At 41.3% G+C, this 144,179-nt stretch overlaps 5 protein-coding genes across 5 annotated transcripts in view; 2 read left to right on the top strand and 3 right to left on the bottom strand.

Annotated features, from left to right (window-relative positions):
- The window catches only part of pnpla3 (patatin-like phospholipase domain containing 3), a 9,119-nt gene extending 7,235 nt beyond the window's left edge, over positions 1-1,884 (bottom strand). Inside the window, exons 1-3 of the mRNA XM_029462547.1 lie at positions 1,600-1,884; positions 510-742; positions 327-392 (exon numbers count right to left, since the gene is read on the bottom strand). Coding sequence (XP_029318407.1) covers positions 327-392; positions 510-742; positions 1,600-1,786 — 486 coding nt within the window. The 5' untranslated portion in view covers positions 1,787-1,884. The remainder of the gene's footprint in view (positions 1-326; positions 393-509; positions 743-1,599) is intronic.
- A 1,244-nt stretch (positions 1,885-3,128) lies between these two features.
- On the top strand, positions 3,129-21,611 carry sult4a1 (sulfotransferase family 4A, member 1). Its single transcript, XM_029462448.1, is given in 8 exon segments — positions 3,129-3,436; positions 9,568-9,698; positions 10,686-10,766; positions 11,231-11,309; positions 11,312-11,356; positions 11,593-11,687; positions 14,122-14,260; positions 17,808-21,611. Coding segments are annotated over 8 exon segments (852 nt in total). The 5' UTR covers positions 3,129-3,267; the 3' UTR covers positions 17,921-21,611.
- A 1,526-nt stretch (positions 21,612-23,137) lies between these two features.
- Positions 23,138-70,089, top strand: LOC115028434 (EF-hand calcium-binding domain-containing protein 6-like). Its single transcript, XM_029462224.1, is given in 30 exon segments — positions 23,138-23,285; positions 23,761-23,951; positions 28,505-28,592; positions 28,698-28,795; positions 42,638-42,774; positions 43,628-43,746; positions 45,092-45,225; positions 45,631-45,779; positions 45,955-46,047; positions 46,865-46,949; positions 53,802-53,999; positions 56,508-56,632; positions 57,366-57,491; positions 57,598-57,811; positions 59,423-59,537; positions 60,307-60,434; positions 61,564-61,787; positions 61,875-61,938; positions 62,029-62,147; positions 62,223-62,393; positions 63,314-63,469; positions 63,705-63,915; positions 63,996-64,212; positions 64,787-65,034; positions 65,419-65,628; positions 67,175-67,348; positions 67,350-67,359; positions 67,442-67,629; positions 69,239-69,388; positions 69,903-70,089. Coding segments are annotated over 30 exon segments (4,413 nt in total). The 3' UTR covers positions 70,026-70,089.
- A 2,852-nt stretch (positions 70,090-72,941) lies between these two features.
- Positions 72,942-133,252, bottom strand: mpped1 (metallophosphoesterase domain containing 1). Its single transcript, XM_029462397.1, has 7 exons — positions 133,123-133,252; positions 127,886-128,305; positions 125,015-125,196; positions 109,694-109,919; positions 82,139-82,254; positions 78,397-78,510; positions 72,942-75,568 (listed from the first exon to the last, which is right to left on the bottom strand). The coding sequence occupies exons 2-7, from the start codon at positions 128,062-128,064 to the stop codon at positions 75,450-75,452; spliced, it is 936 nt and encodes a 311-aa protein (XP_029318257.1). The 5' UTR covers positions 128,065-128,305; positions 133,123-133,252; the 3' UTR covers positions 72,942-75,449.
- Positions 133,253-139,425: 6,173 nt separating this feature from the next.
- Positions 139,426-144,179, bottom strand: part of scube1 (signal peptide, CUB domain, EGF-like 1) — an 84,446-nt gene continuing 79,692 nt past the window's right edge. The window contains 6 exon segments of the mRNA XM_029462164.1: positions 139,426-141,899; positions 142,028-142,107; positions 142,290-142,442; positions 142,560-142,757; positions 142,848-143,009; positions 143,950-144,117. Of these exon segments, the coding sequence (XP_029318024.1) occupies positions 141,747-141,899; positions 142,028-142,107; positions 142,290-142,442; positions 142,560-142,757; positions 142,848-143,009; positions 143,950-144,117 (914 nt within the window). The 3' untranslated portion in view covers positions 139,426-141,746.

Here is a 144,179-nt window from a genome sequence, read left to right as displayed (position 1 = left end):
CTACTTTTAATACAACATTTCCACATTCAGATTCATGAGGATTTCCCATTCAGAATATCTGCCGTTTACCACATTTTTCTTAAAAAATAAAAAAGGATCTGTGTTGGATTTCTATCTTTCTTTGCCACTGAAACTTTCTACTCTTTTTCACTTTTCATTCATTTGAGTACATGGTTCCTAATAAATGGTTTTAAACATGTAATGAAGCAAACAATGTGACTATTCCAGGAGAATAATAGAAATACGATTTTGTAATAATTGTGCATCCCAAAAGGGGAAACCAAAGTTAAACCTTGATGAGTAGAAATTGAAACAACGACACCTACCACTCCTCTGAAAGACGGAGGAATCAGCCCGCAGTAGATGGGAATGAAACAGCTACAGATCAGTGCCTGTGGACAAAGTGGAGGGTTAAACCAGAGTAAATCCACTTCCTGTGGTTTGGAATATTGTAACGGAGGCCCTAGAGGTTTCTCCAGATTATAAAGATCTCAATGTCACTACCGCACCTGGATGAGTTCCTCTTTGGTGTTAAACTCTGACACAAGCACGTTTTCCCCGTCAGACACTCTGGTCAGCGAAACACACAGCTGCCCCGAGGCCAGGACATGTGCATCAGAGGGCAGGTCACGATTCAGGCCAGACCTTATCACCTTGACCAGATTGAAGGTGGGGTGAAGGGGGCCAAGGTTCCTCTTCCTGGCCTCTTTTGCCACCTCGATCACATCTTCACAACATTTAACTAAAAATGAAAAAAGAGTTTAGGCTCAGGAGAATTCCATGTGATCAATCGACTGCAAACAAATAAATACATCTTCAAGTTTTAACCTGCGACTGGATCCATTTTCACTAAACCTAACAGGAGTCAGTGACCTTAGCGAGCCCTCTTCCGAGCCCATGCTGTGGTCAATGCAGCTTCTAGTTGGTCAATACATGTATCTGCTGATATCTTATGATTGCTCAATCATGGGAGAGAAAGTGAAAGGGCGCCTCTGACAGAAGTATGCTTTGGACACTGGGAAGTCTACCTATGTTTCATATATGAAAAATATGGAAAGTACATTTATGATATATTTTGGTAGTTTTAGGCCTAAATTCAAATTAAGACACTTTTGGGGCCGTTTTGTGAAAAAATTCAACTAAAATCTACTGAAATCAACTAAAATTCAAACAGTTTTCTCAAGCCAATAACTGAAGTGAAAGGTGTTAAATGTAAATTTCCAAAATTTCATACATTATATTTTGCATTAAAATCAGTGTAGTTCAATATAGAAAACAACAACAATGCAGTTTACCTCACAACCGAAATACATAGGATGATATGAATAAGTAATGGTACTCAGCGTTTGTCTGTACGAATATAATGAATGAATGAATGTAATGTAGTATCATAGAATGTAGAATCATAAGGTACATTGTGATATAGTATGGGATATGAGACATATAGGCGTGTAATAGTGTAGTAATAGCGTTGTATAGTTAACCATAAATAATAACTATACCAATAGTATAAAACAATAATAACATTATTAATACCGGTCCTGTATTAATACTAATACACAGGTCTTGTGTCCTATATTTTCTGTCGGTTTATCTTACTTAAGGACGCCTGGCTGGCGAGCACCGAGGCGGTCAGAGCACCGGCTGAAGCCCCGTACAACTTGGTGGCCCCTTGGATGAGGTAGGGCGCTTTCTCCTGCAGGCAGCTGGCAACTCCAATATGGTAAATTCCCAGAAACCCGCACCCGGCGAATGACAGGTTCCAGCCGCCATTTAGGTCGACCATGGCGGGGGCATGCCCCGGCTCGGGAGCCCTGAGAACAGACAGATCACCTAGCGGCGGGAGTCCCACGGCTGATACCCCGGCTCGGCGGAGAGAGGCAGATTGGATAACTGACTCCACAAGTCAACAACTGGCTCTTTAAAGGGAAGTACTGGGAGGACGAACTTCTAATGATGCCTTCAGGTGCTGTCAGACGTATCAGTACGCTCACATGAGTGGTTCAGTAATGTGTCTTTTTGGACCTTTTCCACGAAAGGGATTATATTTTATATCATTTCAAAAGATAGAAGTGTCACTGCAATTGTGTTGTTTACATGTACGCACTTGTAAGCCTAGTGTAACGTAGTGATAACCTAAAAAGATGAACCTATTGAAATGGTTTTATTGTCCCGTGTTGAAGCTATCAGGTTACACATTTACGGTTTAAAGTGCCATGAGCTTGTTCGCCGTATGTGGAGACCTAGACTGAATAACCATAATCCGAATGAATTAAAACATGAGGCTGCATGAAATCACTGAATGTGCCTGTAGTTTTGCTGGATAATAATAAACTCAAAATTTACGAGGAACATGTAAATGCAACATATGTTGCTCAGAGCATGATTGGATTCATGCACGTCAGTTAGTTCATGAGTCAACATAAGAGCCAATCATCACCAAGTGGGATGGACATCACGCAGTTACGTCATGACGACCTTTAGAAAAGGAAAAGAAAGTAAAAGCACACAAACCCTCCCCCTACTTATGTTTTATTTCCCTAACAGTCATTTACAGATGTATTTCTTCCTGTTTGACAATTATATGATGATCATAGACTCTCTATGAGGGTGACAGAATATTCTCCTGCTGTGTGTGTTTACGATAATAGAGCCTTCAAGGAAGAAAAAGCATAGATTTGGGTTTGCATAGTTTGTCCTCACTTTAGCGGCTTCTTGATTTTATATTAAGTATTAAAGTATGATGTGTATGTATTATTAATGTTATATTATAAAAACAGTACACAATTAACACAGTTGAAAATACTCAATCACTATAAAAGCTATAAGACTGACATTGTAAGACCCAATAATAAAGGTTAAATAATATTATAGGCTTACACAGTGTATGTATGGTAATTGAGTAGGCTGTATGATGCACTAGCATAATGTTATAGGATTATTAAAGAAGCTTTATGGTACGTTTTACTGCGTGTACATCTGTAAGATGTGTTGTGAAGCATCCTTCTTCTGCAGTCGCGCGCATCCTCGGGCTCGGTGAGAGTGGTGCTGATGCTGGGACTCGTGTGCGCGCATTACATCACTTCTCTTCCACGTGATTGGCTGTTTGTCAACTCGTCCATCTGCCGTGCAGCATCCACAGCAGCGGTGTTTCAAAATCAACCTCATCATCACCATCATCATCCGCACGTTTGATTGACTGTTTGAAAAACTGTTCGCGTGGGTGTGCGCGTTTTCTTGTTCGTGCACTGGCGGCTCGTTTCGAGGATGGCCGAGAGCGAGGCAGACACGCCGAGCACGCCGATTGAGTTTGAGAGCAAATACTTCGAGTTTGATGGAGTGCGGCTGCCGCCCTTCTGCAGAGGGAAGATGGAGGAGATCGCCAACTTCTCCCTCAGAAGTAGCGACATATGGATTGTCACCTACCCAAAGTCAGGTAAACAAGCCTCTGCGTCACCTGGCACGGTGCTCTCTGTGTCCGTACATTTCTTTGCTGTTTGCTGTGATGTGCTCCAGCGGAGACTGCAGGCTTTCCTTGTGATGATCAAAGTTTCACGTAAATATAACTACTAGCACAGAGCAAGTATATTACAACGTATAGGCTATAAGTAATAGGGTTAATTTCGCATGCACACTCATCATAAAGTTGCAAATCATGCTTGTTTCGTATTTAACATCAATAAGTGGGTTACAGTTATCTAATATACCTGTTTATATTGCGCTTGTGCAGCATAACTACATCTTATAGGCCTCTATCAAGCCTTCAAATGTCAACAAATGGAGTCAAAATAAATCGATTAATGCCTGATAGTGCATCAGTTAGCCTAAACGCCTAAGATGGCCTTCACCAAACACAATAATAACCACACGCGCTATCAGACACAGATGGAAGTTAGTGTTTACATCCAGCGTCGGGGTGTCGTTGCGCAGCGTTGCTGCAGCTCGACTGGAGCGCAGTGCCCTGCTGTGCGCTGGGTGGGTCCGGTCATGTGATGGCCGGTGGGCAGTTGGATCTCGCTGTTAGTGCACGGAGAAGGACAGAGGGAGTTTGATTAATGTCGTGGGAATTATATGTCTTGCACTCGTTTAGCATTTTAGTAGCATAGGAACACCTGTGGGCTGAAGAAAGTCAAAAATGACTTAAGTGATAATTAGGAAAACACACATCCAGTATGTTTTCTAAACTGTAGTAAGTAAGTAAGTAAGCTTTGAAGAAAAAGTGCAGCATTCTGGTAATGGCCCTGGTTCTCATATCTCTGGCATAATGATATCCACTTATATCAATGTATGAAGATGACATTTGAGTACCAAGCCATCATAAAAGGAGAAACAGTAGGCTATAAAGGTCTGGTCACACCAACAATGATATTTTGAAAATAATCTGCATGTCTTTTTATAAGTTTATAGGTGACATCCACACTAATAGTGAACTGCTGTAGCCTGTGAGCTAACTGCTAACTCGCTAACTGTCTAGTGTTAATCACCAACAATAGCTCCCAGAGATTCTCTCCATTTTCTCTCCTGTTCTGTTTACTCCTCTTTCCTTTGCTCACAATTGTACAACATTTTGTTCAATAAAAAGTTATTGAAAGGGTAAAATAGAGCACACATTCAGGGTCAGAGTTCACCAAAGTTGAATTTACGCAGAAAATATGACACAGACTTCGCTACTATATTGGCGAAAAACTGGCTTTAACCGATAGGTTTCATAAAACTTAACAAACAGGGTTTGTTTATGAAGCGGGCTTTAACCAAGATTTTGCCGAAAGAATCTGGACTCACGGAGACGTCTGTGTGTTATACGTTAAAAGGTCAATAAAGAGGTTGAAGCTATAAACGTCAATACAAAGACTACCAGGAATGTGTAGCAAAGGGAGTAAACCAGTTGAAGGGCCACAGGGGCCCATTGTTGATCTCAACCTTTCAAAATATGGCCCTGATAGTTTAAAACATTTACAAGAATGGTGTGATGAATGTGGTTTTCCGACAGAAGGGTCGTTAAGTACTGCATAGATAGGGAAACTAGGCACAATAGTTATTTTATACTATTTTAATTCTGCTATTTTTATAATGGTACTTCAGACTCATTTACATCAACACTGTGATTATTGTACTGTAAATGCTCTTATTCTGTCTAATCTTGTATTAATTGTTATGTTTTTCTGTGAAGCACTTTGGGCTGCAGTTCTTGTATGAAAGGTGCTATACAAATAAAGCTTATTATTATTATTATTATTATTATTATTATTATTATTATTATTATTATTATTATTATTATTATTATTATTATTACTGAGCGAATCCATAAATCCCAGTGATTCCATTTGAATGTATTGAGTTTGCCACACATTTGCTCTTGTAATTTCTGGTGTGAACAGGTCTTTAGTTTGAAGGTACAATGTGTAGTTCTGAGCCACTTGCTTTAAAAAGAAAAGGTCCATACAATCTAAATTCATCACTCATCAGTTATTTAAAAAGCCTACTATAACATGTTAACCTGTTTATATTTAAGTTGTAGTAGTTTGACATATTTATTGTATTCCAAGTTTTATATTCTTTATTTGTGTATTGCATTCTACAGCTATATATATATATATATATATATATATATATATATATATATATACATATACATATATATATATATATATATATATATATATATATATATCTCTTCTAGTGTTGATATATTTACTGTGTATATTTTACCCCCGTGTCGGCCTGCCTGCCGGCCAGGGCTAGTCAGTTAGCATGCTAACTTCAAGAGATATCTCTGCAACACAATACATAGACCTCTTTGACATAACATCAACACTGTTTTTATGTTTTACACATTGCACCTTTAAGCATAGTTTAAATGATACTGTGACTGTAAACAAGCCAAAATACTAGAGGGGTCTAATAGGGTTTAATGAGGTAAAGCAGCATATGACTGATGATGAAAGCATACACCCTATTTCTTTACAATGAATGATGCTTGATGGGTTTATTTGCATGAATGAATTTGTATGCAGATGTTAGTGAGTGGATCGCGTTGCTGCATCATACTCATTCTGTTACATAATACTGTGAGAGAAAGCAATGGAGCCAAACTCTCCTGTGTGTAACAGACCGTGCTGCTTCCTGTTTAGGTTTTGCTCTGCAAGCACAGATTTGTGCTGCATTCTACCATGCAGAAAGAGGCCTTATGCTAACTGTACACGGACATGATTAATTTAGACTCTCCTGGACCTCAGTCTACCTCTCATGCTTACAGGGGAGATAAAAGTGCAATTGTCAAAATAATATAAAATAATTGAAAACAAATACAATTATAATAATATATTAATGGCACCATAATTTAAAAAATGATATCATGCTGTGTTAAAGAAGACTTTAAACTAGCGATTGAGACTATAAACTCACTGAGGTAATTAATGAAGTGAGAAGTAGGGTCATTTTCTCAAAGACTTCTATACAAGGAGACTTTTCTTTGCAACCAAACAAAATAATGCAGGTTTAAGGCACTTTTGCATTGGCTTCACTTTTGAAACCCTTGCTTTCGTTCATCACAGCAGGATTTGGAATGTTCCCTCACATCTGTAGACAAAAACAATAAATCCCTGATCTGAACTTCATGTTCTTTTTGGCTTCCAAATCAATTTGCAAATGCCCTCTCCTCTGTTTCTCTGAAGTTTCCTTATTAACCATTTTAATGCTGGCAATATCTATGTAATGTGTCTTGCTCCGGAAACCCTTTAAAATACAAGGACACACACAAATAAATGCAATGTCCTCCAAGCTGTAAGATGACATTGTGGAGTGAAAACATTGATACATTTATGTTTAAAGAACTCCACTGTTTCTTTTGAGAGAAAAACATCCAAAAGCAGGAACTTGTTTTCTTCCCCTTGTTCCGTGTTGGTGTAGCTATCCTCTTCTGGTGCAGAGGGAAAGAAAGCACACGGCAAGACACATGGTTGGGAAGCTGCAAAGCTGTGAGGCCATTGGCTCCCATGTGACAGTCATGGCCAATGGGATTTGCAAGATTCTATAAACACACACACACACACACACACACACACACACACACACACACACACACACACACACACACACACACACACACACACACACACACACACACACACTGAGTAGAGACCATGCCTCTGCTCTGGTTGCATGCTGTGCACTGCAATCAGAAGATTGAAAAATTCAAACGATAACGAATAAGCACACGATCACCACTCGTCATGGGGGGCATGACTCAGCCTTGGAAAGACAGTATAATGTCTTCTGTGGCTCTGGAGGAGCTTTCTGTATTCTGAAAAGAATATCCCTGACAATGTCATTAAGGTCATTAAGTCATTATCTAAGCTTGGATTTACAGATCACAAATTCTTACCTGCACTCGGAAACTCGGTACATGGAGTTTGAAAGACTTGAACATTTACCAGGCAGGGAGAGTCTAATGAAAGCTAATGTAATTGCATTATGGGAAGTTTAGGATTCATTGATTTTTGGAGCTTGAACCTTATAAACTATAAATCAGAATATCTCAATCTCCGCTGCGTCAATTTTGACCATTCTTTATATAAACTGTCTCTCGCAACTTCCCCAGCGTTATGCAGGTGCAACACAAAAGTGCCCCTTTAAACTAAATGATGACACTGAGGGGTTTTCTTTGTTCACATGTTCACGTTTTGAAATAATTGAAAGCAAGAGCAACTAAGATAAAGACCTACTCTTCACAATGATAGAGAAATATTAACATAGGCCTACATTATGGAAAAATGTTGCTAACATAAATGAACCAAATCTTACAGTTCAGGCAGGTAGCGTTCTCCTGGCATCCACCAAACCCAGATTCCTCCATCGCTCCACGACTTGCTTTACACTAGAGCTGGCATGTGGATCTTTGGCTTGTGTGGCGCCGCTCAGCCATAAAAACCCATGTCATGGACTCCTGTTAAACAGTTCTGCTTCCCGAGCCAATTTGCTGATAACCTTTCTGCACACTTCAACACTTGGGGGGGATGTTTTGTGACTTTGTGTGGTCTACTGCTTTGCATCTGAGCTGAGGTTGTTCTTGTACAGTTGCATTCAAAAACCACGGGAGAAAAAGTGTAAGGAATCGATTAAATGTGGAGTTTATCTGCTAAAGGCCTAATTTAAGATAATATCGCGAGCTAGATTGCTGTTCACAGTCATCACCAAGTGTTATATCCAAAGCCAATGAGCACATTATCCTTGAGGTTATAGATTAGCTCTGTACTTCCCCTGTGGAAGGTGTTCCTGGGTGCTATCAGAGTTTAGGGTAACATTAGTGGCTAGACATTGCAACAATACAGATGTTTACATGTCCTCTATATTGATCATCAACTGGTGAGGAGAATTTTGTAACCGGCTAGAAATGAAAAGCTGTTTTTGTTTCCTTAAAATTAAGGACACACTGTTTCAAACATTACTAAGAATTTCGATGGTAAATCTTATTTTTTTTGTATCAAATATAACTGGACCCTTTCATGAATGCAAAAAAACATCATAACTGGCACAAATGTGAAATGAAAAGATTTCTTTTAGAGCCTTTTCAAAGAACTGACAAAATAAACCATGACATGGTTACACATCCAGCATGTGGCCAGCCCGAGGCCCCCACACTGCACACTGCGTTCTCATGGTGGCATCTCACAGCAGCCTTCACGTAGTTTTGTTTTTAAACTTAAACTTGTTTTCCAAAGGTAGTGTGGGGAATGTCAAATTGGATCGGCACATGCAAGCATATCTGCAAACCAAATTGAACCACAGGGACAACGCAGATTGGCGTGACAACAAACAGTATGTTGATGAGAACGACTCAACAAACTGTTATTGTTGGTAAGAGCAGCACGTTTAGGATTGAATCACCAGGCTGACTGAAAAAAGTGAAAAAGTACTTATTTTCCCATGGTCTAGTTGCATGCTGGGTAATGTGGGCACCAGGTTTTGACAAGGAAGAAGGATTTGTGGAATAGAAAAGGTGATTCAGCTGCATTGATTTAGATGCTATATCAGTGGAGTAGTTTTTTAAAGCTGCATGAATTTAGATAGTTTGGGCCAGTGGGGAGAATAAAACAACACCTGACATATTATCACCACTTTATTACTTTATCACTAACAGCAAATATGTTTACATTCTGATGCGGAGCAATCATTAGCATTCATTTAGATGATGAGAGCAAGGCTCCATAGAATATAATACATCACTACAACTGAGACCTTTCAAATAATTATTCAACCCATTTTATTATGATATCATTTGTATTTATTTATTTATGTATATGCTTGATATGTTTTATTGCCTTTTTTAAATGGCATAGAAAATTGGATAGTGCACGGGATTGGGGCAGCTAACCTTTCCACTTTCACACACATAGAACTACAGGTATGTTTGGCCCTTCTGTGATCACAAGACTTTTGCTGACACATTCTTTGGCTTGTATTCAGTCTTATTTTTTTTTTACTAAGTTCATCTTCTGTATACAACCCCTCCATTGTTCACTCCCTAAAGGACTAATAGTCCTCTGACTCTGTTATCTCTCCTCGTAGGCACCAGTCTACTTCAGGAGATTGTGTATCTAGTGAGTCAGGGAGCAGACCCAGATGAGATCGGCCTCATGAACATCGATGAACAGCTGCCTGTCTTAGAGTACCCCCAACCTGGCCTGGACATCATACAGGTAATGTAGTTGAAATCAGGTTAGCATTCATCATTTTAGAACTGCAGGAGTTCTTGCTCTGCGGGGGCTTTTAGATTAAGCAAAATAATACATGTCTGTCGTGACTATGCCTCAGGTGAAGCAGCATTACGACAAACCAACACCTTGTTTAGATTTGAAACGTGAGAGTGTGCTGGTCTCAATTTTACACCCGGCACAGTCAAAACAAGGCTAGCCTCGCTTGCGATCACAAGGACTGTCTGTCCAAACAGCACCTGCTAAATGATTTACTTTTGTTTTTGGATTTGTTTTCTGAATAGCTGCTGTTAATCTGAAAGCTGTCTTTCTCAGATCAACTTTCTTAAGCTCCGAACCAACCATCGACCATCGATCAGGGTGTACCCAACCAATCCCATCCCCCTTTCTTACAACACTGATTTCATACTTAAAGGTCAAATTACTCATAGTGGGAACTTTGAAAACACTATAATGTGGCTCTGCACAAAGTCCCTGATGAGGTCATTTCAGCGTGTGCTACATGTTTATTAAAGAATGCGTGAGGGTGAGGTGTACGTAGACATTTACCAGGCGGGGAACGCAGGATCCCGTTTTTCTTTTTAAAGGTGGATTCATACTAGGAGCTACTGGGACTCTGATTTATGTAAATTGATAAAATCGCATAAAAACAGATGGATGGAAATGCACTTAATGTCCTTTCAGCAAAATGCCTTCAACAAAAAAGGAATGAATGTGATGATCTATATTCACATATTTCTTTAAGCTCCATTGTTGTTATTGTTAATATTAATTGAACACATACAGAGCAGACACAGTGATAGCATTGTGGCTAGCTGGAACTTCAATATTGCATGTATTTTCACATTTTCCAAGAAATGGAGCTACAGATAAAGGGACCTTTTGAGCCAATAAGACGCACATAGCAACAACAGAGCATTAAGGGAAAACAGAATACAGATTAAAGTAATAACTTTCTTTGTGTTTCCACAGGAGCTGACGTCTCCTCGTCTGATCAAAAGCCATCTTCCCTATCGATTCCTTCCCACAGCCATGCACAACGGAGAGGCCAAGGTCAGTCCACCGAGATTGGACAGTACATAAGCAGTCATGATACAGTGCATTAATTAAGAAGTGTTCAGAATGGGTAGTTGTGTTTTGAGGTAGGTATCAGGTATTGACAAATTGTGCCCTGAATTGTATTATATTTAATAACATAACATGAGTTCAGGCAAAACTCTAAAGTAAACCATACATGCACATACAGTAGAATTATTTTACAATAACAACAATAATCCTTAATGCAAATTAAATGTGTATTCAATCAAAAGGTTAATTAATAAATGTTAATTATATTATTAATATCTGTATTTTCTACCACAGTGTAGTCAATCTAGTCTCTAATATGCAATCTTTGAAAGATGACCCATATCCCATCATCTCCAACAACCATATTCTAGAGGACTGCAACAACAGCATTGCATGGGACTAATATCAGGCGTCTGACTACAGCGAGTACTGCTGTGCTTCTCTTCTAGGTGATCTACATGGCTCGGAACCCTAAGGACCTGGTGGTGTCCTATTACCAGTTCCACCGCAGTCTCAGGACCATGAGCTACCGGGGACCTTCCAGGAGTTCTGCCGGCGCTTCATGCATGACAAACGTAAGTATGTATGTTAGTGGAGGACTGGGACCTTCCATCTGACAAGTCAGTGTACTCCTGTACTGTTTTCTCCTTAAACTACTGTCAATTCATCCAGCTGTATGTGTGTGTGTGTGTGTGTGTGTGTGTGTGTGCGTGTGTGTGTCTCTCTCTCTCTCTCTCTCTCTCTCTCTCTCTCTCTCTCTCTCTCTCTCTCTCTCTCTCTCTCTCTCTCTCTCTCTCTCTCTTTCCCACAGTGGGATATGGTTCCTGGTTTGAACATGTTCAGGAATTTTGGGAACATCGTATGGACTCTAATGTCCTCTTCTTGAAATATGAAGACATGTACAAGGTAACATCATCACAGTCTCTTATGGTATCTTTAAGCCTTTGTATGCAAGCTCTTATTTTGACATTATCTAACTCCAAGTCATCCCCCAGTTAATCTTATATTGGTCTGAAGATGATAAGCCTTTGGGGGCAAGGGGGATTTATTTATATATGGGCCAAGACTTCCTCTTCCGTCCGCCAGTCAACTGTTAACAGTCGGATTAACAACTTGATATGTGAGAATGGAGTTGGAGTTGCGAGTCAATGATGTCTACAACTGGATTGTTTCACAAGTAGCCAATTTATAAGCTAGTTTTAGGATAACAGAAAGCTTGGTTCCAAGATTGAAATTCTCTTTAGACGGACTGTTTAAGTGGGAAAGACAAATACGAAATTACAGATGTTACTGATTCTGCAAGGCTGAGATCGTCAGACAGGGAGTTCATGCAGAATGCAATGCAAAACTGCTTTTCAATATTTGAAACGTTAAAGACATCAGATCAGGTATTCCCCCACAGCTCTCTCTTTCACTCTTCATCTTTTTTTTTGTTTGGCATCAAGTCATTGTAGGGACGTGTACCTCACGCCTATGCTCACAAAGTCCATGCAGGTAAAGAAAATGTTTCTTTTTACTTTTCATACCAGAGTCACCACATTTCCTTCATAATTCAAGCCCAGTCCCCAAAGTGTTCTTTACCAGCCATGGCCTACTCTAACCTTCCGTTTGATTCCCTATGGCCTACGTCTTTTCACACAGCGTGGCAGACACATGGATCTTATCTATGTTTTGTACAGAACATACAGAGCAGTCAAAGAAAAGGAACATAATATGTCAAATCAATATTTGCCCTTTGCTTTGCCAAAGGTCCCTTTTTACATTATCTGGGTTATTGCTTTTACGAGGCTCTTTTTCGAGGTTATGCAGATATGCTTTTTTTTTTTCAGAATGGATTTCTTAGAATTGAAAGGAGAATACAACTGACATTGCTTTTGGTTTTGTTAAACAACTTTATTTTATAGATACATAGTGCATGAATACAAAAACAAATGTGATGGAAATTCAGCAATAAACTAGTCAAAGAGTTTTGTCCTCCTCAACTCTTCATTGAAACATATGTGAGATGCTGTATTGTGAGGGTATTTGTCCTTTATTTACTTGATGTAAATTGCCATACGTGGAGCAGGTGCTTACAGAGAGAGCTCATTTGAAATGATCACATTTTAACTTGCATGTGTCTGCTTGTTAAAAAATACTGTAAATGTTTTTGGACAAAACGTGAAAGAAATGAAAGAAATGTAAGCTGTGTAAGTGCAGTGCTGCATGAAATTGTTTTCCTGGTCGCGAAGTGCCGATGCTACGTTAGCTACATTAAAAAAAAAATAAAAAAGGTTGTTGGTGGAGAGCAAATCAGAGCTAAATGGAGAGTAAATGTTGGACTTAATTCATCGATAGTCCAGAAACACAGGTCAAAATAAATGCTATTGTTGCTCTGTGTCTGCTGGATGTGAAAACTATAAAGAAAACTGGATAGAGCGTTGGAGGCGGGGTCCCGTTCAATACTATGAAAGTTGTTCAGTGGCGCATGAAGTGACACGCTCATCTGGTGATCTTCCACATCTATAGGCCCAATGCAGAGAGTGCACTAGTGTTTCCTTTAACCTTTAAACATGAAGTTGGCTACCAGTTCCTCTGAAGCTAACTGATTAACAAGTTATATTTTGTTTCTTTATTAATCTTTTCAAAAACCAAAGTGTAAATTCAAATCAATTGGTAGTATCCTAATACGGTAAAACGAGGTGTTGAACAAGTGTTATAGCCTACTTGCTAAATACAGTATCTGCATGTTAGTATGTCATTGTGACCAGACACCGACAAGCACCGCTGTGCAGGGTACAGCCTCGGTTCGGTCGTGTCGACGTGATAATCCCCATTTATATGAAACGTTGCAAAAAACTCTTGCAGGACTCTCTGCCTGACGAACGATCCTAACCTTAAGCGTTTGAGGTCAATGCCTAACCCGGGAGATCTTCGTAAATCCAGGGTCACTATCTAAACACAGCTGCTTGCATGACTGTAGACTTTTACATACAAACAAATAACATACTTAGCTCAGAACTACACATTGCACTTTTAAAGAGAGAAAGAGAGACTTTACCATCATTTGTGTAACAGCTTTAGTGATCTCTGAACCTGCCTTGAACAAACACATGGACGTGTAGCTATGTATAACCCAGGGCTGTAAACTAAACCCATATATGCTTTGTTTATGACGTATTGTCTGTGCAGAGCTGTACATTTTGTCCTTACGGCTCATATATTTATAATCTGTGTGTCTCACCTTTATGCCACATATATTGTGTAAGCATAGGGAACTGTGTGTTCTCCACAGCGTGTGATAATGCTTTCATATATTTCCCATTTTCATCACTGCCATTGTTTCTCCTCTCCTCACCAGGATCTGGGGACATTGGTGCAACAGTTAGCCCAGTTCCTGGGTGTTTCCTGTGACAAGGCTCAGCTGGAGGGCATGGTGGAGAGCTGCAACCAGCTCATCGAGCAGTGCAGCAACTCGGAGGCGCTGTCCATCTGCAGGGGTGAGTGGGAGAGGAAATGCTCAGGTCCTATAGTCAGCTAACTAGACATAGTTTTGAGTTCCTGGCTCCCTGAGGTCTGGGGGAAAGGGCTTTTGTTGTAGGCCCAGCTGACACTGACAGTAACAACTCTAAAGCATCAGATCCTCCAAATGTGTCCTTAAACCATTTTTTACTTCACTTTCACTGCGTTTTACAGTCGGTGTCCCATGATCTTTCGAAAGCTTGCGTGCACAGTCGTGTTGTCCTCATTTCAATGTGTTATTCATCACAACTGCATTTTGTAAGGTCAATCACTCTTGAGTCAATGCATTTCTAAATTATTTTCAAGATCCGAAAGCAGGTCAATTATAGCAAACCACCAAAACCAATTGACTCACACACCAAATGCATCAAGGATTTTATTTGAGTTTTGCTTTATCAGTGGAAGGCCAGCCTAAGTAGTTCTCTTTCTCCCTGTTTTGTGGGCTCTAAACCCAAACTAATGACATCATCAGGGTTATTTTCTCAGACACGAAATAACTCCTTCAGAGCCACAGAATACAATGAAACAACTATCTCCACAGGCCTCTTTTCATGACAGGGAAAGTGATCTTTATGTGTTAAATGTGGTGGGTTTCACCTTTAATGGCTTTAAACATGTCCCCTTCGATTACGTGGTATAACGGCATTGTGAATCCCAAACAGTGTGGCGTTTAAAATGTATGTTTAAAATCAAGAAGGCTGCTCTCGACTTGCATAAGATTTAAATTATTAAAACGATTTTGGCAGAAAAGAAAAGTCACAAATGCATAATGGTAATACCATGTGTCTCGGATATACTGAGAGAAAGAACCATACAGACAGAAGAGAAGGGGTGCTGAGAGGAGAGAAAGCATAAATGTAGTTAATGTTCCTTTCTCAGAGCCATTAGCCCAGGCCTGATTCATATCATGATGATCTAATGATATCGACTGAGCTACCAGAGCTCCTCTCACAAAGCTATATAAAGACCAGACAGGTAGAGAAACAATAAATCACATCTTCTTTTGTTTTGGAATTTGCTGTAAATCTTTAGGGATCATAACGTCTGTGGATCAGAAGTCATTTCAGGCCAATAACCTGCAGTGAACGCTTTGAGCGTGGGCTTTATTTTCAGCCAAATAACAAAAAGATATTAAGCGATGAATGTGACATCTGTCTACAGGCAAGCAAACAATTCAACAACATATATGGAGATTGATGGATTAATACATATTTACTTAATCCTGTGGAAATCTGTTTATAAACTCAACAAGAAATGATTAGGAAATTATAAATGTGTATATGTTTTACTGCAAGGTTATTCCCCTGTGTTGTACATGGTTCTTATTTAACTAAAAGGCTAAAGGGTTCAATGAGTTATGTTATGTTACTGACCTGTGGTGCACATAGAGAATGCTTTCAGTGGGACAGGACACCGCATGGAAACTCTACCTAAAACATTCTGTACAGCAGGCCGGGTCATCTGATATAGTGGAAATATAGTGTAGTCTCAATTTACATACTGTTTACTATTATGACGTTATTATTAGATCAGGGCCAGAGAGTCCTGAAACCAGTTTTACAAGACATGTTTCCCTTTAGCTGGGATATGTTTCTGTTTTAACACACACATTGTGAGACGATCAGACAATGTCAAAGTCAGCAGAGGTTGTAGAAGTGAGCTGAGCAGTGAGGCTTTGGAGCAGGACACTTACACATCAAACCCTAAACACATACTTGTGAAATGCCTCAAATCATTATTACGAAATGTTATTTCCTCGACATGTTTATTAGGAGTTCATTTTTATTCCACAATACAATTTTTCCCATTCATTTCATGCCCCTTCATAATGTCCCATTTGATTTCATATTATAATGTCGCTTTTCATGACAGTAGCGTTCTCACCTGTCAGCCAATCGCCTGCCGTTGCCTCTCAAGCTAGCTGGCTCGACAACAGCTACCAGATTTAGCCAGTTAGCTCCTGATAGGTAGAGCGACAACAGTGTGTGTGAGGGCTGAAACACCGCTCCTATGAAAAGTGAAATTATGAAATTAACTTGAAACTGGACTTGAACTTGAAATCAAAGTGTAAAAAATGCCACTATGAAATAAAAACGGACATTAAAACTGTTTGTATAGTTAAATTAAAATGAAATAGAATAAAAACACTATTTATTTATTAGATTATTTATTTCATAATGCCCTTTTTAAAATGCATTTTATATTGAACATAATCTCAGTTTGAGATGATTATCGCGCCACCATGTGGACACGTGTTGCATCTACACCACATATTGCATTTCAGCTAATGAATGTCATTTCAACTTGCAGGCCCAGTCCACTTTGATTTAACCCATATTCTATGTTTATTCCCTATTTTTTTTTTATAATTATTCATTTTGGTTTATGTTTCCATTCCTATTTTTATTTTGATGTTTACTTATGGTTTCTGTCATCTATTGTTTTGTTTTTTTCAGTTTCCCCATCTAATTCTTTTTCTTTTAGTGCATGGAAGTCTGGTGTCTGGTGTGCTATAGGCTTAACACACAGCTGACAGCTGTCAGTTTGATCTGTCTCACACACACGCCGCAGCAGGTGAGTCAGACCCACGGCAGGCTGAACTAAACTCAGCACCTGACACTGTCCGATGAATCATCAGAATTCACGTGGGTTTTTACATTACATTCATCATGCAGAATATTTGTAACGACGTCATAACTCCTGAGCAGAGCTACATAAAGACTGTGTTGGTACTAAAGCAAGACTAAACGCCTTGAAGTCAACTGCAAATATATTAAAACAGCAATTTGAGGATATCGTGCGCCCTTTTTTTGATTTACTTATGGTGCTGGAACAGGAAATTAGGAATGGACTCAATTAATTATTTCTGCCTGTAAATGAAGAATCAACTTCATTCAGCAACATGTTGTCGAAAAGATTAAAAAGATGAAAATATAACTAATCTCACACATCTAGTGTTTGGAATTCCCTAAGGAATAAATGTAATTATTGGTGGTAGTTTAGGAGTGGGCATCAGCAAATGAATCTGTTTTAGTCATAGCCCTGTTGTCTGGGAAACAAATGTAGTGTCGTGAATCTTTCCCCTCATGAATTCATAAATTAAAAAACAAGTCTGAAATAACCTCATCTGTACATGACAGTGAGATGTGCTTAAAAGCTGCAGAAATAGATTTTCTTCTCAAAAGAGAAATGTACAAACTGAGTCCTTTTTGTTGCCATACCAATGTTTCACTAACCAATGTTTGCATTTTCTCTTTTAGTTTGGCTGTACGTGTCAGTGTCCTGCACTGTTAACTTACTGGTACCAAAGGTTTTAGTATTTAGGACATGGCGCATATTCCCATTTACAAACATTCTATTGAATTAGCACATTAAAACACACACACAGTTGGGGCAGTTGCTCTGTTGGTAATCCAGCCTAATCCGAACATTTTGGGTGTTGAATCAGTTTCAGGTTTGCTGTTCTAACTGAGCGTTTTACTAATATTCAAAATCCTTCCCTCTCCCTGTGTATCCTGCCCGCAGGTCGTGCTGGTCTGTGGAAGGACGTCTTCACAGTGTCTATGAATGAAAAGTTTGACACGGTGTACAGACAGAAGATGGGCAAATCCGACCTGACCTTTGACTTCTGCCTGTGAGGAGCACCTGACCCCCCTGACCCCACTGATCTACTCCTGTGCAATCGACCAAACCCACGATCCTCTGTCTCCGTTCAGTCCATCAGTCTGAAGTTCATTGGTACAGTCTGACAGCAGGATTACACTACAAGACTTTTCCCACAATGCAATCCGTCTCAAGTCAGCAAGTTAAAAAATGTCACCCTTGTGGACTGATCAAAAAACAAACCCAGATTCATTTGTAGACATTTCTCAATTAATAGTTATACCAAACCTCCCTCAACCCCTACCTCCACAGTATGTTCCCACTGCTGTGTGTGTATATGTGTACATACTAACCAGGGTTTGACCGATATAGGCTTTTGAAGGCAGATACTGATACCTTTGACCAGAAGTATTGTCAACATTTATAGTCGCAATCTCAAAACAATAACACGTTCATGACAGGGATTCAAGCTACGTGCAGATATTTGTGACTGAAATACATGACATGAACAAACAGCCAGTTCAGACATTCAGCGTTTTCATGTGATGGTTGTCTCGCTTTCCAGACGAAGTTGCTCTATTGTTTGCCGATCAATAAAGGGTTAGCTAGAAAACAGATAGTGAGAAGTGTTGTCCGGCTACCTTTAAAGGCAAAAGTATTCAAAACATTCAAATGTCGGGGCAAAGAGCCTGCTGTCATAGCGTTGAGATAAAGGGGTTCATTGTGTTGCCCCGCCGTGGAGCAGACCCAGAACATGCTGGAGGGTTATAGATAGTGGGGAATTCCTAGGAGAAGCTGGAGGTGGATGCCACAGAGAGATGTGTATGGGCTACTTAGCTTAGCCTAATACTACTACTACTACGACCGGTCGTATGCTAATGTCCACTAGCCTGTGAGAACACCAGCAAATAGGCTGAAACCAAGCTGTAGCGTCCACAGTGGTGTCTTATTTTGCGTAAAGCGTTAAGGCTTCGCAGATTGTCACGGTGCTCGGTCTTTTTAGACATGACTGCCACAAATACTGAGAAATAAAAAATAAAAACTTAAGAAGTAAAATGATGAATACATGTTCACTATTAAAATGTCTCAGGATTTTTTTAAAGATCTTTTTTAAAATGCTTTAAAAGCAGGAGACCTACAAATAAATCTACATTTACCTGCAGCTGTTTACAAGATATTCAATAGTTCAACCTTCGTTTCATTAAATACATTTGTTGTTCCAAACATTTGACTCCTTTCGTTACACGGGTTGTTTAAATGCGTTATAGACGTACATGAGCATTTGACATTCCTCCTCAGCATTGAGGAGTTACATGTTTGGTCTATGGCGTATTGCCGGCAACACTTGTTGATTTTTCGCTTCTTCACAGAACGTTTTCTTTGTACGCCATCTGGCGTTTCAGAGAGTACTGCAACGCGCTGAGCATAAACGCCTTTGTGCATGCGCATAACTTGTGCGCCATCAGTGGAGAGCTTTAAGCTGCTCAAGTTCCCCCTCTGGAGACAACAACAATCTTCCTTCCCGTTCGAGAACAGACACATCGCTTTGAATTGTTATTTGCAGCGTTGATCGGCCACAAATATCTGTACGTGGGCTCAGGGTTGTCAGGTGGATATACCCTCTGAAACATTTACACCATCATGAGACACTAGACCTTTCCAGAGAGGCGCAGGCTAGTGAAACCGTTTTATTAGAGCTTAGTAGCTCTATAGGTCAGACCACACACATACACACCTACAGTATTTATTGGTGAGGAAACTGGAATACAATACTTCCTGTAAGTCTGGAACTAACTTACCTAAGCAACATCCTGCTGTTGAAAAGACAACTTTGACACAATGGCTGAATAAAACGTATCTTCCAATTACCATATTATAACTATAACCAACTGCACAAGGACACTTACAGGTTTTACAGACAACACTAATATCTGCCCTTTAATCTGTCAGGCCGATATATCGGTCTAACCCTGAAACTGAGTGCATTAGCAGCCGTCTTGATGCAGCAGTGGCTCCAAGCCAGGTAGAGGCATGGAAGATAACTGTAAGAAATGAAGCCAAACCTATAGAGAGGAAGCCTATCACGCCTAAGAATCGATCCAGCAGCTCAGCGTCACAGCTGGGAGATTGTTGTGCAAGATTATCATTGTTTTTTTTGTTGTTGCTCAAAGTGCTGCAGGGTTTTACAGCCTCCATCACAGATTGTCACTTATATATGAGCTTTATGCGTGTGTATGGATGTTTGTGAGTGTGTGTTTGAGAGAGAGAGAGAGAGAGAGAGAGAGAGAGAGAGAGAGAGAGAGAGAGAGAGAGAGAGAGTTATGTCTTGTCAGTGCTCAGTTATACATCAGGGTTTCCAGCCTGACTCAGACATTAAATTCAAGAATTTGTCTGATCTTTAAAACCACTCTGTGTGCAATTAAAGAATGTGTATCTTTGGCGCCTCTCAGTGGTAGTATGAAAAACAATACAGTGGTAGTATCTGACATGGAAATGATTGACAGAAGGCACCAATTGGCAATAGAATTTTCTAAAACAAAGGTTTACGCCATCAGAATAATTCCAAAGGTTCTTTAATCACATAGAACTTCTAGAATAAGGCCTTTAAGAAGTAGCACACTACGCTCCTCAACACTTTGCTTGAGATTTAAACTGCCATTTTGCATACAAATATATTAAAATGAGCAGCTGCAGGTGTGCCAAACACAGTAGATGATATACCATGTCTCCCGGGTGTAAAGGCAGATTTTAGACCCTCGTCTTTAAAGTTTAAGTTCTGTGTGGATGAATTTTAAGAGGGGCCTTGACTTCATTTGCTTTCTTTTTTAATTGAATTTGTTTGCATAGAAAGATACACACATGTACAGAGACTCTTACACCTACATATATCCATCACTTTGCATGTGATATTTAATTTCAGTGTGATATCAGTCCTGCCGTTATCGTGGGAGCAGACCATGTACAGGCTATTCCAAAACACTTTTTACTGAGGTAGTTACACTTGGGAAGAACAAAGAGTATGCATCCTAGAGAGATGGATGAATTCACACCTATTAAACACCTCAAACCACCTCCCGAGGTAGTTTGGCAATCGGATGTCAGTCCATCTCTAATGCTTCTTGGATGCATTTTACACTTGACCTTTTAGCTATCAGATCTGATATACCCATTCATACCCACTTGGTAGTCCAAACACTATTTTCCTGTGTTAACCGTGCTTCATATTACCACTGATGGGTGAACAGTGTCCTTTCTCTCTCTCTCTCTTTCTCTCTCTTAGCTCAGAAATGTCAGGTTTGGGCTGCAAGAGAGGAGAGCAGAGTATTAACCCATAACCAGCATTAACTATGTTTTGTATTCTGCAACTCGACATCAATATCTGGAGTCAGACTATTTACCTGAGGCATCACTTACAACCAGTCCAGCACCTCCTCCCCAGTCTGTGCGCGCTACCATACACTTGTGAATGTGTTTATTGTGTGGATGTAAACGACAACCTCAGCTCACACTCGTCACGCCGCCTCTTTTATGGCTGCTCCTTCTTTCCTTTCATTCTTCTTCCTTCTCTCTGTCACTCTGTTTATAACCGTTGGCAAGGATTCAGCTGCCCATCTCCACTTTATGGTTTGTTTGGGTTTTTATACATGCCTGTCTCTGTTTCCTGGGCGTTGTATTTTACATGCTTTGCTTGCTGGTTTATTAATAAAGTTGTGTCTTCAGGCAATATTTGATGACTGTTCTTTTTCTTTCAACTCTTCAGTGTCTAAAGTCTTGTTCTGAACATCTACCTTTTGCAAAAATGTGTGAAGTGCTCTTAAAGTGCTGCTATCAGGAGAAATAGAAAATTACAGTCAATGGATTTTTAAAACAAAACCCTAACTATGTCTGATCCACATGGACAAGACTCTGTTCAATACACCCAGGGGTTTTGCTGTTGCAGCCTTGTTAGCTAATGTTAGCCAACTTTATATACCTATACTTTGCTGTGTAAGTGACACTCCTGAGTCAGTCTGCTGACTTATGACTCCCCTCTAGGAGTGCTACTGCTACACTATGTTTTAGCATTTAGCCATTATATCTTAATTTTCACTTATGGCCACAGTGACAGCTGTGCAAAAGTTACATAGTCTTTTAATAAGAAACAATGCAAATGTACTCAATTACAAGCCAAAAACGTCAATAACATTAATTAACTGATTTGGCCACTTGGGGGCATCAGAATCATGGTATACTGACATGTTACCTTTTTACTTGATATAGCTAACTTGTTAGCTAACAGCAACCCTTTCACACATTACCATTAACACCACATTAGCATTGATGTCGTGCTTGTGTCCACCTGAAGAATGTAAGTACGATATTATTCCTCTTTCAGCTGTGTTTTTAGTCTCCATTAACTCCTGAGAAAAATATCGTGAAATAATTTGAACTTTGAGCGCAGCACTTGGTGGCAATTTGGAGCGGTGCACCACGTCAAGGGTAACGCTTCCGCCTCTCCATAGACAATGGCACAGCCAGCGCAGAGCTGTTTTACCGCAGATCATCTAAACGCATCTTTAGACTCGGGATACCATCGTCGTTATACTATTGGCTCACAAGCCCTGTTAGTAACTGCACTGGCGCCAACCACATGTGATATAACTTACATAAAGAAATAAATCTCAACCATTTGAACCCGACACATTTAAAAAAAAGATTTAATTCAATCATTCTTGTTTTTTTTTGTTTTTTTTGTGAGTGTATTGTTAAAGTATTACAAAAGTATTGTCAGCAAAATGTACTTGATGTATCTAAACTAAAAGTTGTGGTTGAGCAGCAGAATAGACCATGTCAGTGTTATGAAAATACTCAAGTAAAGCACAAGCAGTTTAGTAAAGTGCACTGTAATGTACTTAGTTACTCTCCAACACTGTTTTTTTTTCAGTTGCCTTCATTAATTATCTGTCATGCCATTGAACATTTAGAAGAAAATTACGCATTCTGTTTTTTGCATCCATGGTGATGAAGGTTTGACAATAGCGAGCTGTGGCAACAAAACCTGGCTGAGTGGCACTCACACACACACACACACACACAGAGAGAGAGAGAGAGAGAGAGAGAGAGAGAGAGAGAGAGAGAGAGAGAGAGAGAGAGAGAGAGAGAGAGAGAGAGACAGAGAGAGAGAGAGAAAGAGAGAGATCATGTTCACGTGTCAACTAGCAACCGCAGTCACTACCCTGCCTGTCTCCCCACACTCATCAATTCCTCCTGGTATGGCCAAGCTGCTGCCTCTTCACCCCGGACTGGGACAACTGCTCCTCGGGCCGCAGCCCCACACTGCTCCGACCACTGCCACACACTCCGCCACAGGAAGACAGACAGGTGGGGGATACAGGCAGACTTGGATCCACACAGACAGGGGTAAGAGGTTTTTCAACCTTTAATTTTCCTCCCCTGTATTTTGTACTTATATAGCTTTAATATTATTTCATAATCTTATTCTTAAACTGTAATGGTTAATAAATATATTTTTTAATTGAATCAGACATTTTTCAGATATCAGTTAGGTCTGCAGAATGATTAAGCAACAACAATTTAATGAAATAAGTAATTATATGAAATATTATTAATATACTTTACTAGATAATTTAGTTTGTCTTATTAATGGCTTATAATTGCTCTGTAAAACAACTCTTTATATATATAGTGTTATAAAGTATATGTGTATACTGTATCTACTGAGTGTGTATACACGTGGGGATACGTGAATATGTATGTATGACCACATGTCCTTTGTTTTATGTATTTCCCCTCTCATGTGAAACTGTCTATCTTCATTTCCATTAAGTAGCTTGAAATGAACATTAGATATTTCATTCTTATCTGACCCCCTCAGTACGTCCAGGCCGGCAGCTCACCCTACAGCAGATGGAGCCTCTGATCCACGGCAGACTGGCGAACATAAAGTCAGCCTTCATGGCGGTGGACCCTGATGGTGCGGGGATGGTGAGCGGAGAGGAGTTCAGACGAGTTCTGAAGAGCCTGCTGTCTGTCAGTCAGAACCAGCTTGACACTGTCCTCAAAGAGGTGAGAGGGACATGCATCCTTTCCTCTCTGTACACATGGAGGTCAAAGGTCAGGGCATTCTCACAACCCATAGGCTATCGATGATTTAGCCTCTGGGGACAACGGCCAATATTACTGGCTTCCTGTTCCGCGCGGCTGTCATCTTTTTAAAGTCTGATTACCAAACAGTTAAACAGTTATCTGCATAATACAGATTAATAGTGTTGATAGGATGATAGTCAATGGGTTCCAAGATTATGTTTCAGCCAATGCGTTCCGCCTCTTTTGCTCTCCACCTGACTGTTGCTCACCTGCCTGCAACCAAAGCTCGCTCAAACATGATAGGTCAATACTACTCAAACTACAAATGGAAACCAGAAGGCTTTGCAGCACGTTGCTGAAGCCTACAGATTACATTCATCTGCATAATCTGTTTATAGAGATTAAGGTCTATTCTTCTTGATGAATTGGTCACAGTGTCAACCGAGCGAGAGATTGCTGGTTCAGTCGCTGGTTCAAACACTGACCAGCACTACAACAACACACTCCCTAAGCAATGGCACAAATTCCACGTGGGTATACACTTAGCAAAATAAAAGATCTTTGAGATCTTTAAGTAAATATCTCCATGCCATTTGTTTGTTGTTTTCCTCTACTTGGTCTATTTGTCCACTGTAAATGTAGCATTAGATAGATAGATACATTTAAACACAAAATATGAGAAAACGTGTAATGCAAAAAATAGTGGGGAAATTTCATGGAGAACTTATTAGTTCAAGGTAAAGAGATATCTATTAGTTAAAATATTTACCCTATTCACCTGTAGTGTCTTGCACAAATCTAAAAAGCCGTTTTCTTAAAATGAGTTCATTAGCTTCACTTCACCAAACGTTCCAGTTTCATTCTTATCTATATCTATCTAGATATCTCAAAGCCTGATTTATAAAACATTTTATTTCTAAAAGCATGGAGAAAATCCTTTTTGTTGTGGCTGCTGACAGTTGACAGACACAAAGAGAAATCCAAAAACCTTTGTGTCTAGTTTGATTGTATCTGGGCAACACTTGTTTTGGACGTGCAAAGCCTTTTTTTCTTTTACCTCCAAATGTTGTGTTGTTATGTGAGACATCATCCAGAAGATGGCAGTAGAAGATTTGGTTGTATCTCTTCCAGGATGCTGACATTGACAAATGATGCTCGGTGGCCGTGGAGACTGGTCAGAGGAGAAGTGAATCTGGCAGCTGTAAAAGCAGACGTTATTTGTTTGCACCTCTGTTGCATTGGCTGGCATCAGTTTTTCCTCTGATTTAGCCCACTCACTTATTCTTTACCATGTTGTATTACATGCATTCCTCACCAGCCTGCAGATGTTTACCTAAAATTATTTTTTAAACCCTCTGGGCTGGGGAAGCTGGGTGATGTAGGATTTGGAAGTCGTTACTGCATCCATAAGGTCTAATGAGAGTGTTGAGGCCTTGTATCCGGATGCTTCTACTCTCTGGCATTGATCAATCGAGCGTGCATGTGTGTGTGGTGTGTTTGGGGTCCGTGCATGGCGACGTAATTCCCCATCTCCCTTCATCTTCATCCGTGTGCACGATGCTTCTGTCATTCTGCTTCGCCACTGTAATCGTCTCCACTGTTTCTCTTTGTTCCGTCTCAGCGCTCACGCCTGACAGTTTGACTGCCTGTCTTTCCCACACAGATTTCCTCCCATAATATCAGCACTTTGTGTCACCCCCCCCATACACAACCCGACTTCCCTTCATCCTTCGCCCACCCCTCCCACTCACCGTCTTATTCATTAAAGACACTGTGTGGGTGAGTGTGTGTGTGTGTGTGTGTGTGTGTGTGTGTGTGTGTGTGTGTGTGTGTGTGTGTGTGTGTGTGTGCTTTCTGGAGAGTTGTCGAAAGTTTACTTTAAAGGACTATCACAGGAGTAGCAGCTGTTGTTCTGGTGACATTTTTGATGTGGAAGTTGCTTTGTGCTTGGGGGAGCAAGTTGCCACAAGCAGCCCGACAACCCGACAACCCCACCCCCACCACTCTTCTTCTTCTGTTCTTTATTTATCTATTTGGTCTCATCCATCACAATCTTTTTTTGCGTTAAATAATGATCAATTATTAAATATGCACTGCCTTGTTAAAGCAAAGTCACTTGAATATTTAGAGATTAATGGGGAGGAGGGAGGGTCGATGACAAAAAGACAATCACAGCTGACAAATCGGATGATAAAGAAAAAGCTGGTGAGAGGCAGCCAGACTCATGCAGAGCGCAAGACAGAAAGAATGTCACTGCATCACGAGAGCTCAAGCTCGGTCTCCTCCCCTGCTTAATGTCATTTCTGGCAATTCAACGCCTTATTTGAACCCACATTTGCCCATGGTGACTGATTTTTTAAGATCGCTAAGAATCTGAGCTGAAAAGGGTCTGCAATTCCCCTCAGCTCTACGAAGCACTTTAGAGTCTTTCAGCTCATTGTTTTGGGACCACATCTTCACTGTTTTTGTTCAGGCAAGCTTTTAAATAAGTAAGCTTTTAAAGTGCACTACGACAAGTTCATTTGTTTCAAGAATGAAGATGTTTGGTTTCTTCTTAATGAGTAACAATTTGCATTACATTTAAAATAATAAGTCTTTCTTTTACTGGCAAAGTTTTATATGGTCATACTTTTTACTGCAGTTAGTCCTTTTCTAATATAAGAGATCGTTCTTAAGTGAGACAATGTAATGTTTTTGAAAGAAGGGAAATACGTATTCTGCTTTTTACAAATGAAAAGTTGAATTCATAAGCAATAAAACATACTGTTACTCTATAGTTTTGTTGCCACAGCCTTACTTGGTCTGTAATAACTGCTAGCTTTTTTGTTTGTTAATGTTAGCAAACTTTAAACAGATATGCTATATAAAGTCATTAGTCCTGCTGAGTGAGTTTGCTACTCGTTTTAGTATTGAAGGCCACACTACAAAGTCTACTGTCACTTTCTCTTCCTGACTGCATCCCACTCCCTACTAGATCTCTTTTTGGTGTCTTTAAAGTCATAAATCGTTGAAATGGGGATAATGGCGCACTTCTCCTTGAAGCCCTTAATGATGCTGCATGAAAAGTGACGGAAGTAGTCATGTGAGAATTTAAAGCTGGAGAGAGAAGTCCAAACCCTGCTTTACTTTCACACCTGCACACACCTGCCAATCATTTTATTGCATTGACGTGGCTCACACATTGAAACAAAACAGAAATATAGCAAAAATCATACACAGAGCATTCATTTATATAGATTACTAATGGCTAACTTCATGAGGAGTTGGAATCAGTTGAGCCCTGAGACAATTTACTGCTATATTAATATTCACTAAATTGAAAAGTATTATTTTCCTATCTTTGTTCAATGTTACAATAAGCTTTTTGCACACCATTCACCTGTCCATACACACCAATAACATTACAGTCATTTTGAAACAGCACTACAACAAATTTGTTTGCTCCTATTAAAAGTATTTCTTAAAAATAACAGACGTTTACATGGTATATATATTTTCTTTTTTAGATAGATTTAGTGTCCCAAAGGGCACAACGCAGATTCACAGAGATATACACACCTGTGAAGTACCAGTGCCAGAATCTTAAAATGATTATAGAAGCTGATGTTTAGACATCTCAACATGTCTTATGGCCGCTGCCCTCCGTCTCACCTTCAGCCTCAAACTGAACTGCAGGTGTAGCGCTGTGACAGGTATATAGAGCATGGCGAGCCCCCCACTCCCCCATATCCTCCCCTGAGGTGGGGGCTGTGTGTAACACGCTGCTGATAGCAGTGATAATTGGACGGTGTGGTGTCTATAATAAGACTCAATATCAGGAGCTCCGCTGGGGACCACTGCACTGGATTACACCATGGAAGGATGTAGGGCAGGGCAACAGGGACTGTACTTTGATTATGAGCCACCAAAATAGGTATACGTGTGTGCCAAGTATTTGTCTGCTTGATTGAATGTATGTGTGTATTTGTGTGTGTGTGTGTGTTTTTTTTTTTTGCAGAAACTAGTTCTCTGATTTTGTGTGTTTGGGTATGTGCCAACTTTTTTTTTTTACCAGTTTCCTGTGAAGTATGTGTGTGTGTGTGTGTGTGTCCATGCGTATGTATGTGTGTGTAAAACAGCACAAGGTCAGAACAAAAGCATGCGGATGCATTTCCCAGGTGTGCCCCGTTCCATAGAACTGCACCTAGTGTATTCCCCAAACAGCCTCGTCCTGAAAATTACTGCTCAACCCACCTGACGCCAGCCAGCCACATCACCACGCTGCTATTACCGTCTCTACAGAGACGCCATTATATGTGCCATTATCTGGTAGTGGAATGTTTAAAAAGTTTGGAGTGGGCTTGAGTGCGGGAGTATGTTGGATGTTTCCCCCAAACCATCATCTTCATCCTCCTCTTGCTTTTCATCATCATCATCGTCACAGCCATGTTGTTTTGTGTATGTGGCACCACTTGTTTACACGTTTCTGTGTGTGTGTGTGTGTGTGTGTGTGTGTGTGTGTGTGTGTGTGTGTGTGTGTGTGGCTGCTGCAGGTGTGTGAGAGGAGCGGTGAAACAGTGGACTACATGCAGTTTCTGAGGAGGTTCAGCCGAGCTCCCACGGCCCACAGAGCCTGCAGCAGTGTGAGGTACAGACACACTTATCTTCTCCAGCGCCACAGCAGACATTTTCTAAACAAAGAAAAACCGTGCTGCGTTTGCATTTTGAGGCGTTTGGTGGCAGCAGCTGAACATGAATTAACTGAATTGTCTGTTTCTCTCAGGCGTGGTCCACAGAACACTTCCATGTCCCTGTCTGAGATACAGAAGCATCTCAAAGATAAGGTGGGTACCCTCTTATTCCCCCCCAAACACCTAAATGTTTGACTTGTTCATTGTTCAAGCAGCAAACCCGGGTTTTGTAAAGTGCAGAGGTACAAAGGGCAGATGGTCTCGTGCGACAGACCGCTCACATAAGGCCCGACATTGACCGTCGTGTCAGGGCGTTTATGCTACAATACATACACTTCAAGATTCAGTCAAACCGCCATCTTGTTGTGCAATGCTTTCTGCTACGGTCAATGAACGTGAACACTTCTTAGTGACACGCATGCATCATTACTGAGAGCGACAAATTAATGATGTGAGAGTGAATTCTTGCTTTACATCCATTAATGCTGGAAAGTCACACTTCGGCAGACGTTGCTTTGAAAAACAAATGAATGAAATCTAAACACGGACGTGACTCACACATCATCCTCAGTGTGTGTGTGTGTGTGTGTGTGTGTGTGTGTGTGTGAGGAGGTGATTCATGTTGCAGCAGCCGTGTTTGTGGGGCCAGCTCTGGCAGAATTCAGGCTCTACGTAGGAAGCATGACAGAATCGACTTGTAAATGGATTTGTGCTGCTTGTGTTCCACATATTATAAACCAGGCTGAGGATGTTGTGTGAAACGCAGAACATTTACCATATCCCATCGGTGGATAAATAAAGGCCCCGAGGGAGATCAGATCTTACCTAATCCTTACGGCAGACATACTTATGTGTGTGTGTGTGTGTGTGTGTGTTCGACTGTATGTTTCTATGTTTGCTGTATTCAGGAAAAGAATCTCTCACAGCCCACATCCTTCAGTCAACACAAAACACATGTATTTGTAGTCCATCCATATCCTCCTATTTCTGCATCATGCCATTCTTTCTGTGCATATGCTGTTTTGTTACTTACCAGCTAACCAGATGTGACCAAGAGACCGCCTTATAGGAAGAATAACAAGATGCGAGGCAGGGATATGAAACACGAGAGGACTGTGTCACAGTAACCCACAGTGAAACAAATCAACCTTGTTAGGGTATTTCATTTAATAAAGATTTTATATGTTCTAGATATTCTGTCCTTTATCGTCCAGTTTTTCTAGGCAAGTTTATTTGCATAGTGGATAAACAAGTGATGGAAAAGACAACAATACTTTACAATCTATTAATCATCTAATCAATTTATTAAATTGCCAAACTGTCTTGATGGTTGGTTAGAAGAAGACCTGAGACGAAGCCATTCATAGACAATGCCCCAAAAGTCAAATGTTCTGGATGTAACATCACGAGCAGTCCTCTTTGCTAAAGCCCAGCAGTCAGTCCAGATACAGGAATGGGATAACATTCAACATCTGCAGGTTTAGGTTCAGTAGTTCTTATAGCTGGACCTGTCAGGCGGTGGCTGAAAACAGTCACACAAGGTACCAAAGTAGTGCAAGAGGACTGCTGTTAATGGCCACCTTTGTGCTTCTCCTGTTTTGTACTCATGCTCAATTTTCCAAGTCAGTTTTTTATTTTTTTACGGCTCAATATCACAAAACACAAATTTGCCACAAACGATTCCTCACTGTGGACCCTTCAACGAGGAAAAAGCAACTGAGGAGGGATCCCTCCCCCAGGACGGTCAGACGTGCGATAAAGAATACAATTACAACATGGACTCAATCATGTGACAAAGATGATCACGTGAACATATATGTAAAAACATGGATCGAGGAGAATGTTGAGTCTGAAGCACAGGACCTTCTCTCCACCATGTCACCTGAACAGAGGAGAGAGAAGGACAGAGAAGCAGAGAGAGGCTTGTGGGACACAAACAACAAGTTATACTTTATATATATTATAACACTTTATATTAACCATCAGAATTATATGGTAAATAGAAAGTTAATTAAACTTGAGTTATTAGTGATTTTACTGTTAACAAACAATTAAATGGTATTTAACAATGTTTAGTAATTAATAATAAAGATATAATTTATGTTATTTTAGCATTAGTTTGTGTAATATGAAATGATTAGTTTATGAATTTTATATTTGATCAAAGCTGATAAGAGACGATAACATTTACATTCTAATTACATTAGTGAACTATTTAACAGCTTATTGTTGCACACATGCATATTAAGTTTGTATTTATGATTACCAAATGATTAGCAAACCTTTAAGAAATGGTTTGTAAAACATATATAAACATTTCATAGATCAATGGACCAGACTATTTATCTAAATAAAGTTGAATAAATATAGTTTTAATCATCAGTTGCAACTTAATAATATCCCTCAAAATATGGTCCATAATATTTATAGATGTTTCACAAACAATTTCTTTAAGATTAACAATGTGTGCAAATATAAACTGTTAAAATAACACACATAATAGCATTGTTTCATTGTTTGACAGTAAAATAACGATTAACAAATAAAGTAATGAAGTTTAATCAACTATCAATTTACCATTTATTAATAATGGTTATTATAGCGTGTTACCCTTTATTCTGTTGGCAGGACATATAAATAATACAACTCCCACCAACATTGACTGTTTGCTGTTTCTTCCATCAGTATTGAGTCATTATTCACGCACAGCCAATCCTCCAATGGACTTCCATCACGGCAACAACTGTGGTTGCTAGGATACTTGCGACGCAGCTGTAGAGCCTCTACCTACACTACGTCCTTCCACACAAACAAATGCCAGTAATTTCTAAATCCATCTCCATAAAGGTTCTGCGTCTGACGAAGACGATGGCTTCTGTTGTCAAGGCAACAGGATGAAGATGTTGGCCTACCCAGGTAGCGACCCCTCTGAGGGACAAAAAGAGAGAAAGTTGTGATGAATAAATCAGATTTTCGGAGGCCTGTTTACTGAACAAACAACAAAGCCACCAGGGAATCCCTCTCTCTCTCTCTACACAGTTTTGGTGACTTTGATCTCTGTCAAAATTGTTTGTCAATTACTGTAATAAGTGTGAGTTTGTGTATGTGTGTGTGTTTGTGTGTGTGTGTGTGTGTGTGTGTGTGTGTGTGTGTGTGTGTGTATGCGTGTGCGTGTGTGTGTGTGCGGTCACTGTCTGGTGACTGGTCTCTGAGGACCAGCTGGGCCTGATAATGAGTGATGCACACACACATATGATAAAGTACCAGTCACAGCTGTTTACCCCGTGTGCTCGCCTCACTTATCAATATTCAATTAAGTTCACTGCACACAGACACACAGACACACACACACACACACACACACACACACACACACACACACACACACACACACACACACACACACACACACACACACACACACACACTGAAGTAGCCCTCCAAGGGTAGAATGAAGGATGTTTCTCAACTGTTTATTATCTCCATCTGTGTCTTGATCTCATCTTCAAGCTTTGTTCATTACTTGTATTATTTTACTGCAGAGTTAAATCTGACAAGATACAGTACAAAGCATATATATTGATCATCCAAATACCATTAAGGCATCTTTGGATTGTTTTCTTCCCATCAGCGGTGTCTGTCGGTTAATAAGACACGGCTAGCGCATGTGTCATGGGCTGTGCGCATAAACACCATCACCCTATGACACATGCTCATGTTCAATTTAAAAATGAGCTTTAAATGTGCAGGAATAAAGAGAAATTTAAAGTCAGATGTCTCATTAGAAAATATCCCCTGTAATCGCTTTATTCAAGAGCGGATCTTTATCACGATGCATCTAAATGAACAATATACTTTGATAGAATTAAAGCTTTAAAAAGTTGAAACAGACCAATACTTTTCAGACAGATTGGATTTTTTTGTTTAGCTAATAGTCAATCCGCAGCTGAAATGTGCTGAAATATATATATATATGTTTTATATATTATATATTTAAAACAAGGACTAAAATGTAATCACATTTCTGTCTGTTCTGTGATGGATGAGTGTGTTACTTCTGTCATTTTAATCCCATTTTGGGAAATTGTAACTAATCTTTGTCTGCCTGTCTGTCTGAATCTTTGTGATACAGCGCTCTCCCCTGTTGTCGGTTTTATTCCTGCTCATGTGACATTCTATTGAAAACTGTACTGTATGAAACCGCTGAGGGGTCAAAACTCACGGTGTTGTGAGACTGCAACCAAGAGATTTAAATATAATGATGGACACAGGTTTAGCCAGTAGATAAAACTTTCTCTAATCCTCTATTTAACCTTAATTGGACATCATTACCTTTCTCTTGATATGGTCACTGCACATTTCCACGTGAGTTCCCACCATTATCCATGGTTGTCCGAGCTTCTGAACATGGAATAAGAGGAGCTTGTCTAAGAAAAACGACAATTCAAAACTAACATGCAAAATAAAAAGTAAGAATGCTTTCGTGTTTACTGGGGCACTAATATTAACCGGGAGGGGAGGTGTAGTCCTTGGTCAGACAGCTGTGCTTCTTCTCCCTCTGTACTGAGGGCAGACTGGCGCTACAGTGACTCACTATTGCCTCTAGAGGAACAAGTGGTATTATAAGTCTGGACCTTGACCCTTTAATGCAACGACTTAGATCAGTGTTACTCATTGCGCGGCTCGCGAGCCTCCTGCGGCTCGCCAAGCTTTAATTGGTGGCTCGCGTGGCAGTGGGCTAAATAAAGAGGTGATAGATAAGATTATGTCAGTACAGATATTTCATAAAAACACTAAAACCAAGCAGGGCTATTACATACAACCCATTAAAACACTGATAGCCTACAAATAATACAAATAAGTGATAATAATAATTGCTAAAAGATGCAAATATAGACTAGAAAATAGATATTTAAACTTGCTCGGCCGACACTGACTCACTGCGGAGTTGCCAGTTTTGGCGGTCTATCAGCGCTACAATGGTGAATGTGCTCTTGGACGGGTAGATACATGGTGGGTTAGTATATAAATAAATAAACTTAAGCTCATTAAAAACATGTTAACATAAGCATGCTTATGAATATGGACATTTGCTAAAAAATAATTTATATCGCTAAATTTGAACATTTAAGTTGGAGGATACTACGACCAACCTGGCACTTCATACCTGCGTTAGCTTGGCTCCGGTCGACTCGGTTCACCATTACATGCTAGTTAGCGCGTGTTTCTACAGACGTAAATGGATCGATTTCTTATTAAAGGGTTGCACACCAGGTGACAAACGAGGAACATTAAGATTTGTCTTTGGAGCATCAAACCACAGCGGAGTCGAGAGGAAGATGCTGGAGATGTGGTTTGTGGACAGACAACAGCTGCTCCCGTTAAAAGAGAAAGACACGAGCCATACAAGATGAGTAAAGGAAAATTCAAGAAATGTGGACAGAGGAGTTTGTATTTGTCCTCCACGAGTCGAACCCTTCGTGCTTAATGTGCAAACAGACCGGCTCTGGTTTCAAGCAAAGTCATTTGGAGCCGCATTTCTAAACGACGCATCCAAAAGTTAACGAAATTTACGCACCTGGAAGAGAAATTAGTAAATAAAATAGAGCACCTTTCTTCTGTTTCTGGACACCAAAGGCTCGAACACAGGACAACTAACACAGCTGAACGATTCACTGAGGCATCTTTTGAGATCGCATGGATTTTGGCTCGGGCAAAAAAACCTTCTCCGACTCAAACATTGTGAAACACTGCTTTTTGGCTTCAGCAGAAATATTGTTTGCAGAGCTTGACAACATCATCCCAGTATTAAACTAATCCTGCTTTTATTGAATGTATTGGTTGGCTGCATTGCATATTGTATGTTCTGGGTGGGATGACAGATTAATAAACAGACATGCTTTTTATGACTGGATGTAGCTTTTCATACTTTGCTCACCTATTGACTTTGTCCTATCAATGTGGCTCTCCCGTAAAAAATAGTGAAGACCACTGAGTTAGATGAAAATATGGCTCTACAGTCTGCTTATCCCTGCTTTATCTCTCTGTCTGCCCGCAGAGGACACCGACTGAGTGCCTTGCGTTCTTTGGAGGCAGACCACGTCATTAGCTAAATGAAGAGACAGAAGTCTGCCAAAAAACAACAACTTGCAATGTATTAAGCTGTGTGTGTGTATTTCCGTTAGATGTTAGCCACACACACAAGCTAAAACACTCAAAACTGAAGCAGCGGCCATGGAGACAGCAGTCAATAACCGTGTATAACAATCAATAAAATAGTTTTTTCAAAACCGCAACCATGGGAGGTCCTTAAGAAAACAGTTGTACATGAGCACTAAAAATATCAAGCTGATTGGTCGAGTAGCATGAAAGATTAGCGAAGACAGAGATGTTCACTAAAGACACACACACACACACACACACACACACACACACACACACACACACACACACATGCACACAGAAGACCGAATGCAAGATCCCCTGGGGGAGATAATAAACAAGAAAGGACCTTCCTGAGCAGAATGTCAAGAATAGAACAATCTTGGGGCCTGATTGCGTTTTTATATATAAATCTGGGCGTCCAGGGAAAAACTTTGAACTAAGAATGTGTAAAAATATCTCCCCAAATAGCTGTCACTCTCACGAGCAGTTACTGAATGCACCAACACAACAGCAGGAAGCTTCCCATATGGGGATTCCCACGGGTAAATCTTCATCAAATGGGGGTTTGTGGAGTAATCTCCATCTATTTCTGTAGCCCAATAATCCTGGGGAGCCCACTTGTAGACCCTCCATGTTGTTTAGGTTATGCGGTGCCTTTGTAATACTAATGTTTGGATAGTGAGCGACAGCAGCAGAATGGTCCCAGAGCCCCTTATTATCCCTCTGAGCTCCACTTTAATGCTGCCTCTCTCTGGCACTCTGGAGCCCAACCAGAGAGAAATTAGCCCTCTAATTGACAGACAAAAGAAAGTTCATCTCTGCACTCTCTTATGATCGTTGTCTGATCTCTTCTTGCTTTTCTCTCTTTTCTCCTCTCTTCACGCTTCCTCTGTCACTGAGCCGTTTCTCCTCCTTCGCTCCCGTTTGTGATCTGACTGTCTCCCTTCATTCCCCTCCAACTCTCCGTCTCTTTCTCTCTCCCATGTCCCTCTTTCGTCCCTCCTCCTCAGAGAGCCGCCCTATCCCTTTGCTTGTCTCCTTCCCATAATTCATAGTGACAGGAAAGGTTACAGCAAGCACGGCAGTGCTCCGGCTGACAGAAAGAGGAGAGTTGAGTGTCTTTTAAAGCCGTGTCGTTACACACGGCTTACAAGTCATCGCAGTTTGACTGAAAATACTGAATTGCAGCTTTGTGTGTGACACTAAATAATGTCAGAATTGTTTCACATGCATTTCCAAAGTGCTTAAATTTGGAGTGTTGACAAATCAGGATTATTGCTACTCTTACATATTTATTATAACCTGGATATCCTGTCATGTTCTACGATGCAGGTCTCTCCTTTCCATAGAGATTTATTTGGTGGCTTTAACATCCAGGAGGGAAGGTTTCATCTTCCTAGAGAAAAAATAAAAGGTTTTATCTGAATGAACAAAGTTGACCCATTTTACCTTCCGTACTGCCAGATCAAACAGTATTTGCTAAATATAAAGCAGGTGAGGTGGGAGGCTGGAGCCATAAAACCCGGAAGTCAGCCATGTTGGTTGGTATACACAACCAAGATGGCGCCCGTTCAAGTGTGAGTTGCTGCAACGCTTCGTAATTTTCTTTGTATTTAAACGTCTAAGATTGAAAGAAAATGCCAATCGTGTGCGCAGTGTATAATTGTGGTAATAACGCTACTCGTGACCCAGAGAAACGGTTCTTTAGATTTCCTACAATCATCAAAAACAACGATCCACAAAAGAGGGATGAATTACTGTCTACCGAACGCCGTACGCTGGTTTAGCAACATAACTCAGTGAGGACTTAACAGAAGAAAAAGCACAATTCACCCGTGTGTGTGGCGTCCACTTTATATCTAGGTAAGAGCTCATGCTAAAGCTATGTTTACAATGATTACGTTAAACATTCGTGCTTATGATACCCGAACACTGTAAGACCTTACTTCTCGTCACTAGGAGAAGCGGCAAAGCTTTATGATAGCAGCCATTTGCTCTTTTCTTCTGTGCATGTTTTTGTTTGGCTTATTCTTGAGACTACTTCACTTGTGAAAAGCAAAGCACCAATGTGAGAACATGCTTCGCTTAATCCAACCATACAATCACAGTGTGCGAGGATAACATCGCCGCTCTTCTCACTCACAAACCACGGCTTGAGCGGTGTATCTCGAGCTCTTTGAGAGTGATTTACACGGGCATGGACGAGCACTCTGTCATCTTTCAGTGGTTTGGTAAGAAGACTACCAACCCAGCCAGAAACAAAGAAATTATAAGCATCTAAGCTCTTGTATGCCTTCATTTGTGCGTTGGTTGCCCACGACGTTTGTAGCACAAGGTAGTTCACAATATCCGGATATTCAATCGGCGGTAATGAATCTAAATCCTCACTATAATCCGACGGCTTTAGCGTGTACGGGTCACGGCCGCAGATTTGGACTTTTTCTCTGAATCTTGCCTTTGCAGAGGACTCCAGAGTCAGAATACTTTGAAGAAGTTGGAGTTGTATTGTTGTAGATGTTCGCTTTAGACACCATTGTTGATTTGTTTTCCAACCAACATGGTGTCGCACGCTTACGTTACACAGTTTTGTCACGTGTTTGCACACTATCTATTGCCGGCTATAACATACAAGTCAAAAGTATCTGTCCAGTCACGCATACTGCTAAACATTTCTCATTTACACACACATCCACATTTATTTTTAAAAATGTTTACACATAACCTGAGACCACATCCACCACAGATCTTTGGCATTCTAGCTTATAACTAGCTTCCCTTGTGTTGCAGTAGACGTTTTTATGATGAAAAATGTTAAGAGCTCTGATGCTTAACTTATCAGTTTGATTATGCAGGTTATGTCATGACCTTTGTGCTTCCTGTTTTATTTTGTAAAGTTGACTCCCCTTGTGTCATGTCTAGTTTTACTTCCTGTCTTTGTGTTTTCCCTCCTCCAGTGAGTGTTTGCTCCTCCCTGATTAGATACTCCCTTGTCCAATCACCTGCTGCCCTTTTGTCTTTGCCTGCCTCCTCCAGCTGTGTCTCGTTCTAGTAATTAGTGTGTGTGTATATATACACCTGTCTGTCCCGTTGATCCTGGTCAGTTTGTAAAACTTTGTTACATGATGTTTGGTTCCATCCTGTTTTGTGTTTTCAGTTTACTTTTGACCTTTTGTGTTTAATAGCCCAGTTGTTGCTTTGTGTAAATAAAGCTCGCCTTTTGTTTTACTTGAGTTGTGTGTTTGGGTCCACCTCTGTACTGTACCGTGACAGGTTATTGAGTTACATACACTTTGGAAGCTGAGTTATCAACATGAATCAAACTTTTCACTCAACCACGTAATATAATATGTATATTCTTTTTAATAATATAATTTGGAATAATAAGCTTTTTTCATGATAAAAAGCTCAAGTCATAGAAAACTGCACTGTGTGTAATAGTGTTACTCACCAGATGAGTCTCCTTACTCTGTGTGTTGGATGAAGAAATATTGTATTAACACACGTTTTGAACGTTCACTCAGACTACTTCTGTTATGATATCTTATTGTTATGAACGCATAATAAAACACAAATACCAACACTTTCTGACCACTCACCATAACGATCATATTATTATGGTAACAGGACCAGCTGATTCCAGAGCTGTCCAGAGAATTATTGTAATGTTTGTCAGACTGCTGTAGAAAAAAGTCTCTAATTTTGCTCCTGCTCTGTCAGTCCTTCACGCTGTACATTATATTATAAAAAGTATTTTTGCTTTTGTTTCTCCCGAATGTAAATTCTTATTTTATAGTTTTCTTTGAATGATGTACGCCGTGTTCATCAACACAAACACAGGAGCATGCTGGATAATTTAATGATCCTGCCGGCTTATGTTTGAATTATTTCCACTTTGAGTTCAGTTTTGCATGACGGATGGCTCTAAATAGTTGTACACGTGCTGTGTAGTTTTCATTGAAACTACTTTTAACCAAAGAAATAATCTGAAAATTGAGCGTTCTGTGTATTACCCAGAGAAATGTCTTTCTTGAAAGACTTGTTGGAATGTTGTTGTGGAATTATTTCAATGCTGTCAGCACACATTAAATTACATCCATCTCCATTGCATTGGGATGTAGACAGATAAAGACAAATAAACTACAGTACCTGCATGGTTAGATACCATTAGAGGTCAAGGAGAAAAAAAAAGTTGTTGCTATACCTGTGAACTGACCCAAGAGAATACACAGTGATCACATGGCTATCAGACCTGACTTTGGGTCATGGCTGTTGAGATGATACTACTCAGCTGTGGGTAACAAGCAGACATCGAGTAAGGACGGGCATGCTCACGTAGGGCTTGCTGGATTAGCATATAACAGGCCGGTAAACAAAAACAACAGAGCTTTCCTTAATTAAGGACCATGGGGCTGGGTGGGCAGACGGATGGGCGAGGGCTGCTGAAACACTCTAAAAGCGGCAGAGCGCCAGGCCTCCAACTACGCCAACCAGAACACAGCTGCCTAATGGAGCGCTGGCACTGCCGAAGGACGGGGTAGTGAGGGGGGGGGAAGAAAGGGGTGAAATTGGAGATAAAAAAAATTGATTATCAATGAATTTCTAGGAGAAAAAAGGCAGAGGGAGGCATGGGCTGAAAGACAGAAGGGGAAGAAAGAAACGGAAACAAAGTTTGCGAGGGAATTGAGAAGAGGAGAAAACAAAGGCAGATAAAAGGAGAGGGGGAGTGTGTGTGCAGAGGGAGAGATGAGATGAAGATAGAGATGGAGATTGGATGATATCCCTCTGTCTCTGTTCATTAATACCGTATGATCTCCTCTCTCCCTCCTTTGTGATTTTAACACATTTCTAATTAGCACAGAATCCTCTAAGTTGGAGCAGGAGGGAGGTAGATCGGGGGGAAGAGAATCATATTTATATCTGTCTTTAATAAATTCACTTTCATTTGATCTTTTTTTAAACGCAGAGGCTGCTGTGGAGTGTCTCTCTTCTTTCCCCTGACTCTGGCACAATGAAAGATGGGGTAAATGCAGAGCTAATTGTTATGCTTGTAAAGGAAGCTTGAACAGTATAGCTGAAGTTGTTAAATTAGAAAAAGTGGAGATTTTAAAAGTTGCACTGCTGTATGTAAAAAAAAAAAGAAAGAAGAAAAAACACCTCCCCTACGATTGAAAAGAGAATTATAGAAACACAACCGTCTCGTAAAGAAATAGTGAACCATAACGTTTCAGAGGTCAGCATCTTGTATATTTGTGCTTGACTTTACTCCATCTGCTCCATTTTGTGTCTTCGTGGAGACAATGTCAGTGTAACAGCACGAGGGAGGCTCTCCACGCCTTTCACTGAGAGACTTGGCAGCTCGTCTAATCAGAGTGCAATTAGACGGAGACTTCTCTGGGCGACAGAAGACTCTGATTACCCAAGAGTCACCGGGGGTATATTTAGTATCTCTGCTCTTGTTCCTCCATGGTAAGTGTGGCGCCCCGGAGCTACAGAGCGAGCTGGTGCATGGCAGAGATATTGGAAGGCGGGACGGGCTCGACTTGGCTGTGGCGCACACTCACACTGACTGAGTTGCTGCAACTGAGCTCTAACAATGTTAACCTGATCCAAACCCTCATCAACCAGCTTCCCAGAGTGTGAGGGTGTTCCAAATGACACATGTATACAATCTCTTTGTGCCTGTAGCTCCTCAGTGCTCTGCTGCTCTGATCCTAGACTGCTCAATGTGTTAGTCAGAGTTAGACTCATGTATTGGTTTGCCTCTAAGGAGGAGCCAATATTGCACCCTCTATTAAATGAAGCCCAGTATCCCGTGATTTGAAATACATTTTGGATGGTTCTGCAGCTCATGATTTGCATCCAATAAGTACCAATTTGGGAAGTCGTGGGTCCTTTACGTAGCGAGTAAAGGTAGCGTTTAGGGTGAGGGTGTTGGGGTGTCACTTTCATGCAGTATACAAGAGTTTGGTTCCAGTCACAGACCTGCAGTAAACATTTGCCTTTTGATTAACACGATATTTCCCTAACCTTACTCATACCATGTGCAATGTAGAAAGGCAACTATTGCGTATTTTAATCTGAATATATATGGACCAGGAATCCCTTGGGTTAAATATCAAGTCATTTATTTACATCAAAAGTGCAGCAAAACATAAAACTCTACTCATGAGGGCCATCGGCTTCACTGCTTCACAGACCACCGAAGTAGTTAGCTGTGTTGCAGTTTCACAAAAAGGCCTCGAATGAGCTCTAACATGTAGCCTATATCCCTAGCATAAGAGGGATGTTTCTTCTTCTTATTGGTCGGTGTAGGCCACCATTGGATGGTGGACTTTGTTGGTGCGATAGGCATGTCCACGCTTCTTGGCACAGTTTCATCTTTGGTGTCTGATTACATTTTGGAACTTAGGCTGAACAGTCAAGGTTTTTATGCATACGAGCTAGACTCTCAGGGTCTTCTCATGTCCTGGGTTACTCCAGTTCAGAACAACACCTGCTATGATAGCGGGCATCTTTCTCCCACACATTCCTTATCTGGTCCCATTCTAAACAAAGCTTCATTCACCCAAGTGGGTCAATGTTGGAAACTCTCTGTGTGTTCTTAATCTTTCCAACATAGCAAAGCATACAGTTCTGATTCAAAAGCATGAGAATACAACGTCATACATAGTAATGCGTATGGTACCTCAATCAAGGTATAAAAGTATAACAATAATCATAGTGATGTATATAGTACATAAATCAAAGTATAAAAGTGCAATTAACCTCAGATTAATCAAGTGATACTAAGTTTAGTGACAAGTTCATGTTTCCACACATAAGCAAGTAATACTGAGTTTGGTGATGAATTCATGATTTCCGACACAACATTTCAAAATATTGTAATTTACTATTGGTAGTAGATGGGAGACAGAGGTGTCAACCATCTAACCCTAACTCCTCCCTAAATGATTGAGGTAAATGAGGAAATATTCCAGGGCTTTCTGAGTCCTGAGTATAATAAAAGCTTTTAATAATACACCGCTCACACCATGGCTGTAAGTAAGGCTTTCAACATTAGGAAGCTGATATACCCGAGTTTTATTTGAACTGGTTTAATGGAATTTGTAATGTCATAAGATGAGCTATGAAAATTATTTTAGAAATGATTTTTGGCCCATGACCTTGTTTTTAGAATCCAAAATTCTCATTAGCCCAGCAATTAATGAGCTGTCAGGTTGACATGTGGATTTGATCATGACATACTTTTGTAATCTATTTTCTCCAGCATAGATAAAATTGTGTCTACAGAAAGGATGATTTACAAACCTTTTAACATTAAAGTTGTACATCCTCGACATTTCCTCACTGGAGCTGAAACAACTCGGCTCTAAATGAAATTCTAGGTGAAAGTAAATTAAGCATTGGTTTGTAAATGAAAATACCTATTGCCGACATCAGTCTAGTAATAAGTAGATATCATCCTTCAGATCAGATCACCTGTAAGTATATCTCCCAATTTTCAGTCATGAAACACAGAAGCACATGTGCTTCACTGACCCGCAATCCCCCTCAGTGCACTCCCTCCTCCTCCTCTTCTCTCTATTTCATCTGTCTACCAGCCATCTTTGCATCTCCTCTTTGCTCTTTCCCACCTCATCAGTTGTCAGCACTTTAGGGAATAGACCCGGGCTTCCACAGATCAAGGCATGCGTGTCAATAACCATGTTCACAGAGATGAAAGCCCCGGCGAGCCAAGCCTCACAAGTCGCTCGGGTTCAGGAGTTCACAGGCGCTGCTGAGGTGTAGTGTTGCTGTTGCTGTCAATCATTGTGTGTGTGAACCTCGCAGATCGGAGGCAACCTGAAGACCGTGATCAGAGTGTTCAGACTGTTTGACTGCAACCGAGAAGGACACATCCAGCAGCACGAGTTCCGCCGCATCCTCAACAACTACTGTATCCACTTGAGAGACAAGGAGTTTCAGAGGTGGGGGTTTGTGGTATACATCTGACACAGTTAGACACAACAGGCACTTCAAATCTGTGCAGCCACATGCAAAGGAACACACACACACCACACATGGGGACTAGTTGACTGCTTAGTGAGCTGTGCCAACATTCAGGCGTCACTTCTTGTCCCAAATAAACCATACATTCAAGCATATGGCACTTTATTAATGAGTCTACATCCATCATTAGAAATGTTTCCAGCCAACCAGCCACACTATATAGAATATTTCTATACTGCACTGAAAGAATCTGGGTCTTATTTTTGTATTTGTATGCATCATTTCTATCAGTACCAATAATTGCTGAGATCTGGGAAGGCGGTGACATTGCTGAGAAAACAATAAAATGACACACACTGTGTCATCCAAGCGACACAGGCCCGACTTTTTCCAAAGCCTATTCCTTGTGGTAGGGTGTTGTTTGTCGGCTAGGACGAGATCACTAGCGCTAACTCTGTGGTCAGCCTTTGTCTCAGGATGAGAGAGCGCTAATTGACTTTTAAAACTTTGGGCCCTGCAGTCAAATCCACTCAAGAAACCGTCCTCAACTTTTTTGACGTGGCTCTAGAGGATTCTGTGTGACAGGTTAATTTTCAATGGCTTTAATTGGTTTTAGCGCTCAGGACTCTCACACACAACCACACACACTCTCATACATACACACATGTGCTCCGTCTGTGTATTAGAACAGATAAAGCTAAGCATAAAGCATGACCTCTGTTCTCATCTCGTCATTGACATGGATTTTCTTGACATTATAGGTCACCTGAAAAACTGTACCATTTATTTACTGTAAACATGAACATCCAGTACCTGCTTGCTTTTTTCTAGGCTATGGAATCACTACAGCCCCAATAACAAGTCCACCATTTCCTACGAACTGTTCCTGGACAAACTAGGCTTTGGTGACAGCCATAACTTCAAGATTGCTCCAGTCTGCACTAAGATGGGTATAAATACAGTGGATTAAAATGTGTATTTAGAAAATATAATTGAGAGATAGCAGCAGGTGAAACAAATGAAGATGCTATCAAGACTTTTATGAGTCTAAGCTATGCTAGCCGCTCAGTGAGGCTTTACTTTGGCACAGTGCTCCTTTCAGCTAAATGCAAATACTTTATGTAATATAAACTGCAAGTTATTCTGAAGAAGCTGGCCCCATGCTTTTATGTTATACACCGCCCCAAAGTAGCTAGTTGGTTAAGACAATAACTATGTAGCTAAGATTTTCTTTATGTTTTATGCTAAGATTTTCTTATTAGCACTAACCATAAAGTAACTGAGGCTGATGGGACATAAACCAAAGTATTGGACAAATTACAATTCTGACTTCCTGGATTTTGGGAATTTGCGTCATGAGGAATATTCACAGCAGCAACAAAAACTATGGCCATCAGGGACAATTCGACATCAGGGAAACATAGTACATTAACTTTGACTATGTTTGAGCACCAAGCATCATTGATGTAAACACAGAATCCGCCTCCTGTCGTCCCACCTGCGGTACGCCCATCAAGTGCAATATCTTGATGGTATCCATACCACGATTGAACCAGGTCTCTGTAAAGATGTGGGCACAACAGTTTCCGACGTTTCTGGGTTTGTCTCATTTCATCCATGCTATTTTCATGTGACTGGACAGAAGCCAGGAGAAGGCTGGGTAGTGGAATAGCTCTAGGTCCTCGCTGGGTTTAGCTTAGCTCCCATCTCGGCTCTCCTCCCGTGACCTTTGACCAGGCGTTTGGGCCGCCTGGTCTGGCTGGGTGGTGATTGACTCAAGGTCAGTTGCACTTAATGAGTGTATCTCTGTCATATGCCATAGGTGCTCCAGCAAATGACGAAAAGACAGTAATTAAAACAAAAAAATAAAAATGTAGCTTAGTCCATGGGAGCTACAGGCCGCTAAAGTAATTAAAATTGAGCCTGAGGGCAACATGAATGTCTAAACATTGCATTTTATCCAATAGTTGTTGAGACATTTTAAGCAAAATCACAAATGTCATCCTCATGTTGATGCAAGAAAAAAAGTCTGGACATCACCAAAGTCATCAGAAGTCATCCTCTGGTCACCATCAAAAAATTTAACGACCATCCATCTAATAGTTTTTGAGATATTTCAATTCTGGACCAAAGTGGTGGCCCAACTGACTGCCATTGCCATTAGGCTCTAGGGAGCCACTATCATGTCTAAGAACTCCTACATGATTACTTTGAAATTTAGTCTCAAACTATCTTGGCCATATTTCTATAGTAAATTCTAGAAGCAAGAGTTATTCTTGAGATTGTGTTTTATAGAAGTGTCCAGCCGAGGGACAACTCCCTCTGAGAAAGTCAAACGGAGGAAGCAGACACCAGAATCTCTTTCCATTGTGTGTGATGCTCCACCAGCCCTGCGACACAGGAAGCTGCAGACTCTCTTCTACGACAAGGTACAGACTTAATTATATTACTTTGTGTGTTTTATTCCTCCTATTTGCGTGTCACCATCTGGCCTTCTCCCCTGCATTACCCTCTTCAAAGACGGAGGGCTAAATTGGCTCTAAGTGGCACGTCAGGATGCAAACGGCAGAGGGAACACCTCTAATTAAAATGTTTGCCCAGAAAAATGAGTTCTTGAGTTTTTGTGTTAATCAAGGCTAATTTGCGGGAAAGGCGGCAGAATCGAGAATGGCTCTTCTCTCTCATCCTAGAGCCGCACTGGGATGTTCTCCATGGCAACCAAAACCAAAGATGACTCACTTCCTGTCATTGTTGAGGAGAGAAAACCAGATCAAGAGAGAAGTCTTCCTCTAAAATATAAATGTTTGTACATCAGTGTGTTTTTTCTTTATCAGATGTGCATGAACTCTACCCAGGTTTGGCAAGCACTGCAGGCCTTTGACACCACCCACTCTGGTCTGGTGAAACAAGATGTCCTCAGGGCCATTCTCAGCACCTTCATATTTTCCATGAACCCTCACTCCTTTCAGAAGCTGACCAGCCGGTAAGGAAAGCAATATTTTATTTATCTCTTTTTTTTCTCTTATGTTTCTCTTTGTACCAACCTGCTCAGCCTCAAGCTCCACCACCCTTTACTCTTTCAATCTTAAGATCTATTCATCGATTCTGTGTAATATATTTTTCATGCATGTGTATGGATTTTTGTTTTGTTTTTGCAGTTATGGTGTGAGAGCAACAGGGCCAGTGTGGTGGAAACACTTCTTGGGCCATTTCACGAGCCCGGACAAAGAGGGCGAAACAAATATTGACAGGTCAGATTGGAATGATATCTTTAGCTCTTTTCACACATGGAACCGACACATATGGTGAGGTCATCACATGTTGTTGACAGGTCTCCCGTCTTCTGTGTTGAGTCTGCTCTGATTAGAAAACTGAACTTCGCTGAAGAACAGACAGATCATTTTGCAGCCATCTGTGGCTCCATATTTTTCTTTTTTTCTTCTACTTTCCATTCATAGTAGAATTGCACTAAGTGATGCTGCCTTTCTCTCTTTTTGTGAACATTGTTAAGGATACAGTCACCTTGATTAGCACTCAACCCTAACCCTAGTCTAAAGCAGAATTGTCCTATATGAAAGTAAATCCTGAGAATATTGGACAGTACATCATCCTCTTTACAATGTCTATGCTACCTTATTGTTTGTCTTCTCAATTTTGATTTCCAAACAACTTCAAAGCACTCTAATTCACAGCTGTTCAGAAGCACATTTTTTAAATTTGCACTCTCTGAACCCGTCACACACAAGAACGATGCAACCATTTACACTCTTCACCCAGAACACCCATCCATCTAGTTACTGCTCCCACTCAAACTGTGGCAGAAGATCTCTAGAGACCTTTTTAGCTCTTGAGAGGGCAGATTGTACAGATCATCTTACACATAAAATTAACTCAAACGTTTATGCGTGTTTTAGAAGACAATTCTCCAATATTTGAGGCGATGGCGAGTTAAAGCAATGGTTATTGATCGGAAAGAGTTGTTTGGAATTAAAAGGAATTAGCAGCCATTTATATCCATTCTAATGTATCATGTTCTTTCCTTTCCTTTCAACCTATCTCCTCTCTTAGGGCCTTGGGGCAGCCTACTCCAGAAGAAGACAACATCCAGGACATTTACCCTCGACTGAAAGAGATTTCCCACCTTCTGGACACGGTAGGAGTCAGGACTAGGGAAGTAAATAATAAAGTAAATTGGAATAATGGATTTTCCTACTTGTACAAAAGACACACTAAAATGCTTTCAAACCTCTCCCTTATTTGCACAGCCACAGCAAAAACTCTTGTAACAGACAAGACAGAAGTGATTTTGAATGTGATCAGACAGGACACAAGGGAGTAATCTCAGCAGATTGCTAAGAGACAAAGGCACATGCTCAGGTGTATGCTTTAAATATAAATGCCAGACAGCTTTACAGATGAGCCAATCATCATCTGCAGCTTTTTGATGGCCATAAACATGATTAGATGATTGCATATGGCCACTGGTTAGCCACTCAGTCACTAGCCATATGTTCGTCTGACAGCCATCCCCTTCAACACGCCTCCGCATCCAGTTCTGCCTCTTTAATTTCAAATCAGTCTACTTCAGCTGGATGAAACTTTGGAGTTTGAGTAAACTTTGGGGAAAGGGGGGTTGCATTTTTCATTAATTCACAGTTATGTTTGATGTTGCTGCCGCCACTCACAAAACAACAGTCGGCTTCCAAGTTTGAGGAAGTGTGTGTATATGTGTGTGTATGTGTGTGAAGCCTCTCCCAGATATGAATCACACATCTATCTGCCAGAATCTCCTCCTTTTAATGGCATGGGAGGAAAAAAAAATCCATCCATCAACTGTTTTAATAATCTATTCAGCGGGTGGGAGATCAAACAAGAGTGTCCTCACACCGCCAGCCAATAATGAGGTTTTTCACTCAGGCATGTTCTAAGCCAACTATGGTTTTAAGACTATCTCTAGGGAAGCATTCAAGAGCTCGTAAGATTGCTATGATCCCATTGTTTGTGTATGATTCACGATGTAACATACACATCAGATGGATGCACTATTGTGCCGGTCTATATGCATATTATTACATGGCATTATCATATAAGGCACTTAAATATGGTGTATCATAACCTTGACAAGGAGTGAACACAACATCATGAACAGTATGTACTGTTAATGTACTCCAATATAATAGCCCTTCTAAAAAATGGTAGGCTATTGGATTGTATTCACCAATGGATCACTGGTTGTAAATCCTTTTTTTTTTTATATATATATCTACATTGTAGATATTTAGCTCAGTTTTTAAAATTGTGATAAATTATACATTTGTTTTGTTAATCCTCTTTTGTGCTGCTCAAATAGCAAAAACCTTTCAGTTCCAATTTCAAAACAAATTAGCTGTTTAAGCTGTCGAGTAGGCTAAGTACACAATTCAAGGTGGAACATTTAAAGGGCCTACGAAATGATAAACATGAAATTCTACTGATGATAGTAAATGCTATTTGTGGTCCAAAACAATGTGTTATTAATGACACTATGTCCGCAGTATTGAATAAATCACGATTTCTTAAGTCGACCACCGATGTTGACATTGCCTCTACCGGAAACAGCCGACGCCATTTTCTGACGTCACAAGTAGAACACAGTCCACCAGTTGAATACACAGACAGACGTGGCGATGTCGGACTCTGGCTCGGATATTTCGACATAATTGAGTGACAGTGAGTCATCAATAGACTCGTTGCACCTTCAAGAAGAGGAGTTTATTGAAGAGGATGCCGGTGTCGTGGATTTAGATCATGCGGGCGAGTTTAACGTGGTGGAAACAGAGCAGCGCGAGACACAGTATTCAAGATGGAGATGGAGCAAACATGCGGATGATGGTGACGGTGATCCTGGATTTGGCGGAGATCCTGTGCGGCAACAGAACACAGACAGGTATATACATTTGACTATAGTTCATAGAACTTCTCAATATATAATAAATACATAATAATATAACGTAACCTTATCCTCGATCGTAAATAGATCGCAAGCTATCCTATATCGAATCGATAGCTTGGTTTCCTTGAATTGTTATGTACCCGACTGGTTGTCCGCAAATTGCTCGATAGCTAAATATTAAACTATTTCTCAATTTAGACATATCGACGTCTGTAAAGCTTGATAACTTAATAACTTGACTCTTTCTTGAAGATTCTGCGGTTGAGATTCTATCGTGTCTGATGTGAAACGTCATATATTACGAGGCTGTATATAAAGCATTTGCTATTAGCTAACAAACAGACCGGAGGACAGCGTTGTTTGATAAAGTATAGGCTGTGTCTCAATTCAGGGGCTGCAGCCTTCGCAGGACGTAGCCTTCGCGGTTTTTGGAGGCCAGGATCTCCGTATTGATCATGTGCATGTGACGTCACGCTTATTTTCCAACCCGTAAGTCAGCCATGTTGGATGGTATATACAACCAAGATGGCAGCCATTCACGTGTGAGTTGCTGCAACGCTTCGTAATTTTCTTTGTATTTAAACGTCTAAGATTGAAAGAAAATGGCAATCGTGTGCGCAGTGTATAATTGTGGTCATAACGCTACTCGTGACCCAGAGAAACGGTTCTTTAGATTTCCTACAATCATCAAAAACAACGATCCACAAAAGAAGGATGAATTGCTGTCTACCGAACGCCGTACGCTGGTTTAGTAACATAACTCATGAGGATTTAACAGAAGAAAAAGCACAATTCACCCGTGTGTGTGGCGTCCACTTTATATCTGGTAAGAGCTCATGCTAAAGCTATGTTTTCAATGTTTATGTTTACGTTAGCGAGGATAACATCGCCGCTCTTCTCACTCACAAACCACGGCTTGAGCGTTGTATCTCGAGATCTTTGAAATTTACAAGGGCATGGGCGAGCACCGTTATCTTTCAGTGGTTTGGTAAGAAGACTACCAACCCAGCCAGAAACAAAGAAATTATAAGCCCACAATATTTGTAGCACAAGATAGTTCACAATATCCGAATATTCAATCGGCGGTAATGAATCTTGTCATTTTGCCGCTCCCGTTGCCTAGCAACTCTCTGAAGTTATCAAGCAGTTGACAGCTTACTTTAACTTACGGAATCAGAGATAATACTTTTTTTATTATTATTTTCAATCATTATTGAAGATGTGCTTTATCCCGGCGATAATGTATTTTAGATGATGCATCAGGAGACACCAGGGGCTTTATTGTGGCAGCCCATCCAAGTCCAGCAGCAAACCTTATCGGTATATACTGTAAATGTTATATTGTTTTATAATACTTTTGTTTATAATAATCATTCAATCATTTTCTTTGTTCGATCATTCATTTCCATTCATTGATAGGTAGTTTTCTAAATTAAATAATCCCTTTTCTAAATTAATAAATCATATGTACATAATAAATCCTTCTTGAACCTTGAAATCAATTAAGTTTTCATTACTTTTCATTTATAGTTCATGTAAATTAAATGCACAATATATTCATCATTATATATATTATTTATTTCAATTAATTTACATTTAATTTGTCAACAAGTTTCTCCAGCAGAGAGAAGAGTCCATCCTCTCCCTGCTCTCCTCTCTTCTGCCTCCGTCTCCCTAAAACAAAACAAAATGTTAGAGTAGGTTTAGCTGTACACCACTAAATAAACGCAGATTAAGTTGCAAAATAAGTACACATATTATAAATAATAAAATATGTATAATCAATCCGAACGATTGCACTGGATTTCTTAAGTGATATTCAACTGTCAGAAAACCAAGCAGGTAATATGAAGTATGCATTATTTATACAGTCGCCACAATCTATGTAAAATATAAATCAACATTTAAAACTCTTAGGTTTGAAAGTTAAGGTCTTAAAAGTTCTACTTTAAAAGGCTAACTTAGGTTGGATGCCGGCAGCCAAGTAGCCGCTCCTAACAGCTGCTGAGCAGCTAGCTTAACTAGCATCGGCACTAACGTCCCGTAACTTAACCGTCATTTCAGCGAAAATGTTGTGTTTTAAGGTAATTTGATTTTATAACATTTGTATCTGTTAGCTTTTCGAGCGAGTTGAAACCCAATACTTACATTTAAAAGTATATCCATTTGCCGACTACTGCTGGATCGAGGAGCGCCATTTTTCGTCAGAATCTTTTTCACTGGGCGCGCAATGAATCTTGGGATGCTTGCAGCTGTGCAGGATACATCAGATGTATCGGTCGGTCTACAAATGCAGTCTGCAAAGGCTGTAGCCCCTGAATTGAGACATAGCCAGTGTCTGCCTACTGACCGTCTTACAGCTGCCTATAGTAGCCGTAAAACTTACCACATTTTCATGGAAGTTACGATGTCATAACTTTACGAGAATGATGTGAAACGGGTAAAAAGTTGCTACTAGATAGATCCGACCTCCGTACGACCATAACAGGCTTATGAGCTGCTTATGAACCTGTCGTGAAACACAGACCTATACATAGAATGAAATTAAGATGACGTTAATATTGGCCGTTTTTCTGGATATTGCATATTGTGTACATGTCCTTACCACTCTTCTTTTGTACATTTAGGTGTACATGTGAAAACTGTACAATTATGGAAGCAATTGAAGAGCTGCTGCAAAGAAAAGGATGTCATGGAGGAACTTCAATGAATATGAGGGACATGGTGCAAACATAACCTGCATAACAGATCACCCAGGATTCAAATCAAAGTGTCTGGATGTTTGGGTGTTGCAGACAGCCTACCAAAGGTATTCAAAGAGGGACAGACAATAAGCAGGTGATCAGCCACGTAATGATAAGTTACTATAAGTAATAAGTTACTTGTGTAATGTGTAGAGCTCAGAAACTTTGATGTATTTATGGGGAGTCGAATGGTCACTCTGGCAAAGTTACAGAATACATAGATAAATAAGCAAATAAAGTGATGTGAAGTGATTACCATTGACATGTATTATCTTGTATGTTACAGAATGTATCACTATATGTCATACCGCCAGCTGGTGAGATTCTGCTGGGGAATACTTGGTAAGAACCACAGAATGCCATCATGTGCCATTCAAAAGATCTGTGCTACGTTTCCATCTGACAACTACACGTCGTTCAAGTATCAGCACTTTATTAGAGTCAATAGCAAAACACAATGTCAGTTCAGTGATTGAATCTGCTTCTATACAGCACAACAGCATCCCTCCTGTTTGGTTCTTCCACCGACTGCTGAGTGGAGCTGGGACTTCGAAAGGTTCCTCATCAACATTGTCTTGGCACAAAGCATTGAGTCTCGGTCAAGAGTTCAGTAACATACTCTGCAAAAAAGATGTTTTATAACCAAGCATTATATATATATATATATATATATTGGGTGTGTAGTGTGTGTGTGTGTGTGCAATTTCTTTCTGACATGTCTGAAATGTACAAAGCACAACTTTACTAATAAATCTTTCAAACCAGCTTGAAATTGTATTGCATGTTTATACATGTCTGCGTAAAGAAAATATCTAATAACATTCATAATAAAAGATGTGGTTGAATTGATTGAGAGAGTAATGATATCAAATTAAACAAATATATGAATTATGTACATGTATGTGGTGATGCTATACTTTGTATTTTGAACTGACTCATCCATATGCTTTCGTCTTCCGTGTTATTGTTCCTGTTTTCTTCTTCTGTGTGTTTACTGGCGGATAACGTTTTTCAACTAAAGTTAAACATAATACTGCCACCTGCTTTACCGGAGGCCACTTTACCACTGTACACTTTTTTAAATTAGGCCTGTTTTTATTTGTGAAAGGTTAAAAATACGGGAAAAACGGGAGGGTGGACAGGTATGGGTCTTGGCGGTAATGTAGGCACAGCATCTGCGTTCTGTTTTCAGTTTCATCGACCCCGGTTTTCCTGGTCCAGCAAAGTCTGCTCTCATTCGGCGCACTTGTCTTGTCCATAAACGCGACATTTTATCATCTTTTGGCCACAGAAAGCTAGATTTGGAGACAGCCCCACATCCCCATACAACACATCGCTTCACAATTATCCTTGACGATCGATTGTTGTCCGTTCTTTCTCGTAATAATTGACAGCAGTCTTTGCTGGACGCTTCAACGCAGATAAGGCTGTGTTCTACTTGTGACGTCATCGCCCGAAAATTGTCTTTTTTATGCTGTTATGATCGTGATTTATTACGAATACATCAATAATAAATATATATATATATGGCACATTTCACAATAGAAATACAACCTCTATCATATACCAAGCCCAATAACACTGACAAAATAGCATTTCGTAGGCTCTTTAAGATAATGTTTTTTAGTTGTTCTATCAAAGAAAAGAATGATACAATAGTTTTAATCATTTAAGAGGGCTGATAAGGGAACTAACTAGCAAGTAGCTACTAGCATTGACATGTAATCAATTGTCCAGTAGCATTTTGACTAACAAATAAAATAGCCTGTATCTTGAAGGGACAGTTATGTAATAACAAGAGTTCAAATCTGTTTTTTAAGGTCAGTAAGAATTCGACTATAACCAGTACTTTCTTTTCACCCTGAACAATAACATGAATGTTGCTTATTAAAGAAGCAGCACTGTCTTGGATAATTTAGCAAGGTTTTGTCTTGGCCACTGGGTTTGAATATTTGTTCCTGACATATTCCATTGTGCCATCATTTTGCTACAGAATGCATCATAGTTGTAAACACTGCCCATGTACAGAACTGTTCCAGAATGAATACAATTGTTGAGGCTTTGGAGACTCATTTTGTAACATAATATTTTTTAATTTTTCATACTTTTACACTACTTCTGTCACTTTTCATGTGTACAACCCCATATGTAATAATACATTTCATTGATTGGACATTTCATTTTGGGGCCCTGACCCTGCCCTCTATGCTCTCTACTCTGGTCAGTTCTAACATGGGACACATTTCCCCTGACTACACTGCCCATGATGATATCCATCCCTGCATCTAAACAATTTGAAAAAGAATGCTCACACAGCTTTACTTTCCAGAAGGAGACAGACCTGCAACCTTTGCTGGAGAGGCCGGGTGGGACACAGCCCCAAACTCGACGGTCACACATCACACAGCTGCTTAATGCACTGGACCCTGAAGACTCCGGGGTCATCACCTCTGCTCCCACAGGCAACACGGCACCACCACTCTCCCCTGCTAACGCTGAGCCCCGGGATGTCACTGAAGACACTGCTGTAAGCTTATTTACCATTTGTTAGTGTGTGTGCATTCTAAATCCATATAAGGCTATGTTTGACTATTTTTCCTCAGAAAGAACATAAAACACCAGATGAGAGGCAGAGCATACAGTGTGCTGATGAACTATCTGTGGGGTCTGCTTCATGGAGAAGAGTGAGTGTGTTAACCACTTAAAGTGTGGCTGAATTTACCTGAAAATACCTAAAAACGACATACCCCAAAGTAAATTAAAAGCTGCTCTTCAACCATTTTCACCAGATGCATTTTCTGGGTCTCATTCAAAAGATGGCTCTCTTATTTTTCTTGCAAAACAGTCAGAATCACTCCAAGTGCTTCTGGCACTGAGTAATAGTGGTCTGAATATACTAAATTTGAAGAAAATAAACTCAGTCTGAATGTTTGTTGAAAAAGATGCCTGAAGATGACTAGAAATGGTAGGTAAGAGCTGTAAAACACAATAGGAATATGGCATCAAGTATTACCAAGTTCAGGTTCAAATTTCAGAACAAAACCACAAAGAAATAACATTTTACCAGACGTTTCCAAACTGTGCCATTTGGGGACCCCAAAAGGACCTTTGGTAACCATGGTCACATACCTTGGATAAAAGGCCAGAACTTTTGAACGCTTCAACGTACAGGCATCATCTTGGGCTCTACTGAAAAGGTGACACTCAGGGCTATCCTATCATATTACATACTGTAAGTAGTAATGACACAGAGTAAGTGAAGTATAAACATTTGTGCTTTATTGAACTATGACATTTTTTTTTTGCATAAAGCAAAGTGTAGAGCATAAATACAACAACACAGCAAACACGAACCATTAACAAAAAATATTTACAAAGTCCCCGAGTGAACATTGTCCCTCCCTAACCTCCTCATAGGTTGTTGGCAACATGCCAGGCATTATAGCAGTCCCGCCTTGCCATCAAGCACAAAGGCACATCACAGGAGGCGCACTTCACTGGCGTGTTTGCTCGACACTGCCTGCAACTCCGCCAGTCCGGAGTGCCCAGTCAGGTACACTGGCCTGTGATGTGCTCTGGGTGGAGGAGGTTGAGCAGTGTCCTCCTGTGCCAGCTGCTCGGCGAGGGTCTCCCTGAAAGCCTTCTGACTCATCGGCTCCTCTCCTTTTCCAATGACGATGGCTTTGTATTAGCGGAAGGCGTTTGCAATGGCAATGTCCATAAAGTCGTAGACTGCTCTGCCTTTCTTCCGCTGATTGGCATCATCCACCACTTCGTTGCTCAGATGAAGGGCCTGGGTGATCATCAGGAACCTCCACTCATTCATAACCCGTGGGAACAGCAAGCTGTACAGGTTACCCCCTCGCCAGTAATCTGTGAGGGAAGAGCACTTCACCAATCCCATGTAAATAATCAGAGCCATGTACTAAGACATGTCCTGCCGTGTGACGTCAGACCAGGGGTGGGTGGCTGAAGAATAGTGTGTTGAGCCTTGTATATTGGTGTTCTGTATTATTGTGTCTAACATCGAGCTGGTAAAAAACAACGTAAACAGCTCACGGGGGGTGTATGAAGCTGTGAGGATGAGCTTGGGTCCGGGTGCAATGCTGGGCTGTGGTGGCGTAATGTCCGGGGTGTCTACACCATTCCATCTCTCTCCAGCTGGGGTGGCTGACGTCCCAGGTTGACTGCTGCCATCCCCGCCTCTCCCTCTCCCGCTTCTCCTGCGTCCTCTACCTCTCCAGAGAGTTGGAGGGGGGAGGTCCTCTTCTGAGGAGCTGCTCTCCTGCTGCTCCACTCTACACCACTTGTTGGCACGGGAGGTATCCGACTCCCACTCCTCATCAGAGTCTTGATCTGAGGTGTTTCTATTATGTGAAAATAAAGAAATAAGTTATCTACAAAATAGACAAAAAACAATACCATCACTTCTTTACTTTTCTACGGTTCACTCCCTCAGCAGTGCACACAGGGAACCATGGAGGTAATAACACTTCACACACACTGCACACACACCCAACCCCCAGAGCTCAGCAGTAACAACCCCCCTGCCCAATCAATACTGAGACACGACCAACAAGATAATCATTTATAGTTCAAATTAAGCCCAAACTAACTTCTTTATGTTAAATAATATAGTTATATAAGCTATTATATACTTACATCTCCAGAAGAATATCCTGGCCCTCCACAAACATCTCCTCAGCCTCAGAGTCACAGGAATCATTTGGGCTGTCCACCTCTAACTCCTCCGCTTCAGACTCACCACGTGGCCTTGTGCAATAGTGACGCTTCCAACTGAAAACCTCCGTTACGCACACCTAGTGCGTCTTTATATGGGGACCCATTGAAGAAGCAGCATGTCGCCCTGTTCAGGCTGTCATTGGCCATATAGCATAGACACCATGAGATCAAACGGAGAAGAAAACCAAAGATGAGATCAAAAGAAAAAAAGGGGTTAATTATTAACGCACAATTTGATTTGTGTGCGTGTACTTAGGTGGAGAATGTACTGCTGGACCAGCTGTGTGAGCAGCTCAGTTCAGTGCTGGCCGCTCTGAAGCTGTGTGACCCTCAGCACACTGGATACGTCACACGGGAAGATCTGAAGAAGCTCGTAAGCTGCTATGGCACACCCATCTCAGAGACACACTTCACAAAGTAAGAAACGCATCCAGTAATTACAGTAACTTTCAGAAATACATCAAGACAAAACGTGTGTCTCCAAGAAGTAAGTAAAGTAATAATGGGCAGTCTGTCAGAGAGCTATGTAAACAGACACACCTATGAGCGATTTGCCAACATGTATGTATGTCTCTGGACACCCGAGCATCCAGAGGACATGGAAACATTACACAGAGGAGCTCCAGTCGACTTCAAACTCTGGACTGTTAACTACTGAACCACTGTGTAGCTATGTTACAAAATAAATATGCTAGAGACAATAGGTTTTGGTACAAATACTGTTTTATAGAGGGTTTGATTTACTTTAAAGCTAAGCTAATCAATATTTTCTATATAAATGATCAATTATTGTGTAGTATAAAGGGTGTTTCTCAAAGTAATACTCAGCAGTTCTATTGAATACTCTATTGAGTTTCTTTTTTACTCTTTTGACCTGCATTTTACTCTCTCATTAACCTTGTTTTCAGAAGCAGAATGCCCAGAAAGAAATCTCTATAAAAACGGCGCTGCTCTACCTGCCCAGCACCAAACAACATAGAAAGAACTTAAGTTAGCAACTAGAGACCAAAATAGAGCTTAAAGCAGAATGAATATTGGTCAGATTACCAGAAACACGACTCCACAGGAATGCTAATATTGCTTGTTATTTGGTTATGGTTTGAGTTTGAGTTTTTCTCGGCTCACTTTCAAACTTTCTCTTTGTTTCCAGGCTCTGTGAGACCTCCAGCTCTAGACATGGCAGTTCTTCTGACTTGGTTCATTACCCTGGCTTTCTCAGAAACCTGGGAGTACCACTAACAGATGAAACATACACATCCTCATCCCATACTGAGAGGTGAGACATACAGAGTATAATGCTCAGACCCTTTCGGCAATGGACGCTACACCATCTTTTATTTTAGCCCCCTTCTGCACAGAGCTCTAAACAATCTGCCCTACAGGCCACGCACATCACCTCAGTCGACCCCACTGTCAGTCAGGGGACAGGGGCCTCCCTCCAGCCTGCTGGTCAGTGCAGACACCTGCAACATTCTGGACATTGTTTTCCAGAGGATGAGATCAAGGTTAGAGCAACGCCACAGCAACCTGACTGACCGCATTCGGGCAACCACCCACAGCTCTGATGGAAAGCTGTCAGAGAGAGATATACGGAAGGTGAGTGGGGAACAAATCAAAGCACATGAGCGAAACACAAAAGCTTATTTTTTTACTTTACTTAAGTATTTGCATTTTATGCTTCAATACACTTTTTACTCCACTACCAGCTGTACATCAGCTATAGTTAGTTGTTACTTTGCAGATTAAGATTTAACATAAAAAACCCTTATAAGATATACAGTACTGCACTGACTAATCTAACAGCAGTACTTTTGGTTTGGAACCCTTTGGGGCCTCTTGCCACATTTCAGATATCTATGAGTTGTTAAAAGTTCCTCTGATTGAATGGCTGAAACTTTTTGAGGCACAAAAGAGGTCAACTTATCCTTTATTTCACATTAAAGCAATTTATAGCACGCCTGTGCTATTACAGAATTTTGAATTTCAGAGTATTTTTGCATTGTTGTACTTTTATTTAAATAAAGAATTGAGAACTTCTTTCATCACTAGCGAGCACTGGAATTCTAATTTGCCAACATGAAACATAAACAGAGCTGCGCTCTTCTAGTATATAAAGATGAAACGAGTCGTACCAGGGGAGGGTTTTGCAGTTTTTTTCTAAATAAAGGATAGGGTCCTAGTTTTTTTAATCTGCTGGGGATGACTACAAATAAAAATTAAAAACTGAAATTTAAGATTCAGCCCAAGTCCCCACCTCATCAATTTTTGTACAGTCACTTACTTAAACCACTTTATTTGGAGGTAAAATCACACGAGCGAAATGTCGATAATAATCCGCCGGTTGAAGCTTTGCGTCATCGGAAGGACCCCCACCGGCAAATAAGCGGGAAGAAGGAAGTCGAACAACGTTTATTTGAATATACCACCCACACTGCAACGATACAAAGCAAGTAGGTCACTTGAATGAGGACCGTCTGTCTGTAAATGTCATATTGCCTAAATCAAAAACAAAGTCAAATACAATACACATTATTATTTCTTCTATGTATGCATGCACAGTGCCATGATTAAATTACTATATGTTGAAAGGAAAACTATTTTACTTGTGTATTTAATAACTGAATTTATTGTTTTTCATTGTGATAAGAAAGAGGTGTATGAACTTTATTGTTGTCCAGCAGAGAGCAGCACAGACCTGGCAATACTAAATGTGAAGCACTTCATTAGTTTCCATGAGTAGGTAAAGAGGAGCCTTTTCTTTTTTGAAAAACAATCATCTGCCCAATCACAGCCTGAGGGCGGGGCCGTGGGCGGGGCTTATCAGCGCTGACGCAAGCTAATGGAAGTCATGACAGTTTTCCGCATTAACAGTGAGCTAGCCGGTGTGTTTTTTGTCTTTTCTTTATTGTGGAAGCGATAATTCATGTCACAATTTAAAAAAACTATTAATTCAGTAAGTAGGTGCATACATAAAAAAAACAAAGAGCCTAACCCTAACCCTAACCCTACATATAACGATGTGTGTTGCATTTCACATTTTTAATCTTCCGTTACTGGTCAGAAAAAGAAACGGGTCAAAGTTCCTCGTTTTCATGTTGTACCTGGAGAATGGGTGTGGTTCTGACTCTGAGAAGTCAATGCAACCTGGCCTGAAGCACAGTGCAGTGCAGCAGACTGCCAACTTGCTTTCTCTCCTTTTGCCCCCAGATACTAGAGGACAGCTGGGTCATCTTGGACGATAAGAATTTCCACAAGTTCACTAAAGTGCTGGGCCTCAGGGATGGACGGATGGAGTGCTCAGTGTTCCTGGTGAAGTATGAGGGTGAGGCAGAAGAACGGCAGCCAGAACATCTTGACCAGCGGCGTCCGCAATCCCATCAGTTCTGCATGGCAGGGTTTTCAATGCTTAAATAGAGATTTTTAAAATCCCTTCCTACTCCCCACCAGGCTCTCGTCCCCACCCAACTCCTACCCCACCCACGGTGATCAAACATAAGCCCCCTGCTTTCTGTAAAATGATGTCTTTCTTAGCACATGAGCCATTGGAGAAATCATCCGGGATTATAAATAGAGTATCTTAAGAGTGAGCCTCTTCGTCTCTCATTAGCAGAGCGGAGAAGCACAGATTCAGAATCACACTCATTTCTGCTTGTTTGGGCTAATTATATGCTTTGGAAGCAGAAAACAGAGCAGCAGGGCATCGCTCTAATTTGTACCCTTTAAAAAAATAAAAAGGAACACGGTGGAAAGAATAACAAAAAAAAAGAGAAGAATCATCAAACAAAGCCAGGGCGTAAAGTTAGTCGTGTTTGCTATACATAAATATCAAGTTTCCTTTATTAAGAATACAAGTGTGCTTCTAATTAAATTTAAATGAGGTCAGGCAGTTAAATGGCCAGTGTGCTTGAAGACATGAAGGGCATTCTGCCGAGTGCCGGAAAACAGGAATGATTCACAAAATGGATCAAGAATTCCAATTTGTTGAGTATAATTCCTCCACAAAAACCAGGAATTTAGTAGCCAGTTAATTATTAACAGGGAAAATATTAGAACTTGGGATTTAACATCCGTTTCCCCCATGGTTCCTGCAGAGGCCGCGGCCAGAGACGGGAAGCAGCGCTCTGAAGGTCATGGTGATAAGGATGAGGTCGACCCCCCGCTTACTTGTGCTGAGCAGTGCCTTGCTGCCATGAAGACCAGGATCAAGATCATTTATGGGGTGAGCAAGATGTTCACAGGAAACCAGCTGCTAATCAGCAAAGGATGTCATTAAAATATGTGAATTAGCAGCTTTTCCTTAAAGTTATATTCCCTAAATTAAGTGAACATTTTCTTGGGCGTTGTATGTCTTTAAAAGAGACATGAAGGAAAGAGAGATGCTGTCCCTTGGCCACCAGAGTGCCCCCACGCCTGGCCTTTTGTCAGTGATACCTATTCAATGTATTCTGTAATTACCTCTCTGTTCAACTTTCCTGTGTGGGATTCAAATTGCACACCCATGCACGACGGATTCACTGGAAGCGATGCATGAAAGTACTGGATGTGTTGGCAAAAGACAAAAGCTGATGCCAGGCATTAGTCATGTATTTTAATAATACTTTTACATTACAGTACTCAAAAACAAATTAGTAAGGATCAGGAACAATTGATTTGTTAAGAAATAGTTCCAGAATAACTCTGAATTGAGCACCATACATTACATAACAATGAGTTACTACAGTCTGGGAGATAATATAACCCTCATTAATTATTCATTACTTATAATTATTCATTATTAATCATTAGTTCTCCTTTTGGTGCCCCCTAAAGTAAAGTGGTAAATCATACTGACTAGTTGTCAAAGGATTCTCTCAATACTTCATGATTATGACGAGTAGATAGTGAGTTATTACTGTATTAAATGTATTAAACAGAGTATGTGCCAATGTGAGTGGGCTTAAATATTTGACCATGGAACTGTGCGGAAAGGCAATAAACTCCAAACATGAACTTCTCTCACCAAGTGTATTGAATATTTACAAAATCCAAAAAATAATAAATAGTCTAAAATGAATTGTGACTCCTTAGAGAAACGGAGCCAATCACTTCCTTTTCTGCATCCTTAAAAAAACATATGTCTAACTAGACAGGAGGAGAACAGGGAACAAGTTGAAGCTGAACAACAAACCGATAATAACAATGCAGTTTGGTGAGCGTCACTGAATGTAAAGATAACTTTACTTCCTTGGAATGTGAAAACTCTAAGTATAAAAGGATTTTTTTTTAGGATGAACCAGTGTGATTGAAAACAATCACCAAAGCACACACAACTACTGAATCAATGAATGTCTCTGTTCTCTCGCCATCAGGACAACCTGACAGCGTTTCGACTGATGGACAGGAAGCGTAAAGGCGTGGTCCACTGTCATGATTTCAGAGGGCTGTACAGCAGCCTGGGATTCTTCTGCAGAGAGGCCGAGTACCAGAGGCTGCTGGATCTGATTGGCCTGCATCCCGGGGGCAACCTCAACTACGCAGAATTCGTTGATATTGTTGAAAACAATGGCAAACATGAGGCACAAAGAACGTGTGTGTAAGTCCGATATATTACTGACCCTTGGACATTTTGAGAGTTGGCTCTGTTGTGCTCCTATGTTTGTTTTTCTCTCTCTCCTGACAGACAACAGCAGCTCCATGAACTCCTGGCATCTGAAGCCCGCTGCAAGTGGCAGGTCATGTCGAAGGTCAGAAAAACATACAAAAAGCCCACCTACAGTGTCTCTGTTTCTCTACGAGTCCCAACGATTTGTACCTGTACCTCTCTTTCCCATCAGGTGCTGTGCCAGTTTGACACAGATGGCCGAGGTTGGATCCATAAGAAGAGTTTGAGGGGACTTCTCTTCACCTATGCTCTTCCCATGAGTACGGAAGAGTTTGACCAGCTTTGGTCGAGGTAAGAGATACCCAGCTGAGGCAGCTGAAGTGCTCTTTTCTGTGCCAGCCACATTTATTTACTTCATTTGAACAGGTATGACCCCGAGTGCCAGGGCGGTGTGGCAGTTTGTGACTTCCTGGAAAAGCTGGGGTTTCATCACGAAGTGGACCTCGGACCTCGGAGCCAGAAGCTGAACCAAGCCGTTGCCCAGCAGAACCCCAACGGACCAGTGTCCTCTGATGCTGCGTCACTGGAGTGTATCGAGTAAGCGGAGAGAAGAGTAGACGGGAACTGTGTTCGTCCTGGTCAGCAGTGGCAGCTGGCTTCTTCTAAAAATAGAGGAAAAAAATATACATTTGGAAACTTTAATGCAGATTCTGAATAGGCCTTTTCTTTTCTCTCATAAATCATTGTGTTCACACAGTCCAAAGACACTTCGACACGCTGACCGCAGGGGCTAGGGATCGAACCACCGACCCTCCGACGACCACTCTACCTTCTGGGCCACAGCCGCCCCTATATATACAGTTACACTTGAACAAGTGAGGAATTAAATAAGCCCTGTAGCAAGGTGTTCACAATATCAAATAGTTTAATAAGGGCTTAATAATAATCACAGCATGTTCACAATGCCGTTCAGTACCGTACCTACAATTGAACGACAGAGAACACATTTATATATTGATATTTACAGACTGTTCTGAATGTGCTTTGCTCTGGAGCGTCAGTACATTCCTATATTACATATACTGTAATAGTAGCCTGGCTACTCCCCTGAATGAGCTCCTTACCTCAGGGGGTTTGGATAAACAAATATATAAGCTAGTCGTAGAAACATTTTGCACATGCTGTGATTATTATTAAGCCCTTATTAAACAATTGTCTTGGATATTGTGAACGCCTTGCTACAGGGCTTATTTAATTCCTCTCTTTTTCAAGTGTAACTGTACAATAGGTATAGTATGGCAATTTATTAGCTGTGTGAACACAACGATTTATGAGAGATTTCTTCAGATGTTTAACGCTTGACTTGCCTTTTCTGAATTCTGAGTTTCCAAATGTTTATTTTAACATATTTTTTTATTACAATTTCTATCTGAACATAAATATTTCCGTAAAGCTATGTATGAATAGAAACACAAGTTTCCTGTTTATGTCACAAGCTCTTGCTGTATTGTCCATAGACATATTTTGCAGGAAAACTATAAGGGGTTGAGTGACTCCCTGGCTCACCTGGAAACAAGGAGAGATGGCACAGTGACAGTTGAGCAGCTGCTGAGCCTGTTACAAACCTACAGCTGCTCTGTCCGGAGAGAGCAGCTTGAAAATCACCTGCGCAGGTAAACTCCATCTTTTACATTCTCTGTAGAGACTTGCATTAAAACAATCTTAGAAAAAGTGTCAACCTCATGGTGGCACTGGAGGAAAGGTTATGGAGTCTCTATGAAATCCATCCTCTGGGATGCATTGTCTGTACAAAATAGTTTTTGTGTGGTATAAAACCGCACTTATATGCAATCATTCAGTGTGAAAGCAACTTGTTTGTGTTGTACTACCTCCCACCTCTTTCTTTAGGCTGGAGGTTTCCATGGATGATAACTGCCACAGGCTGTCTTACATGGATTTTCTGTCTGCGTTTGACCATAAAGCAGAGAAAATGTGTAAGCGACCTCCTGCTTCTCCTGATGCTGTGCGCCAGATAGAGTCTTTGGACAGCCTAAGTCCAGCCGCTGCTCTGGTTAGGATGCAAGAGCTAGTCACTGCCTCAGCGCCCCATCTTTATAAGGTGAAGCTTACAACATGCTTCATTTTTCTTTGTCATCAGTTCCTCAGCTGATCACTTTTCTCTGGCTCTCTGTCCTCCAGGCTTTCTTGACCTTTGACCAGAGTGGGACAGAGACGGTCAAAGCTCTGGAATTTCGTCAGGTGTTAGAGAACTTTTGTGCCCGCCTGTCAGACAAACAATACAGATACATGCTGACCAAACTGCAGCTGGACCGTGAGAACTGTACTGTTAACTGGAAGGACTTCCTCAACAAGTTTCAATCACAGAGCCCACTGGTAAGAGAAGCTGTTTCTAAAGGTAATTAAGGGAATAGTTCAGGGATATATGCTTGTTCACTTTCTTTCGGATGATGCTAATATGGTGAAAAATAGTCTCCATTACCTGCTTAGCATCTGCGTGTTCACTTTGTCATTGTGAACATGTTAGCATGTTGCTAACGCCAGAATTTAGCTCAAAGAACCGCAGTACCGAGTCCAGTCTCACAAATCTGCTAGCATGGTTGTAGACTCATGCTGTGTCTCATTTTGTTCCGCAATTAAACTAGCTATTTTGAGTACATAAGTGCGTTCACACTGACACACATGGCAAGATGCAGTGCACTATGAGTATTTGGATGGTGTTGAGTGTGAAATGCTGGACACTTCTCAATGGTTGCCATCTTGGCTACGTAGCGAAAGTGGAGGAACCAGCGGCGGTTGCTTCGGTGAACACCAGGTTTATTTTTTACTAAGTACCACTATACTTGTCGCATAGAAGCCATCAGTATGTTTATTGGGTTAGCTAGCTAGTCTACAGCAACACTACCCTGACGAAATGCACGCACTACGCAAGTAAGTACATAGTGTACTACATTGAAGTGTGCTAATGAAAGTCAGCGTTGCCAGATGGGAATTGTTAAACTATCGTCCCAGAGGTTTAAAATGTAATGTAATGACTTTTTGACACGCACACAAATCTACCCATCTGCAGCAGCATCACCAGATCCAGGAAGTCTCAGGTCACTTGTATGAAATCACTAAAAAGCTGATGGATCTGGACCCCTCCAGCAGCACAACAATCTCTAAAGAGCAATTTCGACAGCTTTGTGATCACCACGGCCTGACACTTACAAATGATCAGGTAAAGCCTGAAAAGGTGTTTTATATTCCAATGAATTCAATTTTAGAGAATTCAAAGAGGAGACATTTAAGATAAGAAGCACATTTCCAACAACTCTGCCCGTGCTTTCAAGTCGAAACCACACATGGCATCGGTCCATGGTTACAAATGAGGAGATGAGTCTGAATTTCAGTACATTTGCCAGCTCCACTCTTTTTTTAGTCTGATATGTTTTCTTTAATTATTCTAATCAAAGTCTAATTTATCTTTGTTGATAATTACTGACTGCGTGAGAAAGTTATTCATCTGTAAAGCTAATTTACTGTGCAGTGTGTAACTCTCTTTGGGGTACTAGTCCCCCCAGTGCAGATGATTATTATGTGTGTGTTTCTTTTTGCTTCTCAGTTTGAGTGTGTGTGCAGTCAGATGCCTGTGAATGAGCAGAAGAAGCTGCAGTACAGAGAGTTTCTGAAGCATTTTGTTGCGCTGGGAAGAACCCCGCACACAGAAGCAGGGGGTCCCACCATCAATGTCCCGTCGCTCTACAGAGAAACAGCCTCAGCAACAACATCTTGTTGCCCAGAACCTGCAGGTGCTATTCTCCAATGCATGAAGGTACAGCAAAGGACAGGGTTGAACTTTGTCATCTGTCCAACTTTACTTTACTATATATATATATATATATATATATATATATATATATATATATATATATATATATATATATATATATATATATATTACTTTGAATTATCATTGCTTTTGTTAAATAATAACAAATACAATTCCTTAAGCTCAGTTGTGAATTATGTTAGCCCGAGTTGAGCTGCACAATATTGTTGTAATATGTTTCTTTTTTTTCGCTGAATGCTGCTGTATGATCTGATGCATGAACATACCAGCTGCTTTGCAAAGCCAGACAAGCTCAGTATGTTACTATGAGATGTCTGGAAACTCCAGAATTAAATTCTGAGTTTGCAAACGGACAGTGATAGATTTGTTACAAGCATAAATAGAGAGAAATATACAGAAATTATTATTTAAAAAAGGAATTATTTAATTTGAGCAAACTATTCTTTGCTTAAGAAATATATATGTGTTTGCTAATATCCAGAAGACTGCACAATAATAATCCTCGTTCAGTTTGAGTTATTTCCCTGTCAAAGTCCTGTTCTGTGCACTTACAAACCCTTGGACACTTAATCACAATCTCTCCTACTCTTCAAGTGTGCTTGGGTGTTACAGTGTGCCACAATTTCAACCAGCTAAAAGCACACAGAGCAAGAAATGTAGTGTTGGAATATGAAACTGAAACTGAAAGATCGAGGTTATTATTGTGCACTTATGTGCATAATAGGAAAAACAGAAGTAAATGTATTCAGCAGAGAATAGATTTTTGGTAGCTCAAATTAATTTTCCTTCAAATATAATAAATGTTTTTTCCAGGCTCAAAATGTCTCACTGCATGCTCAGAACTGAGTCACAAATATAATGCTATAGCAAAAATGCATTAAAAAAAAAAATCCGACCACTCACGCAGACAACCGTCTGTACAGTCAGTACATTAGCAGTTTGGGGCGAATAAACACAGACTGCAAAAACACTCCATCTGTCAAATCACGCAAATAACATGAGGTGAAATTGTGCTTTATATATATATACAAAGGGAGGCAAGATTACCATCTCGTATTGCTTTGCGTGCATGCAAAACTCACGCCAAAAAACGGAGCAAACTTTATACACTTTACTGGACAAAAGGTGTTGATAAAGAACATGCGCGTGGTTCTTTATTGACACCTTTTGGTGTTGGTGTTTATAGAAATGTCGTTCGCTGTACATCCAACTTGAAATTACGTTGCAGACGCCTCCTGTCCTGATTTCAAACCATAGTTTTTATCTTTGCAGGTGATTCCAAAAAGTCATCTGGTGTCAACTATGTTCTCAAATTTGGTGTAACTACAGAAGTGCAATGGTCTAACTCATTTAGCCTTCTTTCCAAATGACGCGTAAAACTGTGTTGGATGCAAGTGGAATTAATTAATAAATCGTTTGAACGCCTCCTGTGTAGACAAGCCGTTAGCTGCAAACTACTCTTAAATAACAAAAGATGACAACTTTCTTCAGTGAAGTTATGCCTAACCTCCCTTCATTCCTCTCCCAGTCTGCCTCCCAGTGCAGCTCCAGGCGTCCCTCCTCAGTGGGGAGGCCTGGAACAGGAAGCCCGCTGGGCAGTACGGGGACGAGGCTGCGTGTGGCGGTGCAGCGCTGCTGGAAGGAGATCCAGAGGAACTGTGTCAAGGAAGATCCTCAGCGAGAAGGACACATCAGCATTACCTTCCTTCCTGGGTGAGCAGGAAACCACCATCATAAATGACACTGAGCTCTTCCTTTTACCTGCTCTATGCTAACGACTGACTGTGTGTTGCAGAGATCCTACAATCCCTCGACATCAATATGACTCGGGAGCAGTTTGAGTTTCTGGCTGTCAAGTTTGACATCATCAATAATGGCTGTGTTTCATATCACAACTTCCTTCGTCACTTCCTCCTGAATCTCAAACCAGCAGTGGCCAAGACAGCATTTGAGCGATGTAAACTCCCTCTTCCTATTGCATCGGTACAAAAAACATTTGTTATTCTGAAATTCTATGTCTGCTTGAAATAACGATAACTGTGCCCAGAACCCATCTAAGTCTGATGACCCTCCGTTGGCCCCGCTGACCTTTGATTTTTAGCGAAAGGGTTGCAAAGCATCTGGATCGAAAATATAATTTACAATCGCAGACTTCATTTAAATTACTCTTATTTAATGGAATATTCACATATATAACAGCCGACTTGATGTGTATTGCCCTTTACTAATGGCTTGCTAACATTAATAACTGCTAGGAAGTCGTATTAGGGCCAGGTATAAGGAAACAAATAAGAGAAGGGAGATATTTAAAAAAAACATTTTTGCATTTTAATGCATTTAAATGTTGAGAATGAAGTTGAAATGTTGATAATCGTGTTTCAAACTCTTAGTATTTGTGAAATATAAAGTTGAAATGTTAAGAATAAACGTCAAACTTTCATCTTTATTCTTGAAATGCAAAATAAATAAATAATTTAAAATATTACATATCTTCCTTTCCCCCCCTTATGCCTGGCCGTAATACTCTTTCATAACTGCATGCGAGTCATAGTCATAGAAAGATGTTCCACAACCTGTCACAATGGCTCATAACTGATGAATAAATTATTAGCAAACTATTAATTAACCATTATAAGCCATTAGTAAACGATGTATAAAACCTTAATATAGGCTGATTATTATTCATTTGTTTCTCCTTCACTTGTTTACATGGTGCAGTACTGAGAAAGCAAATGGCTTCAGTATGCATGTTAGCATTTGAAAATCTACTATTCTCCTCATCCAGTCATCACAGTTGGAGTTAATGTGAAATTGGGACACAGGGTTCGTACTTTCAGCTACACATACGCATGCTGAGCAGCACATTAGCACTTTTCAAATTAACTCTGCAGTCCCTCTCCTTTCCTCCGTTTTACGTCTGATATATTGTAGTTTTATTGGCTGCAAATTTAAATTGGATTACAGTAAAATGGGGGGGGGGGGTGGCTCTGGAATGCGAGGAGGTGGCGATGGGCGATGGGTTGCCAGATTGTGTAAACTCAGCGGGGACCTCCCACCCTCAGGCTCTCAAATATAGCCTCATATGACAATCAAATTGGGCAAGTTTGGTGAGTTTCAGTGCTTTCCTGGCACGGAGAGGTGTATATGAAGCTTTGAACAATGACACACGGGTGGGCACGTTATAAAAAGACTCCTGCTGAGCAACTAAGCCGAGCCCCAAGCTTCAATGGAGCGTGTGGGTGAGGGCCTAATCTGGCAACCCATAAACTGCAACCTTCCAAACCAACTTCACAAATCACAAAGACCTGCATTGTCTCGACCGAACCCACCATCTGTGGAAAATTGCAGAGACCCCCTGCATCTTATCTGATTCGATAATGTGTCTGTACACACGTTTACAGACAAAACCTTTTTATCTGACCACAGAACAAAAAACACTTTGTTCTCAGCTTGTGAAGAAGTGTAATATTACCGATAATGTGGGTGCTCTCACCTTTTTATTTGTTGTTTTCTTTCTCATTGTTCATGTCCTTCTGTTGGGGCCTTGTACTCTGTGGTCTGCTTGGATCCTTCTTGGTCTCCTCCGGTCCAGATGAGCCAGGGTGTTCTGAGCAAAGACTGCGTGGAGGTCATGCTGAGGATCCACGGCGTGGTTCACTTCTCCTGGAACTCCATCAGACGCTGCTTCCTGACGTGTGACCGCACCCGCACAGGAAGTGTCTCAGTGCAGGACTTCAGGAAGGTGAGATCAGCAACAGCACTCCACCCTGCGAAGCTCCACCTGCTCTGCCGCATCCGAGCAATGTCAAACACTCGGAGATAAACAGGTTCTTTATGAATTATTGATGCGATCGTTTGAGCTCCACTTGTGTCTCTTCTATCAAAATGTCTCAAGGAGAGCGATGGAGAGTGACTGGAAATCCATGAAGCTCAAGCTTGCAAGCTTGTAAAACCACACACACACCTGTTCACTTGACAGTCAATCAGTAATTTTAATTGTTCAATTACGCTGAAGGTTGAAACAAGACCATGCTGACATTTTGGCCCAGGAGAACAGCAGCTGACACTCCTGTTTTATTGTCCCTGCCATTTACCTGCTGTACAATTTAGTGGCGACAACGCTCCCTGAGCTAATCGATAGAAACAATTAGCAACCTGGTTAGGGATGACATATCCTAAACCCCAACTTAATACACTTGGACATATACAAATGTGCACATGTACACACTCCAACTTCGGCTGTTGTTGCCCTGCAGGTGCTGCGCCATTTCAGTGTCAAACTGTCGGAGGAAGAGTTATTCCACCTCTGCTCCTATTTGGATGCCAACACCACAGGGAGGATCTGCTACAACAACTTCCTCTGGGCCTTTCTTCACTGACCTTCATTCAGCGATTCATTCCTTCAGCGAGCGTGGCTGAGTTACCAACTGCCCCGAGGGCCCAGACGCTCAGGGGCCCCAGGTTTTGTGTTTGTGGCTTCTGCATTTTAATGTTATCTTCAATAAACATATCCCTCCATAACATTAAATATTCAATACTTAAAAACAACCCAATGTCCTTAGGAATTACGTCAATGCTGGAAATTTGGCACCTCAAATTTACGCCCAATGCCAGTGTTGAAGTAGCGAGGTGACATCTCTGCTGACCTCCAGATTGACTTGTCATTGCTTCAGTAATGTACAAGTGTATTCCAGATGTCAATAGAGGCGTAAAAGAGACCAAATTGCCATTTTGCTTCATTCATTTAGCCTGACATTGTGTTTATGTGAGCTGATTCCTCGTGCAGAGGGGTAACTAATCACCTTAACTAATCGGTGTCATGCCATTGTTCCGACGGCCCATAATTCCCAAACCCTAATAGTCAGAAATATGTCCCATTGGACATCTTTCTGCACAATAATTAGCCATGTGCTTCTGTGTGTTGCAGGGAGAGTGTGTGTTTTCATTGCAATATACCTTCGGAACGTTTTCCGTTTGCTTTGGGAATAACGAGCTGACGGATAATGGGCTTTCGGTCCAATGGGACGTTTTTCGGGCTATTGGGATTTTGTAATAATAAGTCTTCGGAACAATGGGCAGTCCCCGAGCGAAGTCATTTTCAGTCAACAGGGAAGCTGCAGTAGTGGTTGCTAAGACCAGGTGAAGGTTTCACATTGCTTAAAGAAATATGTAGAATTATGAGTTGTTTTCTCTGCAAGTCATCTTACGACAACCTGTACGCTTGCATCAAGAGCTAAGCTTGTTGACATTTTCCTTATTATTCAGATGATTTTATGTAGCTATCTGTAGGATGATTGTGTCCCCATGTCCCACCTTTTGAACTGATTGATCAATTGAGTGATTCAGACCTGCAGCGTTTAACTAGAGAGGACAGTGCCTCGTGCCTTGTGCCCTTCTGGCCCTGACAGCAAGACTTCAGAATTGAAAGAAGTGACTGAAAAACCTGAAAAAACAAAGCTGAACAAGGATAGATTGATAAATGATTTGAGAGTTCTCCGCCGTCTGTCTCCTGCCTGACTATTTGACACTGATTTGTGTTCCAAAGCCAATCAAATAAAGTGCTTTTGTAATGATGCAGACGACCGGACCGGGTGCATCTTTTGTTCAGAGCGGAAGTCTGAAGTGAGATAGATCACAAGAAGATAGGGGAATGTCTGTCATTCATTCAAAGGAAACGCTACCGCAGCAAGATATACAGTAGCTCTCAGGGAGGAGAGAAAAAATGTAGAGAGCGGGGAGTCATTATCTGAGGAAGCTAAGAGCGGGACGAGCAGATGGAAATGGAAAAGGGATGATCAGAACTGAGAAAAAGAGCTCAGCATTGTGGTTGGAGAGGCAGAGTGAGAAAAAAGAGGGAGGGAGGGAGCTGGAGGAAGACAAGAGTATATGAAAGCTAGTTGTATTAATGGCAAAGTAAAAAGCCATCCGCGAATAAATTACCCGGTCTCCCCTGGGATTACTAATGTAATTATTTGAACGAGGGTTCTCATTAGAATGTGCAGAGGTGTGGAAGACCTGCGGAACAAAATGGGAGACAGAGACGGAGCAGCGAGGGTTTAGCTTCTGGAAATTAACTCGCTGCTCTGGGCTCTATAATTGATAGGAGACACAGATACCTTTTGATTGGAACAAAAGGGAAGAAAAAGGGGAAAAGTTTCCTCGCCACCTCTAATTTCTCTCTTTTAGAACAAAAAATAAAAGAGAGGAGAGACAAAACGGAAGAGCGAGGATGGAAGTAAGAAAACATGATCCACCGGTCACAGATAAGGTTTTATTCAATCAGTGAATAATCTCTCAGAACCAGCAGAATCCTTATGGTGTTAAGAAAGAGAGGTACTTTACATTTTTAGAGTTGTCTCCAGGAGCAACACAATAACAGTTTCCAGTTGTTGGGTCTTCATTTTCTTGTTTACAGTTTAAAAAAATGTCCCCAACAACGATGGCAAAATACAATACCATATGAACACTTTTATTCCCAAATGCTATACATCCTTTTAGAAGAAAAGACCTGAAGGTCATAACTATCCAGTATTGTTAAAATTCAGAGGATCCAGCCAGTAAACATGTTACCAAGGACACAAGGTACTAATGATGCTTTAAAAAAAGTACCACCACAAACTGCTTTCAAGTTTTAGCTGTCAATCATTGTGCCCGTGTAGGCGTCCCTTTTTTTCAAACAGATATATCTCATTTTGGAACAAAACTCTTCATATGCAGATTGTCTGAGTAGCAGAAGTCATTAACTCCTTTAAGCATGCCTCAAGAAAGAAATCAAGAAATAGTACAGCATTTTTTTTTTTTTCTTGGAAAAAACAGGAAACACATAACACAGCTACTGAAGCAGAAGAGCATCAAAGTGAGACATCTAAATGAGGACTGGAAGTGGAGAGTCGGACCAAACAGACAGCTTTTCATGAAACCGAGAGATGAAAGTTCCTCCCATCTTTTGGTTTTCAATAGTTCCCTTTATTCCTTTTTTGGAACATTTTCCTTCGCAGACATTTATTAAGTCTGTGTTTTTAAATGATGAGGCTGAGCACTCCCTCTCCTTTTTGCACTCAGCCAGATACACACACACACACACACACACACACACCCTATGCTGTGTTTGTACACCATCCACTGGCTACATTCAAAGTATCGCTGCTAACCCTGATCTGAACATGCGTAAAACCTTGGGTCCTAATCGTATATTGTACCAGCCTTCCACAAAGAACCATTACTTGTTCTTCTGATCCACAACACCAACTACTGAGAAAATGCGGCAACTGTTTGTTTCGTATGAACAATTAAGGTGGGATAGTTCTTACCTGCTGCATTTTGAACGTTATCAGCCTATTAAATAAGCGTTATCAGTGGTGATCGCTAACATATTCTAATACGTCAGACGCCTCAAACTGAATGAAACAAAAGTACTTGGTTAGGTTGGTTTCACACGGGACACCGGACTCCTGTGAGTCCTGTGTTTCTTCTTCTGCTGATCAACTGTGTGAATAGATGATAAAGCCCACTTCTATAAGGCGGATGAACACTGATAACTCTTTTTAATAGGCGGATTCATTCAAACCAGAAACTTTAATATACCATAAAACACCCGCGACACTTCCCAGCAGGCTTTTAATGTGAGACATCTGCAGGAACCTTAACTTAACAGCAATAGAAAAAATAGTAACACTATCAGAAATAAGTTTATGTTTTATAAGAAAAACTCAATGCAGCAAAGCCGAGTATGACATGACAGTTTCTTGCTAGCCTAATAATAGCAGCCTTGATTTGCTTGTGCTAGCCACTAATGGCTATTATTTGACTGCCATGATTCTGAGTTTAATCAAAAATACAACTTCTTTGTGGACTATTTTCCTCATCCAAAAGTATTTTACATTTCAAACTACACTGTATATGTTATCAGATCCTCAACTGACTTGTCAGACCAGCATCTTCTCCCAGTTCTAGGACTTCCAAATTAAGCAGCGGATGAATGTGTTGCCAAATTGGTGAATATGTCCTTGTTTTATTAATCCGCAGTGCCCATACTCTCTACACCCCATACCTTAAATCCCTAATCTTATTTCCAAACCAAATCCTAAACCTGCCTCTTAAAGGACGGAGCATCTGCCAAAATGTCCTCAATTTCAAGGCCTAAAACTCAAACTGCTCCACATAACATTAGCATAACACGTACAGACAATGTTTATGCTCGAACAAGTGCACGCACCTCCCACCATTACCCCCGCACATTGGTTTCTTGCTGAGCAATTTTGCTGCTCTTTCCTCTTTTGTCTGTTTGGAAACATTAAAACATCAGCTGGCACAATGAATGCTGATGTGATGAGGGAGCGAGAGTGACTGCGGGAGTAAACTGCAGCCCCGGGGAACGTTCATACATAATGTCAGAGAGCAAAAAAGATCAAGGTGTCACATGGTCTTGATATGCTAAGCACATTCAGATTCTTTCTGAGAACGGCCTTAATCAGAAAATAGAGCAAAGGAGGAAAACGAAAAAAGAAAAGCTTCTTTTTTTAAAAACACAGACAAACTGCTAAGAGACATGAAAGAGTTAATAATCACCAAATGGGGCCGAGCAGCTTTACACAGAAGAAAATACTATAATAAGCATTTACATTACTAAGAATTAGACCAAAGGAAATGTAACAATCACAAATATTAACAAGTTATTTTTAAAGCATAGCAACAACTTCAAGTTTCTTTCTTCTTTACGTTGACAAAGAACATTTACATAGACCAGTTACAGTACATGTAGTTACAGCGTTACTCCTCCTGAAAAAGGATACAAAGTTTTATCTCTCCCTGCACGAGGGAGGGTCCTTGAAACAACCACCACGGCTCAGAATGACTGTCCGGAAGTAGCGTTAGCATATAGCACGTAACCTTTACGTCGTATGTGTTGTCTTTTCGAAATCCAAAAAGCCCGCCTTCTTAGACGCCGCTAAAAAAAAAGGCTGTGCTAGTCGACAGCAAGAAGGATAGACGGGAAGGAAAAAAAGAGGGGAAAAGGGTGAAAGGGCAGCTACATAGAGGGAAAAAAGGGGGGGAAAAAGGGAAGTGCTGCGTGTGGTTTCCTCTGTGTCCTCCTCTCGGCTGGATAAGAGGCTTATGAGGGCTGTAATGAGGCCCAGGGGAGCGGTGTCAACATGTTTGACACCCCGACACTCAAACAGCCCTTGGCAGAGACCTCTTGCTGCCCTTACACACTGGCTTTGATCGCACATACACTCACACACACACTGGCAAAAAAAACCACACTCCATCATGCTCCGGGCCCGAGGAGGGGAGTGAAACAGGAGGAAGATAAGGGGGGGGTGGGGGGGGAGTTAATGTTTAAAGTGGGAAGGGAGAATCCCCCGGGCAAATGTTCCGTTGCTGCTGTTGAGTCGTAGCTTAACCAGAACTCTCATGTAGACGAGGTGCTGGGTTGTTTCACTTTAAGTCCAAATGCCTCTCGTCTCTGTGAGAGCCGTTTCAGATTGTCAGTGCAGTAAAAGAGGACAGAGAAATGTCCATTTGTCCGCATATAAAAGAGTCTCTCCGCTCGTCCGTTTGTCTGCTCTTAGACTCAGTGTGGAGATGAAGAAACGATGGCACATAAAATAACATTAATAGCGTGAGGGAACACCCCTCACTTAGTCTGCTCCATCTCCAGGCATGTACCGTGTGTGTCGTGTTTCACACATACTGCCTCATATTTACAGACTCTGCTCCGCCCTGCCCCAACGACCTCACCTACCTCTCCTGGCTCCTTTCTCCAGACTGGCGGCGGGTGTTTTGGGGAGAGCTTCCTCTAGTCATGTGGTCCTGGGGTTTGGAAGGTCAAAGACGATGGGCGCGTTCATGGGCAGGAAGTTGACGGTGCAGGCTGAGGCGTTGACGAACGTCGTGGTGCCGTCAGTCATCATGCCGTAACCTGGGGAGCAGTGGAACAGGTGAACTTCTGCATCATGAAAGAAGCCGTGTTTCCAAATCACACAACAGGGAGCATCTCTGTATACCTCCAACACACTTGTCTTATTCTGACTGGATTAACTTTTACTTTGGGTTAATGGAAATTACTTTTTAATCTTGGGAGACGTGCAACAACACATTATGTATTAACTGCATTATGTAATAAACAGCTTGAAGTGAATGTGTAATACATAAATCCATTTTGGTTGGTTGTGTAATGCATGAGCTATTCTACTGTAATATGTAATAACATATGTAATAACATATTACAGTAAAATGAAAATGTAATAGTACATGCATTACATAATAACCAACCAAAGTCTTTATATGTACATGTTATATATATATATAAAAACTACATTATACTGTTTTAGTAACTAACTACTAACTGCTGAGAAAATGATCCTTCTCTGCACAGTAATTTGACAAAATAATTTTGTCTGAAGGTTCCCTTACTACAGTATCTTAACTTACTGCTTACTACTAAAATGTTGCCTCCTCAAAAAAGATATGCAACATTAATACTTGATTAAATGAAAGTAAAAAGGTGAACTAAAGTAAAGGACCGATAGCAACTGTGACGCATCTGATGGGGATCGTAATAACTACACAAACATAGAGGTAATCTCTTGGACGTGCAAACGAGAAACACTAGAGCTATCAGCGCTAAGTATCACAGCACATCATTTCCAAAATGGCGAGAATCCAGTTTGAGCAAATGTATGCATGAGAGTGTGACACTAACAGCATTACAGCTAAAAAATCTCTGCTTCAAAGGCACTTTGGATCAACGTTCCTTCCAAATGGCAGATGTAAAAGTGTTACCATTTTGTCAAGCATAAGTTAACTACCATCGCTCAGAAAGTACTACAATTCAGCTTTGCACTATCAGTGATTTTTTTTTTAAGTGTAGGTGTCACTTTCACCATCTCTTGGAACCGAACAGATGTCCGTGCTGGTCCTTTCCGATTTGGAATACATGAATACAAAACACACTGCAGATCATTTCTGACTTCTGAATTTCTCTCGGAGTCCTCACATTAACGAAGGGAGCTGCTTTTAGCCTATTTCTCTTGTTATAAAATGTGATCTAGTTTCTAATCTGGTTCTCTCTGATCGGGGACCGCTGCTCCAGGAGCTCAGGGCTGACCTGATAACCCCGAAAAAGCAATCCCCATTCCGGGGAGACGGCCCTTCTGCCCTCACTGGCCTGGATGAAATGCTGATAGGGATGTGGCAGCTCAGCTATTCTCTAATACACACTTCATTCTCATTGCTCTTCGAGAAAAAAAACTATTGGTTACATGGCTGGAACTGAATGTTCTCAGTCAATTTAATGAACTCAAAAATATTCAGTTTAAAGTAAAAGATAACACTAAGATCAGGATTCACAGCTTTCATAGACACGTAATGTAATAATGTAAATGTTTAGGTGTTAAGATATGTGAGAAAAATGTAGAAAGTGATGTAGCGGTAGGTGGAAATGTGTGTAAACTATCTGCCGCCTGCAGGATGTGATAATGTAGAGGCCCTTTCTTCTTCAGTGCGATGCTAAATATGATATTGCATCCGATGAATTCAAGTCATTAGGATTTATGTGAGCCTTAAAATGTGTAAACTGTATCTGTCACTAAAAAGGGGGGGGGGGGGGTAATAGCTTAGAGTACATCCCTGACTAAAACGATGACAAACGTGTTTATGTGAGGATGTAACTGAATACTGATCAAAATGTTAAAATGCTCCCTTCAGTTATTACCGTGCACTCACAGCATTGAGTGTCATTTGTTTGTACAATGTGGCTATATTAGCTATAGGCTATTTTATTATTATTATTATTATTATTACTGTTATTATTATTATTATTATTATTACTGTTATTATTATTACTTATTATTATATTATTATTATTACTGTTATTATTATTACTGTTATTATAATTATTATTATTATTACTGTTATTATTATTACTGTTATTATTATTACTGTTATTATTATTACTGCTATTATTATTATTATTATTATTACTGTTATTATTACTGTTATTATTATTATTATTATTACTGTTATTATTATTACTGTTATTATTATTATTATTATTATTATTATTATTATTATTATTATTAACAAGCTCCTTTTTTGTAAAATAGTGAACTGTGGGTCATAAGTTTTCTTTTGTTTCTTTTATCAGTAAATAAAACATATTTATGAAACATTATTTCAACGTTTTCTGAATCGGCTCTTTTGATTCATGGCCAAACATTGCCAGAATAACTAAATGTTCACACTAAGACTAAGTAATTATTCAATTATAGCAAGTTTTGTCTTTATGCTTCTTGGGCGTTATTTATAGTAATAATAATTTTTCAAAATGATGTAAAATGGCAGTTGGCTTGTGATGTTGTGTTTTTTCTTACTGAACAGACTGATGTTCTCATGTTGCTGCTGTGCACACTGGCCTACTTGGCTGATAAATTGTCTTATATTGATGAGTTTCATATTCTGTTCACTGATTTGGAGGGCAATGCATCACTGTGTCGCTGTCCATTGACAGGGGGTGCTGAAATAATGTTGACGTAGAATATTGTGAAGGGAGGGAAGGGCATCCGAAGCACCACGTTTTTATAATTGTAAAATGTAATATTAAAAGAGTACACTTCTTAACTTCTGCATAAAGTAAGACTGTCATATTAATTTAGTATGTTTCCATGTGTGGAAAACCACATGTGCTTTGAATGGCTCACATGTGCCTCTGCTGCTACAGTATTTTGTGTGTGTGTTATAAGCAAGTACCTTCATGAATGTGTCCGAACACATGGAACTTGGGCTGGACCCTCCTCTGGACTGTGTTGAGCAGCTCCATGCAGCCCACACGCTGCATCTTTTTCGGGACCCAGTCCAGGAAACCTGCGCAAAGTGACATGCAAATCAAACACACCTCACAATAAAGACGCTGCTTCTCACAGAGCCTGCGTAGAGCACCAGGTCACATATGAGGCGCTGTAGCTAGATAATGAGGTGGTTATAATATTTATCTGCTTTGTGATATTCTATGTTTCTCACTATAATGTGAAGATGGACAGCGAGCGGCAGTTGAGCCTATTGCAGGTGGAGAAGAGAGGCAGAACGTTTCACGTTTTAGTGACCAGGTAATGTAGTTCCTCTATAAATTGCATTGCATTGTTGGAAATATGCTGCATAATTACTCTAAACTGTTTTCATTAATGCCCTTAAAAAGTGAAATCATAAAGGAAAAAATACCACGAAAACATGTTGAGTGCAAAGTGTGTGCTTCATTCTCACGACCAAAGGCATGAAGCACAGTCAAGTATTAATTCCCTGGACATACAGAGTACAGTAGTAAATAAAATGTGACTGCTTGCTGTCTTTCTTTTTTGTATTTATTAATTTTATTTTTTAAATAACGTAACAATGACCCGTGTAATCCTGTCTGTTCTACATAGTTACACAGTAATGACCTTGTTTGGATTATTTTAGTAATTAATTCAACGGGTTGGGTTGATTTTCTGTGTTTCTATGGCGGAATTTGTCTCCATGAAGGTTATCAATTTCATCTCCCTTCAAAAAGTGAAACATCACATTTTAGAACAAAGCTCTCCATTTCAGACTCTCTGTCTAATGGCAAACTGCACATTGCAGCACAAAAAAGACAGTTAGAAAGCAGCCATATAAAATAAAGATCAATCACAGCCACACACAGATGCAGACTTCACAGTGTGTGTGACAAGGATGAAGCATGGAGTGTTTATGATTTAGTGGATGCTCTGCGAGGAGGGATGCTGCTGATGCTGAGTCAATAAAAGCATCAAGTCGGAGAAATAAAATGACTGAGGAGCTTGTGGCTCCATTTTCCCTGCCTTCTGTCGCTCTGCCCAGACAGGGGGGGGGGGGGGGGTAAACAGGAAAGGCAAATGAACAAAATAACAAATGATTAAATAAAATAATATAAGATTTTAAGTCAAGTTTGCTTTGTTTTTTTTAATTAATTCATCAATTGTTTTGTCTATAAAATGACAGAAAATTGTAAAATAATTCAATAATAATACATAGCAAATTCCCAAAATCCCAATATGACGTCTTTGTACTGCTTATATTGCTTGTGTATGTCCACGTACTGGTTTAGCCGGGATTTTAACTGTGGAGCGAAGTAAAAACTACAATTTTGGTTAATATTGGGAAAATATGCCATCTACAGCACACAGCTTGACACGGCGTTCCGCCCATGCTGATTGTCAGTCACCAAAAGGCGCTTATTGGATCGATTGCTTTTTCAACCGAGAAACCGCTGTTTCATGTGTCGATGCCAGACGAAGCAGTGGAGTTGGTTCAAAGGTCTGCACCAAGACGACCTCTGTCACGTTTTAAGTCTTTAAGGGCAAGTCCAGTCTTAAGTCAAATTTCATCAGTAGTTTGAATTAGTCCCAGAACAAAACCATACAAAGGTTTGTGGCCTTATAATTGTATGATTGTGAAATTGAAATGCCAACATAACAAGTGAGAAGTAGAAAGAGAAAAAAAAGAAAGGCAATAAGAGTCTCGAGGGATGACTTTAAGATTCTTATACATTTTCTTCTTTTTTATTACCAAACAAAGTGCTAAAACTCTCTCACGGCAAAGTTAATGGACCCTCTTATACTTAACACAGACATAAAAACTTCTATGTTCGCTGGCAATGAATCAGTCATGATGGTAAAGTAATATGGCCTGACTTCTTTGTCCTCTAAATGTATCTACCTGTAAAAAAAACATACTTTTAGTATCAGTTTAGGTATGAAACGCCTTAAAACTGTAAGTTTATTCTTTACAAGCCTTTGGAGACGATGAAGCGAAGTGAGAAGTTACGAGGGCTTTTTGTGTCTCGGGGTATTTTGCTCTAATGTGCCGTTTGTTTCAAAGCAGCTGCTGCTTTGGGCACTGAGCCTGTTTTCCTCTTTTGTCTCACTTTCTCTCTTTCCCTCACTGCTGTTAACTTCTTCCTCACAGCCAGATAAAGAGGCCATATTTTTCCTCTCTAGCTGCCGATCTGCCGTTTTATCGCGCCTCATAAAAGACGGGAGTTTTTGCTGCAGTGCGAAACAAGTCTTGCTAACACTCCTTTTTCCGTCACCTTCTCGGCCATAATTCATTTCTCACTATTTAAAAAAATATTTTAAAAAAGGATGTCTTTTCTTGACCTCTAGCACTTTGAACAATCCACTTTATTGTCCACACTTCTGTCCTCTATCCCCTTTATCCTTCTTTCTTTCTGACACTGTGTGTGTGTGTGTGTGTGTGTGTGTGTGTGTGTGTGTGTGTGTGTGTGTGTGTGTGTGTGTCTCATGCATTAGTAGCTTGCTGTTGCTGCTCCATATGCCGGTGGCTTATGAGCAGATAGCTGGAGACACTTCGCTAAGCTGAATGGAAAATAAACGGCCGTGTTCGCAGCCGAGACACAGACACAGAAATCAATCACACACACTCGTCTGAGCACCACAGATGCAGCAGGAGATGAGGTGTGAAAGTGTGTGCGGCAGAGTGAGAGTCAGAGAGAGAGAGAGAGAGAGAGAGAGAGAGAGAGAGAGAGAGAGAGAGAGAGAGAGAGAGAGAGAGGAGTGTGTGTGTGTGCATGTGTGTCTGTACAGGATGTCAGTTAGATTGTGAGCCATGTTGTGTGTGTGTGTGAGGATGAATAGTGTGAAAGGTGATCTCACAGAAGGCTGATTATCTCCTCTAAAGGTAAAAGGGGTTTTCAGGCCGGACTGCGAGAGTCAGCGCTTTGATTACCTTCACCGTTATTAATCCACTCACTACGACAATGATTCATCAGTGCCACATTCACTGCTCTCTTTTATTTGAGAAGAAAGCATTTACAGAGAGTATGCGCACAGTGTCTGCGTGTAAAAGCAGAGCGGCACACATACCTGTCTGTTGGTGATGTGCTTTCTATGAATATGTAGGTTTTTCTTTAATTGCAATGTGCAAAGTTCAAGTCCAGCTGGGACCTTTGTTGCATGTCATCCCTTTACTGTATAATAGCTAATAAAAAATAATCATAAAACATGACATATATTTAAATGTGACTACTTTTAGGTCAATAAATAAGTAAATAAAGGACTGAGGGCCAGATTTACTGCAGCTTTTGGGACGGTTTTAAAGGCACAGATGTGACACAATCTGCCCCAAACACATGCAGTGTATTTATCAAACAGATGCAGCAGGCTGCATTCGTTTTATTTGTTAATTTCTCTTATAATAGGAGACATTTTAATAGAGGTTGATTATGTATTCTGATGGATTTGCTGAGGTCACGCTATTTGAGACGGCCGGGTCAGCGGGAGGGGAAATTCTCCAGGAAGACTTTAACTTTAGCGTGGAAAGGTTATAGAGGTGAAAGAAATATCTGATACCCAATATCAAGTAAATGATCACTGTATTATAATTTCGCTCATGAATATGTATATATATATATATATAGTACAGTGTGTGCGTGTGTGTGTGTGTGTGTGTGTGTGTGTGTCTGTAATGTGTGTCTCACCCAGTGGGGGGCAGTGTGTGACCAGGATGTCAGTGTTGTCAGGGATCTGGTTCCACTTGTCCAGCAGAGCCTGACCCCGGGGCAGGTTGAAGCCCCAGCCGTAGTACCAGGGCTGCCTGCAGACAGACACACACACACACACACACACACAGACACACACACACACACACACACACACACACACACACAAAGGAAGATAGACAGTTTGGTTAATACACTCAGAAGTACAGACAACATCATGAGGGATGTTTTGAATCAGATGTCATCCCACTGTCTCTTCTACCCTAGCTGTTAACCATTACATTAATATTTCTGCTCATTAAAATGGGATTAGAGTTGAGTAACACTGGACGTAAGAACTCGCATTCCACTCTAATGTGTAACAGTGGCCACATTGGGAACACAGAACCGAACAGCAGAACATAACACACAACCTGCAACACTCATAATCAGTGCATTGTAAAGTAGTCCCAACCATCAGTACACTGCAGGCTTCATGAAACTTTGTGAATGTAAAAGTGCTCACAAACCCAATCACAACATGAAACAACAACCGTGGTATAAGTTCAATGTCATAATGATAATAATAAAAAAAAGAAAGATCCTTATTTTTACAGTATGGAGTCAGTTAAACGCTGATATGACTGTAAACAAACCGGTGAGCAAGCAAACACGCAGCAAAAGGTGAAATGCTCCAAAATGGGGGTAAAACATTTATACTTTGTGTTGTGTGGCAATAGTGCTGCATGTACAGGTTGCAGACCAAATAATGAAAACTTTGATGAAGTTTATAATGTTGCTGACACTGTTGATTCAACTGGAAGGTCATGATGAGTCCGTTTTTGTTGTAATATAATCACTCTGTGAAAGCTGTTTTCCTGTGTTTAGCACATGCAATCTTCTGTCATGTGCAGCATATCTTACTCTCTAAACTATCTTATGTTGCTTTATAAACTCTGACACTATTGCTTTTCTTCTGGCAGCCTCCTGAAGTTGTTGTCTGAAGTTGGTTCATGGTGAAAAACACAAGACGGAGAGCAAAGATCATAAATCCAGCGTGACTCCTCTTCTTTTTGCATCTCACACACACAACTGTCAGTCTTCTTCCGTTTAGTGTCTAAACATGTGGTTTGACCTTTAAGGTGGGAAGCTGCCAGGGGGGGCTTTTGAAGAGAAGTCATCTAGAGCAGGATGAGGGGAGGAATCAAACAGATCCCTGGAGGGGGGGTGAGCAGATAGCAACATTAAACATCTCCTTGATCACAGTCAGCCCTGGAACGCTCCACGACAGGAAGACGAGGGAAGAAAAGGGGGAGAAATGAGAAAAGAAGAGAAGAAGAAGAAGAAGAAGAGTCTTGATGGCAGGGGCTCGTGTCCCTTTACTTTGATAACGGACGCCTCGCGGTCGTGAGTGACGGAGAAGAAATTAACATGTCACTTACAATCTGTACTCCGATCCATCTTCCTCTCCAACACGGCGCACGTGTGTGTGTGCAACGACGACGTCCGCCGCCACTGCCGCGCAACCGGCTTTAAATTGCCGAGTGCAGTCACTCGAAACGCCAACTTTATCGCTGTGGCCGCTGCCCGACGCGTCTGCTCTGTGGAACATCAGATGAAGATTTTTTTTTTTTTTATAATTTCCGGAGTTTGTGTCTTTGTGTCTGACATGCTTGGGGACTTCACAGACAGATGGGGAGACGGAAAGACGGGCCTGAAGATAGGAAGAAATACCTGTCACACACACATACTGTCTCGGTCCTTCTCTCTAATTAAGAAAGCTAAAAATGGGGGACTCCAGGTCACCTGCGCAGGGAGAGTGGTCAAGCACATGTGGCAGTGCATCATGGGAAATCACGTCCTATTTCAGCTGGAGTGCATGAGATTAAAATTCCATCACTTCCTGAACATCAGAGGCTAAACATTTTTGACGAATGATCTGATGCTGCCCATGAACAAACTTTCAATCATTTACAGTGCGAATATTAAAACATTTAGGCTGGCCTCAGCATATTAATAGGGCCAGTGGAATGTAATATTCATGTAAGTCTTCACATGGACGTCTCAATTAAAATGAAATGAGCTCGGCGGTGCGGTTGATTCTCTCAGTGTGAATGGAGGGATGACGAGAGAGCAAATGAGGAGAGATAACATGGTAAAGAGGTTTTCCTCTAATAACGACCAATGGACAGTGATTTGTATTAATATATTTATACTATTTCTATAAACTCTTTACATTATTCACAACCATTTTCAAAGCATATTCAGTATTTAGATTGATTTTCTGTCTGCTTTGTTAGACCTCAAGGATACACACTTGTTTTTGTGAGTAATACTGAATGTAAAACTCCACAGGGGAGCTTCTCATGGTTTTAAGGGGGATTTTAGCCACTGACATACTGAGAGGTTTTTCTACCATTATGTGCACCTGAGAGCCTTAATATAAGAAATACCTTTCAGTACAACACAGCAGTTAAACTGCAGCCTCCAAATGGACCATGTTGAGTCAACACCTCTCTAAAACAGCTGCAACAATAACTAAAACTTCATGACTTTAAAGGTGTAAATGTTACCATTGCGCGGTACTTTTGGGTGGTGCTTTCAATGATGGCCAATGGTAATTGGACTTACATTTATATAGCAGCTTTCTAGTCTTTTGACCACTCAAAGTGCTTTTACAGTACATGTCAACATTTACCCATTCACACACACATTCAAACACCGATGGCAGGGCTGACACACAAGGTGCCAAACTGCTCATCATCTAATCTAATGCTCATTCACACACCAATGGCTATGCCTTCCGGAGCAATTTGGGGTTCTGTGTACATGTGGACTAGAGGAGCCGGGGTTCGGACCCCCTCTTCCTCCTGAGCCACAGTCGCCACATGATGTGCTGACGTCCCATTTTTGTGAATCTACAGTTTAACTTAATGCACTGAAATGAATTAATTGCCTGGAAGGTTGGAAATCAATCTAAAAAGCAGATTGGTATGCTTCAGAAAAAGGTTGGCAATAATGTTAAGAATACACTGTTTGAAGTTAATAGTCCTTTAATGCACGCTCAAACAATCTGTGATTGATCAATGTTGCTTTTGAGTTCCTGTCAAAACTTGTGAAAATATACTTTGAAATGATAAAACTTTCTCTTTAATCTTTTAAGAGGCTGCGTATCCAATTTTGGAAAGAAAAAACCTCAAGTTTGTCATCCAGTATACCTAAAACAATGATGATCCAGTCTATCATTTTGTCAGTCGAGGATTACTCTATCCTTTATAAAGTACCGCAGCTTCTTTCATTTTGTGACATCAATCATTCTGTAAGAGAAGGCGTCACTCTTTGTCAAATGGTTTGTATCTCATTTTGCAGCAAGCTTCTTCACCGTGCCAGGAAAACGTCCTCATGCCGACTGTAGGCGTTTCCATCACAGTTGCTAAAAAGAGATTATCTCTCGCAAGTAACTGACCGTAGCTTCTCTCTGTGAGAGACCCACTTCTGTGTTTGCTGAGCAAAATCCAGACTAACTGAATGTAATTCCACAGATAATATCCCTGCTTCAGAATTATGGGTTTTTTTTCATCAGGTTAGGGATTACAATGGTGCAAGTGATTTGTGTTAACGCAGAGGAGGAGAAGCGTGCGAAGCGTGGAGCATATTAAAAATTCTGTTAATGTGCTCGGCTGGTATTTGTTATGGGTGTTTTTTTTAAAAGAGGAGAAAACAGATGTTTTTGTTAGAGCGCTCCATCCCCCCGGCACATCTTTAGGCACACTGGGAGAAAATCAACAGTGTTCAAACCATTACTTTCATTTCACACACCCACACACATACCCTCAGAGTTACTGGCTTCACCTCTCTTAAGGACAAGAGGAGAAGTCAAACTTCGCACTTAATCTAAAATGCATTTTAATATTTAACACAAACAGCAATGCACAGCTATTCACTTAAGTTTTTTGAGCTTGCATGTATCACTGTGTGTGTGTGTGCGTGTGTGTGTGCATGTCTTACTAACGGATGCCCACTGATATCACTGGAGTAAGTCCATGAATCATTGAATGCCTCTGCCAAGGGCTGCCAAGCACCCATGCCTCCCTCTCTCTTTCTCCTTTCCCCTTCTCTCTCTTCTTCATCTCTCCCTCTCATTACATCTGTCTGTCCATTTCCTATCTCCTCCTCCTTCCCTGTCTGTTTCCTCTTGACATATTACTCCATCTCTCTCTTTGCCCCTCTTCAGTTCTCCCCCCTCGCTATCCTCGTTAGGGGCAAACAACCTGCTGCCAGGGGAGCAGCCTGCTCTCTGAGAGGCTGCTTTCTGTGTGTGTGAGAGGGAAATTTTGAAAAACCACATCAACAGTAAAGGTATTCTGAGGTTCAGCAGGGAAGAGAGAGGCAGAGTTTAGAGACGGGGGCAAGGACTGGGTATTATTTTGAAAACCACCAAAATGTGTCTGAATCACACACACACACACACACACACACACACACACACACACACACACACACACACACACACACACACACACACACACACACACACACACACAAAGAGATAGAGAGAGGAGGAGGTGAGGAAGCACTGTGGTTGTCAGGTTAGACAAAAAGGGAAATAAAAATGAGGATTACTGTAACGAGGTCCATCTTAATGTGTAACACGGGCCTCATGCTAATCACTACATGCACTGACGCAGGGAAAACACCCAACCGTGATCACCTCTGCAAGATTTAATTAACTACTCATGACTTAACGACCCTAATAACAGCCTTAGGGAGGGGAGTGTGCGCACACACACACACACACACACACACACACACACTTATGAAGTGATGTTTATTCTGTGTTTGACGTACAGCACATAAGTATAGATGCTTATTTGCAAATGCACTCAGGCCAATTCATTAGTGTTTTTCCCTACAGCTTTATTTCCACACTTCCTCTGCCTGACACCTCTGCCCTCCCCTCCCCCCTCCCCCCTCTCCCCAATCATTAGGAAACATCACAGTTTCAATAGAAATTGAATGGAGGGGAGGCTGCTGCTGCCCTGGGACTTCCCCGCTCTAGCGGAGGTCGACTCTGAAGCCTCTGAAAAAATTGCTATTGATTTAACCAAGATCTAATGATCATGCATGTTTATTAAGGTTAGCTTTCTCATTTTAAAGATTTTCTTTTTTGGGCATTTTATGCCTTTATTTTACAGTGACAGTGTGGAGAGACACAGTAAATATGGGGAAAGTGAGTTACCGGCCGGGAATCGAACTGGGGACTGGTTGCTCTTGGCATTTGCGCCCATGTGCAATGCGCCCTAAGCACTCGGCTACAGAGTCGCCCCAACTGCTCAGATACGACAACTCTTCTGTTTTATATTTGATTATCTTCTTTGACAAGCCTGCGAGGTCAACTTAACAACTCCAATTGAGTAGTTACAGCTACAAGGCTGCTGTATTGATCCAAACACAACATCATTAGAAAGTTATACAATTATAAATGAACTATTTCCAGTTACAAAAGGTAACTCCATCCATCTTTGTTTAACCTTACTGCCACAGGTGTTGAGGAGTCGCATTGTGCAGCTCTTGACATTGAATTGAACAATAGAAGAGTCTGAAAGTGTAGACTTGAATGCCTAGACCTGCAACAACCATGAAGAATGCCAGCACCAGAGCCATTGTCTCCTGTAAACACTCCTCTGATCAGAGACGACAGAGAAGACAATTAAAAGCGAGGCAAAGGAATCAAAACACAAGACAAAAAGAGACAAAGCGAGACAAAATAAAAAAGTTCCTCTTCTCAGCTGGAGATTCAGAACAACGGTGGCTTTCACAGAACATAGACGTAAAAGCGGCATGTTTGAAAAGCAGAGGGCTCCCGGCCTCGCTTTCCTCCCACACAATGGGATTAGCAATGCTCATTTCGGCAAATTTAACAGTTATAACCTAATAAACACAAGCGGTGCTGGTGGACACAAACAGCGTACAGTCAAAATGTGCATGTGTGCTTCGCCGCTCACATAGCCCGTGGTGGTACATGGCAAGCGTGTGAGAGTTTCACTCGGTCGGCCCACTCAGCACAGCGGGGCGCCGTGTTAGAGAGACGCAGAGAGAGAACAAGTTGTTTTATATGTTGCAAAGACACAGTTCTTCAATTTAATTATTTATCGCGCCTCAAAATCACTAAAGACACATGCCGTCCGATTCTCTCAATCTTGTACAGACTTTGATGTTTAATCGTGGGCCAGCACACATGTGAGACAGCCTGCCATAGTGGGCTGATGCACACAGCAAGAATACAGATACATAGACAGCGAATGAGAGGAGGGGAGAGAGACAGACAGTAAGATGGAGGGGAAAGGATGCAAAAGACACATTTCAAATCCAATTTCTGATAAGACAAGATTGAGAGAATAATTGGAGCAGGTATAGAGGAAGGTGTGATAAAGGGGATGAAGAACGAGGGAGAGGAATGGGTGAGTAAAGGGAGGAGGGACAGAAGCAGTGAGGGAGTGAAGGATGGGAGGAAGACAGTGCTGGAAGGCAGAGTATATCTGACTCTGACAATAAGGAGGATTAAAGATGTGACAGAGACCCGCCTGCAGCACCCTTCTCACTGTCACTGTGTGTGTGTGTGTGTGTGTGTGTGTGTGTGTGTGTGTGTGTGTGTGTGTGTGTGTGTTGTCCTATCACCACTTCATCCATCCCTAACTCACCATTTACTTACTTACTGTCCTCTACAGACATACCAGCCTCGTCTTCTAAAGATTACGTTCCCATACAATGAAACTGCATTGTCAATTACATTTTGTGGGGATTTTATACCGAAATGAGGTTTGTTTTTAACATATTACAAAAATGATAATCAAAGCGTGATGTTTTACTAAACCTATCCAAGACATTTTGTTGCCTTAACATTAGCAGTTTGGTTGCGTTTTTGTTTTGTTTCAATGTACAATTGAACAATGTACAATGTACATGCATGATTGCAGCCGTGTTTGACAACGTCACCACAGCTACTTAATGGACCTTGTGTTGAGAATGTTTTCTCAGTGCCTTCTATTGTTTTAAAGTCTTTACACACACACACATACAACGAAAACCATTTTGGTTTGGGTTTCAGAAAATCTCAATTCAAAGGTAACTTAATGTTTGTTTGTTTTTTAAGCTGAATCTTGGTCTTTAGCTGAATAAAAAGTTTAAAGTGAAAATAAAGGTGGATACACTGTTTTCAAAGCAGTTGATGTCAAACACAGGTGGAACTAATATCATAAGTATTTGCTGCAATTGCTGAAACAGAGCCCTTGTTAATGCTATTAGTTCCACCTGCATTGTTCCTGCTATGACAAGTTCAAACATTTGCTGTAAAAAAACACCTGTGAATCTGATTCAAAAGAAAGCTCTGATGCTGGAAAGGCTAGAAAGATTCAGGCAAGGAAGATATAAGGCTTTTGTATAAAACTTGTAATGCTCATCAGCAGACACATCAGTTAAATCCAAAATATGAAGAAACACTTCTTTAAAATAGACCCTGCACAGGTTAAATTGCAACTTTGACAAAAGATAAAGAGGACTTAACAAGTCAGGAGGCAGATGAAGTGGAGATAGTGGAGGAGGAGAGTCAGGAGAGAGCAGGTTGTGCTGGATTTGAGGTGAACTACTCCTTTACTCTGACCTTCCTTTGGCCTTGGTTCCCCCTGTGTGGCGGTAACTGTGTCTTCACCCCTACAACTCTCTGCAGAGAGGCAGATTGGAGACATGTTGGCCCTCAGCATGACTTATGTAACTCACAGCAGAACTCAGGACACACACACACACACAAACACACACACACACACACACACACACACACACACACACACACACACACACACACACACACACACAGATGTATTCACACGGTCAGTTCTGGTTTTGCAACATTATCCTAGGTATTATGGAATTATCTTAAAATAATGACCTCTTTGTGTGTGTGTGTGTGTGTGTGTGTGTGTGTGTGAGAGAGAGAGAGAGAGAGAGAGAGAGAGAGAGAGAGAGAGAGAGAGAGAGAGAGAGAGAGAGAGAGAGAGAGAGAGAGATGGTCATGGTCATGGTGTAATTGCAGGTTAGCAGTGAGTGCAGCGGGGGTCTAAGCAGAAAGTATAGAGGAAGATTAAAAGATTGCCAGAGCTCTGATCTACACACAGTGTTACAGTAGACACAGTCTTCTGTCTGCAGAACACTAGAAACACACGTACACACACATACACACACACACACAAACTAACACACACATACTCAGAAACTCAGTAGAGGGCCCAGTTGGGTTTAGTTTGCTTGTGTGTTTCCAAGCATCCTGTGAATCCTGGACAAGGACACTGTGGCATCACAGAGCCCATCTGTGGGACAGAGAGTTGGGACATCTGTCCATCTGACACACAGACACTCTCTCTCTCTCTCTCTCTCTCACACACACACACACACACACACACACACACACACACACACACACAAACACTGTAGATGTAGACATTCCCTGAGTGTGTTGCATGCTCACTGTTTCTTTTATAAACCTCACTTGCGTATGTCTGTCTGTGTGTGTGTGTGTGTGTGTGTGTGTGTGTGTGTGTGTGTGTGTGTGTGTGTGTGTGTGTGTGTGTGTGTGTGTGTGTGCGTGTGTGTTGATTAGTTGTTTAGTCTATAACTGGCAGCTGCTCAAACCCGGTCAGCAGTTACGGCAGCAGCAGAGGTTGTGACATAGTTCATGGAGGCTGTTAAGAGACTGAAAAATCTTCTCAGAATGATAAATTATCCAAATGTTTTGGTTGGGCCTTAGTGGGGGCCTACAGTGTCAGCATTTGAAACATTTGGGATTGTCAGTAGAAAGTAGGGATTTTACGAGAACCGATACTTCGGTACCAAGTCGATGCCAAAATTCAGAAAACAAGACGGCACTCGTTTTTCTACAATAGCGCAGGCACCATACTGTAGGTGCAATAAGTCGAATCAGCTTATCGGTTCTTGAAGCACACAAGTCTAGCCGTGGGCCGTGGGCCGCAGGTTCTCTCCTCCGCTCCCTCTCTCCCTAACAGCTGTTTGCTGTCGGCGCATCCACCTCTCTCTTTCGCTCCACCAAACAGTCGCTCTGCACACAGCACACACACTTGACTATTTGTGATTATTTATTCAGTAAACTCACTATCGAGTAGGAGAATCGTTAAAACTTCACTGTCGACAACTACATTTGTGGTGATGTGACATCCCTAGTAGAAAGTGCCATGCACTGCCATGTTAGTTCAATTGCGGATGTTCTAAGTGTGCATAAATGTCTCCAAATAAGATGGCAGAAATGAAATATAGTGCACTATATAATACATTTGGAATGATATCAAACACTGCTATAGTTTTGTATACATTTAACAAACCAGATACAATGAGCTCAATGACATTGGTATTAACTTTTGAGCTTTCAACACATACAGCATGTACTATTCTGTCAGAAGGAAAAGTTTTCCTAACCAGAGAGCAGGGCACGACAAAAACTCTCCAGCTGAAAACATTTGTGAAAAATCTGCCTTCCTCTTCTCAAACAGCACAGATTCTATTCCCTATCCATCCCCCAAGTGATAGCTGTCACTGGCAGATACCTCCCTCCAAAAAACTGCATTGCCATAACACCAACTTTCTCTCATTTACCCAGTCCATCCATCTATACTGTCTATGCATCCAGCCATCCCTAAGGCTGTAAAATCAGCTTGTTTGCTGAAACGCTGAAATATCACACCTTAAAGCGTGCCTCAATTACACACACACACACACACACACACACACACCTGGCAGGTCTCAGTCTCCTGGATGTTTTCTGCTTTTAATGAAAGTCATCGTAGACGAATAGAGGGTGGGGGTGGGAGCTAGAAAAGAAGAAGAAAGGAGGAGCAGGAGGCTTTTGGGAAGATAAACAATATGTACGCAGACAAAGAGAAAGACGCAGAGCAAGCAGTAGAGGAAAAGGAAGACTGGGAAAAAAAATGCAAATGAAAGGAGATACAACATCGCTAAACAAAGACATGAGGAGCAAAAGCAAAGACAGACACAGAGAGGGGAAAGTGGGATAGTGCCGGACAAGTAGAGGGAAGGAATAGTACACAGGATTAGTGACAGATGAATAGTCGAGTCCCCTGTTCCTGCTCTCCTCTATTTTTCTGACACTCACTCACTCCCTCTCCATCTTTCGCTCTCACCAGCCGCTTTTGCTCTCAAGTCAAGTCTGTTGCCAGGCGAGCCAAAACTGATTCCAGCCCATCAGGGAAAGACGGTTTCACAACCACAGTTCAGAAGATTTGGTGCTGTGATCTAACTATTTGTTGATTTCGTATTGAACTGTAGACAGAGCCATCCTACAGCGAAGGAACATCACTCATACACTGAATCAACTATTCAAAAGCAATATTCAAGTTGATATGACAGCAGCATCACATCACGATCTGATCATCAGCACAGAAATGAACAGCGGTCTCCCGTGTTAACATGAGATGTTTTGTTGACTCATCCATCCACCCCCGGCCTTCTCCCTAGACTTTGTCGCTCTACAAAAACATTATCTGACTTCCTCCTTTGCCCATAATTAGTACGGCAGCTAGAGTGCACTGTCATTGTCCTACAAATAATACAAATAATTGATAATAATAATTGATAAAAGATGCAATTATAGACTCAAACAAGATATTTAAACTTGCTCAGCGGAACACTGACTCACTGCGGAGTTGCCAGTTTTGGCGGTCTATCAGCGCTACATGGTGAATGTGCTCTTGGACGGGTAGATACATGGTGGACTAGTATAGAAATAAATCAACTTAAGCTCATTAAAAATATGTTAACATAAGCATGCTTATGAATATGGACATTTGCTAAAAAATAATTTATATCGCTAAATTTGAACATTTAAATTGGAGGATACTACGACCAACCTGGCACTTCATACCTGCGTTAGCTTGGCTCCGGTCGACTCGGTTCACCATTACATGCTAGTTAGCGCGTGTTTCTACAGACGTACAATGGATCGATTTCTTATTAAAGGGTTGCACACCAGGTGACAAACGAGGAGCATTAAGATTTGTCTTTGGAGCATCAAACCACAGCGGAGTCGAGAGGAAGATGCTGGAGATGTGGTTTGTGGATAGACAACAGCTGCTCCCGTTAAAAGAGAAAGGTACGAGCCATACAAGACTGAGTAAAGGAAATTTCAAGAAATGTGGACAGAGGAGTTTGTATTTGTCCTCCACGAGTCGAACCCTTCGTGCTTAATATGCAAACAGACCGGCTCTGGTTTCAAGAGAAGTCATCTAGAGCCACATTTCTAAATGACTCATCCAAAATTCAACGAAACTTACGCACCTGGAAGAGAAATTAGTAAAACAAATAGAGCAGCTTTCTTCTGTTTCTAGACAACAAAGGCTCGTACACAGGACAACTAACACAGCTGAACGATTCACTGAGGCATCTTTTGAGATCGCATGGATTTTGGCTCGGGCAAAAAAACCTTCTCCGACTCAAACATTGTGAAAAATTCAGCATAAATATTGTTTGCAGAGTTTGACAACATCATCCCAGTATTAAGATAATCCTGCTTTTAATGAATGTGTTGGTTGGCTGCATTGCATATTGTATGTTCTGGGTGAGATGACAGATTAAAAAGCAGACATGCTTTTTATGGATGTTGCTTTTCATACTTTGCGGTAAAAGTGGCTCTCCTATTGACTTTGTCCTCTCAATGTGGCTCTCACGTAAAAAATAGTGAAGACCACTGCACTAGAGGGCTCTTTATCATGTTTTCTCCACTGCAAGGTCTCTTTATCATGTTTTCTCCACTGGATGGGTACCCTAGAGGGCTCTTTATCATGTATTCTCCACTGCAAGGTCTCTTTATCATGTTTTCTCCACTGGATGGGTACCCTAGAGGGCTCTTTATCATGTATTCTCCACTAGAAGGTCGACCTAGAGGGCTCTTTATCATGTTTTATCTACCATAGGGGCATCCAAGAGGGCATTTTTGCAGCATTTATTTCTTTTTCAAACATGGGGGCACCAAGGGGATGAGTTCTGAGGCCCCAATGCAGTTGGTAATCCGGCTGTGTCCAACATTCTCATTTATCAACACAGTATATCTATCTCTGCCTGTAGGACGAGTCTTTAATTTCTAAAGGAAAAGGAGATAGTAGCATGGTTATTCTCATAATCCTCTAATTGGGATCAACTGGTCATTTAAATTAATTTTGCCCTCATGTCATGGGGTCCCTGGACCCCACTTTGAGGATCACATATATTAGATTAGGTTCAACCATGCCTTGTGAATCTATTGGGGGATAACACAATTTCCCACACTCAAATACTCACATTGGCCTGTTTTGGTGGAGGTGAAAGCAAACCTCCATCAGAGGGTGTGGAAGAAGGCATGCCTTAATGTTTGGACTTGTGAGATGCAATAATGAATAACCTCTGAGTACCTTTTATTTAATCATACATCTATTCATTTACGTTTAAGAAATCATTTAATTAGTGAAATCCAACAACTTTCCAGTGTGCTGAAGGTCTGCAGTACAAAACTCATCCCAGAACCATGACATGTGGCTAGATATAATGCAATGCTAAAGAAATTATATTTTAATGAACCACACAGAGAAATACAATGCTGACACAGAATACTTTAGTAAAACCATCATCAGGCTTCTGGTTGAATTGATCTACACACTCTGATGAAGCCAACATGCTGAATGTCTGTTTGACTCATAAATCTTTGCCTGCGTTGCTGCTCCTCCTTCCACCGTCTCCAGCCCATCTCATGCATCTTGTAAGTGGATGAATCTCTGCCGAGGCGCCATTTCCATTTCACAGAACAATACAAAGCCATAAACAAAACTGCATGAATCACTGTAAACAATACCAGCGACATGACAAACGCCACATGGAAATGTTCTCAACGCGCGACACGTGACTCGCAGTCGTCCCTCTTTGCCGACAAGACTTACTGTCAAGAAACAAGACAGTAACAAGCACAGGCCATAGAAAAACACTTTGAGATGCTCCCCAGAGCAGGCAATTCTAGACAATCCTCTCCACCCCCAGCCCCACCTCCCTACACACACACACACACACACCACTCAACAACACCCCCAATCTGCTGGGCTCGACGGCAGGAGGGAACTGGGATGTGACAAATCAGCCGGGACCCTGGCAGTCAACTTCATGCCCGCCGATAATGAGCTCCCGCCGGAGACGTCTCTCACTGGGAGGCAACTGCGATGTGGAAACACGTTAACGATGCGCTAATCGGCCGAAGTGGAGTGTTTAAAGAATTTTTAAAAGAACAAAAACTATTTCAGTAATCTTCTCAGGGAGGAGAGGCATTAAAATGTGAAGGAGCAGGAGGGAGTGATCTGAAGGCAGGCAGATGGGTGGACAAACATAACCAGGAAGAGGGGATGAGCGCAGGAGTCTCTGCGGGCCTCCGAATGTGTGCTGGATGCGCAGGGGATGAGGACGGGCTGGATCAGAGCACATGGTTTCAGCCCTGCGTTAAGCCTCCCTCGGTACAGCAGGTGGAGGCTGCAGTGTGTGTGCATAAGAGTGTGTGTGTGTGTGCTTACAGAGCAGGTGGGTGAGTTGCTGTGTCATTTGGAGATGCCAGGAGCTGCACAGGCGACAAAGGCGGTCTAATTCAAGCCTGTGTGTGAGAACTGCGCGTGGTAGAATGAGGGGTGTGGGTTGGGACAGTGCCTGAATTGGTCATACTACTTTTATAATAATTAAAGTACATGGACAGGGCTCACAGATACAACACAGGTATGAACTTCAAACCAACTTCAACTGTGGACTCTCTTGGGTAAAACCTAAGGTAGAGTTAGTCCAAATGACAACATTTGTTGTGTGTAGTGGGGATTTGACGCCCTTATCAACGGGGGGGTATGTTAATATGTGCTATGGTTCAAGTTTGGTTAGGTGTAGTCATATGAACATGAGAAAAATGGAATAAGTTCTTAGGGCAGGTTGAGGAAACCTCTGCCTGTTGTACCTGTAACCACACACAACCGTGATGTCACCTGCAACACTTCCCTGAAGCTTAATAAGCCTCATATTATATTTAATATAAGCAAACAAAATAGAGATAATGTGTAATAATAATAATAATAATAATAATAATTACGCACCTACAGAACACGAAGCGCACCGCACCCACCGAATCACCTGTCAATCAATCCGATTGGACAATAGATTTGCTTTTCTTCTCTGAGCTCGAAGTGTTCAAGGCATTCCTGCAATAAGCTTCCCTCTCATTGGAAAAACAAATACAAAAAAGCCGCCCCAGGCTGCTTAAAGGCGCTCAGTCTGATTTGGGCATGTATCTGCCTGGAGGCTTCTGGATCACAGAGCGACTGAAACCTGAAAATATTGACATGATTCAGTGATTATTAGCTAAAGGTTAAACACTATCAACAAATCAGCCTTCAGTCCAGCGCCCTGCTGCCCGAGGATGCAATCTTTACAGCTGACAAGATTTGATGTTTTGAGCAGCATTATTACTTTACCAAGCTTGGTGATATATCCTTCAGGTGATGTCAGGAACCTTTTCTCTTTTTATCTCTGTGTGAAAATCAGTCTGTTGCCAACGTTTGAATTTGCACCTGGATCTCAATTGGACTGAGAGCCTTACAAATAGTGTGTGTTTATAACAAAGGGGAATTTGAAACATTAATGATGATTTGTGCTATGAGTACTGCCACCTTTTGTTATTCTAATGGAGCACTGGTTTGAGGTTTGTGTGGGAGCAAAAGAAAATCGGAGAATGTTTTGTGCAATGCTCGGTGACCAATAGATTGTTACGCCAGGCACTACAGCCTACTGATCGATTGTTAAACGATATCGACAGTGATTACGACAATTTCTGCTCTGCTGCTGTTTACAGAAAACAACCTTTTTATTCCTTCGCTTTTTCTCTCAACCTAATTCCTTCCCCTCAGCTCGACACCCAGACGGGGCACACAGAAGATTTGAAGTAATACAAACAGACTCAGCGCCGCTTCACCTGTTTTCCAACTTTCAAACAAACCTCCATTAAATGTCATGGGAGGGAAGGGGAAGAAATTCTTCCCCACCTTGTCTTGTCGTGTCTGGACTGCAGCATGTGACATTTTACACAACTGCCAAGACCTCCCCCTTCCTTCACCACCATTCCTTACTGTTAGTGCGGGCATAATGAAGGGCCGTTTAACTTGCATTTAGAAACGCTGGGGGAAGCACATTTGTCCCCTCCTGTTCTAAATAATGACCAATTACCAGGGAGTGTGAGGTGGGCTACAGCGCTGCGGATGAGATGTTTCAGACAGTGGAAAAGCTGTCATGGGTGGGCGGCTGGGGGTTGGACAGAATGGTTTAGGCCTCTAATTGGAGGCAGATTTCACAATGATATTTCTGATGATGCTGCAGCATGAGGGATAGAAAAAGAGAGAAAACAGAAGGGGAAGGGAAACAGGGAAAAAAGGAGGGGGATATGAGGGCGCGAGCAAGAAAAGAGCCGATCAAGACAGACAGGCAGACAGTGGGAGATGGGGGAAGTGGAATGAGAGATGATAAAGAGACTGAGAGAGGAAGGATGACACGGCGAGGGATGGGAGGAGGGAAAGAGAAAGAGAGAACAGGCCCCGCTGCTGTTTGTCTTGCAGGGATAATATTCCACCAAAGTCTAATTCTGTCCATAAAAGCTGTTGGACTTCTTTTTTTTTCTTTCCCCCCGCAACTGCCCCCCCCCCCCCCCCTTCCTTTCAGAGTGATAGTTGCCTTGGCAACCGTGGCAAATCTTCCTTTTCTCAAACAGATGTCCCATTTAGTTGGAAATTAGAATGTGTAAAAAACCCACGAGACGCAAATTATTTCAAAGTTCTCCGGTAGAGAGAGAGAAACGAGGGGCGGGGGGGGGGGGGGGGAGGAGAAGAAAGGAACAGAAAGACAATAGAAGAAAAAAGGGGAGGGGGGGGTACTCCCCCACCACCACCACCACCTCCTGTCTTCTTTCCTTTCCTCCGGTCTTATGCGCTTCAGTGTGTGAATCGTGGAGATTAGCCAGATCACCCAGAGCTGGTGGTTTGTTCGGGGGCAGTGGAGGAGGTGTTGCGGGTGGTTGGGTTGGGCACAGGGTGGGAGGTGGGGTGGCAGGGTGGCTCCCTCTCCTGCATCCGGGATGGGGTAGGGGCAAGTGGCAAGAACTGTGAGCCTTGTGCCAGCGTGGCAGAAGGGACACGCTGCGGTGTGGAGCACTGAGCTGCCCGTCCTGTGCTCCCCGCACACTGCAAAATACATCCTGCTCGCAGCACAACCTCATTTAAATGCAGAGCAGAACCTGTTAACAATTTCTCTTCCTTGTTTTTAATGCATATGATCTCTTTCAAGAAAATATGCACCTTATGTTGCATTAAGTCAGAATAAAAGAATCAATAATCATTTTATTAAAACAACTCGTATTCTTGCTCTCGTTTCAAATGCAAATGAGTTCTTGGAAAAACACCCATTTTAACGGACTATTTGATCAGATTTAAAAGAAAGATCCACCCAAAAACACTTGAAGCCCTTAATAAAAAAAAGAAACTGGCTGAGACAAGTGATTAACTGGCAAAATGGAAACAGCGCAACGTTCTTCTGAGACGTTTCCAGCAGAGCCTTGTAGAAAGACCAAACACAACACAGACAGTAGTCTCGAAAGACCAGAGTATGCAATGCAGCCCCAAGACATACTGGATCTATCTCAAGGCCGAGGAAGCTTCCTGTTTAGGACAAGATGAATATGAACAACTAACTTCTCAAATATCTGCTGAAATACTGGCAAGCCAAAGCACTTGTCCCGGAAAACAATACTGTATGATTGTTTAACGAAAAGATAGTTGTGCCTTCTTCAAAAGAATAATAATCAAAAGACATTTTGGTTCAATTATTTGTTTCTGGGAGTGTCCTGGTGCAGCGCTGCTCTCTAGTCTTATTATGTGTTTTAGTTTATTGATAGGGCAACAAATATATATATTTGTATTATATAAAAGGGTCAGATGGACAATATATTTTAGTGTGTACATTAAGAGAGGAGCAGGCTGCTCGAAGACCTCTCCCTGTTTGTATTCTTCACACTAGTACTTCATCACTTTTCACACACTATATAATATATATATATATATATATATATATATATATATATATATATATATATATATATATAAAGTTATTGTGGCCCTTTTATGGCCGGCTTTTTACCCAGCCTTTAATTAGCTATTAATACTTTTGCGTTCCATCATGGTTTGGAAAAAACAAAAGTGTTTCATGCTTTTTAAAGCTATTGCATTTGATTTGTGGAAACCGTAATGGACAATAATAACATATATAAAAAACATCGGACCACTGGGTAACGGGATTAGAAAGCAAACCGTCAAACCAAAGAAACTCATTAGGAAGGTTTAACGACGTAGGACGTGTTTTAAGTTTCAAGTCTCACTTGGGCTCTTACAGCTACTAATAACGCTTTGTCATCTGCATAGAAAACCAACAGTTGAGTGCAAAGAGTTTAAGCCAATAGGCAAATGTAGGACTGAAGTCAACACTTATATAATAGCGAAGGATTCACACTGTACAAAAGAGTGAATTACAGCACTCAAAATGGCTCCCGCAATCACGATTACATATTCCTAACACTGGCAGAGTGTGCAACAGGGTTTGTCAGTATTCTCTAAAGAAAATCAGTGAGACAATGTCCCTTAATTTCAGTACGTCAACATGTTTATCTTGTTTGAAAGGCTCATCTTAATGCAAGTGGATTAGTCTGAGTTAATCTGCCTTGTTTCACGGTGAACACATTTGTTTGTGCAAATTTGCTGCAATAAAAGAAACTGCATTTACAAGAAGAATCATCTCACTTGCTGGTTTCAAGCGTGTGAGGAGGACAAACAGATAGAGACGACACCACTTTCCCACGTGGACACTTTTCTGCAGTGTCCATGGCATCCCGACTCCCCTGACTCTGTGGTCAAACACCGAACATAACTGCTCGCTGATGAACTGGTGAGACGGAAAGAAGAAGAGTTGGGTAGCGGTGCGAGTGTGTCGAGGCAAGAAGAGAGAGACTGAGGCGAGGAGGAACATAAGGACAGAATCACTTTAATTCAGTTTTTTCTCCTCGACAATGCCACATGCCTTGGGGAGGGAAGGCATGTGTGAAATGGAGGAAAATGCCCTGTAGCGTGCCGTAACACACAAGCACACACAAATGCTGACACACACACACATGCATGTTGAAGTCCTGCCCCTGGAGGCCGTTTAACAGGTAATTTAAAGAGAAATTCCTCTAGGGAAACGACACAGTAAATGTCCTTTCGTCTGTTCTTCCCTCCATAACTGTTTATTCAGCTACAGGGCTGTAGACTGGCAGACACTTAGGAGGGAGGAAAAGATGAAATTGGAGAATAGGGAAAAAAAAGGAAAGGGGTGCGAGAGGGTGCGAGAGGGTGGGAAAGTGACAAGTGTTAAAGTAGGCCAATGTTTTTTTTTCTTCTTTCCTTCACCAACCCCCTTAAGTATCCGTTTATTAATGTTCAGTGTTCGTAGGCTACTTTATTTGGGTCCAGTGGGAACGTTAGTGCTACAGGGAAGGAGGTGGGAGAGCGAGGAATGAAGGGATGGAGGGCGAGAGGAGGAGAGGCGAGAGACGAGAGGACAGAGCCCAGGGGGGATTTGGGAGTCTCAAAGTGAATCGGATGTTAATTTAGTGTGGGCTCTGGTGAGGAGGCCCATAAAAGCGTAAACTCCCAACTGTACGTCGCTCTGTCTCTTTACATCTTTAAAGGAGCACACCGGAGGTGCTGCATGTTCTAGCCCATTGACTACAAACCGTGCATACATTACAATGCGTCCGACAGTATTTCCAAAGCTTACCGCATGTTTTCACATTCATTTCCTTCCCTCCAGTCAGCTTTCAGTTCATTTCACTACGGAAATCAACTTGGAAAAACTGAAAACTTGGCATTTTTGCAGAGCCCGGTCATGGGCAAACCAATGCATGATGTGAACCACCGTCTCAAGTTAGACTCCTTGTCTGATCACCACCTCCCTAATGCCCCAACCAAACACTGATTAAAAGACTGGAGAAGTCATTGTGAATTAAGCACATGCAGGCTGCAAACACACGGCAGTATAAAAGTTTCAATTAACCCTCCGTTTCTTTAGCTTTTTATCTGAAGGGAAGGTGTGCTCTACTGCTCAAAGTCTCAAAGTCTCTGCTGCACACTTTCATTCTAATTTTCCGCAAGAAACCAAAAGAGAAAAAAAGGTTGTTTATTACTCGGCCACGTTCTGGAACTAAATGAAATAGAAACTGATAACAGTCACACAAGATACAGTCAAAGAGATGCCGAGACTTGAATAAGAAAAACAATATATTGCTTTGTAAATGAACTACTTTATAGTGTGCCAGTACAGTGCCGATGTCACTAAATACTGCCCAATTAGAGATGACACGCTCAACACAAACACGGCCAAAGCTACAGACTCAAGAGAGGCAGAAGGCAGTGTGTGTGAACAGGGTGGAAGGGCTTTTAAGACTGTATAATATTACGCTACTTACGCCTTTGAGGGAAGATCATTATACGCACAACCACAAGAGGTCGCTTCTTTTTGATTTGAAGAATTTGAACAAATGGCCCGTCATTTCATTTGGCTGGTGAGCATATAATGAACGAGATCTGAGAGTTGGCAGAAGAACGGCGAGCTCTCTCGTGGAGAATCACTTCATCGTTTTCTCAGCGTCCATATTCGCTTGTCGCGCACCTTGAGGATTTCACGTCAAGCTTTTTCTCACGCCTTACAAGTCAGACTGCCCTTGAACACACCAACAGTGACTGTTTTTCAAAATGGTCCCCGTTTTGCAATTACATTAGCGCAAGCGTAAAACAAAGGCCACTAAATGTTCCCTCTGATGGATTAGCTACCTACGTTTCTGCAAGTTGATTTTCATAGCTCCCTGAAATGAAGTGAAACCAATGGCTGCCTGGAAGGTAGAAAATCAGCCTAAAAACTGATAGAATGCTTTAGAAAATGGCAGTAATGTAAACTAAACGCAATTTGTAGTTAATGGGCTAAAACACGCAACACCACTGGCAGAGTCCTTTAAGAAGTTGGATTTGTTACTCAATCATTGGTTCTCTCCATCATTCAAACTTCTCTTTCTCTGAAGTGACTCCTCATCAGAGGGAGAACAAAGTAAACTCCACCCGCTCAGAGAAGATGGTCAAATTACCTTCATGCCATCTCCACCATCATTAGACTCATTATCATTAAAGGGAAAGCTTTGCACGCCACCGCTACATTTTTACCTCTCCTTTTCCACCTTACCACTCTCCATCCTTTCTCCTTTCCTTTCACCGCGGCCGTGCAACAAGCAAGTTAATTAAAGTCGACGAGAGTCCCCTTCCATTTCTCGCTCATCAGCGAAGACAAGCCATCAAACGGAGCGCAGGTAGTCCATTTCTGTCAAACGAGAGAGTGGAGGTAGAGAAGGAGGAGGAAGACGAGTCGAGGGGGGGGGGGGAGCAGGGAGGAGGAGGATGCCTCTCTTCATCTCTTTAGTTTTTGATGAGCTTTCTTAATTGGGCCACTATAGAAGGAGAAGTGAATCCTCAATAATTAAAAAATCTAATTAAGGAGTCTTTTGCATCTCTGTCCTTAATTATTCCACGCGGAGCAGTGGGGAGCGATACATTTCTGCCGTTTTCATTTAAGGAAGAAAAAAGGGTATCTCGCTTTCTCTCCCCCATCGCTTCGTCCAAATCCTCCATCCACGAACAGACTACTTTGTCTCTCTCATCCCTCTGTCTGTTTGTGTGTGTGTGTGTGTCTGTGAACAAGCTGTCCGTCTCCCCTGCCTGTCTTACATTCCTCAGAGACCATCTTTATAAACATTTAAAAAGATTTAAGCCATTAGCACAAACGCAAAGAGACATTTTCCCTCCACTCTCCTCATCTGCCCCGTCTGTCCTCACTTGCTGCTTCCACCTGTCTCCTTCTCGACCCACCGACTCAAACCTTTCCTGCCGAGTTCAACAGTGAAATGTACTCAAAGACAAGACGGCACATGGAGACAACAACTCAACCGATGAACAGTTCTCCCCGAGCTAGACTTATATATTGACCCTGCAAAACATCCCCCTAAGATTTAGAATCAAGTCTCTAACCTTATTAGTTTCAAAGTTATTAGGGCTGCCCCCTAAAATTCAATTATTCAAAGCATCTGTCAAAGACCCTCGAGCCAAATAGTCTCTTGTCAAGGTTTTACACGTCTGCTGTCGTCTGGAAAATAGGCTACATTTGTAAAAGATAAGACTGATGATATTCTATATTTATCCAAAGAACCAAACCAACAAATGTATCTACGAGGGCTGCCACAATATCAGATTTTCACAACATAAATTATCGTGGCCAACATAATTAACTAGAACTATATATAATATCTAATTAATCTTTAACTTTGTTTATTCTGCGTTTTGACTATTTTTTGGCAAAATAATTATTTTCATTTGTGAGTGGGCCGTTTGGGTCGGGAGACAAATGGAAATAAACGGAAATGATTTGTATTATTTACACGTCGTGTATTATTAACTTTATATATCTATATATTTCATTTTATATATGATGGTACTGTGTGCGTATCCATGCCTGATATACACACCGAGCTCCGTTGTTATCCAAACTCTATTAAAAGCACATGAGTGAGCCACACAGTTGCACTGGGTGACCTGTTCCTACCATGAACACACACTGTGGTTTATTCTGACATAATCCCACAAACTGTCCTGCTGCCACATGCTCAGTAGAGCACCAAATCTGGATTAATTCGCCGCTGACAATAGTCCCCAACAATTTCCTCCTGTTTGAGTTACATTAGATAAAATCTACGCTGACGATGAGATGTGTTGAAAGATTGATGTCTTTGGAAATGAATAGTTTTGCCACAGACAGGTAAGAGATGTGCTGTCCCTGTCTGACAAAACTCCATATAGTCGATGTCATCATGACTTCTTAGGTTTTTTAAGTTTATATTGTGCTCGTTTGTTTTAAAGTTTTTCCAAGGTATTATTATCATTTCATTGTGTACTGTAAGGACAACCAATAGTCATTTCCACAATCAATACATCTGTCAACTGTTTTCTAAGAAAAGAATAAAACATGCGCGTCATAAATCCCAAAGCCAAGTTACTTACTTTACTTACTTGATATTCAAAATCGTCGGCGTTAAATTTTCCGTTGATTGACTGATCAATCGTGGAGTGTCTGGGGAAATAATGAAACTAGCATGTACGGCGGGGTAAACAGGATAAAGAAGCACATCTTTGCCAAACATCTGGCCACGGAAATATGTTAATGCACTTCTGAGCATATTAAAGTTAATGTCAAGTGCGAATATTTTCTACTGTAATGATTAAAAACAGGACAGGACAATGCCTTCAATTCCAATATGATATAAAATATATTCAAAGAAGAATGAATCATAGAGTCATAAAGAGAAGAAGATGTTTTCACTCTTCCTATCAGACAAGAGTTTGTTCTTAATTGGCTGCTGATGAAAAAATTGCACAGAGCGAGACGCTCATACTCATGGCTGTGTTTGTGCTCGTGGAGGAGCAGATCCATGAATGTGCAAAGCTGCGTGTCCCAGCCATGCAGCTCATTATTAATAATGACTCAGATGTAATCTGCCGAGGTTGCCAGACTGGTTTTTGCTGCCGAGAATCTTAGTTGCTAAATTATGAGTAGAGAGTAGTTCTGAGATCCTGAGGATCCAAGATCTGTGATACCAGCTGGTGAAACTATTATGTACTTTCTGTGTGAATATTTAATTTCAAAATGTGCTATTCAGTCCAGTAATATAATTTTAATTAATAAATGAGAGACAGATAATACCTTAGAATTATTTGCTCGAATCTATATTGTTTATTCCTGCAAAAACAAAACTTAAACTGAATTTGTAATTCACAGTAATGCAGACGTATTATTATTTTACATGTGCATGTAGAAACATGTAGTGAGACAAGAAAGGAAAAGTTCATACTTCTTAGGTATAGTACGCAATAAGTAATATATTTCTGTGGTTGATCCCTGGCTGCTCCTCCAGTCCACATGTTGTGTCCTTGGGCAAGATACTGACAGCCATAGCCATCACGGTGTGAGTGTGTGTGTGTGTGTGTGTGTGTGTGTGTGTGTGTGTGTGTGTGTGTGTGTGTAAATGAGCATTAGATTAGATGATGAGCAGCTTGTATGGCAGCCTTACTGAAAGTGTGGGAATGGGTAAATGATGGCATGTAGTGTAAAAGCGCGTTGAGGGGTTGGAAAACTAGAAAAGTGCTCTAAAAATCACATTTACCATATTATTTTCAGAGTTTGCTGTTTTTGTAAATTACTTGGAAATGATAAAGTACATGTAACAATAGATGTCAATCAAACTGCAACTTTGGAAAAACAAAACAAAATGGATTTCCGAAGACACTATCTCTCTCTCTTTCTAAATATATATATATATATATATACAGATAAATATATGTATATATATATTATTTTGGAGCTGTTTTCACCATTTATAGCAGCTCAGCAGTTGTTGTCATGTATTACGTTGTCTCATATAAACAGCATACTCAAAAATCTAGTTGATTTAGTACAGATTATTTTAAATGTAATTGACATACTACAAATCTGTGTACTATCACAGGTATTATGCAATGTAGAATGGAATAAGGACACAGCCATTTTAATTTTTTCTAGCAGTATGGTGGACTCCTAACCCGTTTGTAGTGTTTTAATAGATCCATGGTGCTTTGCCTGGTTAGTGCAGTTAGTTTGAGCTGCTGTGAAAGCTTTCAAGCAGAACCCTGGCACACACTCCTCTTGTGAACTCTTTGTGACATATACACCCACAAGAAGCACTAAAGAGAAGCATGACCATATAAGTCAATAAGGGAATTTAATTTGCACCATGTATGTGATGTAGGATCATTAAAACTGTCCAATCAACAACTTGCTTGTCAGTCTGTATTACTGTATGTTGGTTATTCTGCAGCCATACACCTCATGCACACTTTCATTGTATGTGTGTAGCAGATTCTCTGCAGAGTGAAGCCCCGTGAGATCTGTGCACATGGAATCACTGTGGTTAATACTCATACGTTCTACAATCCTCCTTACTTCCCTCACAGACTAAAATGTGCACGTGAGTTTCACTTCCCTGTCCCTTTAGCTCTCAGACAGAGGGTGGCTGTGCGATACGTTTGTGACAAATGACTTGTAAACTCCCATTAGCGTCAGGAGGAAGGAGCGGAGCAGGCAGCGCCCACCCCCCCACGCCATCCCTCCGCTCCGCCGTTGCATGCAGTGACATATTTGGAAGGCTTGGTGCGAATGGATCACAGCACGATCTAATTCAGGTTTGGATGACATGGGGTTAGGATGGGGATATGTGGTGTATGTGGTATGTGTAAGATCCAGGCGTGGGATGGACTCGAAGAGCCCGCTGAGAAGCATACAGCATCCTCTGTAGAGGAGAGAGAGAGCGGATGAAGTAGGAGTGAGGGATGGCAGAGGGAATGAGTAAACGGCCCGTGAAGCCAGATGGAGAGAGGAATGGAGAAGGAAGAAGAGACAGGAAGTGATAAAGTCAGTGGCAGACAACGTGATGGAGAATGAGAGGAGGCAACAGGCAGAAATCATAGGCAGAAATTAGTTTTATGACCTGTATTATTATATTTGTATTGTGCCTATTTGTTTTAAAGTTGTGTTTAATTCAATTGTTTAATTTTTAAGGCATTATTATTATTATTATTATTAATATTATTCATATTGTTATTTTTCATTGTGTACTGTAAAGCTGCAACCAAATATTAATTTCATTATCAATACATCTGACAACTATTTTCTTAAAGAATGTACTGATTGTCAGATTCATAGATATAGAATAGATTATATAATAGACAATAGATTCAATAAGGGCTTTGGAAGGACCTGTAACAAATTTGATGCTGAGTTTGAATTTAAAAGAAATGCTATTGAAGTCTGATGGTATCAAAAAAAAGTATCATATTCTATGAAAAGAGAAAACGGCATTTTACTAACATTAAATAACTGTAGCTGCATAATTTCTGTTTCTGTTTACTTTGGTTAGGGTGCTGTAAATCAATATATTTAGTTTAACAATACAGGCTTAGTATAAAGTAAAACAATGACATGGTGGAGTCTATGCAGACCGTCAATTCACAGGCCATGAAGCAGCACCAGCCTGGCATTGCCATGATGACACAAGGACCGGAACAGAGGCACCGTCCCCCTACTCCTGTGGAGCATGTGGAGGAGGTGGCTGCTGTGTGTGTCATTCATCTACATGCAAGGCCCATCACATGATTGGGGAGGTGAGGGACAGCAGTGGAAAAGGATGCTCAGATGAAGAAAGAGTAGGAAGGAGGGAGTTTAGGGAACAGAGGAGATGATTTAACTAATAGAGGAAGGAAAAGAAGGAGGATGGAAGAAGAGAGAAGTAGGAGGAGGTAAGGAAGGAGGGAAGAGGGGAGCAGACAGTTCAAAGAGGGGGACTATACAGAGCCTCCAGCTGGAGCCCCTCTGTGCTGCAGGAACACACCCCGAGGCTGACACACACACACACACACACACACACACACACACACACACACACACACACACACACACACACACACACACACCAGCATGCAGTCCAAGGCAAGTGAGAGCACACACTGGTGCACACACTCACAAACACACAGCATACATTCACACATTCTGACAGAGATATTCTTACGTAAACACACACACACACACACACACACACACACACACACACACACACACACACACACACACACACACACACACACACACACACACACTCTCTCATCACCTCATGTGCCTATTATACCAGCCAGGGCCAGCCGGTGAATCTGAATAAAATCATCTTTCCCTAAATCTCCATCCCTCCCTCTGTCTGTCGGCCTGTCTCTTTCTCTCCATCCATCACCACCTCTTCACTCTTTCACTCTCTGCTCTGTCTCATGCCCTCTCACTTTTTCCCTCCCTCTCTTCTTCTTTCCTTTTATGTGTCCCATCTCCATCTTCCTCTCGGTCCACCTCGGGCAGCTCTCTGCAGTGGCTATAGCAATAAACTCAGGGGGCCCTGCTATCACAGCAAACCAATTACCCAGCACTGGGGCACACACACACACACACACACACACACACACACACACACACACACACACACACACACACACACACACACACACACACTCTAGAACCTGTCACCAAACTACACACGCAAACATTCTGGAAAAGAAGCAGTTGACAAAAAGTTGCGGTTAAAAAAGAAAGCGATGTAAGTCGAGGCTAAATAAAGAAGAAAATTAATTATTAATTTTAATGGTTCAAAGATGAAAGAGAGAACAGAACGAGAGCATTGACACAATACCAACATTTTAACTTTGGTGCCAAGTCATGGCTGTACAAAACCTGCTTGGGGGCGTAGGGCAAAAATCGACCCCATTCGTCCCCCTCAATGTGTAATGTGTACAACAGTGTCTACAGTGGAATACTACCTAGGCTTACATTCTCCATGGGGTTATTTGACAATTTATTAGGGAATTTAGGAATAGGCAAAATAACAGTCAGACTGTTTGCCTAACCACCCATTGGGAATGTTATCAGCCCATTGTATGCTTGTTATCAGTTATCATGACCACCATAATACTTCACATGGTTTTAAACATCACAAAACAATGTGAATTGAAACAAAACTACTTGGTTAGGTTTAGGCAACAACACTACTTGGTTAGGTTTAGGAAACTTAGAAAGATCATAGTTTGAGTTAAAACAAGTTTAGGGTTAGGGTTAGGGTTAGGGTTTGTTCTGTAACTTAAAATAAGTCAACTTGTTGAGTTTTGGTTTCACATGGGACACTAACAGTGTCCTGAGTGAACGAGGTCACTGTTTATTCGTCATAGTTTTACTTGTACAGGTTAAAACATCAGGATACTCCATTGTCTTACTTTCCAGGTTCGAAGATGATGATGCAGTGCTACAAGACATAATCAGTACGTGCTGACCTTAGCAGCGATTTCTTTTCAGGATTTGGTTGTTTGACCTGTGGTATTCTGCACACAGAAAGGCAAAAAACCTGAAAGCAATTCAAATTCACTTATCTCGTACTTAAGCAGAAGCAAACAAGGACTCCACATGGGAAATCGGATTTATCGACCGAAATGTTTCATTGTAATTTCCTCCCATACGAGACGATTTTGTGATGATGTTCTTCAAACAATTGCTACACTTGTGGCCACCAAAGTGCAACTTTGAAGCATAAGGCCAAAATATTGTGTAAAATTGATCATATGAGTGTTCATTTCACAGAAAATGGTGACAATAAATGTAACATTAGAGTGAAACCTCAATGAAGTACTTTTTCAGTACCAGCAGTGCTAGGGGTTTGCTCTTTTGTGCAGTACATTGGCAGAGGTTACTCACCAGGGGGTGCCGTAGATCTTGAAGCCCCGCACCGACACCTCAGAGTCCTGCAGGTAAATACAGTTGGTGAGCAGCGACTGGACGTTCTCGTAATTCTCTGGCTTCAACTTGGAGGCAGAAGGGAAGTAGTAGAAGTCCTGCTTGATCAGGTCAGCCATAAACTCCTGGTCAAAAGTCAACTCATGGTTTCCGGCGATTACTATCTTGATGTCGTAGGGCAGGGTACCTGGCATGGGAAGAGAGAGGGAAGTAGAGAGGTGAAAAATAGAAAAGGGAAGGGGGAAAAGATAAGATGTAAGGAACATTTCTTTTTAAAAGGGACGGAAGGAGGAATTGGGGCGTGAATGTAGACAGTACAAAGGACAATTGAGGGGTAACAAAGTGAGAAAATAGGGTGGTATGAAAATACATTATGAGAGGGAATGGAGAGGTGGATAGAGAAGGTATAGAAGAAACCACAAGAGGAGAAAGGTGGTGGTAGAGGAGGAAATAGAAAATGAAAGGAGACATGAAGACATGGTTAGGGGAGATGGAGAGACAGGAGATGTAGGGGAGGGAGTGAGAGAACGAAAGAAAAAGGGGTTGTTGCCAGAGTGGGCATGAACAAGGAGAGGGTTAAATTGAGGACGATATGAAACCCATCCCAGACGGCTTGGCATTCAAATGTGACATGGCTTTCTCATTGTGTTTCCCTCCATTTCTAGCAAATCTGTACATCTGTCTTAGATTCCCTCCATCAGTCAAGGTCTCAACCCAGTGCAGTGCTGTCTTCTGTTTATGGAAGCATAGCTGAATGCATCCGTCAGGGAATCTTTATCTGGGGGAACCATGAGGACAGAAATCAGAAAGAGTGATCATTGTGAAGTTTACGACGCAGAATATTAACCATTTACCGGCAACCGCTGCTGCATCTTTCCCCCTTTTTCTCTCTCATCATCCTCATAATCAAACACCCACTCCTTCAAATCACCCCCCATTTTCCCTCTGTCTCAAAGGCTTTAATTGGCTATTCAGAGCCGGGCACAGCGGGGCGCGCGATCGATCTGCGCCCATCAAACCCAGCGGCTGCCGGCCCCTCACAAATCTACGCAATGTTTTCAAAGCTCTGTCGAGGAAACAGAGAGCCAACACTGACAAACATCTGGGGGTCTGCTTTGTCAGGTAGACGGCAAGTTCAATCACTATGGCTTTTTTATTACTGCTAGGCCGGCGCGGCGTGCAGCTGAGCACTTCGGTTTGTGTGTCAGCATGTGTGTTTGTGAGTGACTTTCCCTCGCGTGTGCGAGTTTGCATGCATCTGTGCAAGTTTGCATGCATCTGTGCATAAACGTGTCATGTTAGTGAAAGGGAGTAATTAAACTGAGCTTTAGAAGAGGCTGACAGCCTGGCGACGGCTCTGTCATAACAGCCAATCACAGCCCGGTGACAGAAAGAGAGAAAGAGTGGGGGGGGGGATAGAGAGAGGGAGAGGAAGGAGAGAGCGACAGAAATACTTTAGGAAGCCCAAAAATCCTTGAGTGTGAAGGAGGAATAATAACAAGATGAAAGCAGCTGTCAAAGAGGGCCCATCTCTGCAGTTTGGGCCGGGGCCGCCCCCTCTCCCTAACACAGCTCCCATTTGTTTGGCAGAAGGGCTTGTGTTTGGTTGTCAAGCAGACACCAAAAAAGCCCCGTAAATGAGGGGCTGCACTTCCACAAAGGCACACGGACACACCACCGCACGATCCAAAGATGTTTTGGATTGCTTTTTGTCATTCTTCGGAACTTGAAGTAGCTTTCGCTCAATCGTCCCTGGATAAACCAAGGTTAAAGGACTACTTCACTACTGAATAAAAACGTGATCCTCGTCTTCAAACAAATCCCTATTAAAGCTCGCAGGACCACTGAGCATGTGTATTGCTATCTCCTAACCAAAAATGCATAAAATCCCTGCACGTTCACTGGTTGTCTAACGCGGTATCGTCAATGTGTTTCTACACTGTGAGTCCTGAAGTCCAATATTTACCTCTTTATCTTCACAAACAGTGAGTATTGCAATAGGAGAGGTAAGAAAGTAAACATTCAACTTTTTGACCTCATTTTATCGGCTGCAAGAAGTTGCAATGCAATGCACTGCACGAGCAGCTCCTGACACACTAGACTCGGGTCTCACTTATAAAAGTAACAGTGCGCAGGATGCATGTTAAAAGTGTACGTGCACACAAAAGCTGACAATGGCAAAAGAAATGATCAGATTCATAAAACCCTACGTACGCACACCTGCAGGCAATTTTCCCTTTATAAATAACGTTCCACCTTCAAATGTGTGCACATGGATCAGTCTCATATCGCGCCCTCTACACGCCCACATTCAACCATAAATGGTCAATGCAAAGCCCCTCATGAATGTTCATGCGTATAAATTAGCCTGCTGACCAATGGTTTCTTTGCGGTGAACCGCAGCAGGGAGGAATACCAAGAAAAGCATTTTTTTCCTCGCACAGAAATTGAGGTGCTTGTGGGTGATGTGTTGCTTCGTTCCTTCCTAATTCTTCCATTCACGTAGTCCTAACAGTGCCAGATCATCCATCATGCAGAGTGTCACAGCGGTTGACAGCAATCACACTGATTGCTTCACAAATTGCCAAAATGATCGCGACCATGAGTAGTATCCCGCAACCTATGATATCATTTGAAAATAGAAGTTTAATAGGTAAACTTGGTCCGATGAGGACTCGTAATGAGGATGTGGAGTGCAATGATTGTGCGAGAGCTGTCACTGGCTTTATTTCCAGACATTGCTCAATTACACAATCCATATGCGTGTCTACCGTCTGCAGTGCGACACGGTCTGATAATTCCATTGGATAGCTGTTTGCGGTTTGAAATTGTATAAATATGTCCCCATCAAATAAATCATAAATAAACTTTTTTTTGTCCACTTGGTGGCAGTGGAAAAGAAATTGACGGATTATCACGTTATCTATTATATGTGTTTCTGTCAGTAAGTACAATATTCACTCTCCTTTAAGCTCTGGTTTGGTCTCCACCAACTCCTGAGAAAGATATGAGGCTCTTTAGCAGCTTAATGCTACATTTTTGGATCAAAATAGAAGTGAAAACAAATGAATGGGCTGAACAATGCTAAAAACTGAACTGAACTTCGTAAAACAGGAATGGAGCTAAGTAGCTGCATGGGAGCGCAGCATCTACCTGGAGCTCAGTGTTTAAGTCTTTAAAGACCAGAGCAGCCAGAGTGTGAATATATTAAATAAAGGAAGTAAGGTCAAGAAGAAGCCTTTAGTCTCAAACTTAAAAGGTATTTATTTTCTTCTTTATGTCAGGTCAGGGATATCATCTCAGGCGTGTCACATTTATATCCAGCAGTACTACCTTCATCTGCAAATAAGTATAAAGAATGTAATGATTCAAAGGGAATCACCCAAAGCCACCACAGTGATGATCAAAGACAGACAAGTTGAGGAAGAATGAAAGCTGCTTTGGATGAGATCATCAGCTAAATGCTTAAAATGCAAACATCAAAAATAAGTAAGAGGACTAGATATACTGTATGCGTGTCTATGCATGTGTGTGCGCGTAAGCCTGAGGAAGACAGACAGCGAGGTAACATGGCGCTCATAAATTTCTGCGACAAATAAACACTATCTGTGTCACGTCAGAAATTCTGCAATGTGAGCAGTTTTTCACCCATGAAGTTTGACGGCTAACTGTGAAACTGAGAGAAATAAATCACAAGGAGAAATATAAAACCCCACCAGCTGGACACAAATACCCCACTATCCTTTTACACACAAACACACACACACACATACACACACACACTCTTACTTCGCAGAATTAAATTTCAATTTCATGGATGAATTTTTTGAAAGTTTCCCGCATTAAATAAGCTGTCAAATGACAAGGTGTGAATACCAACTAGCTAAACTTTACACTGTTGATTCTGACTAAAAACAGCGAGTGTGTCTGCATCTGTTTATTGTAGGAATTCAACTGCTGTCAATATGAAAAATAATAATAATACAAAAAAGAAAGAAATTCAACAATACAGTTTCTTATTGTGCGTTTTCACAAAGAAAAAATCAATCACAAAAAGACAATTTCTGCATCAATTGAGAATGAATGTGTTGCTTCTGTGACAAAAGACAGAGAAGAAAAGGGAAGAGGATGTGGGTGGAAGTGTGTGAGTGTGCAGGGGAGGGGAGCATCTAAACATTTGGGCCGGCATTCCCCCACAACACGCGGGCCGCTCTTTGTTGCCTCGCCATCTTTTGTCTTTGAATTCAAAAGCAACAAATAGTTTTAATTTGTCTGCGAGTGAATCGGCGACGCAGGGAGGACGGCCACCTTGTGTTCTGTCGCATCAAGAAAAGAACAAAAGAAGAAGAAGTGAGTAAGTGGGAGTGCAAAGATTTGAGGAAAACATAGGATAGCGCTGTCTGAAAGCGAGGCTGCGTTTAGGAGTGGAAACAGCTGAACTTGAGTCTTTCCTTGTGCCCCTTTATCCCTTTATTCCTCTCTGGTTCTTTTTCACTCCCTACTCGCTCAGTGTCTTTGCTCTTTTGTCGAGTGTCTGCCCGCCTCCAGTCATACACATCCCAGATCTGCTGTCTGTCTGTCACCACGAAAACCTTCGTCCTCCCACAAGCAACGCAGGGCGGCCTGTGTGTGTGTGTGAGTGTGTGTTGTGTGTGTGAGTGAGTGTAAATGTGCGTAAATATGACACATGTCGCCAGCAGGTATGTACATGATCCTTTGCGTAGGCATATTGTTTGTGTATCTTGAAATGTGATTGAGTGTGTGTCTATATGTAACTCAGGCTATAGTATCTGAATATGTGTGTGCGTGTGTGTGTGTGTGTGTGTGTGTGTGTGTGTGTGTGTGTGTGTGTGTGTTTGGGTGTGGGGACTCCCAACCCAAACACAGGAAATCTTCCAGAGTTCGGCCATCATTGTTCTGAAGCTGTGATGGGTGGTCTGCTCTTTGAAGAGGAAAATCCCTGGTCTGCCCAAAGCTCTGGCATGTACAGGGGGATTACTGCCCATTGTGTGTGTGTGTGGGTGTGTGTGTGTGTGTGTGTGTGTGTGTGTGTGTGCGCGTGTGTGTGTGTGTGAGATCTTATATGTGTGTTTGTGTATATGCAGGGCAAAGAATCCATAAATGTCCTGCCTGCCAAGACAAAGTTAATTCTTAAGTGTGTGTCTGCATAGATACCAAAAGCTAGTAGCCAAAGTTTCCTGCCAAATAACTTAATACCAAATTGTGTGTGTATGTGTGTGCGCGCGTGTGTCTGTATGTGTGTCTAAAATGTCAATGAGTGTGTGTGCAGTTGCAAAAAGAAAGTGAATGCATGTGTACAAGAAGCAGTAGCCCAAACCTTCTGCTAATATGGAATTAAAGGAACATTTATTACAGATTGTTTATTTTTTGTAGTGTAGTGTATTTATTGTGTATGTAGTTAAAATGACCACATCTGGAGCATAAATTCAATCAACACGGTTGTGTCTGAGGTAACATTATTGCTTTTAAATGTTGTTTCGCCTGCTAAGACTTCATTCTAACATTTTGAGAGTTGAAGATCAATACAGAAGTAGCACCGGGAGGCTAGTAGCTTAGCAGATGAATGGAAGCGCAAGCAGACAGCTTGTCTCTGTCCAAAGCTAAAACATACACCGATAATGTGTGTAAAGCTCACTGAGTAATCATATCACGTAACACCTAACTCCCCATGAAACACATTACATTGCTCTGAAACAGGTTTCCACAGGCACACCTGTATTGAAATTGTGCTTTAATTTTAATTGTGTGACGGACCAGATTCTTGGTTCAACTCGGACCTGCATTAAGTTTGTGTTCTAGATAATGTGGATAAACTCGTCTGATCGCCGGCCTGCTCCTGTTTGTGGTAATGGAAAGATGGCCAGAACTCTTTAATACTAAACTCTGTGTCTGGGTTTACTTTTTGCACGCAATTATGCCTGTGTGCATTCGTGTGCATACACCCCGCAGCTTATATGTGTTGTTTATGTATAGAACATAGTGAGATTATAGCCAAACAGTGCCGCTTTAGCCGGCCTTTATCTGTACGTGCATAAACAGAAATGCAATAATTCAAAGAGGAGCTTCAAAAGCAACGGCACTGATGTTCAAAGACAGAGAAGCTAAAGTCTCAGCTCGGATCAGTCGTAATTCCTTTACAGCATGTGTGTGCGGGTGTAGCAGGCAGAGACAGAGAGGGAAGACTGGATGTGAGCGAAGGAAGTAATATGTCACATGAAGGATAGAAGAAGAGAGACAACGTAGAGATGGATGATGGAGGAAGAGAAGCAGCAAGGCTTCTGCCTTCTCACCTCAGCTTAAACTTAATACTCACACGTTTCATTTAACTCACCACCCACACGCTGCGTCTCATCATACAACCACACACACACACACACACACACACACACACACACACACACACACACACACACATACAATCATACAAGCAGACGCAAAACAAAGACAGCCAGCAATTATGAGATGGCGTACACAAACACCACCTACTGAGCCATGCATCCAAAACACACATTTTATCTGAGTATAGCAGCACCTCCTAACACTTCACAATGTCCTCGCTGAACATAATGCATTACACACACACACATACATTAAGACACACACACACACACGCACATAAGCTGTGACAAAGACAGATACAGCGCATCATCAAGCGGCCTCGTAGGTGGTCTCTCTGTTCTCTGTCTCTTTCCTACACTCCATCTCTGCGTCTTTCATCCTGTCTGCTCCACTTCCACGTTCAGTGTGACGACATCGCCTCCAGGATAATGTAGTTGAAGATTAAGCTGCAACTTTCAGAACAAGCGGCGTGGGCTTCTGATGAATGCTGAGTAATTCAATGACTGGCCACTCACCATCTGTCCCATGTCGGTTTTTAAACTGGATTCCTACAGAGGCCACATTTAGCCGATGTTAAACTACAACCCTCGTGCACTACAGTTTTCTACAGAATGCACCTTTATGTTTTTGTCAAAGCTCATTTATCACACAGACATGCAGTTGTGACTGTTCTGAAAGGAGTTATAAGTTCATGCTCAAGATTTAAGTGTTTTTTTAATGCTAGTTGATTTTCATAGTGTTACGAAATGAACTGGCTGTCTGGAAAGTATGAATGTAATCTCAAAACAAAATGATCAGCAGGTGGTTGTAATATGTTCATATCAACAATGGGTCAAATGACTATGTGTGTAAATTGATTGTAGCGATAAACCCAAAGAGAATAATCACCCAACTCCGCAGCGCTCCTCAGCCCCGTGCCGCATTTTAGGGTCTTTCAGCTCATTGTTTTTGTTCTCCACAATTTTTTGTTGGGTCTGGTTTGGTTTAGTCTATTAGCTCTCATCAACTTTGTTTTGTTTTACTACAGACACCTAGCAACAAGCAGGTGATAAGATTGTATTATCTCAGCCAGACGCAAGCCTGGAGGGGACGATGCGTTCGGCCGTGTGTGTGTGTACGTGTGTGTATTTGTCTCGCATACTGCTTGATCCATACTATTGTTGGTGCTCATTTATGACTGTATGCTCAAGGACCTCTCGTGGTTTGTATACCACCATTAACTGCTGACTACTCATTCCTCTTAACGGGCCGGTAGGGGCCGAAAGGGATCTCGCTAGGGATTAGGAGATGTTCGTGTCCAGACTTTTACGCTAAACTAAGACAATTGTGGTTTGTATTCATTCAATCAAACATTACAGTAGTGGTCACTTCTGGTCTTGCTGAGCAACATACCTAAAAAAATAATCTTTATTCTTATTCGTTAAAACAACAGATTTCTTCGTCGACGAGTTAGTAAAATGGTGGAATGTTGTTATTATGTTCACATTTGTTTGACTAATCACGACTGTTATTACTGCCATTCATTCAACAGTATGTGGAATATATTGTTTGATGCCTACATCTGTACACACACTGACTGATGCACGTCTGACTCCACTCTGCTCTTAGTTTCACTCCCCAACAGCTTGGCCTCCGTTTGTTTGCTCTCTATTTCTGCTTGAAAGAGAGCGCAAATGCAGATTCAATAGTTTGCATACAGCAAATTACATGTACTGAAAGCTGACCCAGAAAACAAATCTGAGACATAGAAAGAGAGAGAGAAAGATTACATTATGAGAAAGACTTCCATCATTTCATAAGTGATATCCACAGGGGCTTCACGAGCTTCCAAATGTTTGGTGAACTCGGAGGAAAAAATAAATAAGGAAAGAAGTTGTTTGAAAGAAAAAGTGGGGATGTTTCTAAAAAACATTTTCACATCCCGTTGCATCTTTTTCTCTCCCTCATCCACACACACACACACACACACACACACACACACACACACACACACACACACACACACACACAAGCACTTTCAAGTGTGCAAATAGACGACACAAAAGCAGTGAGGGACAGATGGGAAACGGTTTGCTTAAATTTACAGTCACTTGAAATTCTGTCGAGTTTCCCAATGTAAAAAACCATAAAGGTGTGTCAAACCTCCTCGTTATGCTCTCCTCCAGTAGCACTCACTGCTGGGTAAACATAAGAGAGGGGTGTGAAGGAAGAAAGATAGGAGGGAATGAAAGTGGAGAGAGGGACAGAATGAGAACGAAAGAAAAGGAAGCTGAGTGGAGGATTGAGAGAGAGGGAAAGAGTAAAGTGTCAAAAGAAGGTTTGACGGGGTAGGGAAGGAGGAAGAAAGAAAGGAAGGAAGGGAGCAAAGGAGGAGAGAAGAAGAGCGTGCTAGAAAAAGACAGCAGTCATGAAAGTTTAATGCCCTCACTGTTACTAAGCTAAAGGGAGCAAGCTGGCAGGAGAAAGAAGGAAGCTGAGGAGGTAAAGAGGAGGTGGGGACAGACACCTGACAGAGAATGGAAACGGAGGGCCAGGATTCACACACACACACACACACACACACACACACACACACACACACACACACAGCTGCAGAGATAGATGCAGAGCGGGAAACACACTCTCCCTCTCCCGGGCAAAGAGAAAACACACACTCGCATTTAAAGTGCCTACACTGCAATCGCATCATCGCCGTCACTTATCAATTATTCAGCAGTTAAGGGGAACAGAGTGCAGCAGGCGCTAAATAAAGAGTTGTAGCAGAGATGCTAAAGACCTCGTAGCCCAGAGTCAGTTATTAGGGTCAACTGATACATAACATCAATACTAAGATGAGAGTTGGGGTGACGTTGGTTTCAATGATCTCTCCTGTCCTCAGGGAGAGTTATTGTGCATTTCTTACATTTAAAGTGCACTTAAAGCTTTTTCCAGCAAGCGTAGCTAGTGAAGCATGTTGTAGCTAATGAGCCAGATATTGTTCTCAGGAGTTGGTTGAGACCAAAACAGAGTTAAAATGAGAGCGAATATTGTACTGACATTCGTCAGATGGCCAGAATGAATGCTAATGTTGCTCAGTGTCTGCTGTGTTCGTCAATTGTGTAACAACAATGCATCTAAATAACCTCAAGCATATTTTTGGGATTAATGGACTGCAATTAGTTGTGACTTATCGGCCGACATTTACACCAGTTTATGTGTGATAATCTAAAATCAGCCAATGCGATTCAAGTACAAAGAAAATTCTAAAGCAGCATATTCCAATTTTCCAATTTGGATCCATATGTTGAGTACGCTCTAACACTCCTTTTTTGATGCGACTTTGGTCTCCATTGGATAACATTGTAACTGTAAATCCAAGCGGACAACAGCTCCAGCTCTGCAGAGAAGCAAACTAAACATTTAGGCCCACAGGTGGTGGATATTTAATGGAGTATGGATATTGTGGTATTTCTTTAAAAAAACATCTCCTACTGTAAAGAAATAAGTGATGATGTTCTTTACCTGGAGTCACCCCATGAGTGGAGTTCGTAAAAAAGCCCAGAATATCCCTTAAATAATTCATAAATTCAGTGGAAGGAAATCATACTCACACAAAGACAAAAACAACACTGCAAATAGCTGGTTGGTTGTTACTTGATCTGTGTTTTGTGAATCTTCAGTATTTAGGTCTGTGTGCAATGGCATTAAAGCCACCACTGAATTGAAGTCAGACAGACAGAAGGAAAGAGCAAGAGAACAAAGCCTTTAAGAATTTAAGCTGCTCCTCTCTTGACCTGGAGTCAACTCCAAAGCACGAAGAGTCCATATTTAAACAACATTCACTGCAGTATATTCACACTCCGCTCCGCCAGCTCACGCAATCACACGGCATGAATAAAGACGTCACTCAAGTCTAAAGCGAGGGCAGCGCACACAAACAAAACACGCAAACACTTAGAGTTGGCTCAGCTTACGAAATCCACATGGATGTGTGTGTTCACAGTCGCGAGTGTGTGCTGAAAGCCTGATCAAAGAGGCCATTATTGGAGACAATTGGACTGAAGTGCTGCTGCTCACGAGCTTGAGGTCTTCCCCTCGCCCTCAATAACCCTTTTTTTTTTTTTCTCCTCCCTTCCTCGTTCCGAATCTCTCTCCTCTGTGTCTCCTCTCACCTGTCCCGTGCAATCAGCCTCCATCGCCCAAGCTAACAGCCACTACGGGACGTATCTGTATGTTTTCTGTCACAAAATGTCTGTCTGTGTGTGTGTGTGTGTGTGTGTGTGTGTGTGTGTGTGTGTGTGTGTGTGTGTGTGTGTGTATGTGTGTGTTAAACGTCTCTGTGTATGCAGGCCAGTTTGAACTTCGGCTTTCGTCCTTCATCAAACCTGTGGCATACACATTTAATGAGGCTTTGAATTTATTTATTCATTTATTTATTTATTATTTATTTTCATAGGAGCTTTCAGCACTCATGGATAAAAGTCCGAACTGCAATACATACAACATCATCGTAATTCTGTCAAAACAGCAACAACGGAAGCATGGATGTTCCATGTCTATAGTGTCTATAGTGTTTATGTAAATATAAGGTTTTTGTCCTTTTCCAGATAAAATCAAATAGAACAAAACAAGAAAGATAGGTGATGAATCTGTGACGTTGCCATGTAGTCCTCTAAAGTGCAAGGCAACATCACATTTACTCCAATCTTCCATCACAATATATAAAAAAGAAATTAGCTCTTGGTGGTGTGTGAGGTTTTGTTCTACATATGCGGTCTTGCAAGTGTATACACGTATTTAAAAACACATTAAAATTGCAAAGCGGCAAAGTGTAAGTCATTTGTAGTGAATGGTTCAATCCTTTAAATGTTTTGTTTTTGTACTGCTCCTCTTAGACTCTAACTCTCCCTACTCTCTAAGACTTAGAGAGCATCATCATCCTGAACTAACTTTCAGTCTGGACTCTAATCAAACTCATATGGTTTCATGCATTCAGCTTTCAGCTTTCATATTGTATGGCAGCGTGCTCTGATGCAGTAGTTGTGTTATTGTTTATCTTGCAATAACAAGACGGTGCTGAGTTGTATGCACTTACACTTATCAATATATATATATATATATGATTCTCAAATAACAATTATTTGCCTTATTGAACATTTGTGAAGCTGAAAACAGACAATGCTTGTTATGTATTCTGGAATGAAATGAACTGTTTACCAAAATTGTTAAATTCATTTGCTATCGATTTCGTAATTAAATTCAATCTTTTCAACAATACATTAGAAAAAAACCTAAAGACTTACAAGTCCTTACAAAACTTCAGACTCAAACCACTCACTATCCACACACTGAAATTCAAGAAGTGAAGAGGGACTAGAAATATAGAAACACACATTAACACACACACACACATTTATGCACACACACACAGTCCTCATACAGTGACTGACAGCTGGACCTGCCTGGATCACCATGACAACAGAGGGCATCAGTCTCCAGGGTTGTCAGTTGTGAGTTTACCCAGGTAAGGCAGCCCTCCTCTGTGTCCCCCCTCCTTTCCCCTCCTTTCCCCTCCTTTCATACCTCCACCTCCTCTTTCCCTGCCATCTCCTCATTTTCCAACTTCCTTTCTCCCTGCATGAATCCCATCTCCTGCCTCTTCAGTCCTCCCCTCTTCTCCTGCAGCGTTCACCATCCCTGACAAAGCCTTGAGCAGCTGCCAGCGGCCCCCGAGAGCCGACTGACTTCCTGCTAAAAATAAGAGGTGAGAGAAGAATCGCAGAGAGCTGCCACCGAGAGCTGAAATTGGAGAGAGGTTTGGAGAGTGTGGAAAAAGCGAATCAGGAAAAGGGGAAATCAACACAGAAAGAAAGAGGGGCAGAGAAGAAGGACACAAGGAGAAACAAACAAACTGAAGGAGATACGCTAAACAAAACAGCAGAAAGCGGAGATAAAGAAAAGAGTGAGACTTCACGGGGGGAAAGATAAAAGAGGAGAAAGTTTGGGAGCAGGCAGCGTTACCTGACCGAGGCTCGGTTTGAACCGACTTCTCCATAATGAATACGCTAAACCTGATCTTCCTGTAAATCTACTCTGCACACACTGAACAGCAGGAGTTACATTCATCTTCAGAATGGGACGGTGTGTGTGACAGAGACGGGGAGCAGGAGGGAATGAAAGAGAGAAAGAATAGGAATAGCCAGATTATAAATATTTATACGAGCAGACGAGAGGAAGAGGAAGAGCTGGCAGAGTTGCAGGGGAGATGGAAATAATGGCAGAGGAGAGAAGGAAGGGATGAAGAGAGGAGAGAGTGACTTCAGAGGCAGCAGCAGGCATGTTTGGCTTGGTTTATCTTTTCTTTCCCGTCTCTCCCATTGCCTCTCTCGCCGCTGGAGTGCGGGGCTAGAGGATTTGCAGCTCGCGCTCCCTGCAGCTCGCATGTGTGTGTGAGAAGGGGAAGGACAACAAGTTATTCCTTTATCTCCCCTCTCTCCATTCCCCTCCCTCAGAGAAAGAGATGAACACACAAAGACCCTCGCGCCTGCTTACAGGCTTCTGCCATTCCCGGGGAGCCTTGTGCCGGTGTTGATGACGTCAACGACAATGACGATGATGGCGATGATAGCAGAACTGCTCCGCTACCTCAATTGTTGTAGATTCAGCGATTCAACAGTTTTTCTGTCGCTCGGCTTCGTACGAGGTCACTCCATTCCGGTTTTCAAACAGATATCACGTACAGCCATGATAAGACTTACACTTGCTCCCAACTCAGTACGGAGATAAGACGCTTCCAGAGGAGCTGGAGATGCAGAAAGTCAAAGAAGAAAAAGCTCGGTAAAGTTCCTACACCTCCGCCAGACAAAAAGACACGGCTCAGAAATACACTGCAGAAATGTGAACGATAGCAACCTGCTCTTCATTGTTGCAGTAATGCAGCAGAAATATCTTAATATGAATAAATGTCTGGTGTGCAACCATTCAATGCTTATTTAAATCACATTCAACATACTCTTGGTGGGCAAACTTAGGGGGACAGCCTCTTCTATGCAACTGGAAAAATCTTAACTCAAAGGCAACTTACTAGTTATTTTCCAGAGCCTTCAACTGCATCTCTCTGTCTTCATCGGTAGAAGGTGTTTGCTAATTCTTCATGGATATGGCATACTTGTCGCCATGTCATTTGAGTCTAAGAGGATGTCTGAGCCATCATTACAACTGAGTAAACTCCATTCACTGATGAAGACCATGAGAAGCGGGTGACAGCTCTTAAAAAAAAAAAGTTGATCTTGAGTTAAGGCAGCTATAATCAAAATGTTTGTAATAATTATAGATCCTATGACTACTCGTGGTGACAAAACCCACAGAATGCTTCTCCCTACCAGCTGTTGTCTTCACTATCCGTACATACAACATTTCCTGGGAAAGGCAGACCCTGCCAGTAAAGCTTTGATCATACTTCAATCCAGACACGGACAACTGCAGACTTGGCCACGACAGCAAACTTGCACACGATTCTATACGTACTACACTAGGGGGTGTGCGCACAAAGGCACGTTCCACACAGAGGGCCATCTCATGACAGCAAGAGAAGAAGAAGAGCTCCTTTGTTTGTTGTATTTGGCTGAACAACAAGTGAAACATTTGTATATATGTGAGCGACGGCTTATCAAGAATAGGACCAATTATGGGGAATACAATACAAGTGTACAAAACAAGCGGCCAGTTTGCTCTTGTGGCGCATTCACAGGGGTCAGCACGCACCTTAGCGGACATGAACAAATGACACATTTTAAATCACGAAGACCCTCGTGGACATGCTTAATCAGCAGTCATGAACAGTCCTTACAGGCCGACAGAGAAGCAGTTGGAGATTGTAAATAAATTAAATGTCTGTTGCTGGAAAACACCATCTATAAATAGTGTCGGAAATGTGGCTTGATTATATCAAAAATCTAATAAGAAAATGTCATGTAGATATTCAAAACTATGCGAGGATCTGAAGAATGAACTTCACGTGCCTGCCTTGTTTCAGTAGTTTGTTTCTGCTCTTTCCAGAGAGAGGGGTGCTGTCATTGTTAAACTACACAGATATGAACCGGGACGTCCCTGCAGTCTGTCAGAGCTGAGAGGAGTGTAACACAAACCAGACTCACACCGCACCACATCACACTTAAAGGACCATGCTGCGGGTTTTGCATGTTTAACACAAATCACATATAGGCCTTCTTTACATTGCTGTGGTCTTTTCCCCAAAGCACAGCAGTTATTTTGTTTGATATTGTCTTTTGAAGCCGTTGGTTTGGAAACATGTAAGTACGCTAAGAAAAAAGAACTCGAAGATATCTCCAGTCCATCACAATGAACACTCAGTTCAGTCTTTATTCTTTTGTCAAAAGGTATCATTTTGTGCAGTTATGAACCTTTTTAAAAACTCTCCTTTGTGTTTGTGTCAGAAGATTTAACACAGAGGACAAACAATAAGCAGACTGTGAAATCTTGATGCTTCTTACATTTTAAAAAATGTATCGCTGACTCAAATGATGATGTTCTCAGAGTGTCCCTGAACTCACCAACAAGACTCAAATCTAATCATTAAGCAAGATGTTCTATTAGAAATGTATATGCTTTGGGAAATGATCATCAGTAAAGTAGATTTTTAATTTGCAATCAATGTTCTAAAAAAAAGAAAAACCACCTTTAAATCACAGTGAAGACTGTAAAGAAGTAAAAAGCGTATTGTAGCCCTGAGATTCTAAAAACTTCAAAGTCTCCTCTCCTATTCAAAGTTTTCTTTAAAAATGTTCAGCATAGCACCCAGAGTGAGTAAATTTAGCCTGGCATTGACCCCCGCCTTATTAATAGATCGTCACAAGGGGACCTAGTTTCAGAAAACGGGGCCCTGACCCGCTCTGGATCCAGAGCCACAACACAGATGCTGACCTAGCCAGTCGTTGAACTTCTTGACCTCAGAGGGCAGGCCCAGCTCAGTGAAGTCTCCCGCGTGGATGAAAACGTCTCCATACGGCATCTGGATGCTGTCGGTGCGGGAGTGAGTGTCCGAGATGCACACAAAGCGGGTGTGGCCCGGCGGCTTGGGCGAGTCGTGGGGCATCGGGTCCACCCTGAACCGAGGAAGAACAACAGAAGACAAGAAAGTTAAGGGAGAGAGGAAAGGAAAAGGGGACACTGCGGCTCTTGGAGCTCTTAAACAATACAGGAGAAAAGAGACACATCACTGTACAGTATGCAAAGTCTCTGTGGTAAGAGGCTGACAATGAAAGAAGTTTGAATTAGTAGGCTATCCAGCAGAAAATCATCCCCACAGACTGAGACAGAGGAGGAAACAAGAGACATGGTGAGAAGCGAGAGGCCACAATAAAGCGCGGCGCTGAGAGAGACAGAAAGAGAAATGTGCAGAGATAGAAAAAGAATAAAGCACAGACGAAGAAAAAGAGCAGAGTCCTGTGGGATTGCCAGCCAGTGTGCAGATCCACGGGGTCTCCAGGGGGAAGAGGGAAGCTGGTGAATAACCGTGGCCCACTTTAGTGAGCTCTCCTCCAGGTACGATAACACCCAGCCCTGCCTCCGCCTTCTCCTCTTCCTCCTCTGCACCCCACCACAAGAGAGGCAGAGACGAGTGGAAGTGGGAAAGGAGATATGCATCCATGTAGGACAGCCAGTAAGAAGTGTGAGTCACAAAGTAATGAAAAACACATGAGGAGGGTTCATGAAAAATGTTTCATTTCCACCAGTGAGTATACGTACATTTAAGGAAATGTTAAGTGATGCTTTATGGAGCCCCTCAGAGAAAATCTCTTTCTTCGCAGCTTGAACAGTGTTTAAAAGACAGGTTTCGTGGTTATATAAACTACACTAAACTAAAGTTAAAACTAAAAGTAAAGCTGAACTTTTGTAAGTCAGACAAGGCCAACAAGCTGTTGTACTGTGTGTACTCTATAACCCTCTTAATAACGGCCATGGAGGGAGGACAAGTTAATTCTATAGTAACTAAAATAGAAGAACTCTTTCTGCCTGCCTGTCTGTCTGCCTGTCCATTAATTTCCTCGACCACCGCTCATCCGATCCTTTATACACTTGGCTGCTGTATTGCTTAGGAACCAAAAAAGTGCAGTTTTGAGTTCTCGGGATCTACACAGCGTATTTATCAGTAATGCTTTATGTACGCGACGCAGTGTATTGAGAGGGGACCCCTATTAACGGCATGCTTGCTATAGCTCGCACTCCGTCGCTCACAACAGTACATTCAAGAACTGATAAATAAAGAGAGATAGGAGATCTCGGAACATATTTAGTGTTATGAGGAACACCGAACAGACACGTTTTGGAAGGGCACTGCACTCGTGTGCTATAATGCCTCACTTGGTAAATCTAGTATGATTTAAATATTGCCAGCACTTAGTCCATCAGCACAACAGAACAGTGTCTCGTTTCCACAGAAATCCATTTTCTGTAGTCAGTGTTAAGCTTCCTGCACAGATGTTTCACATTAAAAGCCTTCTTGTTCTCGCTACTAGCACACAAATTCATATTAAAACCGTGTTCTTTGATAAGACAGGTAAATAGATATAAGTCATGAAACTTTACTTTGACATTTGCTCACATTATAGAAATATAACTCTTTAGTTGTTTACATTAAAAGCCATTTAGTAGCTGAAGGGACATTTCCCCCTCTTTTTCAAAGTCAGCGTTTAATGTGAAACATCTCCAGGAAGTATTTTATCTATAGTTATTAATGGTGGTGAGCAGTGGCGATTAATTAACCAAGAACAGCGTTTCAGGTTAACTTAAGAGCAGCAGAGCGGTGAGTGTGACACGGCTCTTTTTGTACTGATGGAGAAAGTGCTGCGGAAATGTGCGCAATGCTGAATTTATAAAACAGCAGGTAAACACAGAGGATGTGTTGAGTCTGCAAAAACAGCCAACGGCAGTTACAGCAAATTAAAACAGGAGCAGAAGCAGAAACGGGAGGCTTCTTACTAAAATATGATAAAATATACAAGTCAAGTTTTGCCTTTAACACCTATGAACGGACGAGGCTTGTTCTTTCTTGTGTTGGTGATTCCAACACAATCCAATTGCTTTTTTTGTTCACCCTAACTGAGGTCACGACAAGTCATTATAAAAAGTCAAAATTAAATCAACATAGTGTCAAGTCCAGAAATCCATTTCAGAAATGCTGTTACAAGTCTAAAGCCAAACATTAGAGGTGTTTATTTTTTAGTTAGTGAGCTTTAGAGGTGTTGCTAGGTGTATCTTTGGACAGAGCCAGGCTAGCTGTTTGCCCCTGCTCCCAGTCTTTATGCTAAGCTAGGCTAACCACATCCTGCTCCCAGTCTTTATGCTAAGCTAGGCTAACCACATCCTGCTCCCAGTCTTTATGCTAAGCTAGGCTAACCACATCCTGCTCCCAGTCTTTATGCTAAGCTAGGCTAACCACATCCTGCTCCCAGTCTTTATGCTAAGCTAGGCTAACCACATCCTGCTTCCAGCTGTCTAATTAACACCCAGACATGAGGCGGACATTAATTCAATTTCTCTTCAGGAAAGAAAGCGAAAAATCTTATTTCCTCAAACATTGAAACACTTTAAAGGATAAGAATAATTTATGTAGTGAATGTTTAAAAAAGTCTCTATATCCAGGGTGAACAGGGAAATAACCCAAATGTCTACTAAATTAAATGGATTATACAGTAAGTATAAATGACTGTATGCTAAAGGCTGTATGCTCCTTTAATTAGCCACCCTGCTTGCATATGAATTTCTACTGGCCTGTGCCTTATATCTACTCACATGTGGACGAGTGGTGGCTGGAAGCGTCCCTGGTTGATGTTGTAGAAGGTGAAGGCCTGAGTCGGGTTGGTGCTATATTCGTCCACTTCCACTGCTGTCCTGTTGCCTCGCTGGGCTTGCAACTGAGCCTGTGATTGTTGCCGTCTTGCTGCCATGATCTCTGACAGGGTAAAGGCCATGGCACAAGGGACGGGAGAAGAGCGGGTGGAGGACAGCCAAGTGTCAGGTTGGGACGTTTTGCTTAGCTGGGATGTTTTTGTTCGAGGAGAGTGGGGAGATAGTCCAGGCCTGAGAAGAGGCTGCTGCTCTGAGGCGTTCTGACAGGTTCAAACCCACGCTGAGCTAACAGTCACAGTGAGCTGAGGGAAGAACATCACTTCCTCCCTGCTCCTCTTCTTCTTCTCCGCAGCTCCTTGGTACCTGAGAGGAACACAACAGGGCAGAGCTGATATGAAGAGTGTACGGTAAAGATGGGAATTGGTGAAACGATCGGTTGACTAACACAAATATGAATACAGAAATAATTGTACAGTCATCTGTGAAGCCAAATCTTTTCTGCTTCCAGCTTCTTAAATTGGAAGGTTTTTGTACTGCTGATCACCTTGTCCACTGGCTACTGATATAAACTGATATAAATATAAAAGATAACAGGTTCCAAAGTTTCTAAGAATCATTTCGGTCTGACACCATCAATATCTATTTTAATGTTCGTCCGTTTTTACAGTGATTTACCGTTGGAGTCAGCCATGGCAGAAAGGAAACGGCATGTGCGTGCATTTTTGCCAAATAAATAAAGCTGTAAATAACGTCATTATTTTCATTAATGATTAATCTGCTGATTATTGTCTATTAAATGTCAGAAAACAGTGACAAATGTTTTTTCTAAGGCCCACGCTGTACACAACTCAAACATATTTAATTTACCATCAAAGACGCAGCAGTGAATCATCACAATTGTGAAACTGGAACTAGGGAGAGTATTTCTTATTTAAAATGTCAGTTGATTGACTAATTGATTAATGAGCTAATCATTAAGGGCTACAACTTACAATGTTCATTCTCAATGAATATGGGAATCATGCTCCAAGAGACCAAAGTGACATATGTGTTGTTTGTCTGACTAACAGGCCATGACAACAAAATGGTCAGTTCCCAATGAAATAACACAGAGAAAGGCAGTAAATACACAAGCTTGGAACCACAGCATATTTAGTGACTTTGCTTGATGAAATAACTGAAACAAATCCATAATCAAAATTGTTGCTGATCTATTGTCATCCAAATGATCTATTGAATCGACTAAAGGTTTGAGCAGTAAATCATTTCAACCGGGTATCAACTTCAGCAAAGTTGAACTTTCAGGTGTGTGTATGGACTAAGAAGCGGTCACTTTTTTAACAATGTTTCATCAGGTTCAATTCATTTAACATGACAGCACCCGATTCTGAAACCTAAACTCAGCATCTTGGCCATATGGAGTCCCAATCAGTACTCTTGTTAAATGTAAAATCTCTCTTCCTCCTCACTTCCTGGATGTGACTGGGATCAGTCTACGGTGGCCCTGAGAGCTCAATTGTAAATTAAGAAAACAAAAATAGACAAAAAACTAACAAATTAAGAAAACAATCTTTACCAATGTGACGTTGAGCTCTCAGGGCCACCGTAGAATTCACATGAGTAACTATTTATGTAGTGACTTTGGCTCACTGCAACAAACAGTTTCATCGTTTCACATTTACAATAACAATAGGATCAATCATTAGGTATATCCATATCCTGTTATAATCCAACAAAGCCACACAAGCAGCCTGAGCACAACATGTTCACCTTGAGTAGGAAACTAAATAAAAACCGGATGTTATGCAAAATGTTAGTCAGGCTGCTCGAATGATTTATTATTTACAAACGTCCTTTAGTTTAGCTCCTTTAAAGTAACTTTTAATGTTAATGCTATTTATAATACATTATATATTTTTGCTCCAGTGATATAAAATAATACACTGAATTGATCAAATCCTTTGAATCCCAGTTCCTGGTGTGTGAGGCCTGCTCGTGTGTTGCCCATTAAGAATGGATTTCAGCTGTGCAGCTCATTTTCGGAGGCTCTGGCGACTGCTGAGAGAGGTGCTGAGACGACGGGGATGCTGGAGACGGAGGTGATAATTTGGGGACAGGCGGCTTTGGCAATGTCCGCCTGGACCACCATGCGATGTCGGCGTGCCATTTCCATTCCTCATTCACTGCAACCTCACAAGCTGACAGCACACTGACGTGACAGATATACACTTCACACCGTGCTTGTTTGTCACAGGAAAATCCCAGCATGCTCGGTGGATGTGTTTCAGGACTGCATACATTACATGTGTGTGTTCTGTGTGCACACAGGTTGATGTGTATGCAGGCCAGTGCATATTAAAATGTGTTTCTGTTGTCATGAATGTGACAGTGACAGCCCCTCACACTGCCGGTGTGAGACAGAAAGATGCATTAGCAGATGCTGCAAGATTATAACACATTGGGCCCAAATGCCGTTTTTGTGGATAATGTAGGCAACACAAGACAAGTGAATCTTCAGCTCACAAACATTAACAGCACCCTTTGTCCACTCTCGACTCTAATTTTATTCACTGACTCAGATTTTTTGTGTCTCTGTCTTTCTGCTTCTTTTTTGTGAGCGTTTTGCATCATTTTGTGTCTCTTTGTGGTCAGTTTTGTGTCTCTTTGTGGTCGTTTTGCGTCTCTTTGTGGTCGTTTTGCGTCTCTTTGTGGTCGTTTTGTGTCTCTTTGTGGTCATTTTGCGTCTCTGTGTAGTCATAACTCTCTCATTTCGCTTCTCTTTGTTGTCTCGCTTTAGTTGTTTGGCACCTTTGTGCTACTGCTGTGTCTTTCTGTGGTCGTTTTGCATCCCTTTGTGGTCATTCTGCGTCTCTTTGTGGTCATTTTGAATCTCTTTTAGTCGATGTTGTCTCTTTGTGGTTGTTTCACTTCTCTTTGTGGTCATATTGCTTCTCTTTGTAGTCTCTCTGTAGTTGTTTTGCATCTCTTTGTGATTGCCTTGCGTCTTTTTGTGATCAAGTTGCGTTTCTTTGTGGTCGTTTTGCGTCTCCTTGTGGACATTTGGCCTCTCTTTGTGGTCGTTGCACATCTCTTCGAGGTCTTTGAATGTCTCTTTGTGGACATTTTGCGTCTCTTTGAAGTCGTTCTGCATCTCTTTGTAGTTTCTCTCTAGTTGTTTTGAATGTCTTTGTGGTCCTTTTACTTATCTTAGTGGATGTTTGATTGACTTTCCAACAGGAAATGTTACAGTAATAGTCACTTCAAACAGACGCTTGTGCCCATTCATTAATCCATCTGTGGAGAAGTCCGTCCAAAAGATGTCCCCATTTGTATGATTCATTGCGTCAACGCCTCAAATACACCCAAAAATCACTTAAAGCCTTGTTTGTATGAATCATAGTAACAAATGCAACAGCGGTACTAAGCCATGTAGAATCCTCATGAGAATATAGACTGAGACATTATGGATGGTGCATGTGGCAAAATGCATATCACACAGGTCGAGGTCGGTGACTAAAAGCTCGACCTGCCCATGTGCATGGTTGCTCTTGTAGAATTCATAGAAGCACAGTTTAAGTCTCAACTAATTGTGTACAACAAATTTACAATGTTATGTATCTGATGATCGTAATGTTTTACCACTTTATTTGTACATTTATTTTATTATATTACCTCTTGAGAACCATATTTTGACTTACAATTGAAGACATATCCCCTGTGATATCCTCAGTGAGTGAATAAGTTGCCTTAGTTATGTTATATTACGTAGTTATAAGCCGCAATTACAGCTTATAGACAACAAACTCAATTGATTACTTTTCCATGAAGTAGACAGAGCCCATCGTCCAGATACCTGTATGATTTTAAGATTATTTTTGTAATGATTACTGTAAATACTAAACTGTGCACAAAGAACCCATGCTCATGCGCTATAGTTGTAGAATTAACTCACCAATAAAGTTGTAATGAGATGCATTACAATCAGAACAATTATTTTTCCAAGTAAGAATTTGTTTTTATTCAGGCTCTGAATGAGACGTGTAAAAATCTTATTTAACATGCATTATTTCTTAATGTGCAAACACACATTGCCTGGAAAAAGAGAGGAGAGGAGCTGCAGTATGGACCAGTACAGTCCCACAGATACAGAGAGAGAGTCCTGTACAGTACAGCATGTTTGAGAAGCTTTAGAGCGGTTGATAAATGCAGAAACAGAAGAGAGTCAGTCTGATTGATGCTTTCTTCTCTTGGGCACATCCTCATATTTAACAAGCTGCTGTCACATTAGACCATGTGGCAATCTTCTCTGCTTATTTGCTCGTTTTCTGCTACATATGGACACACACAGAACATTAAAGTGCATCTGAGTGTGGCGCTGTATTACAGAATCTGTTGTACGCACAGCCTCTAGATCTTAATAGTGTGCTGGTATGATTTGGAGCCGTAGGTCTGTGAAATGTTGGTTCAGAATCTATGAGGAAAATTCTATTTAGATTGAAAAATATATATACAAGACAGATTCAACCAAGACGGGAAAATGACGGTAGAATAATTACAACAGATGATTCTTTTATAACATTTCTCTCTGTACTATTACATTTTATAATTTACTATCCTTTCCATCTGCTTTAATTACATTTAATTCGCTGTGAGTTTCAAATCATTTGTTTGCAAACCTTAATTAAAATAAGACATTAATTAATTTGTAGCTGTATTATCAGTGTTTAGAATTATTAGCTTCTTGCTCGAAGTTTCCCTCTACTCTTAAGGTTCTGCAGGCTGAACTGAACTATAATAAAACTTTGGTCCCACAGGCTGCACGAGCGGTCTCTTTCTGAGACATGTGGGTTTTTTGGAAGCTGCGGAAAGCTTTGGAGACTTTGCCCTTTGGATGTGTTGCTACTGAAATCGGATCTAACATAAAAGCGTTTCGGTGAGCCGTACTGAAAAGCGTCATATCTGGGAACGTGAATGCATGCCTTTATTAAAATCCAGGATACTCAGGTGAATGTAGAATTCCACTCAACATGTGAGGAAAAAATACCACATGAGGAGCAGAGATTAACCCGGGAATACGCAGCGTTAAACGGGTTCAATGCAAATCTCTACTCCTGCCTCGTGCATAAAAACACACATCTGCATAAATGCACCTAGAAGAGGATGAAAAGGAATCAACCTACCGGCTCGTGTGGTCAGCTGCAGTGACGCTGCTCGCTGATGGATGTGGAGAGAGGATGGTGTCTGCGCTGAGAGAGACGCGCTGGTCAGTTTGAATGCGTACCCCGTGGTGCACCGGTGTGGAGCGTCGTGGAGATACCTCTCTCTCTCTCTCTCTCTCTCTCTCTCTCTCTCTCTCTCTCTCTCTCTCTCAACGTATTTCCCGGTGAGTGGTACAAGGAGGAGCATAGAAGGGGGGAGGACCGAGAGCTGCTTCGCGGCTCCACAGAGCACAGTGCACAGGGTTTTATAAATACAGAGGTTATGAGTCCATTATTCCCCCTTCACCCTGAACAGATATGTGTCTATTTGACTGTAACATTTTAGTCTTTCACATATTTATACTACTGAGCAAATATATTTTCCGTTCATTGTATCTTCCAAAATGCTGCTTCAAAGCCTTTGCCACATTTTAATGTATTATTTATGCTTTTAGTTTGTGATGGAAGACGCATTCAGATTTTAAAATACCCCTTTACAAGTAAAAGCCCAGCATGAAAAAAGTATTCCTGAAGTAGAAGTAGCCTGCAGTAGTTCTGACATGTACAACAACATATTTTAGCCTAAGTGCTTAAAAGTAAAAACACATTATATTATTATTGATGCATTACTGTGTGTATGCAGCAAAGTATGTTGTACAACTACTAAACGTATTACATACTGTTTAATGACATCATATTTAATTAAACTATGTAAAAGATGTGTCTTCAAAGTAAGTAGAAGGCTATTGTAAAATAAATGTATTGCATTGAAATTGTCACACTTGTACACAGCAGGTACCAGTCCACACTCTGTACTTGGTTCGTATTGGGGTGAGTTGACGACCCTCCAGACTGAACTCTACTCTAGTGGAGTAGAAGTATATATACTCAAGTAAAGTACAAGTACCTCACATTTGTATTTAAATTGTCATTAAGTACAGTACTCGTTTGGTTTATAAAATGTCAGAACATTCTGAAAGATGATCATCCCAATGTCCTAAAGCGAGACAATGGGCCCCATGCAGGAGAAAGACACATAAAGGGCCCCAACTGCGACCAACAGTAGGCCACCAAAGCAAAAGCAGTGTCAACGCAGGGCAACTGTTTAGAGGGGAATGTGTCCCTGCTTGAACATGTGACACAACTAGACACAAACAAAAACATGGATCTGAAAGGTAATTAGTAACTGGCTGCAATAAACGTTGTGTTTCCCTCTCAATTGCTGTGGAGTATAATTATCACTTACTATAAAATTGAAGGTTAAATACAAGTACCTCAATTGTATTAAATTGCTAAAATGTGCTACATCATTGTTTATCAGGACATGGCATCCTCTTTGGTTTGATATTCAAACCAAACAGATCAATACATTTTATTTTTAAACCTTTGCAATTGTGCAGCAATGGAAAAAAGAATTCACTCCCCACATTAGTATTGGCTGTGTAAGGGACAAGCAGTCAAATTACAGAATTTCAGCATTTCCCCACCTCTGCTCCTGTTTATCCGCAGGTAATTGCACTGGGATTTAAGCTGGTAATGAGCTAAACAAATAGACCACAATCTGGAGCTCAAACACATGCATCCATAAATTAGGGCGGAAGCTTGTCTCAGGTTGGAGTGAGTCCGCCATCTGCTGGCCATGTATGGTCCATTTGTCAAAGACAATCTACTGAACACCAGTCACTCAGCTCGTTCTCCCTCTGTCCAGCATCTGTTGGGATGGTAAGGTATACAAATGTAAATACAAAAAGGTGAAACTTCACAAAGTTGTGTTCTTGCTTCCTCTCCATATCCATTGAGGGATTCCCTACAAAAGCAATCCCAATGCACGTGTTGAGGGAAGTGCACAGTTCTCCACTGAGCAGAAATTGAAAACTGACAGACTTGAAAAAATGTAGAGCTGAATTAGTCATGCTTGTTCTCTGCCATCATTGCCGTTTTGTAGTTTATTCCAAGATATCTGAGGACTTCAAGGAAAGAGTTCAAGTACCTCGGGGTCTTGTTCGCGAGTGAGGGGACGATGGAGAGAGAGATTGGCCTGGAGAATCGGAGCAGCGGGGGCGGTACTGCAGTCGCTTTACCGCACCTGTTGTGACAAAAAGAGAGCTGAGCCAGAAGGCAAAGCTCTCGATCTACCGGTCGATCTTCGTTCCTACCCTCACCTAAGGTCATGAAGGCTGGGTCATGACGAGATCGCGGGTACAAGAGGCCGAATTGGGTTTTCTCAGGCGGGTGGCTGGCGTCTCCCTTACAGATAGGGTGAGAAGCTCAGCCATCCGTGAGAGACTCGGAGTAGAGCCGCTGCTCCTTTACGTTGAAAGGAGCCAGTTGAGATGGTTCGGGCATCTAGTAAGGATGCCACCTGGGCGCCTCCCTAGGGAGGTGTTCCAGGCACTGTCCAGCTGGGAGGAGACCCCGGGGAAGACCCAGGACTCAGGTGGAGAGATTATATCTCCTCACTGGCCTGGGAACGCCTCAGGATCCCCCAATCGGAGCTGGAGGATGTGGTCCGGAGAAGGGAAGATTGGGGTTCCTTACTGGAGCTGCTGCCCCCGCGACCCGACCCCGGATAAGCGGTAGACGATGGATGGATGGATCTGAGGACTTTTAATGCTGTTGTTATCCAGTGGGATAATGGGGTACTAACTCAGGCAACTCCTGCCCTTGGATCCATTCTCCAATAGATTTAACATCCTGTTCAGTCTGCTATTCAATGATAGATGTACACCGTAGTCAAGGTTGACTGCATTTGTATTTGCCCTATGTCATTGTCCAATATGACTGATGAAGTCACATCACAGTCAATATGTCTGTTCATCAATCAATGTGTTCCATCCGAAAAAAGTGCAATGGAATCATAAAGGAGATGTTTTCGCAGTTTTGTGACATGTATTGTATTACCCTGACCTATGCATACCAGATGTATCTAGTAATTAGACCAAACTGTGGTTCTGTTATATTTGTGTCACTCAATCAGCCCATGTTCTGTCTTTATCACTTCATATCCAGTGAACTTTGAGCAGAGCAACTGATGGTAGAAGGCAACAAGATAGCAAAGGGAGCATAATCTCAGCATTTGGCACAGTTGCATTTGCCTGCTGATGCCGGCTACTGATTGGACGTCCTGGAAAGATCACGTAGGAAATATCAGATCTGCCTGTCAAATCTGATTAATGATCAACAGCAAAGCAGCTAAAGACTTACAGTGGTATTCTAAAGAAGCTCCATCATTAAAGGAGTTATTGGCCATTTACATCTGGGTTAATACTGATTGTTCTCTAATCCGAGCTCATGTAATGCCTTTGTGGATGTATTTAAAAGCCAAACTTTACAGTGACACACTACTGAATTGAACTGCTGTTCTGTGAAGAGAAAGACACAACAAAGAAGTGGACATGGATGCATCACTAACGTGTGTAAGGTGACATACGTTCTCTTCTTCTGGTGTCAGCTGATTGACAGGGAGGAGATTGTCCTGTAATGCAGCAGTGATATACAAACACTCAGCACAATGAAAAAAAACTCAAACACAAACTTTGATCAAACCAAATGATGGTGTCACGCTGTGATGGATTATCGCTCTGTGGAAGCAGTTTTTTTTATACTTCAGAGGTACAAACAACAGCAATATGGCTGCTCTGCTTCTTATGCAGTAAAGCCCTGCTGGATATTTCAAAGTATGCTTATATTTTTGTACAGACAGACCAGGAAGTCTATAGTTTACTCCGGGAGAAATAATATCACTCTGAATGTTTACAGGCAAGCAGTGAGATGCATAATTTCAATGCAATATATTAAGAATAAACATAAACCCCAGATGATTCCCAGTCTGCAAGCAGAAGACAGATTTTGGATGTGCAGTATACCGACTCCAGCTCTCCATCACGGTCAAGTGACATGTAAATCAATCAGGTAAAATAATGCTAATCTGCAATATCATCAATAATTAAGTCATTATGGGTTATAATGACCTCTCTGGAGCTCTGCACTCCTGCAAACGCAGACACTCCTGCAGCTTCTCCTCTGCTGCAGCTGCTGCTTTATCACCTTTCATCGCACATTGTTTACCAGCGCTTTTGTTTTTACTATGTAAAGGATGTGACTTCAAATGTGCCAAAAGTACAATACTTAAGACAGGAAGTACTTAAGTAAAATGACTAATATTAAAAATAGTCAAGAAAACGGCTTTTTTACAGAAGTAAATATAATTCATAACTCCCACACCTGCTCCTCAGAGACTCAAACAGTGTTTTTGAAACAAACCCGGTGTAGCAATTTGTTATTGTACAGTTTTGGAAATTCAGAAACACACACAAAGGTCAGTGCAGCCCACTCCACTCGGCACTCTGCGGACATCTTCGCAAAAGCTGTTTTTCAGCGTGAGTGTGTATTTCATTGCTAGAATTCTACCCATTGGGGTTTAAAGGGATACAGAATCAAAAAATGTTGTTGTCAATATAACTTAATTAAAAGTAAAAACTGACTTTTTTGCTCATTTCAAATATTTGATAATGAACAGCCCCTTGTGGAGAACCTGCAGCCTGCGAACATGAGAGAATGTGTGCAGTCTGTGCAGTCTGTGGTTACAATTCAGTTACCTGATTTGCTTTACAAGCTTTCTACTGAAGCAACAGTCATAATCACCCACAGCTATTTAAACGGGACAATGTGGGGACCCGACAGCAGGATTTATCAACTCCTGGAAAATAGTTACTTAAGTAGGTGAACATGTGCGGGAAGAGTGTAGATATCCTGACAGCGGAACGCTTCAAACAAGTTATCTCACTTCCCCTTCTAAGACAACGAGAGAGAATGTGAATGGAAGAAAAAAATCATCCCAGTGTGGATGATGATGAGTGTTTCTGATGTAGCATCCAGATCTACAGTGCAGATTGTGTCACTTGAAGATAAGAGCAATATTAGCAGCGTCAGCCACATTTTCCGGAAGCGTACTCCAGGCCGGTTGTGTGTAACGGCACGCAGAGCCACATCTAAGGAAAGATAAGAGATATAATGAGCAGATAAGAGCCACTCCAAGGGCTCTTCTGTGTCTGTTCCACATTCTACATGGACACAAAAGAGACAGCCGGAGTCTGTTTTCTGCTACTGTTTTATTTAATTTGTTCAGTACTGGAGTTTCATCGACCAAACAATGGCACAACACTGCGTTACAGTTTCTCTCTTTGGGTACAACCGACTAACACAAACGTTAAAATTATTCCTCTACAAATTGGACTAAAGTACAAACACGCACTCTCTTTCTCTATCACAGGCGCCCGGCACAAATATCACTGCTCACACACACACACACACACACACACACACACACACACACACACACACACACACACACACACACACACACTTACTGCACACACATACATTCTCAGAATCTTTCTCTCACACACACCCACTCACAATAGAATACATTCTCAGGAAGAAAAAAAAAACAGTCAATTATAAATTTTAGAGCATTTCATATCATTTTTTTCATAACACTCATTGAACAGTGCCCACCGCCCACAGGAAGTAGCCCACACCATAACTTTTCTGTGTGGCAGCTATTTTGGCAAGACCTGGAACAATACCTAATGACAATGAAGGGGGTGATTATCAGTCAATGCCTGAAAACATCTGTATTTAAAATAATTTCCCTTTTTTTATTGGTCCTTTCCATTTAATATCTTATTTTGGAATAAAAAAAACCTAACTATGACCAGCTCAGTGCCACGCAGGACCAGATTAGTGGTTTTGCCCTTCAGCCCATTAGTTACAAATAATTCACATGACTAAAGATGTTTTCAAAGTACAAAGATTTTTAGATTGATTTCCTAACTTCCTGTCTTATTGCTCCCATTTCAGTGTACTATGGAAATCAAAAAGTTAGATGCTGAAAAGCTTTGTACTGAGGAGCGTTGTTGTTGTTCGTCAGTGTGCTGACGTTACACCCCTGGTACACATCCTACGCTTCGGAAGATACTAAGCAGTATACAAGATTTGTAGTTAAAGGGCTAAAACATGCAAAACCTCCAGTATGGTCCTTTAATCTATAATCATTGAGCTTTGTGGGACTCTTACTTCTTTATGAACGACACAACACACTCAGATAGGAGATGCTTCTTATTCCGACTGCCACTACATTCACCTCCAGACCAAAACTCCAGTCACACCATACATGTTTTTCGACTCCAGTCGCATTGTGCAGATATAGAGCCCATCTTCAATACATGTTATAGGATTTCATAGACATATTAGTACCATTGGGAATGACACAGAAACATTTAGTTGGGTTATAAAAGAAAAGCATAGTATACAAACTATACTTCCTATTTAATGGAAAGAGACTGCATCTGGGTTAATGCAGATATTGTAAGTAGTTTTTTAGAAACAGGCATATACTGTGTGTAGTATGTAAGTAGTGCCATCATACAAGAAGCTGTTATGTTGATGCTTCTTCTCTCTGGCAGCTATAGGACATGTTTGAGAGATGAAGCAGGACTGGGCAATGAAAACACAGACAAACTTTAGAGGTGGTGGCAAGTTTGAGTGATGTAATGCTTTTCTCTGTGCGCATTAGTTTAACATACAGTTATGAGATGCTGAAGCTTCAACCTAAATGTTTTCCTCGCTGTGTGTGTGAATGGGACTTGAAGCTACTGTAACTGAGAGATGTTAGGGTCACTGCAAGCTACAGAGCGGGGGCAATAACAGGAGACACAGCTCTCTAATCGCCGCCACGTGTGGCACATTTCAAAACGACACAAAAAAAAGGTAACAAAAACGTAACTTAGATCTTTTTCCTACAGTTTAAAATATAAAATTCAAGTGCAATTAAAGTTCCAAATATTAGTTACATCACATACAGTTCTCTCTAAAGTAACAATCTGTTACTTGCAGGTAGTTTATCTCATCTTGTTATATATCTTTTTTATTTTATTTTTAGAAAATTACAATATAGACTTTCTGATTCACCCCATTTAATCTTTCCCCGTGCTCAAATGGATAAAGCACCCACTAAAGGTGGAACGGTTTAGATTTCCCCACGTTAACATTTCTGTGTTAAAATATGTTTAAAGCGCACCATTTGTTTTCTCGTCTCTGTCTCGTGCACATTGGGGCCAATAAAGAAATCCAATTCAGATTACATCCATGTACACTGTGTGGGCCAATACATCTCAACACATCATGCATGTACACCTGTGTATGTCCACACACACATACACATCTTACACATTTGTATGTGCGTTGTACATCTGTGATGTGGGCTTCTGCAAGTTCTGACATGTTCAGTATAAATATTACAAAAACAAAACAACAACACAGAAAACAAAGCAGAGTCAAATAAAACGAGAGAGGTGAAAGGAAGATTGCAGGAAAACGTTGTTAATGAAGGTGCAGAAATCTGGGGATGGTTGGGAGAGAGAAAGAAACAGTATATGGTGTGCAGAAATAGGGTTTGACCGATACATTGGTTTACTGATACTTGGCATTTACTAAATACTGGGAGTACCACTTTACGATAATATGCACTTAAATCACTTTAATAATAATGAATCACTCTTTCGTATTTTAGAGATGATTAACCTTTTGTTTTTGTTTTAAAGGAATAGTCCAACATTTTGGGAAATTTGCTTTCTTGCCGAGCAGCCAGTTAGCTTAGCTTAGCATAAAGACTGGAAACAGGGGGAAACAGCTAGCCTGGCTTTGTCAGAAGGTGCACAAAACAACAGCTTTTACAAGGACCAAGAAGTCTTTAGCTTTAGCTGGTAAGCAGATTTTATTACCTTTATTTATTACCTGGGGCAGAGGCACGCTAGCTATTTCCCCATGTCCAGTCCTTATGCTAAGCTAAGATGGCTGTTGCCTTTATATTTACCATACAGACATGTATCAATCTCCCAGCAGTTTAATTTGCCTTTTTGGCTTTTAACTGGTCACCTGTATATTCATGTTGTTCTCTTCAGTGACTACACTTAATACCATGTAGTGTGACAATGATATGCCTGTTACTGAAAGTGACCTGAGACAACGTCTTTAAAGTCCTTTGAATATATTCTTTTGATTTTGTTGAAACTCAATTCGGTATTCGGTACTAAATTAGAACACGCACCACCAACATTGCAGATATTGCACCTTCACTGACATAGCATACAGGGCCACCCTGCCTTAAGGAGCTTCTAAATGTCACCATACCAAACTGAGAAAAAAAAAACAGTCAATACTTGTACGAGTTTGGTATAAAATGGTCAAATTTAAAGAAACAATATATACACACAATATATATCAGGCAGCTTCTGCTACGTTATAAAAATATTAATACTGGCCTGCAGAACCATATCGATCAAACCTTATACAAAAAGCTGCACGTACTGGAGGGAAGGGTGTCAGTCAACAATGTGTTACTAATTAAAGGAGTCAAAGATGAGGAAAGGCATCATGTGACAAACAAGATTGAGAGCAAAAGGAAGATGTTTAGTCATAGGATGGGTACATCAATCTTTTGACCAAGGCAGGAGAGAAGCAGACTGGGGGGGGTCATTTAGGTTGCTGGATTTGGAATGACGCAGGATGACGGGGTCTTTAACAGGACATTGGAGAGGCCCTGTCTATTTGTACGGCCTTAGGAACCTGGTGACTTTGGAGCGCAGCAGCTTGATGAAGGAGCGAGGGAACATCTCTTTGGACTCCTGCGCCGTGTACCTGAAGTAGTTCTGAGGATGAGCCAGCACGTCAAACAGGGCCTTTATCAGCTTCTTGTCCTGTAGGGAAGACACACAGGCCAAGAGTGTCATCCCACTGGACCAATGATTTGAGGTGATGATTTTTTCAACAGTAAATTTCAATCCCTGAGAATCAAAGACTGGTAATGTACTGTGCCCGTCAATACCTTCAGTATCTCCTGGTGGTTCTCAGAGGCGTAGAGCCTGCCATCTCGCACAATGTCCTCGATCAGCTGCTGGTAGTCCTCTGGAACACAACAGGGTTTAATGATCGGGCCACAATACATGATATAGTATATACTATATATATATATATACTATATAGAGTGACAGTAACAGATTTTCAGATGATCAGGAACTCACTCATGGCAGACTGTGAGTGAGATTAGCTCTAACTCAGCTGTCTGAACCGTGTTGAAGGTGACTCACCATCGTAGGTGACATATGGAACTTGGAAGCCTTTGCCACTGTTGCCCTCGTTGGACTTGAACTGAATCCAGAGCTTGCGAGAGCGAGAGGTGAAGGCGATTGGCCGCTCATAGGTCTGACACGTCTCATAGGTGGTGATGGAGGTGGGAAGGGCTGGAGGAAGGGTACAGCCATGTTAGAATAGTACTCTTCCACATGGGAATGCGAGGATATTCACCCCCCCATAATGGCTAGATGTGTAAGGGAATAAGATTTAATCAAAAGAATTACCGCTCTTTCTCATGACTAGCACGTCTCCACACTCATCCTCCATGGGGAGGAAGATCTCTGGTACCACGATGAGAATCCGCCTCTTGTGTGGTGGGTTGATGGTCCACACACAGTCCACGTTGGATGGGTAATCTCCAGGGTAGTTAGGAGACTCAATGAAGCCTGTGTATTCTCCCAGCTCACCTCCACACAGCTGGTCTGAGGGCAGAATAATAGAAACACTTAATACGACAGAACTAATGTCGGAAATGACGGCAGACCTACGTGTATATGATTGAGCAGCGTTACTTTTGCAGTGGGAGACGTTGGTGGCGCCGTCAAAGTCAGTGGTGGTGTTCCCTGGGCAGGTGATGCAGTAGTTCTGCCCAAACTCAGACTGGTAGGTTCCTACTGGGCAGCGGATACAGCGGTGTGTACTGGAGTTGTAGTAATGTCCTGGAGCACAATGCACTGAGGAGGAACAGCAGGCAGTCAGTGTACACACAGTGTATAATGAATGAGAATAGCCAGCAGGCCATCTACAAGATACTATTTATGCCTAGATGACAAAACAGGCCTATAAACAAAACACTAAACCCTGTATAGATGACTTTATCATCTACATCAGCAAATTGCCATCTCATGCACATCTGAACGCTGCTTTATGACAGCATTAAAGATGGAACTGCTGACAAATGGCTTGTGCCATTGCAAATGTCAGTATTCACATACAGTTTTAAATTGGCAGATAAAAAGCTCCAATTACACGGGAGAAAGTCAAGCAATCTATAGACTATTAAACAAGCCGTATATTCTCCAGTCATGCTCTGTGAGTCTTTACTTGAGTGTAATGCTAACATGCTCACAAGGACAATGTACTTACATGCTGGTGCTTAGAAAGTATCACGTCTTAGTTCTTAGTTCAGCGTCTTAGCATGCTAACATAAGCTAATTAGCACTAAACACAATATACTGGGAACATCAATGTGTGTACCAAATGTCATGGTAATCCAATGTATATTTCAGAATGGTGCTCGAGAAAAAGTCAGAGGATCATCAAAGACATTAGGATTCATCTTCTGGATGCCAAGAATGTCCAAATGTCATCTATTTTACATTGTTGAGATATTTCAGTCTAAACCAACCGACAGAGCGACGGACAGAATTATATTGCCATCCCTAGAGCTGCTAGCGAGGCTTTCAGAATGGATTATAATGTGCTTTCACACCATCATGCAGATAAACACTTAAGCAAATTGGCATCTAATTGAAGATACAAAATAAAAGCATGTATCTGATAATACTCCCCCTCAAATAAATGTAAATACATTTTGGCTGTAAATGCCACAGTGCTGATTAGATGATGTTATAGGGAAATACATACAGTAGACATATAGACTATCTGACTCACCTTTGGCCTCACAGTCCCTGAAGGCCATTGATGCTTCATACTTGGTCATGAGACCTCCTCCACAGAGGAAGCAGAGGACACGGCCCGGTTCTGGCTGGTAGGAGCCCAGCGGACAGGCCTGGCATGGACGGAAGCCGTCAGCGGAGAAGTGACCTGCTTGACACTGACCTAAGGGAAGGATACAAGAAAACCACCTGTCTTTATGTTCTCCATTATTCTCTTAACGTATC

The sequence above is a fragment of the Cottoperca gobio genome, chromosome 23 (assembly GCF_900634415.1).
Source record: "Cottoperca gobio chromosome 23, fCotGob3.1, whole genome shotgun sequence".
NCBI lineage: Eukaryota > Metazoa > Chordata > Actinopteri > Perciformes > Bovichtidae > Cottoperca > Cottoperca gobio.
The sequence above is the reverse complement of the archived record's forward strand: the minus strand, read 5'-3'. Positions and strand labels throughout refer to the sequence as shown.

Excerpts from the sequence above, each read along its gene's own strand:
- mpped1 (XM_029462397.1), bottom strand. The coding sequence starts at position 128,064 with ATGGCCTTTACCCTGTCAGAGATCATGGCAGCAAGACGGCAACAATCA. Across the intron at positions 82,255-109,693 it reads AAGATCTACGGCACCCCCTG|GCAGCCCTGGTACTACGGCT; the intron begins GTGAGTAACCTC and ends GTCTGTCTGCAG. Across the intron at positions 75,569-78,396 it reads GTTCGGACACATTCATGAAG|GTTACGGCATGATGACTGAC; the intron begins GTACTTGCTTAT and ends ACTGCTCCCCAG.